This window comes from Lissotriton helveticus, chromosome 11 (assembly GCF_964261635.1).
Source record: "Lissotriton helveticus chromosome 11, aLisHel1.1, whole genome shotgun sequence".
Lineage (NCBI taxonomy): Eukaryota > Metazoa > Chordata > Amphibia > Caudata > Salamandridae > Lissotriton > Lissotriton helveticus.
In genome coordinates, this window is record NC_136072.1 from 1,149,822,927 (window position 1) to 1,149,967,105 (window position 144,179).

Consider the following 144,179-nt stretch of genomic DNA (forward strand, 5'->3'; position numbering starts at 1 on the left):
GCCGCCAGACTCACCTTAGACATCACATGAAACACCCTCTTCTCACCTCAACACACTCTACTGGCTCCCAGTCCAGGAAAGATGCTAATTCAAGCTGCTCACATTCTCCTTTCTGCAAGGCACTCCAAAAATCAGACCAGCGTACCTCAACCACCTCTTCGACTTCTAGTAACCCACCGGACACCTTCGGTCAGCCACCCAGGCTATCGTATCCACCCCTCTCATCAAGAAGACCAGATACGGGGGACGATCCTTCTCACACATTGCAGCCAAAGCCTCCAACGATCTGATGCTACACCTCAGAACTTCCCCCTCACTCATAGATTTCCAAAAGTAGCTTAAGATCTAGCCCTTCCAGAAAAAAACAGGCATGATTTAATCCATCCACTTTTCTAGGGCGCTCACACTACTCAGCACCTGTATACCCTCGCGATTGATTAGCCATGCTGTACAAATCCACACAATATAACCTCCATTAGAAATATTGCAAAGACGGCTTTGTGTGGATCAATTATAGATGTTTTGAAGGACCGTTTATCCAAGAAGAATTCACCAACATGAATCTCAGGTTCCATATTGCCCTGAAGCAATAACATACAGAACAGGACATTCTTCAAATTCTCTTTCCCCAAAGAGTGCGCTGGAAATTGAAATTAATAAAATAGTCTGTTTTCTACAATTCTTCAAATTTTTTAAAGTAGGAGTCCTGAGGATGTCTGGAGGTTGCCCAAGCAATTTTTAAATATGTGGAATTGCAGGTTTTAAGTTCAAAGTTGAGGGAAGGAGTTCTTTCCTTTTGCAGTTGAATCGGGTCTTTTGTCTGCAGTATTTCTCTGTGGGTCAGTGTTAATATTTTGTTTTCTCTTTAATTTGCCTATTTGTAAATGTTGCCTAGTGTCTCCTGTGTACTTTTGTTTGCACAATCTAGAAACTGAAATGAGCAAGTTGAGTGACCATATCAATTGAAAATCATGGAGAACATTTTGTTTATCTGACTTTCCATATATTACTTTGAGGTCACAGTTGCCTAAATTGGGCAATTGTATGATCACTCGTCTTGTCGCGGACTGACTATGGAAACGCCCTATATTTAGGTGCGCCTAGCTCGGTAATTGTAAAACTTCAGACAGTGCAGAACTGTGCAGCAAGAATGCTCATGGGGATCTCGTCTTGCTATTCGGCAAGGCCCGCCTTGCGGTCCTTACATTGGCTTCCTGTTCAGGAGAGAATCCGCTTTAAAGCCCTGTGCATTGCCCACAGGTCGCTTGGAGGAAACGGCCCTCCAATCAATCACTCCTTGATCCAGCCCTATCGGGCCAATAGGCAATTGCGCTCTGACAATCTTTCTTTAGCTGTTGTTCCCGGATAAAAAAAGGCCAGAAGTGGCGGACGTTTTTTTTCTCATAATATTGCCAGCTTGTGGAATTCGTTCTCTCTGCGCTTGCGGAAGGAACCCAGCCATTTGGCCTTCCGCAAACAGCTAAAGATGTGGCTTTTCCCCTAGGTGTTCTCTTCCACCTCTATGACCTGTTTCAGCACTGGGATGCCTTTGAGTAGCTATGTGCTTTAGAAGTGCTATTTCATTCATTAGTCACCGAGGTGAAGAAAGAATTATTCGCTCAAGCTATAATAGTTTACTGTAATTAATTCATTTTTTTCATCACATTTGACCCACTAGACAGGAAATATCAAACTATGTGACTACACCAAGTAGTTCACTAAATAGATGGAATTATTGGCATCCGAGATGTTTAAAGGAGAACCACACTGTTCAAAAATACTTAAATGCTGCAGGGACAATGCACAGGATAACAAAATATTACCTGCAATCCCACAGTCTAAAGAAGGTTTGAACAGCAGGGTTTATTCCTAGAAATGCAACAACTGCACCTTGATATAAAGCAGTGAACTAGTGTGTACCTTATCTGTGATAATGCCTACCTACTGAGAGGATTTCTTAAAAGTAACCCTCATGATATCCATTTCTGCTAAAAACATCTTTTACAAAATGGCTGCCTCAACCACAAATCATAAACAACTTCTCCATTACTGCCTATTTCTGTGAAACAAGATGGCCCTGTAGATTCATCGGAACACAGGGGCTTATTCACAAGGCCTTTGCGCCGCCGATGCGTAACTTTTAAAATGGGAAAAAGTAACGCACCAGTGGTGCTAGGGGCTTGCAAATGAGCCCCACAATGTTTATAGGGTGATAGTCGAAGTCCATTTTCTTCTTATTTCCAATTCACACTTTTCTCAAACCTCCATTTCTCTTTTACTAACACAATTTTACTGGCCTGTTTGTACTCAGTTTGCCCTTATGATATACTTCCTAGATTAATAATGATGAAACTATAAAGTATTATTAATATTAAAGCTATAGTTCCTAAATTAGTGAAAGAAATGTGAGGGGAGATTCATGTGTGGGGAAAAAAGTATATATTTTAAGGGATCGCCATCACACCATTTTGGCAAAAGTACACTTGGACTGTGACAAATAATGATTTCCTGGAGTTCTAGAATTTTCTAAGTGAATAATCCATACCTGTGAAGAGTTTGTAGAATGTCTACACAATCTGGATAAAGGTATCTTACCCTCTAATGTTCACCACTTTAACTCCGGTTACTGTGCCGTTTGAGCTGCTTTTTAAGGCGTTCCTCCTCATTTTACATAACAACAAACTGACACCTGCACAAGAATGGATATTAAATTCATACTCCTTAAGAACTAAATGCCTGGAGGAGGAGCTACGCTAGCAACCAAGATGGCCACATAAGCTCCCGGCTCCGCCGACCTCCGCCAGTTGCTCACAAATCCTGACGATTATCCTGATTTCTCACCGGACTCCCGTGCTGCTGAGGTGTTCCTGACTCTAAAGGTGCAATCCCGGAATTCCTAGCTGCTTGAATAACGAAGATACGCTGTGTTCCATTCTCGGCCTAACCCAGAGTTGAAGCCGGGGCCTTGATTTCTAACCCAGGAGTTGAATAACATCGGCCGCGGGACGTGAGTGGCGTCCGGTCTCCCGAAGTGGAGTGTTACTTGTCCGTTTCGGATGGTTGATCGGTGGCAGTTTTATCTCGCAGCTAAGGCGGCGTGACGCATCGGTTGCTGTGGTCGGGGATCCGCTGCCCGGAGGCCCCGTTGGGCTCCCGGGGTCGACGGGCTTGGTTCCTCGCTTGCGGCGACGGTGTTGAGATCGCGCTTTTGAGAGTGCCCACAGTTGTCATCGGATTTGCCTGTGCTTGGTGCCCCGGAGTAGTCGACCTCCGGGGTTCAGAGACCTGCTTGGTCGCTTCGCGAGGGGCGATGGAGCGGGTGGAATGTATACCGTCGCTGCATACTGTAATGGCCGCCATTGGGGAGCTCCCTTCACAGGTCGCCGCCATCATCCAGAGGATGGTCGTAACGGCTGATATCATCTGCCGGAGACCGGACTCCGACCCTTTGTTGGTTCTGGAACACGCTGTTTTACCCGCGGAGCAAGAAGCGTCTGAGACAGAGGGCCCCGCGCTGAAGCCAGACTTTGTATCTTTTGTCGACCCCCGAACGACTGCTAGCAAGCCCCGGACTATCGAATCTACATCATGCCCTATGCCGATACCACCCCAGATGGACATGGATGATCTTATATTTCAGAACGAGTTTTCCAGGGACTGTAGGATTGTTACCTCACCCTTTTTCTCCTGGATGGTTCAAATACGCTCTAGCGATTTATCTCTGGGGGACAGCGGACATCGTTTGACTCTTAGACTTTTTGTACTATTATCCTGGCCTCAATCCTTCCGTCCTGACTTTGGACTTTCTCAACATTTTGATACTCTCATTGGGATGGCGGATCGAGCGGACAGGACTTTCATGAAAAATCGCAGTGGCCAGGGTTGACTTTGACTGGATGGGTTTGAATAATGATTTCATTTGATACGGGATTTGTAACCTATACTAGCGCGGGAGTTGGGTGGTTCTTACAAGCTCCCCCCGTCTGACTTTTATCGTTGCATTGTATTATTCTGGATACGTGTAGGGGCGGGTTGCTACTGGCGGGGGGTAAGGGAAACCGGGGGCCTGTTTGATATTTCCTCCTCCACTCTTTCTTTTTCCTTCTTTTAGGTCTTTAGGGCGACAGGCACACTGCTAGTGGGGATGGGCCGTAGCCATTGCAGGGGTGCAGGGTGGGGGGATCGGGGAGGGGTTTGTTATTTTGCCTTAGTTTAGTTCTATGACCTTTTTTTTCTTTCCTTTTTTCTTTCACGAGAGACGGGTTGTTTATCCTGTATTGACTTCTTATGTACCGGGGTGTCTGATTTGATCTTCATTATCCTGAACTATGGGTGGGTGAGCCCTGCTGGCTGCTACTTTGCTGGATTGTTGATCGTACTTCTCCTTATTGATGTACCAAAATAGGTTAACATTGCATACTCCTTTGAATTGAATTTTCCACATTGATTTCTTCGCTCACCTATCGCAATATTGTTTTCTATGTATGACACCCGATATATGTAAATTTCTCTTGTTTTCTTCAATAAAACCTTTAAAAAAAAAAGAACTAAATGCCTTTTAGCAGGGGCGGCTGGTGTTCGTGGGCGAAATGGGCTCCGCCCTGCCACCCTTGCGGGATTAAAAAAATGTGAGCTGGGACACCGAGCAGCTAGCAATAAATTGTGCTGGCTGCTCGGTGAACACACATGGGCAAAGCCGGGGTTTTCTTTGAGGAGGTTGGGGGATGATGGCTCTTGGCTCTGCAGTGCATGCTTTTGGCTGGGCGAAGATTTCTTCGACCTGGAGCGAGAAAGCAGAGCAGTGACGACACACAGGTGGGCAGGATCTGTGCATCACTGCCAGAATGCAGCTTTTAATTTGGGCGTTATTTGTAAAGCCCAGGAAGGAGTCAGATACTCCACATTAATTCCAATGGCTGGGGGCAGGCCACTGAGGCCAGTCCGCCTTGGGAAAGTAGTGGAGTGTGGCAGTGGTCTCTGCCTCTTCCTCGTCGAGACCCAGTAACTGTTGTTGTTATTTACTGAAGTGATTTGTGTGCTGGGGTCTGGGGGAGGGGTCAATCCAGCATTTTCCTGTTTGTTTGGGATGTGCCTGCCTGCGTCATTGCCACGCTGTCTTCTGCACTCTGCAGTCATGAGTCCCATGACTCAGAGCCCAGCGTGAGAGAATATATTGAGCGCCTAGGATTAAGGTAGGTGTTGTTGTGTCCGGCTGATCACAGTCTAGTGTTTCTCCCTCGAGGGCTGGCCCACACACACACACCCCACTCACCCATCCAACAAGGGCTTCACCAGTCAGGTGACCCCGTGTATAAAAAAGAGCCTGAGTGCACGTGCTCGTGGCTAGTTTCCGGTACCACATTCCAGTGTCTGTGTCGTCCTTCCTACACAATGTGGGCCTAGGACCCAGAACATAACACTGGTGATGAGCCGGACCTGCCCGCTTGTGCAGCTGCTGTGTTAGATTGGTGGAAGGGGGAGAGAGTTGCCCGCATCGAGGGCACCCCCTGTGAGCTGGCGCAGGAAGCGCCTAACCGCCCGTGGGACAGGTAAAGAGCCCCGGGCCTCAAGGTGGTGAAAGAGGTGATCGGGAGCCCACCCAGCACCTGATGTGCCTGTGCATACATGGCGGTGCCCGACTGCAGTGAGACCTGCATGGGGAAGTGAGAGCCCGTGCAGTGAGGAAAGGAGTTGGTGGTAACCCCCTGCCACCAATGTGGGGAGGCCTGACTGAAGAGTCAGGGGAGCGGGAGCCCACCCCGCATTGAAGAGACTGCCAGGAGGAGCGACGTGCGGCGCCCCCCACCCCTGCACCAGTGAAGGTCTGTAATGAGGGTGAAGCTGGGAGAGTTGATGCGTCTGAAGCGCTGCAAGTGCCTATCGGGGGGCATAGACCCCACCAGTGAAGTAACCGCACTGGTGGTGACACCTGCAGAGTACCAGTCCGTTCCCCGGTGTGGAGCGAGAGTGAGCAGGTAGCCTTGTCACCGCCACGTAGGCGGGGCTGCAGGTCATCCGAAGCCGCGTGGCGACAGTGCACAGTGTCGGCAGGAAGGTGAGCGTGACCGAAGCAGGGCTGGCCCGTTATAGTGCACCGCCTGAATAGGATGGCAGCAGGCGGCACGGCGTGCGAAAGGTCCTGCACTCTTAGTCACCTCAGGGCCACCAGATAACACCCCGCCCCAGCACATACCCCAAATGCGCAAAATAATACACAGAGATATTATTAGTTTGGGAAAAAATTGCTGCAGGTTTTATTACATACAACATATGTAATGATGGTGGGTAACATTACGGGCGATCCTGGGCAGGCTGCATTCTCGCCACCTGCCCGCCTGTTGAGCCAAACAGCACAGTGGCGAACCACCCAACTGCTGTACAAATAAAATATAACTACAGACACACCCCATGCGGGGCGTGACTAGGCAAACCCCCGGTTGCACAGGCCCACAACCGCCCGAAGGACTACTGGGGCGCCGACACGAATTCCTGCACCTCCCCTGAGGTTACAGGTTAGGCTCTGGCACCCCTATGTGCCCGCTGAAGTACATCGTTCGTTTGCACCTCTCTTCTTACGGATCGCCCAGTAATTCCGCTTAACTCCTCCTGCAACGATAAAGAACACATTAAAAACCTCCACAAATCCCCACCTCCAGGCACTCTGGGATAGAGGAAAGGGAGGGAAAAGAGTGTCCTGCTGCACACGACGGCGTCCGGGCGGCAAAGAGGCCCTCACAGGAGGTGCAGGGACCTAAGTACCCTGGGAGGCCCCTCCCTGCTGCCCCGGACGAGGATGTCCAGCAGCCACCTCCTCCCCATGGGAAGGAGGAGACTGAACATCCGGTTCTGTTTATGGGGGCGGGACAGCCCTCACCGACTAATGGCCCGCCCTCTCAATGGCCACTGCGTAGCCTCGGGCAAGCGCATAGTCACCTCAGGGCCACCAGATAACACCCCGCCCCAGCACATACCCCAAATGCGCAAAATAATACACAGAGATATTATTAGTTTGGGAAAAAATTGCTGCAGGTTTTATTACATACAACATATGTAATGATGGTGGGTAACATTACGGGCGATCCTGGGCAGGCTGCATTCTCGCCACCTGCCCGCCTGTTGAGCCAAACAGCACAGTGGCGAACCACCCAACTGCTGTACAAATAAAATATAACTACAGACACACCCCATGCGGGGCGTGACTAGGCAAACCCCCGGTTGCACAGGCCCACAACCGCCCGAAGGACTACTGGGGCGCCGACACGAATTCCTGCACCTCCCCTGAGGTTACAGGTTAGGCTCTGGCACCCCTATGTGCCCGCTGAAGTACATCGTTCGTTTGAACCTCTCTTCTAACGGATCGCCCAGTAATTCCGCCACAGCCTGTGCGGTGGTACCCGCTGCCGCACAGGCCCCCCACCCTTGCTACCAAAATTACCTGCAACCTTTGCTCATGAGTGCTTCCTTCAAATCCAGCAGAAAAAGGTCTAAGCCCACAGGCGTGAGGTGTACACCATCCTCCTCAAAATAACCCTTAACTTTGTCCTGAAGCATTTCATGTCTGATAAAGCCCAGACCTCTGCGCTGGGCGAACTTTTTCATGGCAGCGTTGATCCTCCTCCTAGACCTCTCTATAGCCTCGCAAGACAAGGCCCCCCGCCAAGATCTCCTGGGGACAATTTCAGACCACCAGACCTCGCTACCCCGCAAGAGGCCACTGATAATCCCCAAGTCGGTCTTCATTTTTTGAAGCAGGGTTGACCTCCCCAAGTACGTAATGTCATTGCCTCCCAGGTGGATAATCAAGTGGAGGGGGGGGGGGGCCACCCCGAGCGAGGGCCTCTCTAAGTCGGAAAAGGAGGCTATGCCAACGCATGCCCGGGAAACCCCACCACACACAGTCAATACTTGAGAAGGAGCTGGTCTACTGTCTGACCTCTGCCCAGCGGGCCAATCTGTCGACCATGGAATGCCCAATGACCCACACTCGAGAACCTGTCAAGGAAAGACGCAATATGTTCAAGGGTCTTTATTGAGAAAATCACAAGAAAACAGAGTATGCCAAAACACAGCAAACAAAACCAAATATACATTCGTATGCAGAAATCAAGGCCAACTGTCACAAGAACATCCAAGAATGCCAAAACACAGCAAACAAAACAAACGTATGCATTCTTTTCAAGGATCAAGGCCTAATGTACCGTTTAAAACAGGATGATTCCCAGCGTCCCACAGACTGAACCTGAACTGGTTGCATCCCTGCACGAAATGCTGAAGTGGCCGCCCCTATGCGGAAAGAATGGCTCGAGAACTTCTTCCCCTGTACTAGCAAACCCGCCCTGTCCAGGCAGGCGAGCATTATTTTGTCCATCTGGTACCTAGTCAAAGGGGTGCGGTCAGCATGGACAAGTAGGTACCCAGGTCCCTCAGGGCGCAAGGCCAGGAATGCCCGGAGAACGAATACTGGGCAGCAACCAGGATCCCCTAGGGGAGAAAGTCTGATAACAGTACCCCTACCAACCTGATCAGTCTTGGACCGCCTGAGCGTAATGGACAACCCATCCCCAAAGGCAATATCCCCCACTCCCAACGCGTCTCCAGAGACATCGGACTTAGAGCGGGCCACAAGCTCGCAGCTACGGAAGGCCCCGAAAAAAGCAAGGCAAAAGGCCGCCGCAAACAAGGCCGCCTCATACTGGGAGTAGACAACAGCACGCAACACTTTTAACATAGCCTGTAAAGATGGGAAGTCAATTGGGGACCTGTCGTCCGGTGCCCGTGGGTCCTCTCGCGCCCAGCCTTTCAGAGCGGCCCTCAACGCAAAGGATTTAGCTGGATCACTCCTCCCACTCAACCTAGCTTCATGACTGATGGCCGCCAGGTGGCCGCAAACCCAGGAGTGTGACTTATTCTGTTTCCTAGCCCACACCACGAAAGCCTGCACTCTCCCCTCTAGTGCCAACGCTTGTAAGCCCAAGTCAGAGATAACCTTGTGAAAGGTAGCGCGTTGGCTCGCATAGCGTTTCCTTGTACCCAGCGCTAACGATTTCTCTCCTAATTCTCTCAGTTCCTGCTCCACTCCAAGATGTGCCAGAGCCAAGGTGCGAAGGGGGTCATCTCCTCTCTCGCCTGGGGGCATGCCGCCCGAAAACGGTCCAGCTGTAAACGAGAAAGAGCGTCAGCTGCCACATTAGAGACCCCCGCAATGTGTCTAGCTCTAAACTCAACATTGCAACGCAAGCACCTGCTGGCCAGTTCCCGGAGCAAAGACAGTACTAACGGACAATTGGCAGAAAGACCATTGATTGCCTGAACTACAGCCATGTTGTCTGACCAGAACAAAACCTTCCTGTTGGACAAGGTATCAGGCCAAAGATGTAGAGAAATCACGATGGGAAAGAGCTCAAGGACAGTGATGTTAGTAGTGATACCACGCCTGCGCCAGGCATTGGGCCATCCCTGCGCGCACCAGAACTCACCCAGGATGACACCGAATCCCTCGCTACCTGAGGCATCTGTGAACATGTTCAACTCGGGGCTCTCTACCCACGGGGACCTCCATATCACGGTGCCATTGAAATCAGAGAGAAAGTCATCCCACATTCGCAGATCTTTTTTGAGCGCCGAGGTCAATCTGACAAAGTGATGCTGTCTGTGGATCTTAGCGGTGGCCCTGGCTAAACGCCGTGCAAAAACTCTCCCCACCGGGATGACCCTGGCCGCAAAGTTTAGCTTACCTAGGAGACTCTGGATGACCCCCAGGGGAGCCTTATCCCTACCCAACAAGTCATGGATATCCTTCTTCAGCCCAGCTACCTTGTCTGCAGGGAGACGGGACACCCCCTCCACTGTGTCTAGCTCAATCCCCAAGAAGGTCAGTACTTGAGCAGGGCCCTCGGTTTTACCTGGCGCCAAGGGGACCCCTAAGCGGCTAGCTAGGTCAATGAAACAGTCTAGGCCCTCCTGACACTCCTGCGTGCCATCCCTCCCGATGAAAAGGAAGTCATCCAGGTAGTGGGATACTGCTGCTACTTTGTATTCCTCCGTGAGAGCCCACTGGAGGAAGGAGCTGAAGGCCTCGAAGAAGGCACACGAGACAGCGCAGCCCATAGGCATGCACCTGTCGAAGTAAAACTCCCCTCTCCACTTGAAACCCAGCAAGTGCTGGCTGTCTGGGTGTACAGGTAGCAAGCGGAAAGCCGCCTCAATATCCGCCTTCGCAAGCCAAGCCCCCCCCCCCGCTCTCCTCACTAAATCAATGGCCATATCAAGTGAACAATAGGAGACAGAGCAAGCCTCTTCGGGTAGCCATGAATTAACAGAATCCCCCTCAGGAAAAGACAAATTATGTATCAACCTGTAAGCCCCAGGTTCCTTCTTGGGGACTACACCCAGGGGAGACACAACAAAGTCAGGGAGGGGGGGAGAAGGAAAGGGGCCAGCCACCCTCCCCAAGGCCAACTCCTTGATAATCTTTTTGTCCACAACCTCAGGGAGCTCCCTGACAGATTTTTGGTTCTCAGCATCCCTGCAAACACGAGGACCTTGATATGGAATTTGGAAACCCTCCAGGAAACCCGAAGACAGGACCTCTCTATCCTTAGCATTGGGGTAAGCTCGCAGGAGGGGCAACAGGCTGGCAATGATGACTGGAGACGGGCCTTTGGAGGGCGAGACCAGAGAAGTACTCCCTGTTAGAGCAGAGGGGCTGTAGTGCAAAGCCAAAGAGGGGGGGGGCGCAGCTGAAAGGACATAGGGCTCAGGAATGGGGCTGGCGTCATTATTTATCTTTATTGGCGGCGCTGGCAGGAGCAGGCCGCTTCTCGCAGGAAGACTCTGGGTGTGAACCACCGCATTTGTTGCACGCATGGGAGAATCTGCATGCTTTGCCCCAAGTGCAATTACCTGCGTTGAACAATCTGCAATTGTGTAAGACATTTTTCTTGGCATATTGTCTGTTGAAATTCCCCCCCCCACGCCCCCCTCGAAAGGACTGCCTAAAATTACTTTTCTTCTGAGGGAACTTCTCATTGTCAGCCTTCTTGGATTGAACAGCCCGATCAGCACCACCATCTGTTTTACCCTTACCCATATACACAAGCCAAGACCTAACTTCAATCTGGTCCCACCCAAGATCAGGACAGACAGACATTTTCTTGCGGAATTCACAATCGTAGGAGTACCACCCCAAACCAGTGGTTGCCTCCGCTTCATTCGTTATGATGCTGTTGTACTGAAATAGACCTTGCGCCTGCTCGGGGAAGCGCTCTGTAATCACTGCAGCCAGGATGGCAAAAGCCTGTCGCCAGTTTTTTATCGTTTTTTCTGGCCATGACTGGAAACGGGCTTTCTTCACCTCATCCTTGGAGCCCATCCTAGTCACATCCGCCCCCTGCGCCCCCAGCATTAGCAGTGAAAAAATGTCTATGAACTCCCTCCGCCAAATACTTTCCTTAGCTACCTGTGGGACCAGCCATGCTAAAGAACATGTTCCTGACAGCATAGGTGCCATGGTCATCAGAACTGACGGCGCGGGAAGGGCAACCCCCAGCGCCAAAGAGGAAGCAGAGATACCGAGTGCACCCAGAGGGGGGGCGGCGGCAACAACAGCCGGAGTCTGGGCAGGTGCCACTGCGGGCAAAAGGGCATCATGGGCCTCACTTGGGGCCACCGGCAACACTTGGGGAGGGAGCACCGTGGACACAATGACTGGCGGTGAGCTGTCAAGCCGTGAAATCCCCTCTGCCAGAGGACTGACCATGTCCCCACCCTGAGCTGGAGGCCCACCCCACACCCTTGCCACGTCTGCTTCCCCAGCTGGAAGGGATGGCACCACCACTGATGGGGCCACAATCAGTGAGTGCATAGGAATTGGGGATTGCACCGGGGGAATGCACAAACCCGCTCTTATTTCAGACATGAATGAGGCAAGTGAGTCCGTGAGCTTACCCAAATCTTCCCGGGTAGCGTCCGAGAGCTTACTCAAATCTTCCCGGGTAGCAAACTCCACATTAGGAACGATCGGGCGGGGCGGTGACGGGGGGCATACCCGGGACGCCGCCGGGGGGGATGCCGGTGCGTGCACAATAACATTCCTCAAAGTGTCCACCGCCCTAGTCTTACTGGGGGGTTCTGCAGGAAAGTCCTTCACCGTTGGTTTCTTAATGCGCTTAGGCCTCCCCGTGGCCAAGTCCTCAGCCACCTCTATTTCCGTTATCCGAGGGGCGGGGGGCGGCCCGTGGGTAGACTGGGCGTTTGGCAGCAGGAGGTCGCTGGCCCACGCCACCCCGTTCGCCTTTATTAAATCCAACAGAACTTTCAACTGGGGGTCCTGGGAAGGTCCTAGCCCCGAGTCATCAACCTGGGACGTCTGTGTGAATAGCGATGGGGACCCCTGACTTTCCATGGTGTATGCGAGTGTATCCTGCAAAAGAGATAACCATGAGCCACCATGTCCGCATTTTGTCCAAAACACGCATGCCCCACCCCAGGACCTATCGCACCCCCACTACCCCAAAAGGGGCTACCCCCACCAGGACTACGTAGAAACCGTGGGAGGCAGAAAATAACGGTCGGGTCAGATGGGAAACATGAACAGCATGTCGCTGAAAACTCGGTACAACCGTCGTACCGGCCCCCCCATGCAAGGTACATACCTCTCCTGTACTTCCTAAGAAAACGCACGAGGTCCGAGCGGGGTATGCCCCGGGGTCTGCTTCTGTGGCTGCGAGAACTGTGTAAATAAAAGAATAAACACTGAGCCTTACACATTGTACCCGGCATAGCCGGGAACCACCAGCACATCAGCACATCCAGTCTCACTGCGAGACCCCTTACAACCACACATGAGCCCCCCCGTCGGCCTGCATGATAGCTTCAAATCATTATCGCGACATCTCCTGTCGTACATACCTTGCACCAGCAATCTGAGCCTCTATCGACACGAGAGGGGGGGGGGGGGTATCCAGGGCGCGTAAGGCAAAGCGACCGAATCTGAAAAATAAAGACAACAATGTCACCTGACGCCCACCTCATCGCATTACAGGCCCTCACTCCGCAGGGGAGTAGCATTACTCTTGCTATGCTCCCAGAACCTGAGGGGGGGGGGGTGGGGTGAGGAGACACTATACCTCCCCTTGGAGGCAAGCTGAGGTGTTACCCCGACTTGAAATCTCGTTCCTGCAATAGGTGGGGCGGGGGAAGCCACTTACCCGACTACCCCCGCCGAGATGGCCTGAAAGCGGGTGAGGCAAACATGCCTGCAACATGGCGGCCAGGCTGTTGATCAAGGGCCATTAATAATCACCCCTGTGGACCACAGTGCACCCCGGTGCAGATCCCACCCAGGCCGCCAGGGCAGTATCTAAATCATGGCGGCTGGGCCGTCCCAAAACACATTACCATCAGCGCCACGCCGTCGCGCAGCCCAAGCGGCGGCACCGGCATCCGCCCGCCTCATCTCCCTGTGGAGACAAGCAAGCGTTACTGTTAGTGGCATTATGTGAGTAAACCCGCATGGCGGGAACTGTCGTAAATGGGGGCGCTCGGCATGAAACTGCGAATATAAAAGTTACTTTCCTTTTACAGACAAGCTGTAACTGCAATTGATGCCCCCGATGCGAAAAACAACTCTCAAAATGCACAAGTTATAAACCAGCACTGATAGGACAGTGCGCGCCAGGCAGGTCCCGATGAGCGAGCCCATACCTGACCCCCCCCGAGCTATAATGACCGCCGAAGGCCTCGGGGCCCGAGGGGTGGGGGGGGGGTAGGAGGCGCGGTGTATGTGGGCAGCAGCGCCAACGGGGCAAGGCACCCCGCACTACCGCCTCCAAGACCATGTGGACGATTACCCAGGCAAGCATGCATGACGAGGCCAAAGCATACACACGCAAGGCGGGAAAGATGGTTATGGGGCGCTCGCCATGAACTGTTCTCCGGATTCACTGCCCATCAGAACAACAACACTCTGCTCAGAATTACAGTAATAGATAAAACTTGCAGTTAAAGCAGGACAGTGCTAGCCAGACATGGTCCCTTAAGCGTGCCCCAACCACCCCTCCCTCGCACAGCTGGCCGGTGATGCCCTCGCGAAGGGGGGGGGGGAGGCGGTAGGAACTCCGGAGAGTACGGACAGCAGGGCCAGCGGAGCAGGACACCCCACCTACCGCCTCCCTCCTCGCAAACCATGCAGTCGATTACACAGTTACCTACATGAGTGCGACGACGGCCTCTTAGGCGTGCACCCACAATCAGGAGAAGTCGGTTAGAGGGGCACTCGCCATGTACCTGTACTCTATTCAAAACAGGACATTTAATTCACAACAGAGCTCTGCACAAAATACCCAGGGGAAAGTTGCAAACCATGACAAGACGCGCCATCCGGGACCCGAAGCAAGCCACTGCCCGACCCCCCGTACGAAATGGCCGCTGGGGACTTCGGAACGGGCCAGGGGGGGCTGGGGAGGGGTTATGCGGGCGGTCGATGTCACGTGGCGCACTGGCAGCAGACCAAAGCAGGGCACACTCCCCTGCCAGGACGAGGGGAGAAGCCTCCCGTAGAGTGAACTTACACTCCCGCGCCACCACACGCGGTTTGGACCCCCCCCAACACACGCGGCTAGGGCGGGCACGAGGCATATAATGGCGGTCCCGCACGCCTATACGGGTCCGCAACAAGGGAGCAAGCCCACACGCGGGGGCACCGGAAAGGCCGGCGGTTCCCCCCCCCCGATCAAGTGCTGCGCCGCCCGGCAAGAAGGGCATTCGGCATGGAGGGGGGGGGGCAGGGCGTGGGTATGGCCGTTCCACACCCAAAGGCCACCGGGGGACAGGACACAGGACATCCCCCCCCCACAGCAGCCCACAGTGGTGGGCCGCCTCGCCACGCTCACGACTCGGTGAGGGAGCAGGCGGAGGGGAAGGGGGGGGGAAATGGGCCGGGCACGGCCTCACTCACGGGGAACAGGACACAGGACATCCCCCCCCCACAGCAGCCCACAGTGGTGGGCCGCCTCGCCACGCTCACGACTCGGTGAGGGAGCAGGCGGAGGGGAAGGGGGGGGGAAATGGGCCGGGCACGGCCTCACTCACGGGGAACAGGACACAGGACATCCCCCCCCCACAGCAGCCCACACGTGATGGGCCGCCTCGCCACGCTCACGACTCGGTGAGGGAGCAGGCGGAGGGGAAGGGGGGGGGAAATGGGCCGGGCACGGCCTAGCTCACCTCAAGAGGAGAAGAGTGTCCTGCAAAAGAGTGTCCTGCTGCACACGACGGCGTCCGGGCGGCAAAGAGGCCCTCACAGGAGGTGCAGGGACCTAAGTACCCTGGGAGGCCCCTCCCTGCTGCCCCGGACGAGGATGTCCAGCAGCCACCTCCTCCCCATGGGAAGGAGGAGACTGAACATCCGGTTCTGTTTATGGGGGCGGGACAGCCCTCACCGACTAATGGCCCGCCCTCTCAATGGCCACTGCGTAGCCTCGGGCAAGCGCAGAGCACGAGTACAACCACCGAGGCCAACTCTGGCACTGAAATGCGATGCTAGCCCAAGCAGCCTCTCTGCAAAGTAGAGAAGATGGAGAAGGACCCCGCCCATGAAAACAAACTCCCCGCACAACATGCGGCCAAAAGAGAAAAGTATACGAGAGACTTATTTGGCACGGGAGGAAGCGTTTCTGTCAAGTAGTGATTCCTCCGCGGTGCCAGCGTGCACCTCGTAGTTGAGAATCTGCCTGGGTATTGAAGCTTAAAACGGCAAAAGAACCTCGTTTCCTGCTTTACAACGAAGGCCGAAGCTGGTAAGGAAAGTTCAGGCGGGCCGAGAAAGCACTGTATGCCTCCTCGGGTCCGCCTGTCGCCACTGCATGCTGCCGATGGGTGTGGCAATGGAAGGGAATACAATGACTACCTGTCCTCGGAGAAGCTCACTCGTGTTTGCCACACGCCAGAGGTGTAACAAACACCCCTGCAGCCCCCACGGTGCGGGGGCCCCCAGTCTTCAGTACATGAAGGGGTCTCCCTCAGCTCATCGGCAGAGAGCTGTGAGAGGCTTGCTCTAAAGCAGCCGCCATGTGCCGTCTGCTCTGAGCTCCTCGCGGGACCCAGGACTGAAGAGAAACAAAGTAACAAGCTACATTGTTTCTCTTCAGTCAGAGCAGGGTCCGGAAGAAGGATGGGGGTGGGGGCCCTCAGAGTTACAGGCCTGGGGTGTGCATTTACAGGGATCTCTGTAAGTAGGCGTGTTAACGCAGTGATCTTTCTGCGTGGAGTGGGGGTGGTTGGGGGGACCAGGATTATGTTGCAGCGGAAGACTGATAATGGGGAAGGTTTCACTCCGTTCTGCGTCAAGACAGGGCAAGTTATTCTGCACGATGCCAGGCATTCCTCTCTGCCCTCCCTCCCCCTGTGTGAGAGCACCTGTGCACTCAGTCCTGTACTCCGCTCCATGGCAGGACAGAGGGGCATGGGACCCGGAGGACGCACACTCCCGCCTGTGAGTACCCACCACAACCCTACTTTGGCTCTGACCCAGTTACAGACAGAAGCTTTCCCTGGGCTGGGGGGCTGGGGACGGGGGCCATGTGAGTACAGCCCAGACAGGGGATAAAGGAATGTGTCCTCTGGGTCTCCTGCAGGTGCAGCCTCCGCTAGGGAACAGGGAGGGGAGGGAAGGGGTGTTGTCTGCAGCCTGTGAGTAACCCAATGGCCATGGGACAGTGCTAGTGGCAACCTGGAGTACAACCACTGGGTCCCGAGGATTGATTTTAGCAGCTGTGGTACAGAACACAGCAGCCCGCCTGGCCCTCAACAAGCCGGCGCGGACCCCATCCGCCCCTCTATTGAACCAGCTTCACTGGCTTCCAGTTAGAAAACGAGCTATTTTTAAGATGCTCTGCGTGGTCGTCAGATCACTACAGGGGAAAGGCCCTGCCTATCTCAGAAACAAACTCATATGGTATCAACCAGCCCGACAACTAAGATCTAGCAATGGCAGCCTTAGAATGCACAAGGCAAGGATGGGTGGGAGAGCTTTCTCTTATCTGGCCGCCAGCCACTGGAATAACCTGCCACAGAACATTAGGGCCTGTGGTGAACTAACCAGTTTCAAGAAACTTTTAAAGACATGGCTGTTTTAGATGTGCCCGCCCCCCAAGTACCTGTTGTCTCAAAGCGCCGACAGATCCCCCTGGGGATGATTCGCATGCGCTTTATAAATGAATAAATAAATAAAATTGCAAAGTTTGGATCTGTTCTCAATGTCTATCAGATATAAAATCTCCTCTTCATCAGGCCCTTAGGCTGGTATTAATGTATAGTAAGTTTACCAGGTAGTCCATGTCACCAGGGGCACCCTATTCAGGGACATCTATTCCTTTAACAAAGCATTGTCATTTGGAATCCATCTATCTGGCCAGAATAGATAAATAAGGCTTTACATTTTAAGGATCGTACATTGTACTAGCAGCCCGTCCCGACCTTGTCCGGGAGCAACAGGCAGCTTCCCCAACCCCCGCCCGCCCCTACATTGTCCCCCGTCCGTCCCGTCCCCCGCCTGGCCTGTCCCGTCTCCCGCCTGCCCCGACCCCCGCCTGCCCCTACATGAGTGGCCTTACCTCCACCGGCGCTGCTCCCGCCTGTCCGCTCGCACCACCGCTCCTCCCCTGCGCCATGTCCGCCGCTCCTCCTCTGCCGCCGGTCCTCTTCTCCTGACGCCACCGCTACTGCCCCGCGCCATGTCCGCCGCTCCTCGGACGCCGCTCCTCCCCGTGCTCCTAACGTGACCACGCACTTCGCGGCCGGCGCTACTTTTGAGGGACTACTTTTTTTATGTAAAATTTGAAATAACGTTTATTTTTTTAATTTATGTAGCCTATAACCATCTACACACCCTGCCGATTTCAACGGTGTATCGGGTGTGTAGATTGGCGCAGTGGTTCCCGAGTTTACCCGCCTCAAAGCCTGAAAGTTTCTGCTTTATTATAGTAGTATAGATTTATGATCTGAAAAATGTTTGTATATCTTGCCCCAAGTGCAGAGATTTGACCTCTATGTCATACGCCCCAGTCTTTCTGAGGTGGCTCTTTCCCCACAGCACAATGGAAGGGGAACCATTTGTTAGAAGGGTCCTATGCTTAAAAATATTTTGAATAAACAATTCAAAAATGTACTCTTAAATATACCGATGTTGCATCCAAGGCCACCTATAGCTCTGAGTATTTTAGCTGACAGAATGGGTGGCTGAATAGAATGCTCGGCTGCCGGATGCTGTGTTCTGGGGGATGAAACCTGGCAAGGCATACTCGGCCTTCCATCCTTCTAAGGTCGGTTGAGGGATTACCATAAATAGGGTAACGATAGCATCTGTTTTTTGACAACATTAAAAACGACAGGCCAGTATAGTGAGTACCTAAATGAAAACCATGTTATGATTAGTAAACCAGTCGTCACTTCACTTGTAAGCGCTCTCGGTTTAACTCTTGCCTGCCCCAGCCCTTTGCCTTTGACCTCCCGACTTCACAGTAGCTAACCCAGACTACAAACCTCGAGTTCCCGCAGTGCTTGAATATGCTTCCTATATTTCACTTAGTTCACACATTACCTCATGAAAGAAAGCTGGTTAGCTTGACAGGCGCCACCTTTCGCTGACCCGTTGCCCTGCATGCACGCACACGCACTGCTGCTCATAAGGAGCACAGCTGCAGCATGCTACAACAGGCTCACTTGAGCCAATAAATCTTCAGCTTTAATGGACAGGAAAATGGCAGGAGGCACATTGTCTGCTGTTACGTCACCTGCGTCTCTCTCTCTCTCTCAGGTAGGTTGCAAGCAAGGCATGACTAAATCTTTTCATACATTGCCTTCCTTCACGCTGAATCATTAGCAGCCCGTCCCGACCTTGTCCGGGAGCAACAGGCAGCTTCCCCGACCCCCGCCCGCCCCTACATTGTCCCCCGCCCGTCCCCCGCTGCCCAGACCCCCGCCTGCCCCTACATGAGTGCCCTTACCTCCGCCGGCGCTGCTCCCGCCTGTCCGCTCGCACCACCGCTCCTCCCCTGCGCCATGTCCGCCGCTCCTCCTCCGCCGCCGGTCCTCTGCTCCTGACGTCACCGCTCCTCTCCGTGCCATGTCCGCCGCTCCTCGGACGCTGCTCCTCCCCGTGCTCCTAAAGTGACCACGCACGTTGTGGCCGGCGCTACTTTTGAGGGACTACTTTTTTTAATCTAAAATTTGAAATAACGTTTATTTTTTTAATTTATGTAGCCTATAACCATCTACACACCCTGCCGATTTCAACGGTGTATAGGGTGTGTAGATTGGCGCAGTGGTTCCCGAGTTTACCCGCCTCAAAGCCTGAAAGTTTCTGCTTTATTATAGTAGTATAGATTAATCTTTGCAATCAAGACAACTAAGGAAAGTTTTTCAGAGCGTACATTGCCAGGATGAATATATATTTCATACGATTTGAACGGCAATCGATGTACGTATTAGCGTTCTTTTATACTTTTATGGTCTAGCTAGATCGAATAAAGTTATTCTGACGGACAATCCCTTTAATACCAAATGAAAGGACACCGCACAGGATATATATTAAAGCTTCACGACATCACCTGATCGCATCCCGACATCACCTGGTTCCTTCCTGGTTCCATCCTGGTCACTGGCTAGAGACCCAGACTCTGTCCCCTCTGCTTTCAGGTACTCTTCATCCTCGATCCGCCCTTGGATCCAACCGGACACTTCCCTCCTGGTCGCCTGCAGCATCTTTCTCCAAGGCTCCTTAGGAATCAGTGACGAAACCCGACACACTTTGACACCTATGCACCCGCTTCCTGTGGGTGAGATAGCGTGAGTACTTCGGTGCTCCTGTGGGTATTGACTATCCTAGTGTCTAAGTTTTGAGTGGCTTTTCCCTAGTCCAGTCAGAAGTGACCTAAAAGAACTAGTTTCCATTTCTTTAGTTCCCATTCTAACTCTATGGTAAATCGCGTGCGCGTAAAGACACTGCACGCGCATCGAGTGGGCCTCCTGCTCCCTATCTTTTGGTAGTACAGTGTAGCCCCAGTGATTCTCCAGGCCCTAGGCCTTTCCTTTGTTCGTGACGTGGTTCTTATACCACTATTTTAGTATATGGTTCAGAGTGCCCCTAGGGCATTACTGTATTTTGTGCAACTTATTGTATGTTTATTAAGTCTCTTGTTATGTGCTTGTGCCTCTGACCTCATAAAGAGTTCAGAGGATTACTTTAGTAATAAATACATATATATTTTATATATATCCTGTGTGGTGTCCTTTCATTTGGTATTAAAGGGATTGCATATGGTAAAACAGCTGGCTTCACATGCCCTCTTAAGTTTTGCCTAATACTGCTTTGTCCATGCTACCACTAGGATAGCTGGTCTAAAAGGTTGACTTTACAACTATCACCATAAGGGTTGTTTGGACTGGTGCAAGTTGCTAACTAGAATAGTGAACACCATATACCAGGCCAACTTCTCACATGGGTGTGCAGCGGTTGGGATTTGAGCTTGCTGTTGTTTTACCAATTGTAATCTTTGAGATATCATTTGAAGGATCACATAGGTACAATAGGTACATAAAACAAGACTTAGAATACTTAAGTTCTACTGAACTTAGTTGTTGTAGACCATAGGGCCTAGCACACCCTGACTACAACTCCTAGGGAGGTTTAGTAGGAAAACACTTAGGGTCCGATGTAGGTAGCCAAATACCGGTCGGTAACGGCCGAAAATTGGTCATTTCGGCCCTTACCGACCGGAATAAGAGTTTCGAGATGTATGTGGAAAAAAAGTTTCTGAATCGGTAAAAACCAGTCGGTAAAATACCGAATCGGTATTTCACGAATCGGAATATACCGAATTCTTATTTACCGAGTCGGAAAATAAGAAATGGGTATTTTCCGAATCGGAATATACCGAATTCTTATTTACCAAATCGGTAAATAAGAAATGGTAAAAATGGCATATCGAGATGTAGGAAACCCAAAAAATACCGAATACCATGAAAATCGGTATTTAAGAGTCGGTATTTACCATGGATTGAAAGCAGGTGGAAACCAGGTGCAGGATATAAAAGAAGGCCCCAAAATGAGACAGTGCAACCACAATGGCGGCTTTCTACATAATGACAAGGCGGCTACGGATACAGGCAGCAGTAGAGAGGGTCTGGCTAAGGGAGGAGAAGGTGTATAGGCAGAGGATCACCCTCCTCCAAATGACTGAAGCTGAGATCCTGCAAAGGTACAGACTACACCCCAGAACCATCCTGGACTTGATCAGGGACCTCCACCCATATCTGGAACACTCAACCCTATGAGCACACGCCATCCCACCCCATATGCAAGTGCTGTGCTACCTACACCTTCTTGCTTCTGGGAGCTACCAGAATGTGATAGCTGTGGTAGGTGGGGTGTCCCAGAGCTGCCTTTCATGTTTTTTCAGGAAATTCCTGGACGCCATTGATGCAGAGGATGGGACACTACATTGAGTTCCCTGACACACCTGCTGAACTAGCAAACACCAAAACCGATTTCTACCAACTCGCACACTTCCCGCACATCATAGGCTGTATCGATGGTACGCACATCCCACTATGCCCACCTGCAGCAACAGAACACATTTATAGAAACCGGAAGTCTACGCATTCAATCAATGTGCAGGTGATCCGCAACGCTGCCAACATAATTACGGACATTGTTGCCAAATTTCCAGGGAGTACCCACGACTCCTACATCTTCCAGAATAGTGGGATATACAGACGCCTTGTTGCTGGTGATTTTGGGGATGGATACCTGCTAGGTAAATAACTGTAAGACACCCTGATAGTCAATGCAGAAGGAGCAATCATGAGTATGTGACTAATCATTATTTCATTTTCCACCCAGATGACAGTGCATATACCCTGCGTTCATTTGTCCTCACCCCCTACCTGAATCCATCCATCAGGAGTGAAAGGTGTTACAACGTGGCACACAGAAGAACACGTTGCGTGGTGGAACGCATTTTTGGACTGCTTAAAAGCAGATTTAGGTGCCTCCATAAGAGTGGAGGTGCACGGCAGTACACGCCAATGATCAGTTGCAAGATTATTGCGACCTGCGCCATGCTGCACAATCTTGCCACCAAGGAGGGCACAGAGGTAGAAATCACATATCATGTGGACATAGATGATGGGACAGAACAAGCCAATCACAATGCAGCAGGAGCAGCGCCAGCAACAGATGGGAGACTGAAACGGGCAGAAATCACCACCAGATATTTCTAATAGAGTGAGGAGACACAGGCATGTTTAGTTCCTGAAGCACTCAGTTTAATATGCACTAATGGACTTCACATATACCAGAACACATGAACCAAATAAAATCCACTTTTCACACTGGGTGGCCAAAGTTCACATCACTGTGACCTATTCTGTGTTCAGGATTATTTGTTAATGCTTGCGGTTATGCAATATATTGTAGGAGCTATGGGGCAGGGGGTCAACTTGCTCAGTGGTGCCAGGGTCATCTGCATGGAGCCTGCTGCTCCGACGAACGTCCTGTACAGGCGTGCTGGATCCACTCCTGCTTGTGGACTCCTCTGTGTCCCTGACACACGTGTTACCAGCAGTGGCTGTCTGCTGTGTCAGCAGTACCTCCATAGCAGAGGTCACTCTCCCCATGCCCCTGGACAAGTCACTGCAGCAGTGCACAATGTCAGTCTGCATGTTAACTGACCGGCGGCATAGCAGTGTGGTTGCAGTTGCCAGACGGTTGATGGACTTATTCAGCTGCTTGAGTTCGTGCCTATTCCTGCGCCTTTCTGTCTGGTCACGCTCCAGCATGTCACATAGGGAACCCATGCGCACACCCATTTCCCTCACCCCCTCTGCCATGGACTCCATTCCTTTTCCCATGGACTTTATTCCTTGGGCCATGGAGCATATCCCCCGATCAATGTTTGACATCCTGCTGTTCAGGATGCGCACCTGTCTGTGCACAGCCATGATCACTTTGGCCTGCATGCGCTGGATCTTCACCATAGTGGTTTCCAAACCAGCAAAGACCCCCTGCATATTCTGCCCCTCGTCTCGCTCACGTGCCCTACGACCACGGACACTTGCACGCACAGATCCAGATGACCCCTGTTGCCCTGCGTTGCCGGCCAGTGGTGGAGTGCTAGGTGTGTGAACCTCCACCTCTTCTTCATCAGAGCTTTCTAGGATCCTGAGTGGTGGAACATCCTGCCTCCTTGGCCTCACATGCACAGGGGACCCTGAGGTTGGTGTTTCCGGAGGCTGTGTCCCAAACAGCAGGGGTGACAGTGGCTGTGCTGTGGTGTCTTCCTCCAATGCTGTGGGTGCCTGCGCTGTGGGAGTGTCCTCAGGGACAGTGCTGGGTCCTGATGTGTCAGAAGGCTTCTCCCTCGCAGCCGTTGCTGGTGCACTCGCCTCCCCTCCCTGCGCTGCACTGCGCGATGACTCTCCTGTGGGCAGACATGGACAATGGTCACCTGTGTGTCTTTATTACACTCATTCCTATCACACAATTTCCTAGGCCTCAACTGCTTGTGTATGGGGAGTGTGGCATGGCATGCTGAATTCTGTGTTGGCTGCTTTGATGTATGTTCCTATGACTACGACTACCATGATGCATTGCTGGTGAGTACTGACATGTGTTCTGGATTGTGATTCAGTCACCCACATTGGGGAAGGGGCCAGGGAATGGGTGGGGATTCATGTCCATGCATCTTACCTTTCTTTCTTGCAGCTCTGGCTGAGCTGTCAACATCCCCAATCCCGTGTATGCATTCCGGCTCCATGGTGGATTCCACCAGCTGCTCCAGTTCAGTGAGGCTTGGTGCACAGCTCTTCCCTCCACCTGTGACTGAGGATTCTTTCCTCTGCGCAGCAATCTTCTTTTTGGTGATGATCCTCAGATCATACCACCTTTTTTTGATGTCTTCAATTTCACGATGTGTGACCCCTAGGGCATTTACTTTGCTCTGGATCGCCAGCCAGGTGTTTCTTTTAACAGACTCTGCTACTTGCAGGGACTGTCTCCCAAAAAGCTGGCTGTAATGCTGCACTACCTCCTCCACCAGCACCTGGAGCTCAGTTGTGCTGAATTTTAGCTTCCTTTTTCTGTCACCTCCATCCTTCTGGCCTTCCTGCGACTCCATGGTGATGCTCTGCTGGGCTCAGTGCAGCATGATCCTCTGTCTCCCCTCCAGCTCTCTCAACAGTTCTGTAGCTCTGCACCTGCATGGGTGTGGCCACCTCCAGGTACTGGGGTGTGGTACTTGCATCTGATTGGTTGATTTCTCAGTTGCTTTGTTGTGGGGTGTGGTGGTGGGGTTTGGTGGGTGTCCCTGATTGGGTCACTGGCTCACATGTCTTCTATTCGAATTTTCGAGATCGGATTTTACCGATTCGGTAAATACCGATTCGGTAATCTCCAATTCGGTAAATACCGATTCGGTAATCTCCGATTCGGTATCTCCCATTCATTCCTATGGACCTGGAGGCCCATGGGGTTGAATGGCTGATACCGATTCGGAGATTGCCGATTCGGAGATTACCGATTCGGTATTTACCGAGTGTGGATTCCGATTGTTTCCGAATCAGTATTTTTTACCAATTTTTTTGCTACATACGGTTTTCAGATTCATAAATACCGATTCGGTATGAATCGGTATTTAAGAACCGGTAAAATTAAATTAACTACATCGGGCCCTAAGTGTAGGTAGGTGCACACACCACACCTCACTAGATCATGTCTGGCACAGGTGAGCATCTAGATCTCTACCGATGGTGAGTGACCCTCCCAGGGCACCCTCCAGATATGAAATCCTCAGCTTTAAAAAACTGAGACACTTGTGTACCACAAGAAAGTTGAAACAGGGTTCTAACCGTACCCTTCAACACCTGATGGAACTCTTAGATGAGAGTGATATTCTCAAGGCCTCTGGCACAGAGCCTACAGGGAGAACAGGTGAGGGCATATCCTCCACAGAAGATGACCCCCCCAGTCCCAGAAGAGGAGGAAGAGGAGGTTGAAGAAGATTCTGAGGGAGAGGTAGACAGCCAGACTATAGTCAGAAGACTTAGCCAGGCTAACCTAAGCCAATTTGGGGCTGAGAATGGGTTAGCCCCATTCAGGCCTCAAATTGGGTTTAATCAGAGGTATAGGAGGGATAGGTCTCACTCAGGTGACTCCATCCACTCCCATGCTTCAAGGGGTTATCAGAGGGGAATGACTTCCCCCCAGAGAAGAGAACACCAGGCTAGGATGAGGGAGGTCCAAATCAGAATAGAGAAGGAAGAACTTGCCCAAGCAAAACTTGCTCTTGCGAGAGAGCAAAAGTTAAGTGGATTAGATTCCACTGGTGGCAGCAATATCCCTAAGGATAAAGACAGGTCCTATGACAATAGACACCTGAGTAAGATTGGCCCCCCTACAAAGTTGGTGATTACATCCACAAATTGATAACTGCTTTGGAGAGGGCCTGCAAAGAACAGCAGCTACCCCAAAGTCAGTGGAGAGCAATCTTGTGGCTCTCCTTTTCAGAAAAAGGAAGAGACAAGCTCCTCACAGTTAGTGATTATGATCCTAACAATTACACTGTCCTGAAGAGTGCTCTAATTGATGGGTTTGGCCTAACCACTGAACAGTACAGGTTGATGTTCAGAGATACCCAGAAGACACAGACTCAGGACTGGACTGATTTTGTTGATTTTGCCACTAAGGCTCTGGAAGGCTAGTTGCTGGGAAGTAAAGTTAAGGACTATACAGGATTGTATAATTTGATCATGAGTGAACAAATACTTAACAATTGTCAGAACCAGTTGTTGCACCAACACCTGATTGACTCAGATCTGACCTCTCCCCAAGAATTGGGAAAGAAGGCAGACAAATGGGTCAGAACCAGGGTTAAACAGAAAAACCAGGTCCAAGGTGGTGATCAGAAAAAGGCAGACCAAAAAGGTGGGGATAGGAAACCAAAAGACCAGAAGTCTTCATCAGGCCCCCAAAATTCAAATGAAGGGAGTCCCAAGCTTCTAAGAAGAAGAAGAAAGAAGGTCCAAAGAAACCTTGTTGTAATTATTGTACATCTGCCTCTCACTGGTTTAGTGAATGCACCAAGAAAGGTACAGCCTCTACCACTGTAGTCCCTAAGGCATCTGCACCCCCTAGTACAGTTAACAGTGGTAGTCCCCAACCCAAGGCTATAGTGGGGTTAACCATGAGTACTGAGGTGGATTCTGGCTTAGTCAGGATACCAACCCAGGCTGTTCTTGTCTGTAATGTGGACATGGCTATGTCCTCAACTGTGAGTCCCAGTACTCTGGGCAAGTACAGGCAAACACCTTTAATCAATGACAACCTGGCTCAGGCCTACAGGGACACATGTGCCAGTGTCACTATGGTGACACCTAACTTTGTGGACCCTGGACAGATTGTACTGGGTGATAATTACCTGGTGACCAATGCAAGCAATGTCACAACTACCCATAGTGTGGCAGTTGTTAACTTCTCCTGGGGAGGGGTAACTGGCCTCAAAAGAGTTGCGATAAGTGCAGACCTCCCAGGTGAATGTCTGTTGGGCAATGCTCTTGAATCCTCAGTATGGTCAGAAGTGAGGTATAGGACTCATGCAGAGATATTAGGCATATCAGCTCATGTCCTTGCTGTGACCAGGTCACAGGCCAAAAAGTGCCAAACGGAACAGGCCTTGGATCCTGAAACTATGGACCTAATGCCATCCAAGGGAAAGAGCAGTAGGGTTAAGGCAGTGCCATCCCCCTGCCTACAAGTGAGGATCAGCCTTCTCAGGAAGCTGATTCTGAGACCCCTGAAGGAACTATCCTAGAAGAACTTGAACCTGACCAGGTTGACTTTCTTGGGACAGGGGGACCTTCAAGGGCAGACTTGAGGCAGGCACAGTTAGACTGCCCCTCCCTTGAACCCCTCAGACAGCAAGCTGCTTCTGAGGCTGCTGGGAATGCTACAGGTACCCATAGAGTTTATTGGGATGAAGGACTCCTTTATTCTGAGGGTAGAGATCCCAAGCCTGGTGCTTCCAGGAGGTTGGTCATACCGCAGGCCTTTAGGGGTTTCCGTCTTACCTTAGCCCATGATATTCCCTTAGCAGGACATCTAGGCCAGAACAAGACTTGGGACAGGCTTGTCCCTCACTTTCACTGGCCCCATATGTCAGAAGATACTAAGGAGTTTTGTCGCTCCTGTGTGACTTGCCAAGCCTGTGGCAAATCAGGTGGCACAACAAAGGCCCCCCTTATACCACTACCTGTGGTGGGGGTACCCTTTGAAAGAGTAGGGATTGACATTGTTGGACCAGTGGATCCCCAAACAGCCTCTGGGCACAGATTTATACTGGTGGTAGTGGATAATGCCACCAGGTATCCAGAAGCTATTCCCCTAATGACCACATCAGCACCTGTTGTGGCAAGAGCCCTCCTGGGAGTTTTCTCAAGAGTGGGCTTTCCAAAGGAGGTTGTCTCAGACAGAGGTGCAAACTTCATGTCTGGGTACTTGACTGCTATGTGGAAGGAGTGTGGTGTTAATTACAAATTCACTACACCCTACCATCCACAGTACAATGGGCTTATTGAAAGATTCAACAAGACCCTCAAGGGTTTGATCAAGGGTTTACCTGAAAAGCTTAGGCGAAGATGGGACATCCTTCTACCCTCCCTTCTGTCTGCTTACAGAGAGGTCCCACAAAAGGGGGTTGGCTACAGCCCTTTTGAACTTTTGTTTGGGCATCCTGTAAGGGGACCCCTATGTCTGGTGAAGGAAGGAGGGGAGTTACCTCTCAAAAAGCCTAAACAAGACATAGTGAACTATGTACTTGGCCTCCGCTCCAGGATGGTGGAGTATATGAAGAAGGTTTCTAAAAACCTTGAGGCTAGCCAAGAACTTCAAAAAGCTTGGCATGACCAAAAGGCTGTGCTGACTGAGTACCATCCAGGACAGAAGGTGTGGGTGCTGGAGCCACTGGCCCCAGCAGCACTCCTAGACAAATGGTCTGGACCCCACACAATTGTTGAGAAAAAGGGAGAGGTCACCTACTTGGTGGACCGTGGAACTCCCAGGAGCCCCCACAGGGTGCTCCATGTCAACAGACTCAAAGCATATGTTGACAGGGCAGACATGGGCTTGCTCATGGCTACAGATGAGGGACAGGAGGAAGAGAGTGACCCACTCCCAGACCCGTTGACTCAGAACCCTGATGATGGTTCAGTTGATGGTGCGGCCTTAGCTGGCAGCCTTACTGACCAGCAGCAACAGGACTGCAGACAAGTTCTACAGTCCTTCAGACATATGTTTTCATTGTCACCTAGTCAGACTAACTGGTGCACCCATGAGGTGGACACTGGTGACAGTCTGCCTGTGAAGAGTAAGATCTACAGGCAACCTGACCATGCCAGGGACTGTATAAAGACTGAAATACAGAAAATGCTGGAGTTGGGAGTAATTGAGCCATCAAAGAGCCCCTGGCCCAGCCCAGTAGTCCTTGTACCAAAACCTAACACCCAAGATGGTAAGAGAGAGATGAGGTTATGTGTGGACTATAGAGGTCTCAGTGCTGTCACTAGGACAGATGCTCACCCAATTCCAAGAGCAGATGAGCTCATTGATGGATTGGATTCTGCCAAGTTTCTAAGCACATTTGATTTGACAGCTGGCTATTGGCAAATCAGGTTAGCTGAGGATGCCAAGGCCAAAACTGCTTTCTCAACCCCAGGAGGTCATTATCAATTTGTGGTGATGCCCTTTGGCTTGAAGAATGCACCTGCCACTTTCCAAAGGTTGGTGAACCAAGTCCTCACTGGGTTGGATGACTTTTGTGCAGCTTATCTTGATGATATTGCTGTCTTCAGCTCCACCTGGGAGGATCACCTGATCCACCTGAAGAAGGGTTTAGAGGCCCTGCACGAGGCAGGCCTAACTATCAAGGCCACAAAGTGCCAGATTGGGCAGAGTAAGGTTGTGTACCATGGCCACCTTGTAGGTGGGGGTCGGGTTCAACCACTGGAGAGTAAGATCCAGACCATCAAGGACTGGGCTCCTCCAACCACCCAGACACAGGGCAGAGCTTTCTTGGGCCTGTCTGGTTATTACAGAAAGTTTGTTAAGAATTATGGGTCCATTGTGACACCACTTAATGACTTGACTTCAAAGAAGATGCCAAAAAAGTTTCAGTGGACAGTTAGCTGTCAAAAGGCATTTGATGACCTGAAGAAGGCCATGTGCTCTGCACCTATCCTAAAGAGTCCTGACTACTCCAAAGAGTTCATTGTCCAAACAGATGCTTCTGAGTTGGGGGTGGGAGCTGTGCTTTCACAACTTAATGTAGATGGTCAAGACCAGCCCATTGCTTTTATTAGCAGAAGGCTGACCCCTAGAGAGAAATGTTGGTCAGCTATTGAGAGGGAGACCTTTGCTGTGGTTTGGGCCCTGAAGAAGTTGAGACCACACTTGTTTGGCACTCACTTCAAAATTCAGACCGACCATAAGCCCCTCTTGTGGCTAAATCAGATGAAGGGTGAAAATCCCAAACTGCTCAGGTGGTCCATTTCCCTACAGGGGATGGACTTTACAGTGGAGCACAGACCAGGGACTGACCATGGCAGTGCAGATGGTCTCTCCAGGTACTTCCACTTAGAACATGAAGATACAACTCATCAAGGTTAGTCTAATGTCCCTGCGTTTGGGGGGGGGGGGGGGGTTATGTAGGGTCTGCTTTCCTATGGTAACCCCACTTTTTGCTTTTTGCTTCACTGGTTTTCGACTTAGATGTGGCTGTGGGCCTGCTAATCAGACCCACAGCCCTGCTGTTCCCTCTCTAAATTCACACCATGTACTTTAGGTACATCAATAATTGGGAATTGGGTCACTCTTGTGAGTCCCTGTACAGTGTACCATAGGTACCCATGGCATAGGTGCACCCAAGGCCTACCAGGGGCTGCAGCATATCTTTTGCCACCCCTGCCTGGCCCTCCAATCTGACACAACTGGCTGATCACTCAGCTGGGGCAAGGTTGTGTAATCACACCTTGCTTAGATATAGTATTCCTATATCTAACCCTATATCTATACACATATACACCTATAAGTCACTCCAATGGCAGGCCTTAACAATCCTGAAGGCAGAGTGCTTGGTTTTATGTGAGATGGTGCTCTAGCATGAGCTGAGCCTGTCTGCAGCTTTCGGAACCATGTCCTTACCAGCCTCGGAAAGATGTAGAGACAAGTGTGCCTGGCAAGGATTCAGGATATGAACTGCAGGTTACTGAAGTATCATTGAGAAAGTTCTTTTAAAAGTAGATATAATAAAACTTTGCTATAAAAACTTGATACTTTTTAATTATTTTTGAACTTGTAAATCTTGAATATTTATTTTTCAAAGTGGAATACATATTTAATAATCATATACCGTAGTGGGCTGTATGATCTTTTAATTAAAAAAATAAAGCTAAAAATCATGGACAATGCCTCGGAAAAATGACAAACAAGCGTTTTCACTCTGGGTTTGTATGTGTCATTTCCGAACTTTCACATTTTTAGGCCTTGAATACGAAAGCGTTGTTATTTTGCGATCCCTGCGCAAACACATGTCTGCAAACAATGAAGATACAAGAAATCTGCCCCTTGGAGTTTTGCCTCCGTTATGTTTCAGCAAATAAGACGCACGGAAATGCAGCGGGTGGAAACGACACAGTGAATAGCCAAATGTGCAGCTTTTGGTGCAGAAAGCTTCAAAATCCACAGTTATTTCCTATTATTGGGGAAGAACTTGTAATCGGTGCTGTTTTTCACAGCCGCTAAAATCAATCCACGGGACCCAGTGGCTGTACTCACAGGTTGCCACTAGCACTGTCCCATGGCCATTGGGATTTTCACAAGCTGCAGACAGCACCCCTTCCCTCGCCTCCCTGTTCCCTAGCGGAGGCTGCACCCGCAGGAGACCCACAGGACACATTCCTTTATCCTCTGTCTGGGCTGTACTCACATGGCAGCTAGCCCCCCATCCCGGGCAAAGCTTCTGTCTGTAACTGGGTCGGAGCCAAAGTAGAGTTGTTGTGGGTACTCACAGGCGGGAGTGTGCGTCCTCCGGGTCCCATGCCCCTCTGTCCTGCCATGGGGCGGAGTACAGGACTAAGTGCACAGGTGCTCTCCCACTGGGGGAGGGAGGGCAGAGAGGAATGCCTGTCATCGTGCAGAATAACTTGCTCTGTCTTGACGCAGAACGGAGTGAAACCTTCCGCATAATCAGTCTTCCGCTGCAACATAATCCTGGTCCCCCCAACCACCCCCACCCCACGCAGAAAGATCACTGCCTTAACACGCCTACTTACAGAGATCCCTGTAAACGCACACCCCAGGCCTTTAACTCTGAGGGCCCCCACCCCCATCCTTCTTCCGGACCCGGCTCTGACTGAAGAGAAACAATGTAACTTGTTACTTTGTTTCTCTTCAGTCCTGGGTCCCGCGAGGAGCTCAGAGCACACGGCAGCTGCTTTAGAGCAAGCCTCTCAGCTCTCTACTGATGAGCTGAGGGGGCCCCCTTCATGTACTGAAGACTGCCCCCCCCCCGCACTGCGGGGGGCTGAAGGGGTGCTTGTTAGGCCCCTGGCATGTGGCAAACACGAGTGTGCTCCTCCGGGGACGGGTAGTGGCCGATTCACAGGACTAATTTAAGACAAAATCCTAAACTTAATACTTTTTGTATTCACAGAAGTTAGGATTTGGTCTTAAATTTGTCTTAAGACAAACTTAAGACAGACTTAAGACAGACTTAAGACAAACTTAAGACATTAAGACAAAATCCTAACTTCTGTGAATACCAAAAGTAGTAAGTTTAGGATTTTGTCTTAAATTAGTTATGTGAATCGGGCCCGTAGTCATTGTATTCCCTTCCATTGCCGCACCCATCGGCAGCATGAAGTGGTGTCACACGGACCCCAGGGTCGTACATCGCTTTCTCCGCCCGGCTTGACTTTCCTTACCAGCCTCGGCCTTGGTTGTAAAGCAGGAGACGAGGTTCCATTGCCGCTTTAAGCTTCAATACCCAAGCAGCTTCTGAACACTGCGGGCCTACTTTCTCCCTATGTCCCGGAGATTCCTTTGCCCCAGCGAGACCTCTGCAGCTGGCTGCCTGCAACCAGGAAGTCCACGCTGGCACCGCGGGGGACTCACTACTTCACAGCAACGCTTCCTCCCGTGCCAAATAAGTCTCTCATATACTTTTCTCTTTTGGCCGCATGTTGGGGCTGAGAGTTTGTTTTCACGGGCGGGGTCCTTCTCCGTGTTCTGTACTTTGCAGAGTGGCTGCCAGGGCTGGCATCGCATTTCAGTGCCAGAGTCGGCCAAGGTAGTTGTACTCGTGCTCTGAGTGCAGGACCTTTCACACGCCGTGCCGTCTGCTACCTTCTTATTCAAGCGGTGCGCTATAATGGGCCAGCCCTGCTTCGGTCACGCTGTCACCTTCCTGCTGACACTGTGCACTGTCGCCATGCGGCCTCGGATGACCTGCAGCCCGCCTTCATGGCGGTGACGAGGCTATCTGCTCACTATCGCTCCGCACCGGGGAACGGACTGGTACTCTGCAGGTGTCACCACCAGTGCGGTTACTTCACTGGTGGGGTCTATGCCCCCAGATAGGCACTTGCAGCGCTTCAGACGCTTCACCCTCATTACAGACCTTCACCGGTGCAGGGGTGGGGGGCGCCGCACTGCGCTCCTCCGGGCTGTCTCTTCAATGCGAGGTGGGCTCCCGCTCCACCGACCCTTCAGTCAGGCCTCCCCACGTTGGTGGCAGGGGGTTACCACCGGCTCCTTTCCTCACTGCACGGGCTCTCACTTCCCCAAGCAGGTCTTACTGCGGTCAGGAGCCGTGTGATGGCGATCCCTTAAAATATATACTTTTTTTCCCCACACATGAATCTCCCCTCACATTTCTTTTACTAATTTAGGAACTATAGCTTTAATATTAATAATACTTTATAGTTTCATCATAATTAATCTAGGAAGTATATAATAAGCTTAAGGGCAAACTGAGTACAAACAGGCCAGTAAAATTGTGTTAGTAAAAGAGAAATGGAGGTTTGAGAAAAGTGTGAATTGGAAATAAGAAGAAAATGGACTTCGACTATCACCCTATAAACATTGTGGGGCTTATTTACAAGCCCCTTGCCCCACTGGTGCGTTACTTTTTCCCATTTTAAAAGTGATGCACCGGCGGCGCAAATGCCTTGTGAATAAGCCCCCGTGTTCCGATGAAGCTACAGGGCATCTTGTTTCACAGAAAGTAGGCAGTAATGGAGAAGTTGTTTATGATTTGTGGTTGAGGCAGCCATTTTGTACAAAATGTTTCAGCAGAAATGGATATCATGAGGGTTGCTTTTAAGAAATCCTCTCAGTTGGTAGGCATTATCACAGATAAGGCACACACTAGTTCACGCCTTTATATCAAGGTGCAGTTGTTGCATTTCTATGAATAAACCCTGCTGTTCAAACCTTCTTTAGACTGTGGGATTGCAGCTAATATTTTGTTATCCTGTGCATTGTCCCTGCAGCATTTAAGTATTTCTGAACAGTGTGGTTCTCCTTTAAACATCTTGGATGCCAATAATTCCATCTATTTAGTGAACTACTTGGTGTAGTCACATAGTTTGATATTTCCTGTCTAGTGGGTCAAATGTGATGAAAAAAAATAATTAATTACAGTAAACTATTATAGCTTGAGCGAATAATTCTTTCTTCACCTCGGTGATGAATGAATGAGATAGCACTTCTAAAGCGCATAGCTACCCGAAGGCATCCCAGTGTTGAAACAGGTCATAGAGGTGGAAGAGAACATCTAGGGGAAAAGCCACATCTTTAGTTGTTTGCGGATGGCCAAATGGTTGGGTTCCTTCGCAAGGGCAGAGGGAGCGAATTCCACAATCTGACAACATTATAAGAAAAAAGACATCTGCCACTTCTGGCCTTTTTTATCCTGGGAACAATGGCTAAAGAAAGATCGACAGAGAGCAATTGCCTATCAGCGCGATAGGGCTGGATCTAGGAGTGATTGATTGGAGGGCCTTTCCCTCCAAGCGACCTGTGGGCAATGCACAGGACTTTAAAGCGGATTCTCTCCTGAACAGGAAGCCAATGTAAGGACCGCAAGGCGGGCCTTGCCGAATAGCAAGACGAGATCCCCATGAGCATTCTTGCTGCACAGTTCTGCACTGTCTGAAGTTTTACAATTCCCGAGCTAGGCGCTCCTAAATATAGGGCGTTTCCATAGTCAATCCGTGACAAGACGAGTGATCATACAATTGCCCAATTTAGGCAACTGTAACCTCAAAGTAATATATGGAAAGTCAGATAAACATTTCATTTTATATGGTCACTCAACTTGCTCATTTTCAGTTTCTAGATTGTGCAATCCTAGTGGGTATAAAAAAAAGTAAACAGGAGACACTAGGCACCATTTACAAATAAGCAAATTAAAGAGAAAACAAAATATTAACACTGACCCACAGAGAAATACTGCAGACAAAAGACCCGATTCAACTGCAAAAGGAAAGAACTCCTTCCCTGAATTCTAATCTTAAAACCTGCAATTTCAAGTATTTAAAGATTGCTTGGGCAACCTCCAGACATCTTACTTTTTAAAATCTGAAGAATTGTAGAAAACAGACCATTTTGCTAATTTCAATTTCCAGCACGCTCTTTCGGGAAAGAGAATTTGAAGAAGGTCCTCTTTTGTATGTTATTGCTTCAGGGCAATATATAACCTGAGATTCATGTTGGTGAATTCTGCACGGATAAATAGTCTTTCAAAACATCTATAATTGATCCACACAAAGCAGTCTTTGCAATATTTCTAATGGAGGTTATATTGTGTGGATTTGTAAAGCGCCGCTAATCAACCACGAGGGTTTCCAGGTGCTGAGTAGTGTGAGGGCCCTAGAAAAGTGGATGGATTAAATCATGCCTGTTTTTTTCTGGAAGGGCTAGATCTTAAGCTTCTTTTGGAAATCTATGAGTGAGGGGGGAGTTCTGAGGTGTAGCAGGAGATCGTTGGAGGCTTTGGCTGCAATGCGTGAGAAGGATCGTTCTCTGTATCTGGTCTTCTTGATCAGAGGGGTGGATACGATAGCCTGGGTGGCCGACCGAAGGGGTCTGGTGGGTTAGTAGAAGTCGAAGAGGTGGTTGAGGTACGCTGGTCTGATTTTGTGGAGTGCCTTGCAGAAAGGAGTATGTGAGCGGCCTGAATTAGCATCTTTCCTGGACTGGGAGCCAGTGGGGTGCGTTGAGGTGAGAAGAGGGTGCTTCATGTGATGTCTAAGGTGACTCTGGCGGCAGCGGTCCAAGTATTTTGGAGTCGGCGTAGGATGGTAAAACCCTTCCTACTAGGGTGACCAACCGTCCGTAAATTTCAAGGACCGTCCGTAAATTGGACCTCACGTCCGTTGTCCGTGAGGATCCTTTTTACAAGCGCCTTTTGTCCGTAATGTTGGCCTTGCAGGGAGAAGAGCTGTTCCCTGTGAGAGGCCTAAGCTCCCTGATGGGGCCGCCTCGCACTTATGCTTCAGCACAAGAGCAGACCGACCCGCCCATTGTCATTCTGTATGGGGCTGATTGCCACATACAGAATGACAATGGGCCAGTTTGGGCTGCTAACATTGCCTTCCATTCCTGCTGAGTTCAAAGCTGTCCGCAGGATTTCAAAGTCCACCAAAGCCTTCTTATTATCATGCAAGTTAAGCGTAGAGTGGGGCTGCTGGCCCATTTGAAGCATTTAGAAACAAACAAACAGAGGCATTTGCACTTCTGAAAGGACCGTGAGTGGGCTTGAGGGTTCTTCTGCCCCTCCCACTCTCGGAACACGGCCTGCAAATGAAAATGAGAAATCAGAGGCTTTCAAAAGCGCATTTAAACTGTTAAGTAAATGAAACCCACAGGTGCTCAGTTTGCAAAAAAAAATGTTTTTAATGCGTGCCAGTGCTCTCAGTGATATTAACAACGCATCTACTTCCCATCACACTCATACAAATGTGAGAATTTGTATATTTTAGGCCCCAAAGTTATAAGAATGGCTTGAGCTGCAGGTAATAGCCGTTTTTTGATGCATATTTAATTAATATTTAACTGATGAGGTAATCTCCAGGTTAATCAGACAGCACCATCTTGTGGCAGACAGTCACAAAGCGGTGGTTTTGACAAGTGTGGAGCCCAGCACTGACTGGAAACCACTGGATCAAATTAAGCACTGCGTCAAGTACACTGATAGTTTCTTTAATGATTAATAATTGTGTTCCTGTTGCAGATACTTGGTCCAAAGTAGCACTGGATTACAGGGTTAAGGTAATACATGAGTCTCTCAAGATTCGCTGTGAGACCCCAATCCAAACAAGAAGACCTCCACCCCTTTACAACTCTTCGTTTTTTAGGCGGGGGCGTACATTGGACACATTGGGCCTGATTACAAATCACTCAGAGTTATAGGGGGGGATTGGAGGGAGGGATTGACATTGCCCAATCACACGTTATGTCTTAAATGAAAGCTTCAGCAGTTCACCAGAGACCGTGAACCCTCTTTTCGTTCTTTGATCCAATAATTTTGCATTGATGTGTTGACATGGAAGTTTCCTATTGACATAGTATTATTGATTGTTTTCTAGTCTTTACCAACTGGCGAGAATGGAAGCATCCAAATCATTTCACTCCATATGATGTTTTATGTACCTTAATTTTCGATCCTATCGGTCAATCTTGTTATTTGATGTAGGTGCGAATAGGGGGCAATGTTGTTTCAAAATTCAGGACCTTATCTCTGACAAATGCTGTAAGCTTTTTCATTGCATGTATCAATCAGACCCTGGACCACCATTTTGTATCAAAGGTGTGGTTGGGGATGGTAAGTTATACTCAGTCTAGAGGCTAGAAGCAAGTGGGTGATGCGTTTTCCACCCAGTGAGGTCAAAGGGTAATCAGAATAGGGTGACCAACCGTCCGTAAATTTCACGGCCCGTCCCTAATTTAAAGATAAGAATTTATTTATATCTTACCACATGAAGCACAGAGAAATTTCCTGTAACTCGTTAATAAATTATCAAAAATGCCACCGCTTGCTAAATGGCCAAACTTCTGTTTTTAAAAAAAATAATAATGATCATGAGAAAAATGTCAGCCCACTATAAACAGAAAGAAAATCTAGCCAAAGAAAGTAACAATCAAATATAGTTGGGGGTTAATTTTTATTAACTCTGTTTTCACCACCACTCTCTTGGCATCACCTTCAAACCTAAATTATTTATGTTGCAGTCATTTGTATGCTGGGAATGATTCTCAGAAATTGTCAATATTGCTATATTGGTACGTTTTACATGATGCCATTACAGGCAGATACACACAAGAAAGGGGGCATGAAATCCCCTACATACACATGTCTCGTAGTATAATATATAGTTTAGAACAGTATTTCCCTTTTACTCCTCTGTGTCTATCATCCTTAATTAGAAAAGTCAACACTTTCTGTATTTGGTTTATTTCTACCCTGTTTGTACCCAGATAAACTGCTACAAAAAAGCAATACAAAAAGAACACATTAGTTAAAAATGTTAGCTGCTATGCACATTTTTAAAGACAACTTAAAAAATGCAAATTCACATACAAATACAAATGCAGTTATATTACTCTCTTGCATACGTACAGTTTGACCTCTTGTGAAAAAGAACACACAGTTCATGCTTTGTTAACTTTGGACGACTTGAGATCACATTCCAGAAGTATATATCCTCCTAGGAAATAACAAGAGTGCCACCTCTGTGGTGGTCATCAAAATGTTTCTAATTCTGCTTGCGGTAAGCCAGGAACACGTGTGTCCCTTCCATGTGGTCTAGATCTGCTTCCAGAATAGGCCTCATGCACATATGTAATGTTTTCTATCGCTTTTCTCCATGCCCACTGTCCACAAAGTTATTAAAGCGTGAAGGAATCCAGAGATTGGGAGGTGCGTAAGCTCAGATGGGTTCTTAGCACAAAGAGTGCTGCTTGCCCAAACTCAATGCCAGCACTGAAGCTGGTCTCTTCATTGTGGAGTCTGCAGAATGCTTGTGGTGGAGCCGAAGTGCCCAAATCCAAAATGAAAGGCAATGGCATACTTCTGTAGGAATGACATAATCTGTCTTTGGTTTTAGGTTTGGGTGTTGATGCAAACTGGGAGGGTTGCTCTGCTGATAGAGCAAACTTTTGATAGAGGCAAACACTTCAGGGATGTCATTAAAACCTTCATGCTATATATTTTTCCATAGAGTCTTCCATACAATCACTGAAGAATCCCCACACTCCTTATATTCCCAGCCACTTACTCCAAATCATTTTAATTTACATATCCAGGCCTCTGTTCTCAATCAATCAATCGAATTTGCCGAGCGCGTCTGCATCACCTGTGAGGGTCTTGAGGCGCTGGGAGAACGAGCTGCCTGTTCTCCTTTTGGTTCAACATCCAAGTCTTGAGGTCTTTCCTGAACTGCTGGAGAGATGGTGAGGCTCTGAGGTGCAGGGGGATGTAGTTTCAGGTCATAGTCGCCAGGTGGGAGAAGGAACTACCTCTGCTATTTGTCCGGTTGATGCAACATGTGGCTGCTAGGAAGAGGGATTCAGAGTTGAGTTTGAAGGTAGGTTGGCGGAAGTTAATTTGAGTGTTGTGGAACGCCAGTCTTTCATTGTGTAGTGCCTTGTAAGCATGGGTGAGCAGCTTGAACTGGCATCTCTTTACGACTGGTAGTCAGTGGAGTTTCCTGAGGAGTGAGGTGATGTGAATCCGTCTGGGGAGGTCGCAGATGAGTCTGGCTGCAGTGTTCTGGATAGTCTGATGTTTCGTCATTAGTTGGGCGGTTGTTCTAAGTTGGAGGAAGTTTCTGTAGTCTAGTCTGCTGGTGACAAGAGCTTGTGTGACTGTTTGCCTGGTGTTGGGTAGGAGCCATCTGAAGACCTTCCTGAGAATTTGGAGGGTGAGGAATCAAGCGGAGGAGACGGCGCTGACCTGCTTCTTCATGGAAAGCTGGCTATCGAGGATGATGCCATTGTTGCGGGCGTGGTTGGTGGGTTTGGACCGATCTCAGGTGGCCACCATTTATAGTTCCAAGGGGCGTCCGTGCCTTTACCGAAGAAGAGTACTTCCGTCTTGTCGGTGCCGCGTTTGAGACAGTTGTTGTTCATTTAGATAGACACATCTTTCATGCATCTTTGGAACTTGTCCTTGGTGGTCGTTTGGGCATTAGTCAGGGAGAGGATGAGTTGGGTGTCCTCCACATAGGAGATGATGTTGAACCTGTGGCTCTTGACAATGTTTGTCAGGGGTGTCATGTATACGTTAAAGGGGGTTGGGCAGAAGGAGGAGCTTGGAGGTGTTTTTCTCACTCTTTGGTGTTCATAAATTGCCTTAAAGCAGGAATAGAACTCCTTGTAGGGTCGGGTGCGGTCCCACACAGAATTGTAGGACAGCAGTTCCAGTTGTAGACATTTGAAGCCCACAGCAGAACTTCAGAGATTACATGTGCTGTGGTTACTAGGGAATTCTTTCTTGGTTTCTCTCAGTTTGTGTTTGGTTTCACGACACTGATCTGGATTCATTTACATGTGGATTGAATGTAAATATTTAGCTACAGCTGCTGCCTCTATCCTGGTTAAACCCAACCCTTAGGTTTTTAATGTAGGGCATGTCACCTCTGAAGACCGACTGAGAATTGAAACTAGTATGAGACAACAAAGCAACACCACAGTAAAAATAAAAAAAATTGTAAAACTGTATAAGTGGACTACTTTTGGGAGGGAGTGCACATTGTGCAAGAGAAAAGTTCCATCGCTCAAAGATCGGTAACCCAATGGTTGAAGTGGGCTGACCCTGGCCCTATGTTCTATACTGTGATGGGTGGGGCAAAAATGTGAATGGCACATGGACAGACAAATAGATGAAGAAAGCTGGCTGAAAGCTCCTATAAGTAAGGACATTATATACAATTCTGTTACAATGGCTAAGATCAGACCTAGAAGAACAACTTGAATCTAAGGGCATTGAAAGAAAATCTATTTACAAATAAATATAGCTCCACAGGGGTGATGTGGCGGACATTTCTGAAAACCAGATGTCCGCTTCTGCCGTCATAGGCTCCGACAAGAATTGAACCTGCACAAAAGGCACAAGGAACACCAAACACCACAACCACAACACAAGAGGTGGCAGGTAGTAGGCGCTCATCCCCTAAACACTGCTTTCTCCAAGGCGTCTTTGTTCTTCGAGTATTCCACATGGGACGGGTAGTTGGTACAATCGTAGCGCCCACTTGTGCGAACATACTGGAGGAATTCCGGTGCTCCGGGGCAGATGACATTATCAGCCACTAGCACAGAGCCTTTCTTCAGCAAACCACAGGTCTGTAAAAAGGAACATGGAAAGGTACCAGTTAACAGTTTATACATATTTTCTAAAAAAATTGCTTTATATCAAAGGCCGACACAGTTTGAATGTGTTGTAAGTTTCAGATTTTATTAATATCAAACTCCCAAACACTCATTTAGGGTGAAGAAGGGATTAGGCAACTCTTTACATACAGAGAACAAAACATGTGGACAATTGGGCAACAAATTTGGCAACTACACAGAGCCAATTGGGGACAATCCCTCAGTATTTTGTGGAACAAATGGAATATTTAATATATAACTTTACGAACCTCAAACAATTGTGATTGGGAGAAACATATGAAACCAATTGGGTCTAAATTGTGTTGCCACTATTAAGCAATGTAAAGGAACTTCCAATCACCTCTCCAATCCTATTTTACAGAAAATAATTGCAGGGGGCTTGCAGGAGAAAAAGAGTCAACACCCCATACAAGGGAACTTCAAGGAAGATCAAGACTGGATAGAAATGCCCTACTTAAAAAATGTAAATGGCGACCCAGAGTTCACAGACCCTATTTCAAACCTCAGAGAGCAATAATCACATGGACAGTGATTACATATCTCTTCATGAATAGTTTACAAACCCAATTAGGCATTTACAAATTGTCATCGTCATCAAGTGTTTTTGATTGACACTCAGGCAACATCTGCAGATGTCTACGGCTTAGTGTACTGCACTGCGGCATATTTAGCACTTCATACCTTTGAAAAAGCTGCATTTAGCTTCAGGTTCAATGGGTCCCTTTCAGATGTGTGGTTGGAGGGACATTGATCGTAGTGTGTTCTACATGGGCGAAATTGGGTGACCTGCATGATGCCCAAAGACCTCATCCAAACGATGTGTGGTGATAATCGGTGGCATTAAGAATGTAGGGGAAGATTTACAAGCCCCTTGCATCACTTTTACACCGCCGTTATGTCACTTTTTGTGATGCAGTGGCGGCGAAAACAATGCACACATTGCGGCCCATTTACAACGTGACGCATGTAGAGAGATGCATCACATTGTAAAGCCCTGCACCACATTATACCTGCGTCACGTATAATGTATGCAGGGTGGGTGTTCCCATGCAAAAAAGCCTTGTAGAAGTGACGCAGTGAAATCTACAAGATTTCACTGCGCCACTTCTAGGATGCAACTGCGTCAAAACCTTACACCTGCTTGGAGCAGGCATAAGAAGTGACGCAGTGTGATGCATCGTGTTTGCGACACAACTCCAGCAATGCGTGACTTTTGCAGCAAAAGATGCATCAGAATTTCTAACACCTCTATGGTTTGCCGTATTGTAAATACAGCGCATCCATGGTGGTGCAAGGGTTCCGCAGGGAGGCGCAGGGAAACTGACGCATCTGTACAGATGTGTCAGTTTCTTGTAAATCTGCCCCGTAGGGTGGTTGACCGGGCGAATCTAGACCCAATCACACCAGAAGATTGTTGCTTTAGGACGGTCTGTATTTTTGAGGAGCTGCACTCAAGTCAGCTGCTAGACAGGTTTCGGATTCTAAGCGAAAAGATCATATATCACCAGTCCTTAAATCCCTCAATTGGCTGCCCTTCTAAGCACAAATTCATTTAAAGATTGCTGTTCGCACACACAAAGCCCTTCACCTAAATACTCCTACGTAACTTGCAGAAAAACTTACTTTATCCTGTGGAGTAAGAGCCTCAAGAAGTGCCACCTCCTGAAACCTCGTATCCTTAAGAAAAAGAGAAGTTGCCACTGAGCTTTCTCAGGAGCCACTCCAAAGATTTGGAACTCTCTCCCACCGGAAACTCGCAGAATCTCCTCAATGACAGCGTTCAAAGTGGAAGCCAAAAGATTCCTAATGAACAAATTCATACCCTAATAGGGTTAGTTGCACAGGCACATTGACATTTCTCCTGCTGACTTTGTTCTGATTTTGCTACAGCTCCCCCCTGAACATTGTCTTTCACCCTCGTTACCCCCACATTTGTTTTATTGCATTATCCTCCTATTTGTTTTCTATAATGTATTCTCTTTCTCTCCCGTACTCTTCTGGTTTTTGCCTTTGATATTTCTTTGTCTTCCTCCCTTCATATTGTAAAGCGCTCTGTTATCCCTCGGGATCTTGTTCGCGCTATAAAAAACGTTATAAATAAATAAACTAAAAAAATACCTAGGGGAAGACTTCACACCCGAGCTCATAGTTAAGTGAACACCGCATTTGCTGAGAAGTGACTGTAGCCCAAACGGAGTATGCACTGGGTTGTCTACTGTGTTGGCCAACATTACCAGTACCACCAGCACCAATGCTACCCCCACCAGTACCAATATGACCACTACTATGACTATCACCATCAAAAAACACTACCACCATCAGCACATACACTATTACGGTTGGGTTGATTGACACTATATCCAGTATAATCACCACAAGTACCACCCCCACCAATACCACCAGTACCATTGTTACCACCACCAGTAGCACCAGAACCACAACAACCACCTGTACCACCACCAGTACTAACACTCCATCACCAGTACCACAATGATCAATGCCACTGTCAGAACAAACACACCACAAAACACACCGCCACAAGGAACACCGCCACAAACACCAGTAACACAACCACCACTACTATCATCCCTATTATCATCAGAGCGGCCAGTACCACAACCATCAGTAGCATTAACAACCGCCACAACCACCAGTACCACTCCACCACAAAAAGTACCCTACCACAAGTACACCACCATCACGAGTACTGCTACCACCACCAGGAACACTTCCATCATCACCTTACCAGCAAAAGTACCAGTATCACACCGCAAATGCCACCACGCAACTGACAGCTGGCTGTCAGTGTAGTGTAAGCAATGCAAGACTACAACTCTCAGAATGAAAGAGCAGCCATTACACCCACTCCACAGCCATGGGAGAGGCCACTGTCACCCCTAAACACAAGCCCCTTCCCTCCCGCCGCACAGATTTCCAGAGCGAAGAATAAAGGGCAGTGTCGGTTCGCAGTGGGAGTTCTGCGGGCGGTGGGCGGGGGGGGGGGGGTGTGTGTGTGGAGTCTGACATATGACGTCCAGGAGTAAAGTATGTCTCGGCGATGTAGCGAACGCAAGGTAAATAGTTGTATTTATTTATTTACTTTACTCGTGGACGTCGTATGTCCGACTCCACTACCCCCCAACCTGCCCCACCCCCGCCCCGCGCCACCCCACCACCCACAGCACACCCACTGCGAGTCGCCACTGATAAAGGGGGTGGGGCTGGAGGTTGAGGGGTAGCCACTGAGGACTAATTAATATGTTAATGCGAATACCCCAGACTAGCTTCCCTTCTAGTCCTGTTTAATGATCATTGAATAATGATTTATTTCATGAGCTACAATGTGTGGCAGTCTGCGACAAGAATGCAATGTTTCACCCCCTACATTTTAATGTTATAACTGACACAGCCCTCCTCACTCCAGAGCAGTCCTTCACTTTCACTTTGAGAGAATTAATTTGCAATGTGTCATGTGTCTCCCCCATGGTTGCCTCTCCGGGGAGACCTCTGGGATGGTGTGCTTGACAGCGCCATGCACAGGGGTCTCACACGGTGGTGAGATGTGGGGTGTTTGAGGCTGATCGCTCCAGGCGCGTAGTGTTCTCAGTGTTGTGGTGTATTAAATTCACACCTCATACAGTAATGTGCTAAACTGCCTAGCACCGACAAACACCCTGCCTAAATGTAACTTATGCCTAACATACAAGAGTAGCAATGTATATTGTGATTACAGTCCACAAAATCACATTTAAGCGTATGTTCCAGTCCTGTGGGAATCACTCATTTGATGTGCAGCTGTTTGCCAAGTTCCCTGGTCTCTTCATCCATAGGGATGGTGTGTGTCCAACACAGAACCTAGAGGTCTGGATTCATACAAAGATTTTAGGGTAACCACAATGTAAAGGATTTGCATTTAAATTTATTGTAATTGCATATGGAACACCTGACAGAACCCAGAGCTTGTGGACATGTTGGACATAATATATAGCTCCTTCGCTCTGACGCTTTCTGAACCGTTGGAGTTTGAGGCGCTTTACATCACCGGATGCGGCTTCGCAGGACTCCAGGCGTCACTTGCCTTCGAGTAGTAAGGTGGCGATGAGCGGCTCAAAGATGCTTTCAGTGGTTTGCAAGTACCAGGGATAGTTGTTCAAGGGGCCATTGCGGTTTAAAAGTCAAAACAGCCTCTCCAGACATCTTTAGGAAAAGGCATGTAGTGTTTCTTTTCCACTCCGTCCCTCATCTCAAATTCGTACCAACCCCATTATTTTTGTTTCAACTAGAAGTGCTGCACACATTTCATTCTGACAATGTCCCAGGGTTGCACTAACTAATCTTCCACAGCCCTGAGGAGAGACCTTATGTTGTCCAATCCCAGGGGAGCACAGGAGTGAACCCAGAGGTGTGGGAAGCGGAGTAAAACATCAGGCAAAAACAGAGAAAAAAGCGTGCGACTCGGAAGCCAAAACAAGAACGCGAACACACAAGCGGCCATTTTAAGGAGTGGGTTTGCCTGCTATTTTGTGAAATTGCAAGTCACGTTTGACCCACAAGTGCCACACAGGGTAAAAAAGAAAGAAAGGCCTAGTTTATGCAAAGACAGGCATGAGCACAGCGGGGGTGACCACCCATAGTGGCTGTGCCCAGCCAAAAGTCATGGGTGGAGCAGTGCTTAATTTGTAAAGAAAAACAAATAATAAGTGCCAGGGCTCTCATCAGGAGTCCACTGCAGCTTGTACCAAACATTGCCCCAGCCATGCTGCCAATGATAGTAACACAAATACTCGCAAGCAAGGGTGTACACTGTTCCCCTGGGATATGACAGGTAATAAGGTCTCTCTCACAATAAGCTGGAAGTCAGCTAAAGGGTGTGGGGGGTGTGTGTGCCGGGTGGTCAGCAAGTTCCTTGACGGAACTAAGGAAGCCTCACACAACTGATGAGCTGGATGACATGTCTCATTCAGCCTACTTAGGATGTTGTTTATATCATCGGCTTCCTGCTCCTGCGTCGGGCCGGCGCTGCAATGCCCGACGGGTAACAACGAGTGTCACTCTTTTGCGGAGGTCTTTTGTTCCTTTGCCGAGATAAGTAGAAACTTGTGAGGCTTAAAAAGTGAGGTAGTGAGCTAAACGGTGGAAAAATTTATAAAAAGTTGGATAGTCCACAGGGAAGTCTTTATTCAGGTGGTTAGCCACTTTATTAAAAAGTGTAGGGAGGGGTACTGAGGGCCAACGTAACTATTGGTGTGGCCTCATATCAACCCTCCATTTTGGTCAACATGTTTCATGCCCAGCGGGGCAATTCTTCAGGACCGACAAAAAGGTGCTCATATAAACCTAATATGCCCCATAGGGTGAGCTACAGGCTATTATTAATACAACCTGGTAGATATAGGTCTAAGGAAGGCGAGGATCACTGCATCACCGTCAGACCTAAGGAAACAATAGATATCACAGTTGCTACATTGTCGGTAGTGATTATATTGTTGGCAGGCAATACTGTGACTTCACCCCAAAAGTCATAACACGCACCCAGTAAATCAAATTAAACTAGGTGTCTATGAAGGAAGGCAGATGGCGTGCAACATGGTGAGGGGAGAGAGACCATTATTACGTGTGGCAGGACATGGCCTCGGGGTTTCCAAGGCATGTGTGAATGCTAATCGTAGCAAGGGTGGTCAGTCGTTTAACTAAACAATAGAGCCACTAGAAAAGAGGAATAAAAACAGTATCAAAACACCATCAAGAAGCCACTCAGCCACACGGGGGGCGGCAGGCGCACAGTAATAAGGTTACAGTGTCAGTTAGTGAAACCTACCCTTAGGAGCCCATTGGCAAACTGCGCGGCTAGTTCCTGTGGGGACTGCGCTAGGGGTGTAAATAGCCCTAAAGGAGGAAAAAAGGAAGAAGCATTCTTTAAACAACGAGTCATTGCATGAGGCCATGATCGCGGATCATGACTAACTCGTGTATGAGGGGCAGCGATCACCCCGCCTCGTCAGGCCATCAAAGTCCAGGGTGCTATGGATTAGCGGCGGTCCAATTATACCTGCTCGCAAAAACCAAACGGGAGGTGTGCCAAGGGGAGTCTGGCATTGTTAGCAATTTAGGCAGGGAAGTAGAATCTGCGGGCTGCTGAAAACCAGCTGAAGTCTCAGTTTAGACAGTCTGGTGAGGCGGGGCGCGCTATGTGGGTACTGGCCAGGGTGCCGTCACGGTGGAGCGGCGGCCAGTCAATGGTAAAGGCTGCAGGCTTACCTTAGCGGCGTGAGATACTCGCCGGTATCACCTACCCCCACACCGTCGGCGTCTAGTCAACGCGGAACCGCCGGTCAGGAGTGCAAAACACATCCGCCATTAAGAATGCGGAGTGGGAGGGCGGGGGCCGGAAGAAGGGGGCGGGCTCGCGATGACAGTGCGCCAGCAGGCGCCAATCAGAGACCGCTGGAGGGTGCTCATGGGGGACGTAGTCTTACTGGCCTGTATGGTTGAAGGTTTGGAACAGCTTGGTTGGGCGTGCAAAGGGGAGGGGTGGGGGGGGCCGGGGGCGGGCGAGTGCGGACTGGCATAGCGGGGCTCTTCTGGTGCAACGTCAGTGCGCTGACACGGGCACTCGGAATGGGGGCCCAAATGGGGAAAACGCAATTAATATGGTTATTGACATTGTGCGTGGACTGACAGACTGTCCGATAGTCAGTGGGGGAGTAAAGCCGCCCGAGTGCGGACCGCCGAAGATGGAAGGGCAGCTGGCTCGCTCAGGCACGCAATGGCCCTATCTCTGGCATAGCAAGGCTGGAGAGGGCAGTGTGACCCCAGACTGGTGCCGCAAGGCTGAGTGGATAGGTAGTTAACCCTTTGGTGGGGTGAAGTACTCCCTGTCGTGCCCCTGTGACTAGTAGGCCTATGGATGCAATAAACAAAAATGATGGCCATGCTCATGTTAGGGAAGGCCGCGTTCAAGCAAACACTTAGATCAGGGATGCCTGTGCATATGTTGAACTCGTGCAGGGCTATGGTGTGCCAGTGTGCACAACAGAGGATGACCAGTCTCGGAGGCACAGGGAACAGAATCATCTTGCTAGTTGGTTCCACGGGATGGAATCGTTCAGGCCACAGGTATCCAATTGCAGACGGTGTACCCATCGTTGTTCTAGTCTGTACAGTGCTTGTTGGTTAATGGATGGATGACATTCCAACACTGTCCATTGAAGGTTGTCCGCCCTGTGTCCTGCTTCTTTGCAGTGATCATAGAGCCTGGTGTGCGTCTTCATACAGCGAACGTTGCTGTTATGCTCAATGATCCGCGTTTTCACAGTTCGCATAGTCATGCCTATATATTTCAGCCCACATGGACAGATGAGCAGGTATATACAGCGACTGCTGTTACAATTAGTGTGTCTGTTCATGTGCCAGGTGAACGTTGGCGTTAGCTTGATCACTTTGCTTTGTATGGTTTGGGGACAGATGATGCAGCTGCCACACCTGTAGTGACCGACCACTGGTGGCAGGTCCCATAAGGGGTTGTCATGGTGGGTGCCTGTCTTCTTGGGTTGAGTGTGGGTCAGGGTGTCCTTGAGGTTAGCTGTTCTTTTAAAAGCAAACCGTGGGCGGGGGATATCCAGGCCAGCAGAGTTCAGAGTATCCCAATGGGAGTTGATTGTTTTTTTGATGAAAGTTGAGTGCCTGGTGTATGTTGTCACGCAGGTGATGACATCGCTGGTGGGCTTCGGATTTGACTCCAGCAGGGCTTCTCTGTTATTATTCCGTGCCCTTTTAAAGGAAAGGTTCAACAATCTGGTTGGATAGCCCTTGTCTTGGAGTTTGTGTTGGAGAAGGGATGATTCACGTACAAAATCAGACAGTGCTGTACAATTTCTTCGGATACGGAGAAATTGTCCGAACGGGAGATTGTCCCTCAGGGCTCGAGTGTGATGGCTCTGATAAGGGAGGAGACTGTTCCTGTCGGTTTCTTTTCTATAAAGAGTGGTGGTAATCTCTGAAGGCTCCAGCCGGATGGTAAGATCCAAGAAGGGGAGGGAAATGGCGGAAATTGTACCCGTGAATTTGAGGTATGGGTTCTGCAGGTTAATCCAGGAGCAGAATGCCTCACAGCTAGTCCTATCCCCTTTCCATAGAATCAAGATGTCGTCGATATAGCGACGCCAGAGGGAAAGCTGTTCGAGAAAGGGGTTGACTGTAGCAGGATAGATGACCTGTTCCTCGAAGGACGCCATGTAAAGGCACGCCAGGCTCGGCGCGAAGGTAGAACCCATGGAAGTCCCGCGGATTTGATGGTATAATTGCGATTCATACCTTAAGAAATTTTCCGTCAGGGCTATACTCGCAAGAGCCATAATGAAAGAGATAGGGGTGCAGGATGTCCACACCTCAGATCTCAAGGCATTCTCTACTGCTTCCAAGGTGGCTTGCTGGGGGATGTTAGTGTAGAGAGCCTCTACGTCCAAGGTCACTATCAGGTCGACGTTCTCCCTCCCGTCCATCTCTTCAATAAGACGTAAAACATCGCTGGTGTCTTGGAGGAAGGAAGGGATTTTCTTCACTAATGGCTGGAGGAATACGTCGCAAAATTGGGACAGTGGTTCCAAAAGGGATCCTATGCCTGACACGATAGGTCTTCCTGGTACCGGTGTAACCCCCTTGTGTATTTTTGGGAGGGTATAGAAATAGGGTGTGACTGGTTCGGTGGTGATGAGGAAATCTGCTTCCTTTTTAGACAACCATTCATTGGTTTCACCCTCTAGCACGAGGCTCATGATCGTGGTGGACAGGCGTTTGGTAGGATCTATTGTTAGGGGTCTGTAGTGGGTACTGTTGGAAAGTTGGCGTCTACACTCCAGGTCATATGCATCATAGTCTTGGATGACTGTGGCACCCCCCTTGTCAGCCTGTTTTATAACAATTGTGTCGTCATTCCCCAGAGCCTGGCAGGCCTGCTTCTCCAAGCCGGTTATGTTGTTGAATTGTTTACATTGAGGTTTGTTCTTGAGGGTGTTGAGGACTGCTCTCTCGAAGGTTAGAATCTCTGGGGGGACCATCCCATCTGTGGGGGTGAAGGTGGAAGGTTTGCGTAGACCTGAATCAGAAGTATCCGGTTCTGGTTTGTCTTGGAAGAAAGCTTTCAGGCGTATCTTTCTGAAGAGTTGTTTGAGCTCAATCATTTCTTGAAAAACGTCAGGGGTTGGAGTGGGGACAAAACCCAGTCCTTTTTCCAGGACTTGAGTCTCAATGGGTGTCAGAACTTTCTTTGATAGGTTTACCGTCAAACTCTTCTGCCCCTGGTGGAGCTCCTGGTTTCCACTGATGTCTGGGGGGTTGGTTGGTCCTGCCACTGTACTCCTTTTTGTCCGCCTCGCTTTCGCCCTCTTCCTCTGCCCCAGCCTCTGCCTTGAAAAGGTGGAGGGTTTGAAGGAAAGAATTGTGGCGGACCCTGTTGGTAAAAGGGGTATTGCCATGGGGGTGCCATGTGTGGAGGGCCATGAAAGACCGGTCCTTGATGGTAACCTGGTTGCCAGTTGGAGTGTTGTGGAGCCCGGTTGTTCCTGGAGTTGTATCCTCCACTGGAGTCGCTACTAGTGGATCCTCGCCGACTGTTATCCGTGTTCTCATCAGAGGAGTAGGATGTCTTCTTATTCTTAAAGCCATCCTTCAGATATGGATAGACTTTCTCCTTCTCGAACTTGGTGATGTCTTTCTGTAATTTGGCAGTTTTTTGATTAAGGAGATATTCATGATGGTCTGCCATTTCTTGGTTGATCTCCGCTAGTTTGTTAGTAAAGTTGGCCTTGGTATTCTTATTGACCGTGCTTCTCATTGTGGCTTCTATGGCTGAGATTTTCTCTTGTAGGGCCTCTGCCAATCGTTTGGATGTTTGTACGATGAGGAAAAGCAGGTCTTTGGTACATTTCCAGGAGACTTGTACCCACTCGACCTTGAACTGATTATCTTCAAGGAAGAGTCTTGGTATGATATTCACGATAAGGCCAAGTGGGGCAATTTTTTTTCGCAGGTACTCGGTCATCATTATCCCGTGCATAGTGATCCTGATGAGTTCTTTCTTTAGGGCAGTGAGTATGGCCCAGTCGTCATTGGTGGCACTCGAAGTAGCCGTAGCTGAAAGGGTAATAAGACTCGGGGCCGTCCGTAGGGCTTCATCAATGGCATCGTCATCAAAACTGAGGCCTGGTACATCCTCCATTGTGACTGGAGTGTGGCTGATTGTGGTGTCAAATAAAAAGAAAATTTACGAGATGTGGAACCGCAGGTGCGGTGTACTGGGGAGAGGATGGCACCCAGTAGTGGGTTCAAGGTCGAGTGGGTACAAGTCTCCTGGAAATGTACCAAAGACCTGCTTTTCCTCATCGTACAAACATCCAAACGATTGGCAGAGGCCCTACAAGAGAAAATCTCAGCCATAGAAGCCACAATGAGAAGCACGGTCAATAAGAATACCAAGGCCAACTTTACTAACAAACTAGCGGAGATCAACCAAGAAATGGCAGACCATCATGAATATCTCCTTAATCAAAAAACTGCCAAATTACAGAAAGACATCACCAAGTTCGAGAAGGAGAAAGTCTATCCATATCTGAAGGATGGCTTTAAGAATAAGAAGACATCCTACTCCTCTGATGAGAACACGGATAACAGTCGGCGAGGATCCACTAGTAGCGACTCCAGTGGAGGATACAACTCCAGGAACAACCGGGCTCCACAACACTCCAACTGGCAACCAGGTTACCATCAAGGACCGGTCTTTCATGGCCCTCCACACATGGCACCCCCATGGCAATACCCCTTTTACCAACAGGGTCCGCCACAATTCTTTCCTTCAAACCCTCCACCTTTTCAAGGCAGAGGCTGGGGCAGAGGAAGAGGGCGAAAGCGAGGCGGACAAAAAGGAGTACAGTGGCAGGACCAACCAACCCCCCAGACATCAGTGGAAACCAGGAGCTCCACCAGGGGCAGAAGAGTTTGACGGTAAACCTATCAAAGAAAGTTCTGACACCCATTGAGACTCAAGTCCTGGAAAAAGGACTGGGTTTTGTCCCCACTCCAACCCCTGACGTTTTTCAAGAAATGATTGAGCTCAAACAACTCTTCAGAAAGATACGCCTGAAAGCTTTCTTCCAAGACAAACCAGAACCGGATACTTCTGATTCAGGTCTACGCAAACCTTCCACCTTCACCCCCACAGATGGGATGGTCCCCCCAGAGATTCTAACCTTCGAGAGAGCAGTCCTCAACACCCTCAAGAACAAACCTCAATGTAAACAATTCAACAACATAACCGGCTTGGAGAAGCAGGCCTGCCAGGCTCTGGGGAATGACGACACAATTGTTATAAAACAGGCTGACAAGGGGGGTGCCACAGTCATCCAAGACTATGATGCATATGACCTGGAGTGTAGACGCCAACTTTCCAACAGTACCCACTACAGACCCCTAACAATAGATCCTACCAAACGCCTGTCCACCACGATCATGAGCCTCGTGCTAGAGGGTGAAACCAATGAATGGTTGTCTAAAAAGGAAGCAGATTTCCTCATCACCACCGAACCAGTCACACCCTATTTCTATACCCTCCCAAAAATACACAAGGGGGTTACACCGGTACCAGGAAGACCTATCGTGTCAGGCATAGGATCCCTTTTGGAACCACTGTCCCAATTTTGCGACGTATTCCTCCAGCCATTAGTGAAGAAAATCCCTTCCTTCCTCCAAGACACCAGAGATGTTTTACGTCTTATTGAAGAGATGGACGGGAGGGAGAACGTCGACCTGATAGTGACCTTGGACGTAGAGGCTCTCTACACTAACATCCCCCAGCAAGCCACCTTGGAAGCAGTAGGGAATGCCTTGAGATCTGAGGAGTGGACATCCTGCACCCCTATCTCTTTCATTATGGCTCTTGCGAGTATAGCCCTGACGGAAAATTTCTTCAGGTATGAATCGCAATTATACCATCAAATCCGCGGGACTTCCATGGGTTCTACCTTCGCGCCGAGCCTGGCGTGCCTTTACATGGCGTCCTTCGAGGAACAGGTCATCTATCCTGCTACAGTCAACCCCTTTCTCGAACAGCTTTCCCTCTGGCGTCGCTATATCGACGACATCTTGATTCTATGGAAAGGGGATAGGACTAGCTGTGAGGCATTCTGCTCCTGGATTAACCTGCAGAACCCATACCTCAAATTCACGGGTACAATTTCCGCCATTTCCCTCCCCTTCTTGGATCTTACCATCCGGCTGGAGCCTTCAGAGATTACCACCACTCTTTATAGAAAAGAAACCGACAGGAACAGTCTCCTCCCTTATCAGAGCCATCACACTCGAGCCCTGAGGGACAATCTCCCGTTCGGACAATTTCTCCGTATCCGAAGAAATTGTACAGCACTGTCTGATTTTGTACGTGAATCATCCCTTCTCCAACACAAACTCCAAGACAAGGGCTATCCAACCAGATTGTTGAACCTTTCCTTTAAAAGGGCACGGAATAATAACAGAGAAGCCCTGCTGGAGTCAAATCCGAAGCCCACCAGCGATGTCATCACCTGCGTGACAACATACACCAGGCACTCAACTTTCATCAAAAAAACAATCAACTCCCATTGGGATACTCTGAACTCTGCTGGCCTGGATATCCCCCGCCCACGGTTTGCTTTTAAAAGAACAGCTAACCTCAAGGACACCCTGACCCACACTCGACCCAAGAAGACAGGCACCCACCATGACAACCCCTTATTGGACCTGCCACCAGTGGTCGGTCACTACAGGTGTGGCAGCTGCATCATCTGTCCCCAAACCATACAAAGCAAAGTGATCAAGCTAACGCCAACGTTCACCTGGCACATGAACAGACACACTAATTGTAACAGCAGTCGCTGTATATACCTGCTCATCTGTCCATGTGGGCTGAAATATATAGGCATGACTATGCGAACTGTGAAAACGCGGATCATTGAGCATAACAGCAACGTTCGCTGTATGAAGACGCACACCAGGCTCTATGATCACTGCAAAGAAGCAGGACACAGGGCGGACAACCTTCAATGGACAGTGTTGGAATGTCATCCATCCATTAACCAACAAGCACTGTACAGACTAGAACAACGATGGGTACACCGTCTGCAATTGGATACCTGTGGCCTGAACGATTCCATCCCGTGGAACCAACTAGCAAGATGATTCTGTTCCCTGGGCCTCCGAGACTGGTCATCCTCTGTTGTGCACACTGGCACACCATAGCCCTGCACGAGTTCAACATATGCACAGGCATCCCTGATCTAAGTGTTTGCTTGAACGCGGCCTTCCCTAACATGAGCATGGCCATCATTTTTGTTTATTGCATCCATAGGCCTACTAGTCACAGGGGCACGGCAGGGAGTACTTCACCCCACCAAAGGGTTAACTACCTATCCACTCAGCCTTGCGGCACCAGTCTTGGGTCACACTGCCCTCTCCAGCCTTGCTATGCCAGAGATAGGGCCATTGCGTGCCTGAGCGAGCCAGCTGCCGTTCCATCTTCGGCGGTCCGCACTCGGGCGGCTTTACTCCCCCACTGACTATCGGACAGTCTGTCAGTCCACGCACAATGTCAATAACCATATTAATTGCGTTTTCCCCATTTGGGCCCCCATTCCGAGTGCCCGTGTCAGCGCACTGACGTTGCACCAGAAGAGCCCCGCTATGCCAGTCCGCACTCGCCCGCCCCCGGCCCCCCCCACCCCTCCCCTTTGCACGCCCAACCAAGCTGTTACAAACCTTCAACCATACAGGCCAGTAAGACTACGTCCCCCATGAGCACCCTCCAGCGGTCTCTGATTGGCGCCTGCTGGCGAACTGTCATCGCGAGCCCGCCCCCTTCTTCCGGCCCCCGCCCTCCCACTCCGCATTCTTAATGGCGGATGTGTTTTGCACTCCTGACCGGCGGTTCCGCGTTGACTAGACGCCGACGGTGTGGGGGTAGGTGATACCGGCGAGTATCTCACGCCGCTAAGGTAAGCCTGCAGCCTTTACCATTGACTGGCCGCCGCTCCACCGTGACGGCACCCTGGCCAGTACCCACATAGCGCGCCCCGCCTCACCAGACTGTCTAAACTGAGACTTCAGCTGGTTTTCAGCAGCCCGCAGATTCTACTTCCCTGCCTAAATTGCTAACAATGCCAGACTCCCCTTGGCACACCTCCCGTTTGGTTTTTGCGAGCAGGTATAATTGGACCGCCGCTAATCCATAGCACCCTGGACCTTGATGGCCTGACGAGGCGGGGTGATCGCTGCCCCTCATACACGAGTTAGTCATGATCCGCGATCATGGCCTCATGCAATGACTCGTTGTTTAAAGAATGCTTCTTCCTTTTTTCCTCCTTTAGGGCTATTTACACCCCTAGCGCAGTCCCCACAGGAACTAGCCGCGCAGTTTTCCAATGGGCTCCTAAGGGTAGGTTTCACTAACTGACACTGTAACCTTATTACTGTGCGCCTGCCGCCCCCGTGTGGCTGAGTGGCTTCTTGATGGTGTTTTGATACTGTTTTTATTCCTCTTTTCTAGTGGCTCTATTGTTTAGTTAAACGACTGACCACCCTTGCTACGATTAGCATTCACACATGCCTTGGAAACCCCGAGGCCATGTCCTGCCACACGTAATAATGGTCTCTCTCCCCTCACCATGTTGCACGCCATCTGCCTTCCTTCATAGACACCTAGTTTAATTTGATTTACTGGGTGCGTGTTATGACTTTTGGGGTGAAGTCACAGTATTGCCTGCCAACAATATAATCACTACCGACAATGTAGCAACTGTGATATCTATTGTTTCCTTAGGTCTGACGGTGATGCAGTGATCCTCGCCTTCCTTAGACCTATATCTACCAGGTTGTATTAATAATAGCCTGTAGCTCACCCTATGGGGCATATTAGGTTTATATGAGCACCTTTTTGTCGGTCCTGAAGAATTGCCCCGCTGGGCATGAAACATGTTGACCAAAATGGAGGGTTGATATGAGGCCACACCAATAGTTACGTTGGCCCTCAGTACCCCTCCCTACACTTTTTAATAAAGTGGCTAACCACCTGAATAAAGACTTCCCTGTGGACTATCCAACTTTTTTTAAATTTTTCCACCGTTTAGCTCACTACCTCACTTTTTAAGCCTCACAAGTTTCTACTTATCTCGGCAAAGGAACAAAAGACCTCCGCAAAAGAGTGACACTCGTTGTTACCCGTCGGGCATTGCAGCGCCGGCCCGACGCAGGAGCAGGAAGCCGATGATATAAACAACATCCTAAGTAGGCTGAATGAGACATGTCATCCAGCTCATCAGTTGTGTGAGGCTTCCTTAGTTCCGTCAAGGAACTTGCTGACCACCCGGCACACACACCCCCCACACCCTTTAGCTGACTTCCAGCTTATTGTGAGAGAGACCTTATTACCTGTCATATCCCAGGGGAACAGTGTACACCCTTGCTTGCTTGCTTCCTGGACAAGTACACTGGACCCCTTTAAATATTGTCCAATTCCGTCCCCCCCTGTTGTTCACACAGTAACACAAATACTAACATCACACTCCCACAAATGTGACAATTCAGACTATTTCAGGCCTCCAACGCTATAAGAATGGCTTTAGCGGCAGGTAACAGTCATTGTTTATGTATTTTGAATTCATAATTACCTGTTGTTGTGGTTATCTCTAAATTAGCCAGGCAGTGCCACCTTGTGGTAGACCGTCACAAGCGCTGGTGTTGACAATTAAGTGCCAAGCACCAGAAACCACTGGTTCAAATTAAGCACTGGCGTGGAGGTATTGGCTGACGGCAGATGGGTGTGAGCAGGGCCTTGCCTCAGGCTGCTTGCCTAATCCCACTGCTTCAGGGGTTGGATGCCCGTGGAGATTTGGTTGAAAGGCCTGGAACCAGGCAAAGGCCAGGCACCCAACCGCCACCGAGTATGGCTGATGGCAGTGAGCCGCAGGGACTGGCCACCTGCAACAGATTGACTCTGGCCCCAGGTCAGACTCTGTGGAAAAACACGGTGTGCTTCATGGTTTGACTCATAGCAGGGGCTTGGTGCAGCACTTGTCCAGAGGCAAGGCCCTGCGCCCAACTCATTCTGTGCACGACCAAAAGATGTACAGTGCAGTGAATGGAAATTAAGGACATCAAGAAAAAAAACAATGAAATTCACTGAAATAATTTTGGCTCGACGTGACAAACCTCTAAAATTCAAAAGTTATGGATATCAGCGCACAGAATATATACCACTGGTCATCATGTTGTTCTCGTGATAATATTTTTAGGTCAAGCTTAGCGGCATCGTGCATGCGCCGCTCACTCTGCGATGCATGCTGTATTAGAGTATGCACTGGAATCCCCGCCCACTTTCTGCCCATATTTGTCATTGGCTTGTGTAATTGTCCTTCGTAAATCCTGGCTTCTGATTCGTGAAGGCTTGTTAGTCCCTCCTTAGTACCACCTTGTCTGCATTTGTTACGGCCCATAACAACTGGACCTTTTACTTAGCTTGGTACACAGTCTGCATTATAAGTGGGTGAGCACTATTTTGTCTATTGACATTGATGGGAACAATGGCGGCTGCTTTTTGTATTTGCAGTGCACCCACACAGGACAATGGCGGCCGCTTTTCTTATAAAAATGCTTTAGAAACACTGCGCTCAGTTTCAACTTTTTTTTTTTATACTTCCATTCTGAGCGTGGCGACCGCTTCAGAGACACCGCGCTCTGTCTATTTATTTATTTATTAAACTTTAATACAGAGTGCGGTGCCGACTTCAGGGACACTGTGCTTGGCTTCATTTTAATAATGAGTGCGGCGCGCGCTTCAAGGATATTGCACTTTGCAATACAATAGGTATTGCTGTTGCAAAACTTTGAACTACTGGTGTTGTAAATGACAATGCCTTTCAATATTATAAAAGGCATTGTCATTTACAATGCCAATAGCTCAAAAACTCTCAACTGCGAGACGTACTGCATTGTAAATGCTTGTTTTTGTGTTTCTCGTGCCACTGGCAAATTGGCATTTTGAGCCTTGAGGGCAGCTTAAGTTATGGCATGTTCGGTGTCCTGGTAACCATAACTGGCAAATGTCAGTTGTTTGTCGCGTAGGAGCCACAAATATGACTGAGTTTTTAACTGTATTTTTTCCAGTGAATACATTTATTGAAAGCAGATGTTATTATAAATGGTTTATGTAATTAACTATTCTATAAAGTGCTGCCCCTTGGGCTAGGATCCCGCTCTATATATAAATATTATGTATAGCTCCTTGGATGTGGTTGATGGATTGAAGGTGCTACAGACAAAAGGTCTATAGGAGAATGTATGTTTGAAATGGGTTTATTTAATATCTTTTCATATATCCTAATCTCTTGACTCTCTTGTGATGAACCTCCATCCTCACACACCTGTGTGCCCAAATGTCCTCACACTGAGCTAGAGGAAGAGGTGCATGGTGTAGGCGTACCAGCATTATCAGGGCCAGAATCACTGAGTTCGGCGGATAATTGAAACCCTGCAATTATATAGCCTTATAGCCCGCCGTAGCGGGCTATACCAGCTATTAAAGGCCCGCTGAATCGTTAAAGGCCCGAGCCGAAGGCGAGGGACTTTAACGAAATAGCGGGACTTTAATAGCCGTATAGCCCTGCAACGAAGGGCTATAAGGCTATTAGAACATTCTGCCACTAGAGGGCAGAATGTTCTAACAAATTAAACAAAGGGTTCTCGAAGCTCGAGGGGATATAAATCCCCTCGAACTTCGAGAAGCCTTTGTAGAACATTGGAATGTTGCTCTGCGGGCCTTTACCGGCCCGTAGAAGCAGGGAGCCCTCCATTGTCTGCAATGGAGCTCCCAACATTCTAATGTTCTAATGGGGTTTAGTCCCTAGAATGAGTAATAACAATGAGTACCTAGAATTACTGAGGCATTTTTTACGCAGTTATCCTTGATCTGGGGACTTTTACGCTCCCACGTACCTATCTGCAGGTCATGCGAGTTGAGGAGGTGGCCAATGTGGGTCAGGGGGTTGTACGTATATCGGGGGCAGGGCTGGTTGGATGGGGTTTTATGGGGTGCATTTCCATACATGGTAAAAACTGTGCCTGGAGTTCATGCACTACATAATCAAGGAGGGGAACTTGGACCAACTGGAGTCAGCGGGTATCCCACTCCAGCGATGTCTCAATCAGCCCCAGGGCCAAAGGCTTCTTAAACAACCTGCCCACATGACAGCAAGAAGAACGAAAAACATCCCACTGCCCTCCTGACTCCAAAGCCTTGACTTTCTTGGTTCCTTAAAATCCTTCCTAATCAGGACAGATGAAACATCAAGAACATGTTCAATTTCTTTATCACATGTAAGACAACATTTCTTAGTGACATACGAAACATCTCTTACTTCCAACAGTTGTGTGTCTGATGTATAGGCATCCTTAAAGTGGTCGATAAACACAAAATCGAAAGTGTCCACTTCGTATTTCTTCTTGAGCTGTGGGATCACCTCATTGGATGGACCTTCAACAAACTGGACCTGAAACAAGGAAGATATTGGGTTAAAATGCTAGCTTTTCCCTTCACAAGTATCAGCCTGACCCACGTGCACTCCAGAGCTCTAGTGAAAGGGGTATAGACTGATGGGCCTGATTAATGAATGATGCAAGTGGAGATATTGTAAGTAACCTCAAAGGGTTCATGGTGGTGGAAGGACCCATATGGTTTGGTCTCTGGCCCCCGGGACAGTATCCTTCAGATAATTGATGAGGCAGGGGGGTGGCATCTGGTAAAGGTGACCCACTGTGGAACCACAACCATCCATGAGAAGGAAGAAATATTTCCGAGGGTGGCAATAACTTGTCAGCTTTGTACGGAGACCTTTTCTAGCTAGCATCACGTACGTTCCCTATCTAAACAGTCTGTGGTGAGGAGAAGAAGCTACATCAATGGTTTCTACCATTGCTGCCCTCAGACTAGGCTTGTAGGCTAAATACAGAGGTCCTAGTGGTACCAAGTGGGGACAGGGATCATTACAATAGATCGTCGTAGGCTCCGTTTATCAGGTTCACTGTTGCCTTCGGGCGAGGACTGTGGACTAACTCGAGCAGGCCCCTTGGTGTCCCCAGGAGTCATGCCACAAGAACCTTTGTAGCCTCCAGATTGGCACTTTGTGTGTATCCACCAGGCCCACTGTAACCCCCACACATGGACAGTGGGATGTGGCCTTCCTCCATCATGTGCCCTTTCGCCTGAGTCAACCCATTGTTGACACATTCTACCAGGCCCCCCACCTGCCCTCAGACTAGGACAGAGGAACATGGACACATTCTGCCAACCCCCACCTGCCCTCAGACTGGGACAGAGGGAAATCAACTAATTCTGCCAGGTCCTCTATTCTCCTACGGTTGGCAGTGTGCACACATTCCCCCGGGTTAACTGTTGCCCAACCCCCCTCCCCAGAGTGATGCAGTGCATGGTGAGCTCACCCAACCAAGTGCTTCTTTGCCCAAAGTATGGGTCTGTGCACAGTGGGTTCATCTAATAAGGCCCACCTTTGCCTTCAACAGGGAGCTCTGGGCAGTGAGTCCATTCTGGCAGGTTGCCTCTTGCCCCCAGCTGGGTCTGTGCATGATGATGTCACTCCATCATATCCCCTTTTGCCCCCAAAGGAATTAAGTTAATCCCAATACCTTATCCTGCAGTCCAGCGTGTTCCACCGTCTGCTTGGCTACTACCAGATTTGCAGCATTTATGTCAACGCTGATAAGTCGCGACCCAGGTTTTAGCAGCCGGGCAACCCTCACCGCCGAATAACCGCAGTAGGCGCCCAGCTCAAGGCACATTGAGGGGTTTGTCTCCACCAGGATCTTATCCAGAATGGACCCTGGAAAGCAAAAGAAAACAACAGTAATTTTGTTATATTTCTGAGCATTCAGAGGTGCAAAAGGGATCCTATTATAATGAAATACTTTTTACAATGGACCGCAGCTCACCAAGACCACAGAGGGGACCATTTCATGCCCCGCTTCACGCTACTGCCCTGGACTAAATGTTATGGACAAAAAAACACATAGGGGGCAGATTTATCAAAACATTTCACCACTGCAAAGCAGCACAAAGTCTTACACAGATATTTATTCTCCACTTTACTTTGATTCTCTCAAAGGAGTAGAAAGTCTAGGTTTCTGCTTCAAGATCAGCACCTCCCAATCTTTTACCCGCTGCCTACTTTACCGCTCATCATGCCTGGGACCCTACTTCCTGGCCTTAGATCCTCTCAAACTACAATACGTGAACCTCACCACTCTGGTTGATTTCAATTATCACTTTAAGATCCTCAATAATTCTGAAGTTTCTAATCTCATATATACCCAAAACATAACCGGTCTCACCCAGCTAGTGACTGTACCCACCCACATAGTGGGACACACTCTGGAGGGGGTCTGTACCAACCACCCTCAGCCAGTACTTGAAGATCCTATTGTCCAATTATAGTCTGATCATAGCTTAGGCCCCTTCAGACATCCGACGAACACCCATAATGCCTCCAGTCTCAGTACTGATATGGGCACACCGACACTGCGCAAATAGGGCAAGTTGATGACGCCCCAAATCTAACCACCCATTTGTCCACTACCTCCCTGCCCCTTAATGGAGAGCTATCTAATAAGCTTAACTCATTTAACAATTTGATTATAAACACTGTCAACGGACAAGCGCACCTAGTTCGATCCTGTAAACGGAGGTCACCCCCCTCAACACCCTGGTTCTACCCCACTGTAGCAAAACAGAAGCTGCACTGCAAACAGCTTGAATGCAAATAGTGTCACGCCTACAAACCCAAGGACCTGTCCGGATACAAGACTGACCAGAAATCCTATCATAATCTGAACAAGGCAACCAAGAAAGCCTATTTCACCACCCAAATTGAGGACGCCCACCTCCACCCAAAAACACTACTCAAAATCTTTTCTAAAACCCAAAGCCCTCTGCAGGGAAACCTCCCCCCTTTCAAGCCCTCAGTGACCAGATCTCACAGCATCCTTCGAGCAGAAGATTCAAACCATACTGCAGAGCTTTTCAACCTTCATCTTCATCTTTCTGAGTGCCCCTGCAACGCCATAACTGTAAAGCCAGACTCCTTTCAGAATATTTCGCTCTTACAACCTCGCCAAGCCATTCTTTCCTGTAAGTCTGGCTCTCCCAATGACCCATGTCCACCAACCATACTCCACATGGCAGTCAATACAGTCAACCCCTTATTCAATAAGATTCTCAATACATCTTTATTCACGGCTGAAGTCCCTACAGCTTGGAAACTTTACTTTTTTATAGAAAACTCCAATTCCTTACACCCCGACAATCCGGTTTTTGACTCAAGAGTTAGCCCTACTAAAAGTTTCTGAAGCAATCAGAATGACCCTGGACACTGGTAACAATGCGGTCCTGATACTGCTGGACCTCTCTGCAGCGTTCAACACAATCCCCTCTCCATACTCCTTCAACGGATTCAAGAATGCAGCATCTCCCGTGAGGCTCTGACCTGGATCAAATAGTTCCTGACTGACAGGAGACAAAACTGTAGCCCTGTGGCAATTTGCATCAGCAGAAAGATCAGTGACCTCAGGAGTCCCACATGGCTCACCCCTCAGCCCACACTATTTAGTATCTATATGGCTCCCCTTATCTCCCTGATAGCTTCTTTTGAAATTGCTACCACATCCTATGCTGATGATACACCACTGATTCCATCCCTAGACAAAGGCTCTTTCGGTTTCGAACAAAATATCCAAAATTGTTTCACCAATACCATCCTGTGGATGCATGACAAACAACTTAAATGTAATACGGATAAAACCGAAATCCTGCTATTCGGCACGTCTAACCTGTTCTCTCCAATCCAATGGTGGCCTAACTACGCGCCCCTACCCCCTGCCAACGTAGAAGTCGCAAGAAATCGAGGGGTCAAATTCTACACCGCCATCTCCTTCCACCCTCAATCTCTGGCAGTAGCTGGAATGTGCTTCAAGCTTATCAAATCCCTCAAAAAGTTATTCGATTGTTTTCCCATTAGCCACCAGGAAAATGGTTGCCTTCGCTCTAATAGTCTTTAATTAGGATTCTCCAAGCAGCTGCTCCATAAGCTCCAGATGGTACAACATACCTCTGCTAAACTGGTACTGAAACTTCCCAAATGATGCCCTCAAAAAATCTACACTGGCTACAAATACACAAGAGGGTCCTATTCAAGGTTTTCAGAGCTTTTATGTCCACCGAACCCAAATACCTCACTGCATGGTTCAGCCACTACAAGACTTAAAGGGTTGTTAGATCATTCAATGCTAACCTCTTGAAACCCCCACCCTGGGACAGAGGGGTCTAGGCTAGCTTGGGGCAGACTGTTTTCTTGCCTGTAGGGAACTGGTCTCCTAGATGCTTGGGGGCAGAGTAGCTGAGATGGATCTGATCTAGGGGAAGTGGTGACCAATTGGAATTCTCAATTAACTAGTGTGCTCCTTGGGAGACCTGCGGTAGTCACAGGGATAAACCCACAAATCCTTTTGCGACTCGCTATTAGGAAACGGAGTTTCCTTCCTAATGGTGTGTGCGCTATTTCCACTGTCGTACATCTGGCCCCAAGACCCTTGGCATCTCCCTCGACCAGCACCTCCCCTACAAGGATTACGTCAAGAAAAGATTCCAGGACCTATCACATCTGATCGGCCTGCTGTAAGATCAAAAAATTCCTCTCAAACCACACATCCACTCAACTGTTCTGGCTCTTGTCCTCTCACACATTTTTGGGGCAACATTACACTTGCTGCTGTCCAGATGCAACACTCACCTTACACAAGCTGGCATTCGTAGTATTGATCACTAGTCAATGCAACTACAACCATTCCACCCCCACACACTTCACTGGCTCGCTCTCACAGCCGGCAGCAAATTCAATGATCCGAGTAGCTTCTACAAAACCGTGCAGACCCTAAAAAGAACTACTTTGCTGCAAACTGTGCCCTCCCTACCACACCAACATCACGGGCAGCACAAAACAGTACCCTCAAAAGATTCCTAAGACCAGAAAATAGAAAACAAAGACAGATCTCCTTGTTCTCCCCATCTGTGGAACAATCTCCACCCCTGTCTAATGCTACTTCCCTCACCTGCTGGAGGAAACTTCCTGTAGATTCCCACCCACACCCCCTCTGAACTTTACTTTGACTTGGATCCAGTGAAGATACCTTTCAGTGCGTTCCACACCAACATGGCGCTTCACCTCTCTGTAATCCACTCCTGGTTCATACAATCTTATGCTTATCAACGCATTCTTGTTGCTCGCCTGCAACCCAAGCAATGTGACACACAACGTTCGCTCCAATGTGAAGTGCTTCGCACACGTGCATGGAAAGGTCGGGCCATATAAAAATTAAACATGATTAAAATAGAAGGCACAATAAGGTTGGGAGACTACATTGACCTGTGGGGAATAATTTTCAAATATAAATTTGCTTCCCCGCTTCTTTTAGGGGTTCAATGAACAAGAGAAGTGTGGAAGTTTCTAGGAGCCCAAAGATTTCAAACTAGTTCCAGCAGTCAGGGCTTGGGGGTTTAACAAGTTCCAGCAGTTGGGAAGGGGGCAGGTGGAGGGTACAGACAGGTTCCAGCAGATGGGGGCTCTCAGGCTGGTTCTAGCAGTCCAGCACGCGGGGCACTGGGGAAGAATTTCAGACAGGGTCTATGAGTCAGGGAGTTTCATGTTGATTCTAGAACATGGGTTTCACACAGGATCTATGGGTCATGGGGTTTCATACATGATCTATGCGTAGGGGGCGGGGCATAATGGAGGACAGTAATTCAGACTAATTACAGGATTTGGGGTTTCCAGTCATGTTATAGGAGTTAGGGGTTCCTGAAAGGTTCTAGAAGGAGGAGTGAAGAATTACAGAGTGGATCCAGGCGTCATCGGTCTTGGGGCCCAATTTAGATCTGGGCGGGCGGGTTACTCTATTCCCTCCACCGAAATATAAATTGCCTTATAACCTATGTGATTTATATTTCGGCAGAGGGGATATCCGTCACCGTTGTGACAGAGTAACCTGTCCACCAAGATCTAAATCAGGCCAAAGAGGCTGGAGGAGCCTGAGAGGTGAGCCTGTGTTCTACTGAATGCATCTTAGGTGTGTGCTTACCTTTCTCATCTCCTACATTCATGGCCCACTCCTTCTCATAGCAATACTTGTCAATGGTGTCTATGACGCTCTGTGGGTCTCCCTTGACCGCATTCTGCAGCACATAGTTCAGAATCCGCTGCTCCTTTGTGAGACCCATGAAGAAATCGGCAATTCTTTCAAGCACCAGCTCGTTCCAAAGGATCGCTGCTAAGCCGTTGTTTCGGATTAAGACGAAGAGAAGTAGACCAGCCGCGAGAAGAACCCCAGAAACAGAGTAGACAACTATAGAGGCATCCACCATCTGAAAGGGGAAACACAAAAAAGCTGGTCATGAGATAAATCATATATCAGACATGTTAAATGCATGATTGATTTGCATCAGATCACTGGAAAAAGTGTAGTCATGACAAAGTTGACATACTCAGACAATTTAAAGGATTCAAATTAGCTCCACAGCTGTTTGTTTTAACTTTCATCTAGATTTCAGAGGGATAATAACATTGCAAAAAGTAACTGTTCAACAATTCATTAACAAAAGCTAATAAAGAGGAATGCGGCGTACTCAAACATCAGCAAATTATTTTGCCTAGCAAGAGATCCAGCTGCCAACTGTGCAACAGAGCAAGAAAATAATCAACAGAATCAAAAGTAAAAAAAGAGCATGCAAGAGCTGGAAAGTTTTACAAATGAATTAACAATTTAAGCCTCTTAACTGAGAATTATGGAAAAGTCAACAAGCGCAGAAGATTGGTTTTAGTGAACTGATTTAATGTAGTATTGAAAATGAATGACAACAAAATGTGACTTCAAAGACTGGAATTATTTTAAGAGTAAGCTGCCTTTCAAGCGGATAACTCAGCAACGTCCACGTCTTAATATTCCCCCATCCTTCTAAGACCTACCACAATCTTTCCAATCACTTTACATCATCTAGGATCTTGAAGGACCAAAGCTGCTTAACACAAAAAGAATCAGGGAAGCCTAAACCACATAGAAACATTCTATGGTTTTCTAGAAATGACAAATAATTATCTCCTCTTAAAAATGTATCCTTAGGTCATGATGGACCAACAACCATGGACCCATTTCCATCTTGGTCTACTTGGCAAAGTTACTAAACTCAGCAGATCTTTTTCAGTACCAACCTTTTATTGAAGGTAAAACTTCTCTCAGAGCACAAGACAGTCCATTATTATCTCAGTACTTTAAGACCGAAGGAGGAAAGCTACCCATTGCTCTGCTGGTGTAGCCATGGCCCTTGCCCGCTCTATGGGCTTCGTTAGTGATCATTACATCTTCATGCAGCACTTGGCAGAGCGCAGCATTAAGAGGTTGGCTACTTCGCGGTACGAGTCCTTCTTACACAAGAAGTAGCTGCCATTTTATTTCCTCCATTGCTTCAAAATCAATTTTCCCCCATTTTACCCTGGAGCAGAAATCCTTCTTTAATATTGAATAGAGATGGGCAGAAATGGCAGAATTTGGGGACTCCACATTACTCTTGTATTGTGGAGTTCCAGCCAAAATCCGCCATTTGCAGTGTGGCAGCATTTTTCCCCGCGAGGCTCCAGAAATGCGAGCAAGATTTGGTGTCCCCTAGTGCCAATTCCTGAATGCGGGCGGTCACTAGCTGGCACGGTGACAGATCAGCAAAATTGACTCAAAAGGCCGCACGCTCTTGTGCACTGCATAGTGCCGTTCGCACTGATTTTTCAACACGGTTTGTGTTACTGGCGCTAAATTGGAGCGCAACATGCATATTTCCACCCGTTGGTGGAACTCTGCGGAATCTCAGAGTTTTTATGAAACCCGCAAGTTCTGCCCACCCCTAATATTTACCACAGCAAATGTTGTTGACCCTATTTATTCTTACAGTGACAGTCAAACAGAGCAACTGTGACTGGCTCTCTTTTTACTCAGTTCTGTGACTTTACTTCTGGTTAGACTGTAAGACCCATTGTGATTTTATAAACTATAGGGCTCTTTAAGTGGATTCTCCAATATTTGAGTGAAAGGTCTAGCCCTATCAATTTAGCAAAACTGGAGGCTACATCCCCTGCAGGGGACTGGACATAAGGCATCAGATCCAAAAACATAAACTATCCTGGGCTGGTAGTTAGTAGGCCTTCTGCTCTACTGTGCCATAGCTGTCATTATTTCCATGATTCGGGAGCTCAAGTTTAGAAGGTCACTCCTTCTTAGAAAGAAGCAAAACCTGCTCCCGTGACAAGAGGGATAGAGTTCAGTAGGGCTACCAGTTCATGAGAACTGAGGTCATGGATTGACTTTCCAGAAAGCCACAGGAAACTTTAAATGAAACTTTGTCAAGGCATTCTGTTAGCCCTGGCACTATGTGATTCTGGGCAAACGTGTCTAAAAATGGAAATCTGTGAAGTCCAATCGTGATATGTGAAACGTAGTTGTGCCATTCATTAATCTCCAGTAGGGGTGGGCGGAATTTGCGTAATCGCGTTACCAAATCTCCGCAAAACGGTAACAAATCTCCGCTAACACGCAGAAATTCCGCGAACACGTGGAATTGCTTGTTCGCGATGGTTTTATACTGTTCGCAATCGCTGTTTACATGCTCGGGGGAAATATCTCGCGAACACGCATTTGAGAACTCAAACAAGCAAAAAAAAATGCGAAATCGCAGAACACAGCATATTGGGCAATTTCGCTTTCTCTGCGGAATGCGAAATTACCCAAATTGCGCAAATTCCGCGAGCGGAATGGAATTTACCCCCAGGCCTAATCTCCAGTTAGGTTTGCGATACATTAAAAAATAATGATATCAATAGCGGTAGCATTCCCATGCTCCTTTACAGACTTCAAGGCACATCAATGCATCAATAAATACAAATGTCCTAAATCGATTTGGGATATCATGATGTCCAAGTGCATAGACCAAATGCCAAGGACCTATAGCTCACGCTAGAAAGAAAGATCACTTTTTGGCAAGAAGCACTTTTACGCTTTATTGTAATTATTTTGCTCATTCATATTTGCCACATAAAACAGAAGAAAGAGGGGGGCGTGGCCAAGATGGCGTCGGAGTAGGACGCTTCTTCGAGCCTCTCCGACGCCTGACCAACAAAGCTGCGGATAGCGGGGGTCCCGGGGGTGCTGCCCGGAGTTTCACCGACGGCGGAAACCGCAGATGTCAGGCGGACTGCTCCGGTGCCATTAGCGGAGTGCTCCGACGTCTGGGGAGGCCGGTACAGTGAAGCCGTGTTGCGGCCTGTGCAGCCGCGGAGTTGCGTACCTGCGGAGCCCGTCCGAGACGGGGCGGCCTCCGATCCCGGTGGAGATCGATAGTGCCTGGGTCCATGCACTGCGCCCCGCGAAGGCTGGGGGCGGGCCTCATCGGAGCGCTCGGGAGGAGACATCGGCAACGCAGGTCAGGGGGCATTGGGGACCCCAGAGTCGACCGGAGCAGAGCTGGACAGGGCCTAGATGGCGGGAACCCTGACTGTTTGAAGCCGGGTCCGGACTACGGGGCGATCGGCCATCGAGGGGTGACGTCTGGAGCGGCTGGCCTGTGAGGAGGAGACGGCGGGGTGGCCCAGAGGCCCGGACCCAGCAGGGCCACAGTGACTGGGAGCCCGTGGGGGCACAGCTCCACAACTCCCGAGCTGCCGAACACAGAGTGTGCCAGAACGGTGGGGGAGAGAGTGAACCCTGCAGTGGCGGTACTGTGGACCGCTGCCTGTGCTGGCCTGTCCTGTGGGGCGGACCTGCCCTAGAGTTTGCTGCAGGGCTGGCCTGCGCCTTCCGGGGGACTTTGTGGGGTGCCCTGCCTCTCTGGGCCCGGACATTGGCATCTGTGTGGAGGCGGATTGGCGCAAGGGAGACTCGGAGGCTTGGACGCCTGGGGTGGACGCGGCAGCTGCTGGAGAGAGAGGCGTGACCGCCAGCTTCATCTGTGGCGCCATTTTGGGGGAGACTTCTTCGTGGAGCGCTGCGGTCCGTCCCTCATTATCCCTGGAGTAAGCTGCTGGGGGTGGCCCTGGCCTGAGGCCCTTGAGCACATCCTGCGAGCTGGCCACTGACATTGTGGGGGAGCGGCATCTTGGCCTGGTTGAGCAGAGGCCTGGCCGGCGTCGCCGGGGAGCTCTCTCGGCCTTTTCGCATTCTACGACCGGGATTGGTTCCTCGTGAGTGGCGCTGGAACTTCAGCGCGGGAGCGCGTAGAACAGCCCAGGAGTTCGGGACACTTGCCACCTGACCGCGGAGGGGCCGTTTCGGCGGTGGAAAACAGCGGCGCCATTCTGAGGATTCCGTGGAGGGCGCTGGGGTATCATAGTGCTGGGGGCCTCGTGTGGTGACACTGCCTCTGCCTGGTGCCCATAGCATCATTCCCCGGTGCGGCAGCCCACCTTGCCCTGTGGACCGCGCTTACTGACTGTTGCATTACCGGGGTGGTACCAGTTACTGGCGGGAAGGGGGCCGTGCCCTTGCACGGATTGCTTGTGGGAGTGCTCTTCACCGCTTGCGGGCCCAGCCTCCCACCGCTGCGGGGCCTTCCGGGAGCGGGAGACCCACCACGCTGAGAGCCGGGGCGGACCCTCAGGATGGCCACCTCACTGCGCAAGGGGAGGCAGGGGAAGGATGGTGCCCCCAAGAACTCTCAGCAGCCGGCATCACCGGGAGCTAGTGGCTCCTCGAGGCAATCTGACGATGAGGCGCCTGCCACTAAAGCCTTCATGACAGAGCTTTTTTCCTCCATCAGGGAGGACATCTCGGAACTCAGATCGCAGTTGGCATCTGACCTGCGGGAGGTGAGGAGAGATGTGGATGGGATCGGCGAGCGTGTGGCGACGCTGGAGGATCACGACCTCAGCTTGGCGAATGATGTACATCAGCTGCAGCAGGACATTATCCGTCTCACGGAACAAAATTTAGATTTGCAAACCCACACGGAGGATTTGGAGAACCGCTCCAGGCGGAATAACATTCGCATCAAGGCTGTGCCGTGGCAAGGAGAAGCCGGGGACCTCCGTGAATATGTTCAGGCCCTATTCTTGCAAATCTTGGGCGATGAGAGCGTGCAGGACATACGGATGGACAGGGTGCACAGAGTGGGGCTGCCCAGACGGGGAGGGGGCCCTCCTCCCGATATCCTCGTCTGTGTGCACGATTTTCAACTGAAGGAACGTATCCTGCGCCAAGCTAGGACCATCTCCTCTCTGCAGTTTCGAGACCACCATCCACAGCTGTACCAGGACCTGGCTGCCTCGACCCTTCGGAAGCGGAGGGAGTTCCGTCCGGTGACCACCTTCCTGAGGGAGCAGAACATCTCTTACTCGTGGGGGCATCCCTTCCGGATCATCTTCCGCTGGCAGAACCGGCTGGTGCAGATAAACACGTTGCAGGTGGCGATTGATTTGCTGGGCCTGGAGGACGTGGCGCCTTCTCAGGGGAGCCGCTCTTCGCCGTCCAGGAGACGACGGCGCTCTTCTTCCTGGCATAGAGTCGGTCCCTCTCCGGAGCGGAGACGGCCGGATCGCACGGCCAGCGTGCAGGAAAGGGATGCTGCGGTTGCGTCGGTGGCCTCCGCCACTTTGGCTGATTCTCAGACGGGCTCTGGAGCTGCATGACCCCCTCTCCCGCTGATGGCGTCGGAGGGGCTCTGACCCCGAGGCCCGGGAGTACTATTGTACTTTGGAGAAGACACACCGGGCCGTGGTCCAGGGGGCTGCTGATCTGGTGCCCTCTTCCCCTGATCGATCCGGAAGGAGTTCCTCGGATCGTGATCTACTGGACCTGATGGCTGTTCGACTCAGGTCCTATGTCTTCAATCTTTTGCTGTTGTCTTTTTTTGCAGGGGGGGGGAGCGGGGGGGGGCTCTGGTTCTGGGGAGTTATGGGGGTTTGGGTTGGGGGGGGATGGTTGGTGCTAGGGTTGGGGTGTGGGGGGTGTGTGGTGGCGACCCTGGTGAATCACTGCTGGGTGTGGTTGATGCTTGTAATGTTCTATGCCGCTACCTATATCAGGCGCTGGGTTGGGTCTTGTCCATTCTCTGTTTACCTTGTCAGGTCATGCTGGTTGATCCCTCGGGGGGAGGGGAGTGGGATCCCATGCGGGAGGGGGATGCCCGGGATACTGAGCCCGAGTCCATTGTCTCAATGTCCTGGGATTGCTGCTCTTCCTGTGTCTTCTTGCCCACGGGACGCTTGGCTGTCTGGAGGCGGGGTCTGGCTGGCCCGGCGGAATGACCTAGGGGGTGAAAGGGGCTGTCTGGCTGTTGAATTGCTGAGGGGGGTGGTGGGTGAGTGCGGGGGGAAGTTCCGGCTCCACGCCCTGATTGTCCCTCCTGCAGGTGCTGAGCAGATTCCTCTACTGTCCTTATGCCTGTTAGTATAGGTAGCTGGAACGTGAAGGGCCTTAACTCCCCGCAGAAACGCCAGAAACTCTGGAAGTACTTGCTGGACCACCATCTAGATATAGTTGCTCTACAGGAGACTCATCTGGCCAGGAAAGATGAGCTGCGACTTCGACACAGACAGTTTCCTCTTCTCTACAGGGCTTCGGCGTCCACTAAACATAGGGGGGTGGCCCTTATGTTTAGGGCTTCTCTCCAGTTCCAGCCACTGGGAGTGAGCAGTGATAGGGAGGGCCGCTGGCTCATGGTGAAAGGCTTGTTGTATGATCGCCTGTGTACGTTTGTGGCTGTGTATGCTCCGAATTCTGGTCAGAATGGGTTTTTACAAGGACTGTTGGACAAAATGGGAGACTTTGTGGAAGGGCACTTGATACTATTGGGGGATTTCAACATGTTATGGGACAAGGATTTGGATGGCTCGGGTGCACACAGGGCAGACACTGGGGTCTTCTCAGGGGTTACGCAACAGCAAGTAAGCGACCTGGGTTTAGTGGATGGCTGGCGTTTCATGCACCCTCACACGCGGGACTACACGTTCTTCTCTCATGTACATCATACATATTCCCGCATAGATTACATCTTCGTCAGTCAGGCTCTCAGGGGGGACATCACTCTAGCTGGTATTTTCCCACTGTCGTTATCTGACCATAGTTTAGTGGTGCTTGGGCTACACTGGGCGATGGGGGGGGACGGCTGGCGGAAGTGGTACTTCCCTGCGGCGTTGGTGCGGGATGAGGTCTCTTGCACCGCGTTACGACGGGCACTCGCAGACTTCTTTACTCTCAACCCACCCTCCGACACGTCGGTATACACCACGTGGGACGCGTGCAAGGCCTCTATACGAGGTACGTGTCTCGCTCTTAACGCGAATCTTAATAAGCTCAGGCGCGCTGAAAGGGAGGCCCTGGAGGCGGAGTTGGCTACATTGGAACAGGCGCATAAGTCGAACCCCTCTAGATTGACCCTCCGACCCCTCACGGCGGTGCGGGGGAAACTGAGGGCGCACTATAACAACCGGGCTGAATATACCCTCTTGCGTCTCAGACGGATTTCTTACTCCCAGGGGAACAAGGTGGGGCGTCACCTGGCCCGGCAACTCCGGGATAAGCGTGAGAAGGATTACATCGGGGGCATACGTGACCACACGGGAGCTATTCGGCATAGGGACGCGGACAAGGCGGCCGTTTTTGGCCGCTTCTACGCGCACCTCTATTCGGCGGAGGCCTTGGACCCCGCAACCCAAGAAGCATACCTGGGGGGTCTTCCTATTCCACAGGTCTCCAAGGAGTGGAACGACTTGCTCACCTCCCCCATCTCCAGGGAGGAAGTATTAGACGCCATCAAGGGCCTGAAGCTCCACAAGGCGCCCGGCCCCGACGGTTACACAGCCCAGTTCTATAAAACTTTTGCCTCGGACATATGCGATTTCTTGGTCTCCCTCTTCAACGCGATGGCATCCGAAGGGCGAACCTCGGAGTCTATGGCAGAGGCTCTGATTACCATTCTCCCTAAATCGGGGAAGGATCTCTCCGAATGTGCCTCCTATCGGCCGATAGCGCTCCTTAATCTGGATGCTAAGCTGTATTCGGCTATCCTTGCTGGACGGCTGAAGGATTTGATGCCGGCCCTGATCCACCCGGACCAGTCTGGGTTCATCAAGGGACGCCAGACCCATGACAATCTACGCCGTGTGCTTCATCTGATTGAAAAGGCGGAGCGTTTCCACATCCCCGCTGTGCTGATAGGACTCGACGCCGAAAAAGCGTTTGACCGCGTGGACTGGGGCTTTCTACACCGTACGTTGGAGGCCTTTGGATTTACTCCTCTCTTTATTAGAATGCTTGAAGCCAATTACCATAGCCCTACCTCACGGGTGCTGGTCAATGGCTGTAGATCTGGGCCGTTCTCACACTCCCGCGGCACACGCCAGGGTTGCCCGCTGTCGCCGCTTCTTTTCGCCCTCAGCATTGAGCCGCTGGCCTTGGCGATTCGGGAGAATGAACGGATCCTGGGACTCCCCTTCACGGGGGAACAGCACAAGATTTCGCTCTTCGCAGACGACGTGTTGCTCTCTATCCGAGACCCGGCGCTGTCGCTCCCACACGTCCACACGGAACTCTCGGACTTCGAAGCAGTGGCTGGTTTCAGAGTGAATCTCAACAAATCGTCCATTCTGAACCTGACCCTTCCGCCCCCAGAGGTTCAACGGGTTAGCTTGCTTACCCCACTCCCGTGGGCGGCCTCCTCCCTGTTGTATCTGGGGGTGCGACTGACCTCTACCTTGGGCGCGCTGTTCCAGGCGAACTTCCCGCCAATGCTGGCTGTGATCCGGGCGGAGCTGGAGAGGTGGAAACCCAAATTTATCTCATGGCTGGGTAGGGTTCATGCCCTTAAGATGGTCCTTCTCCCCAAACTCCTATATCTCTTTCAGGCACTGCCCATCCCGATAGGGGTGGATTACTTCCGGCGACTCAAGACCCTCATGCTGAAATTTGTCTGGCAAGGTGGTCGGGCACGGCTTTCCTATGCGGTACTTCGGCGTACACGGGCGGAGGGAGGGGTGGGATTTCCAGATATGCACTTATATTATAAGGCAGCCCAATTGAGAGTTCTGGTGGAGTGGTCCCAGCAGCTGTCCGAAAAGCATTGGCTCCACATGGAGCGGAGTGTAGTGGGACGGTCCATTTGGGACCTGGCCTGGAAGCCCAGGGCGGACCGGCCCAGGAATGCATACATCTGCACCCCCACTAGCACGGTGCTGAAAGTCTGGGACGCTCTTAGTGGCGATGACCGGTGGACAACGTTCCCGTCCCCATTCACTCCTATCCACTTCAATCCAGCCTTCCCACCAGCTCTGACGGATGGACCCTTTGGGCCTTGGAGAGAGGGTGGATGCAGGTCCCTCACCCACCTATTCCATGGTGTGACGCCTCTTACGTTCCATAACTGCATGAGGGATTACGGTGTCTTACCTACTGAACGCTTTCGTCATCTTCAACTTCTCCACTGGGCGACTTCGCCTGGGGTGGTGGGTGCAGCCACGAGACCGCTGACGAAGTTTGAAAGCTTTATCCTCCATACCTCCACCATGAAGGGGACGATCTCTTTTTTGTACAAGATGCTCCTTGATACCACGGTGTCCCCCCGGCCTCGGTATATGGAACATTGGGAGACTACGCTAGGACGGGACATAACTGACGTTGAGTGGAGGACCCTATGGAGGGATGTGACGACACATAACCATTCCACTGATCTTAGGGAGGCGCACATGAAGCTCATCTTCGATTGGTATTTATATCCATCTAAACTACATAGGATTTTCCCAGCCTCCTCTGATAGATGTTGGAGGGGATGTGGGGAACTGGGGGACTTTCGCCACATTTGGTGGGATTGCCCATCTATCCGACCGTTCTGGTCTGAGATTCTCTCGCACATCAGGGAGGTAATGGGCTATCCGATCCCGGACTCATTGGACTTTGTCCTACTGGGGCTGAGGGATCCATTGCTCCAATATCAGACAAGGGCGGATAAACGCATTCTATGGCTGTGCCTTGGAGCGGCTAAACTGACCCTGGCGGCTGCCTGGAAGAGTCCGGCAACTCCGGCTATCTCCTTGTGGCATGCCCGACTGTGGCGACTCTTGAGCATGGAGAGGCTTTCGGATATCTTTCGAGGGAACTTTAAAAACTTCATGTTCACCTGGGGACCTCTGGTCCGTTTTCTGTCCCGTGGATTGCCCTCAGCAGTGTGTCCCTCGGCGCTTCGTGCGCTCCACCTCTTCCAATTTTAGCCACCTGCGTATGTTGTGATGATTTGAATGAATGTTGGTCGCCACCACCAGGGTTGAGGGTGGGGGGTGGGGGGGGGGTGGGTTGTTGTGTTGGGAATGTTTATCTCTTTATTGCGACAGGTTTTGCTTACATGGGCATACGATTTGGCCTATCTTTGGTCTGTGACCGAGACTGAGTCGCTCCTCCTCTTTGAGATTTGGGACTTACTACGGCACAGTGAGCGTGCCTCTCCACCGCTGGAGGCTCCAACATAAGACTTTGGCGTTGCTAAGCTGTCGCTCGCGGTTCTTGAGAACATGTTCTAAAGCACCCCCTGTGTGGGGATACATGGCGGAATGTCGCCTGTTCCTTCCTATTTCTCTTGCTCACTCTTCCACTGTTTTTCCTCTCTTTTCTACTTCTATGATATAACTTGCAAAATAAAAATTTTACAAAAAAAAACAGAAGAAAGAATAAATTAACTCAACTAGTCTAGCATTGCCTGGCTTTTTTTCTCATCAATGTTTTTGTGGTTTATTGATTACACTATGTCCAATGCCTTATGTTTCTTGTACGTATAAACTTTGAGAGAACACTGATGTTGTTTATAGCTCACATTGATAGCCCCGAACCTTGATCAGAAGTGTAATGGGCTACTTATGTGGGGCTACTTAATTATGTTGTAACCCACAATCTGCAATGCACCACCAACAACAATATATCAACCACTTGCGTGCGTTTGTCGGCCAACGGCAGTCGCAAGCACTACCTCCGTTGTGCTGAGAACGTCCATTGGCCGCCGCGGCCCCGCGCACTCCGCTAAACCGCCCACTGCGGCGGAATGCCGCCGCGGTTCAGCGGTTAATACTGCAGTTTATTTACAGGCCATTTAACCCCTCCACTGCGCCCGCGATTTTGCGGAAGTGCGGCACTTCCATTGGCCGATGGCAGCACCAGCGAGGTAGCGTTGCCGTCGGCCAATGACCGACGGCAGCATGCAAGGGGTTAATGGCAATGTCTCTTGATCTCTTGGCCATGTGTTTTTTAAATACCACCCAACTTGAGCACAGTGATTCACTTACATGATCAGTCCCAAACTTTAAAAGTAGTGAATTCAGAGGCAGATGACCCCAGGCTTGGAGTTTCTCCTTGGGCATGCAAGACCTCCATACAATGGAAATGCAACAGACCACTTTAGTTTCCACTTTGAAAAGTGTCCTTGAAAGATGTTACATAACATGGTGCAGAGGCGCAGCCAATGCAGATGCCACGTCACACTAGATATCATGTTAAACACCAACATAACAACATGATATTCCCAAAACGATTATCCAAATTTACCCCCACGGGAACACCACACTGATGCTCATATTGGTGTGTTTTGGGTGGGAGTGGTATCCTGTTTGAGGGATGTATGTCAGTACAACATGATCTTTTAGATCGCGGTACTTGACATCGCAGATTTTACAACGCAAGTCGTTACAACGACTTGCGTTGGAGGCCGCGGATTTAGGAATTTTATAATTTTATATTCCAACACCAGTCCCCGTAACAGTAGGGAAGGCGTTGGAATATAAAATTACAACATTCCTTATCCCACAGCTCCATCCAGCGCAAGTCGTAGTAACGACTTGCGTTGTAATAGATGCGTGGAAAAGGTCGTGCGGTATAAACACCGCGTTGTAAACGACGTTTCACCTGTTTGAGTTGTGGTTCAGCCTGAACCTGAGGCAGTAGAGATTTTACATTTGATTTTCATTTAATACCTCAAAGTGATTTCCACGATAAGGAACAAACATGGTCCTACAGTAAACTTCAGGTCTATCTTTTTGGTACACGCCTCATTTCCATAACATATGCATTTGTACATTAACCACAAGGGGCTATAGGTTGTATAACAGATGTTTATTGATACCAAACTAAGCTATACTCATTATATTGCCCTTAGGAGAATGAAAGGTTGACTGGATCTATTGTGATCTGTGACCAAGGGGTCAAAAACAGATCCTTGCAATGGATACATTAATTCAGTGAAGTATGAGGCCCGACCATCAAGCATAAGAAACTGTGAGGAGCAGAAACAGTTTGGGTCTTATGGGGTAGCCAAGGAAGGTGTGCAGGGAGTCTGGGTCAGAATGCATGCCTTATCTGCATTTTTCCCAAGGTTATGGGGATATAGATTTTGGGGCCGATTCACAGAACTAACTTAAGACAAAATCCTAAACGTACTACTTTTGGTATTCACAGAAGGCATTTAGTAGCAGTAAAGTTAGGATTTTGTCTTAAGTTTGACTTAAGACAAACTTAAGACAGACTTAAGACAGACTTAAGACAAAATCCTAACTTAAGTCTGTCTCAAGAATGTCTCAAGTCTGTCTCAAGTCTGTCTCAAGTCTGTCTCAAGTCTGTCTCAAGTCTGTCTCAAGTCTGTCTCAAGTCTGTCTCAAGTCTGTCTCAAGTCTGTCTCAAGTCTGTCTCAAGTCTGTCTCAAGTCTGTCTTAAGTCAAACTTAAGACAACATCCTAACTTTACGACTACTAAATGCCTTCTGTGAATACCAAAAGTAGAAAGTTTAGGATTTAGTCTTAAGTTAGTTATGTGAATCGGGACCTGTGTATCTATGGGAGCACAGGGGACAAGACAGGAAGCAGCAGTGATGCAAGGCAAATTGATGGGGTACCCCTACAGGGTGTCATGAGAGGTCTCTTCGACTCCCATACCTCAAAGATATTTGCATTGCCTGAATGGAGGCCTTCTGCAGAGTGGGGGACCCCCCCTGAGCCACAGGGACTTGTTACGCTCCTGGGAGCCAGGTTATGGTTTATCTGCAAAGAGCTTATGCAAGTTTGGACTACTTTGGAAGGGGGCTGAATGGCCACTTCTCTGCAGAACAGCTTCTCTTTGGAAAGTGCCCATGGTGAAAATCCAAATGTTACTCCAAAATATACACCATATTGAAATGCAATGGCCATTAAAGAAAGATCATCTTGCGGCTGTACAAGTTGGTGCTAGGCAGCAAAATTCTAAGATTAAACCATCACTACGAGTGGCCCGGTAATTAGTGGGAAATTTACCACACCTAATGAAATCAGACTCTGCTATGACGGAATGTTTCGTTTACAATATACCGTTCAATTACAACTTCTAGTACAATACTGAGCCGTTTTTCTACGATAAATATCGGCAGGTAAAACCTTTATCACAAAACTCATAGTTGCGATAGGTGTAGTAACGAGTGTTACTGCAGACATCAGGATTGACTGGGCTGCTCGTAATGAAAACCTAAGAAGGCAATCCAGGGGCAGCGTTAAAAATCATGGAGCAGGGGCTAGAAGACCTCTCCAACAAGGTTAAACTCCCCACCAGTGTCAAGTAACCTGATGCCAAATGCAATGCTTCTAGCATGCCATTCCATACACCAACCCGTGGAAAGCAGTCCCTGGTAACATCTGAATGCACAAATATATTGCATGAAGTGGGTCTCCTGATAGGAGGTCACACATTTGACTGGCCCGTCTGGAAACCGAAGGGGTCTTGCTTATGGATACACAAAAGAAGGGGATATCAAATCGTTCAAATCTCTACATCAAGAATTTGAAGTGCAGGATGATGAATAATGGAAGTGCCTGCAGCTGTTGCAATGTCTGAGAAGAGGATTGCTCCCGGAAGATCTTGCGTTTGAAACTGTGTCAATTCTCGTCTACGGGGAGTATATGGCGGATGAGTATCATGCTTGCAGGATCCCATAATCGGAGCTTGCCACCCCAAACCACCAGAAAGGGTACCCACTTGCTGTGTGTGGGAAGCCACAAGAAGACATCATTCTCTGGCGAGCACTGGTTGGAAACACTCGCTATATCACAGGAACCGGAGAGAGCCATGTCCAAAACTCAATCTCGTCAAAGTACTCCAGGGTTGGCACTGGTTGACTCACTGTCTTCCCAAGACACATCTGAGCCCAAGGCCTTTATGATGGAGATGCCAATTCCCAGACCATTCCATAGGACAGTGGGAACCAAAACAGGATCTGAGATTTATTCAAGGACTTAAGCGAATAGAACATTGTACCTAATGCCCTCTCGGCCCTGCACACGACATGTCGGAGATTCAAGGACTTATTAATTATAAAAGAAGTTGACTCTGCTTATCACGGACTGCTGCAAAACTGTGCTCGCTTTGTAGATGGAAATCTACGTACACCCCGACGTTTGAAGAAGTGCTGTCAGAAATAAGGGTGGCAGCCTCACCAAAAAGACTAAAATATCAGCAGAATGACCAGATGCAAAAAATGTAAAATATCAAGGATCCTTCAAAATATCAACATTTTTCCAGTGGCTTGTGAGCAGAATATCTCGGACATCTACATTAGCATCCAGTAATATCTGCCCCTATAACCAAATCATACACAATATGGACTTGCTTGATGGTGATAAATAAATACTTTAGATATCCTGGTCCCCCATTACGAGTCTTCAATACGTTTTGTAAGGGGTCTGCAGCAAGGTTTGGCTAATTCAAATGAGTTACCATTCATATGGAACTTTTTTGCTAATTTGTTACGATCTTTTTGATGTTGTGCGTTGCATAGGGCTTCTGGATATAGCACTTGTAAGAGGGCGAACAGGATATTACTCACATTTGTGACTAGCATCCCGTCTGCCCAACTCTAAGGCCCATGGGGGCATATGTATCAAGCCCTTTTCCCGTTCGCAAATGGGCCGATTCTCAGAATCGCCCCGTTTGCGAACGGGAAAAGGCATTTTGGGATGTATCATCCCAAAAGGGCATCGCAAATTAGAGAATCGCAAAATTTGGGATTCTCTATTTTGTGATTGCATTTAAGGAATCGCAAATTGCGATTCCTTAAATGCAATGTATGAAGCACAGAAAAAGTGCGATTTGGCCTTAAGAAATCGCAAATTACCACCAACTTCAAATTGGTGGTAATTTGCAATTTCTTAGAAAAATCCACTTTTTTGCATTTTTCAAAGTGCCATGTGGCGCACATACATGCCTTTAGGGCATGTATGTGCGCCACATGTGCACACATACATATTTCAGGGGTGCAACAGGGAGTCCTTTTGACACCCTGGCACCCTTGAAATTGCATTCTCAATTTGTGAATCTCTAATTCTGAATAGAAAATTGAGAATGTCTTCTCATTCATTCCTATGGGCCTCCTAGCCCATAGGAATGAATGGGAAGGTATTCCTTAATTGCGAGTCGAAATTTCCTAATCGCAATTAAGGAATGCCAAGGAATCACAAAATATTTGTGAACTTTTTATTACATCCTGTTTTGCGATTCTCAAATAGTGATTCTCTTGAAATCGCTATTTGAGAATCGAAATGGCGGTATTTGATACATATACCCCATGGTTCCTTAGGTTTACCATATACATGCTTTATATTATAATTCAATTTTCTAATGACTGCTGTCACTCTAACCCACTCATTCTTTTTCCTGTACTTTTGGGGCACTATATAGCCATTATTCTGCCTAGGAGAATAGTTTGCTCCTATGATCCGCACAGCAAGAAGGACATCCAGATGTGCCACGCTACTGGCTGCTAACCTGCAACCGGCCCATCCTAAAACACCTAATGATATTAAACATTGTTCCAGTGTGTATCCATGCTAGTACACAGAAACAAACTTACCCTGCTCCACCCTCTTCTTACAAGTTGCAAGCACATCCCGCCTTCCTGAATAAATCCTGCATCAAGCTTCTATAATAAGCATATTCTTATGGTGGCTTTTCTTACTCTATTCCTCCCTTTCGTTTTATATTATTATTCTTTAATGTTTGACTCTTGGAATGCTTTGCTGAATCTGGCAGGAAGCATGTGGTTATAATCAGTATATAGGACCATGTAACATTTTTCATTGTTGTTTTGCCTAAACTCTCCTTGCAGCTTTCAGTGCTTTGGAACCTAAACAAGATTTATTGCAAATAAATGCAAAGAAAAGAAATGCAGGAGTGTTTATATAAAGACGAACGTATATCAGTGGAGGAACTAATCCACTTTGACTGACTGCTACATTTCTGTTTAAGGACTGGTGTCCTGAAGAAGGTTAACTACAATAATTAACAACCGAAACATTGTACGCTTCCCTATGCTATACTTGGAGATGTTCAAAAATGTATATTAGGTAAGGCAAAATAGCCCAGCAATGAGATCTAGAGAGCCAACTATGTATGTGCCCCAAGTTGTTTTGTGGGTGCCAATAATGCCGTTATCTCGGTTTTGTACTGTTGCGTTGTGTTCTCTGGAACAATCATTTTTTTATGTATATTCTCTTTACTTTTCCATTCATTAACATTCTGGTTTTAAATATCTTACATTTAAGACAAATAAAACTGCGTTGTGTTTTTGATAACTCTATAGACCTGTGCTGTTTGTACAGTCAATACACCTCACTGTTATCTAGAATCAATACTGAAAGTGTTACATTAAAAAAAAGGATTTTTCTCAAGTATCCTCTGGTTCAAAAGACTACTAACAACAGTCTGTTGCAACTAAAAATATACGAGTTTCTTTTTTCAAGTCTCCTGGTTGTAAAGGCACCAGAAGAGTGATCTGGCAGAGCAGGGGAGCGGGTGCATTACTCCGTGATTACTTTGAGTCTTTGCCAGTGCTTGTTTGCACAAATGGAAACTTCCTTAGCTCACTGAGCTACATGCAGCCTTTCATGTTCAAGGTTCTTCCAGTGTGCACTTTATCAGCACTTTGTGAAGTCCTTTGTTTATTTCCATCAATGTCTGGGCACAAGGCATAGAATGCTCCAGTCCAGCCTCAAGCTCGTTGACCAATCCTGTTTAAGGTGGGCTCGCAGTGCTTGTGGCTTTTTTGCATTTCAGGCCATTTAAGTGTACTCCGTACAATGGTTCCCTCGCGAGCCTCTTCCCCCATCCCTCAGTACAGCCCCCGCATATCTGCCCGGCTGTATCTGCCCATAAGCAGCGCGCTGAGAGAAAGCTCAGAGGACCCACAAGGAGAAGCAATAGTGAGGTGAGAAGATTCCAGAAGTTTATGCCCCACTTTCATGAATTGGGTAAGTCACTCTTATGAGTAGGTAAGGTGTAGAAGTCTTGCTGAACTCTGTGTAGGCAGACAGACCTCAAAGATCATTTCTTCGTCCGTCCCCATCACTCGGAGGGTTGTGGAGGTGGGCCAAGGATGACACGACCCCACGTGCTGTCTCTGGTATTAACCAATAGTAATGCGGCTAGCATTGGCTGTTCCTGTCCCCATGGTCTTTAAGACACCTGCCTCTGTAGCACAGCGTTGCGGCCCTCCTGCTTCGAGGCGCTGCACCGCCCCACCAGGAGGGACTGTGAGATTAACAAACCAAGAGGCATGAATGAACAATTCAACGCACGCGACGCACACTGGCGAGGTTGTGTTCAGGGTCCCCGTCTCTGCCTCGGGGAGCTGGTGGGCATGGGACCATCACCACACCTAACCCACAACCAGGCTTGTGCCGGCACGGCCCTACATTGTGCAATGCGCAGGGGTCGGCCCTACCTTTGGTTTGCTGCAGGCAGGAGCTGCTAACCTGTGCACGCCAATGTTGTTTGTGTATGTTTAACCGCATGCGCGCTAGCGGTTTTCCCGCTGCGCGCTGCGATTTTGAAAATCGCGCGTTACGTGACAAAGTCAGCTCGTCATGCGCGTAGCGCAGGTAAAGCCCATGATGAGCAGGCTTTGTCATGCGCGTCGAAGGGGTTAATGTTCTTCATTCACTGGACTTGTTCCCCAAGGCTCCCTTGACAGTTTGCATTGGTGCTGCCAGGGCCTGCTCGCTGCTCCCGTGCAGCGCGCTGCAGAACTCCCCCTGCCCTGCACTGCTCTGTCCTTGCCGCTCTGCTCGGCCTTCATCCTGTTTTCAGCTGCAGCGGCCTGAGCTGCTCCCTCCATAGTATGCGCACAATATGACATTCACCCTTCTTCATTTTTGACATTTTCTACCCCCCTAAGCACAAGAACTCGCAGAGTCAAAGCGTGTTGTGTAGGGCGAAGCCTTTTATTCACATCAAACCAGGGAATTCTTCACAGACCAATAGAAGAAGACCATCCTGTTTGGATATATACAATTATTCACAGCATCATGCTTTAGCCGCATCAACCTGTCAAAGGCATTAAGTAAATCAGGCACAACATTACTTGAACTTCATTTTTGGCCGTACACTTTAGCGGCAACAACATGTCAGAGGCAGTAAGAAAATTAGGCACAACATTACACCTGCACTTGAGCTTGACCTTACAATGGAACTTGACCGACTCATCCATCCCGCCATGCTCTCCACTCAGCTGCGCACATTGTGCCGGCAGGCCCCAACGCGCACAGCAAACAGTTGCATTACTTGCAATCCAGGGCACCGCATAACGCACCGGCCCACCGGGGTGCCTGAACAAAGGTCTACTCAGTCCATACGTTGCGGGTTAGGGCAGTAGAGTCCAGGACTACCGGCAGGTCAGTCCTCCTTTTCGGCCTACCCTCAGCACACGTGGACCCTACCCCCTCCCGGGGTTCATCCAGTCTCTGTACTTCTCTTGTTGAGCATCACCCTTTGTTGTTAACTGTCAGTGCTCCGCCACAGGGTGAGAAGCGTCTCGGCGCACTCGCCATCCTTCTGCGGCCTGGGTACCAAGGCAAGCAACAGGAGGTACCGGCCCATTGGAACTACAAGGAGTAATTTATACAGATTGTTCCACTGCAACTGAATTACATATTTGCGTGGTGAATCCTACTTTTCATGGGGGAGCCTCGGGTCGGGCTTGTATACCCCGGTACCTCTGTATCCATAACTCTGGGGGGGAGGGTGGAGTTAACACTTAACAAAACCTGGTACTTGTAATAAGGCCTTTCCTTTCTTCCCTCGCGCCCATTTCTGTTTGCTTCGCACCTTTTTTGCCCCGTGTTTCTGGTCCATTTATCTTTTGCCCCAAGTGCTTCTGTCCTGTCTCCCAGCACTGTTCTTCCACACTTTTGTCATCTTTCTTGGCTAAATTGTGTTTCTTCACTATGAAACCTCTTCTTTTACCTTTCAACCCATGTGTCTCTCGCTTGGTACAGTTATTACATGACTTCTGTGTCATTCTCTCTGTGGTGACCAACTTTACCCTCCTGCCTTACTCTCTCTTCCTTGTATGATCTTTTATCTCATGTTTGTTAGTCTTTCTAGTTGGGGCCTGTAGTGACCAGAAGGCAGGGCACTAGGACCCTGCAGGACCTGAAGTGGACACTGGGAAACCAAACACCACATCCGGTCAAGGGTGTGGGAGGAGGCATTAACGAGAGGGACAGCGCAGTGGGCAGACGTGCAGAAGCATGAGGGCAAGACATGCACAAGAGAATAAACAACTGTGACCCTTACCTGTGCCCTGTGATTACCTGAGCAAAGAACACGACAGTGCCCTGGTCACAATTCAGTCCCCTCGGCTTTCCTCCTCTGTTCTGCCTTTTGCTTAAAAGAGCAATATCCCCTGCCCCGCTCGCCTTTCAACAATCTTAATCTCTTACTGCCCAGTTCAAAAAGTTTTTAATTCCATAACAGGGGTGACTCTGCCTTGAAAACGAAGGAGCAAGAACTATTTCCAAACTATTGTCTATTGGCCCCAGTTATTTTGGTGAGTGCACTATTTTGTCCTCACTATTTCTTTTGAGCAGAGAGTGGATCCTAAATTCAAGAAGACACGCACTGCATTTTCCTTTGTCTTGTCATATCTACATACAAACATGTTTAGATGTCTCAAATCACAATCAGGAAGAGCACCCCATTGTACGTGTTCGATTCCCAAAGAAATGTGAAAATTCAATATCAGTTATTTGTCTTTCTTTATTTTTATTCCTCACTACCGCAAACAGCCAACGCGTTTCGTTCCATTTTTTTTGTACGGAACTTCTTCAGGGCAAGAAGAAGAGTTGGTTTATCGCATGCTCTGGCACTGCTGGCGCATACAGCTTCCGTCCTCTTCCATTTTATATGTAGTCACATGTTAATGTAGCTGATTTCTGAGAAACAGAGGTGTGACACAAAGAGAACTAACGACAAGGACTTCTTAAAGAGTGCTGGCTTCTTTGCTCTTCGTTTTAGATGTCTCGCCTCAAGTTTTTCAAGTGAAAACATCATAACAAACATACATAATATACACACATACAGTGCCTTTCAGTCACTCCTTGACCTGTTCAAGTGCCCTACAAATGTGGCTTCGCCCACCAAAGAGACAGCATTGGGAAATGGTTCAGCCCACTTCATCCATTGGCTGTCTTGCACTCTGAGTGATTGCATTTTTCCTGATCACATATGCACAGCTACCTCAAAAGGAGGGAAGAATTGCACTTCAGCGGCAGGGCCAGCGTGCCTAGCCTGCTGGACCACTCATTTATTTTTATATTTTTCATGTTTACCAATTGTTTGTTTCCATTAAATTATTGCAGGTTTGCAAAGGATAGCCTTATTGTTGTTGCCAATCCTGTGCTCAGTCTGTTGCGTGCATTATTTTTTTTCTCTTTTCGCTTAAATTGTCTGGTGTGTGCAATTATCTGTATTTGTGCTTTAGGGTTCCGATACAGAATCACTTGTCTGGCACCTTCTTGTGAGACTCGCAGGCGGCTACGTGAGAATAATGGGTAGTGAGACACTGTGTTTCTGTGTCCTTGTCTCCCTGGGTGGTTCTGGCTCCTAACCCTGTCCATTCTGGCTGATGACTCAGTGATCTTCCCAGTTCTTGGCTCCTTTCCCTGCTTCAACACATGACGTCTATTCTACCTATCCCTGGCATCTGGATGTGATTGCTGCGTGCCACTGCCTGCTCCTGCACATCTGTACACCAGACACCTCCCAGATACTTCCTAACCAGCCCGAGTTCACCCTGTGCTCCTCGTGTCAGGCTGAATTGAAACACTGATCGAACAATGCGTATTCAGGGATTGAACCTCATTACAACAGGATCAGTCAGTGTGTTTAAATGCCCTGGCATTAGCTCTTTAAAAAGCAACCCCCTCACTGTTGCTTCTGTTTGTAACCAAGGATGAGCCTGACACAAAACCCTACAATTGTGTACAAGGTGCAGAGTGGCAAACAGCTCGCTTATTAAAGACTCCGCGTGAAAGTGATGCTCATATTCACCATAAATTGACCTACCAACCAAGCAAGTGCACCCGGTGCCAATGGACTGCGATTCCCAACAATCCGGGTCACATTAGAACTGATGAGCTAGACACGAACAGTTCTTCACCTCCGAGCTGAACCACTGAACCATTATTACTAGTTTTGGTCAGAAACAGTTGGATCCTCCAAGTAAGTGACCTGGGCTGCCAGAGTCCTGGACTGGCCTAAGACCCATTGCAGCCGGCACCAAGACGCGTCCCTCGTCAGCGACGAGAAGCCTGGCTCTCCTCCAACGAGAAGCCTGGCTCTCTGACAAGATGCCTGGCTCTCTGACGAGAAGCCTGGCTCTCCTCTGACGAGAAGCCCGGCTCTCCGACGAGAAGCCTGGCTCTCCACCGACAAGAAGCCTGGCTCTCCACCGACAAGAAGCCTGGCTCTCCACCGACAAGAAGCCTGGCTCTCCACCGACAAGAAGCCTGGCTCTCCACCGACAAGAAGCCTGGCTCTCCACCGACAAGAAGCCTGGCTCTTCTCCGACGAGAAGCCTGGCTCTTCTCCGACGAGAAGCCTGGCTCTCCTCCGATGAGAAGCCTGGCTCTCCTCCGATGAGAAGCCTAGCTCTCCTCTGACGAGAAGCCTGGCTCTCCTCTGACGAGAAGCCTGGCTCTCCTCCGATGAGAAGCCTGGCTCTCCTCCGATGAGAAGCCTAGCTCTCCTCTGACGAGAAGCCTGGCTCTCTGACGAGAAGCCTGGCTCTCCTCTGACGAGAAGCCTGTCTCTCCTCCGACAAGAAGCCTGTCTCTCCTCCGACAAGAAGCCTGGCTCTCCTCCGACAAGAAGCCTGGCTCTCCACCGACAAGAAGCCTGGCTCTTGTCCGACGAGAAGCCTGGCTCTTGTCCGACGAGAAGCCTGGCTCTCCTCCGACGAGAAGGCTGGCTCTCCTCCGACGAGAAGGCTGGCTCTCCTCCGACGAGAAGGCTGGCTCTCCTCAGACGAGAAGGCTGGCTCTCCTCAGACGAGAAGCCTGGCTCTCCTCAGACGAGAAGCCTGGCTCTCCTCAGACGAGAAGCCTGGCTCTCCTCAGACGAGAAGCCTGGCTCTCCTCAGACGAGAAGCCTGGCTCTCCTCCAAAGAGAAGCCTGGCTCTCCTCCAAAGAGAAGCCTGGCTCTCCTCCAAAGAGAAGCCTGGCTCTCCTCAGACGAGAAGCCTGGCTCTCCTCAGACGAGAAGGCTGGCTCTCCTCAGACGAGAAGGCTGGCTCTCCTCAGACGAGAAGGCTGGCTCTCCTCAGACGAGAAGGCTGGCTCTCCTCAGACGAGAAGCCTGGCTCTCCTCAGACGAGAAGCCTGGCTCTCCTCAGACGAGAAGCCTGGCTCTCCTCAGACGAGAAGCCTGGCTCTCCTCAGACGAGAAGCCTGGCTCTCCTCAGACGAGAAGCCTGGCTCTCCTCAGACGAGAAGCCTGGCTCTCCTCAGACGAGAAGCCTGGCGATCCTCCAAAGAGAAGCCTGTCTCTCCTCCAAAGAGAAGCCTGTCTCTCCTCCAAAGAGAAGCCTGGCGATCCTCCAAAGAGAAGCCTGGCTCTCCACCGACAAGAAGCCTGGCTCTCCACCGACAAGAAGCCTGGCTCTTGTCCGACGAGAAGCCTGGCTCTCCTCCGACGAGAAGGCTGGCTCTCCTCCGACGAGAAGGCTGGCTCTCCTCCGACGAGAAGGCTGGCTCTCCTCAGACGAGAAGCCTGGCTCTCCTCAGACGAGAAGCCTGGCTCTCCTCAGACGAGAAGCCTGGCTCTCCTCAGACGAGAAGCCTGGCTCTCCTCAGACGAGAAGCCTGGCTCTCCTCAGACGAGAAGCCTGGCTCTCCTCAGACGAGAAGCCTGGCTCTCCTCAGACGAGAAGCCTGGCTCTCCTCAGACGAGAAGGCTGGCTCTCCTCAGACGAGAAGGCTGGCTCTCCTCAGACGAGAAGGCTGGCTCTCCTCAGACGAGAAGGCTGGCTCTCCTCAGACGAGAAGCCTGGCTCTCCTCAGACGAGAAGCCTGGCTCTCCTCAGACGAGAAGCCTGGCTCTCCTCAGACGAGAAGCCTGGCGATCCTCCAAAGAGAAGCCTGGCGATCCTCCAAAGAGAAGCCTGGCGATCCTCCAAAGAGAAGCCTGGCGATCCTCCAAAGAGAAGCCTGGCGATCCTCCAAAGAGAAGCCTGGCGATCCTCCAAAGAGAAGCCTGGCGATCCTCCAAAGAGAAGCCTGGCGATCCTCCAAAGAGAAGCCTGGCGATCCTCCAAAGAGAAGCCTGGCGATCCTCCAAAGAGAAGCCTGGCGATCCTCCAAAGAGAAGCCTGGCGATCCTCCAAAGAGAAGCCTGGCGATCCTCCAAAGAGAAGCCTGGCGATCCTCCAAAGAGAAGCCTGGCGATCCTCCAAAGAGAAGCCTCTCTCTCCTCCAAAGAGAAGCCTGGCTCTCCTCCAAAGAGAAGCCTGGCTCTCCTCCAAAGAGAAGCCTGGCTCTCCTCCAAAGAGAAGCTTGGCTCTCCTCCAAAGAGAAGCCTGGCTCTCCTCCAAAGAGAAGCCTGGCTCTCCTCCAAAGAGAAGCCTGGCTCTCCTCCAAAGAGAAGCCTGGCTCTCCTCCAAAGAGAAGCCTGGCTCTCCTCCAAAGAGAAGCCTGGCTCTCCATCCTCTGCTGTACAGCTCCGGCCACAGAACACAATGTTCTCTGTTAATCCTGGTGCACGCCTTGCCGTGGTCTTCTCCTTCGCAGTTCATGAGACAATTTTCTCTGCTTCTTCACACTGTCAGCTCTCCTGAGTGCACTTGTCAGACGAGGACCACCAAAATGCCCAGGGCATCTGCCCTGGGTAACAAGGGATGCTTTCTGTGAAGCGTCCTGCACAGAACAGCCGCGCAAAGCCAATCCAGATGCAATGAATGGCAGTGCCTAGGAAAGGCAAATCTTCACTCTGAACAGAAGTCACAGATTTAAGTAAATTCACTGTACTAGAAATGTATGAAAATCTAGTGTATTGAAATACCTCTTTTCCGAATATCAGAAATTAGCCCCAAATCTGCCTGAAATGACTTGCATTGGTACCGAGCTATAGGTGCGTTTGACATCAGATAAGGATTACCAGGTAACTCAAATCTTGCCACTTACGTGGCTGCCGGAACATTATAAATATACTGATTTTCCGACTCCATCATTATGTTTACACTGCAGTTTTACCGGTAACAATCTTAGATTTCCTGTGCACTAAAGGCATGAAACTTATCTTCCTGGGTTTGTTACGGTGTGTTTTTTGTTTTTGCAAATGGATGTATGATGTTACAACGCAGGCTATTACAACGCCTGCCTTTACAACGCGGTTTTTACATCGCAGTCCATTACAACGCATAGCGCTTTGGGGTGCTGGATAGTGAATAGTTTAATTTACTATTCCAACTCCAGTCCCCGTGGACACTAGGGAAGGTTATTGGATAGTAAATGAACCTATTCCCTATCCTAGAGCGCCCCCCAGAGCAATGCGTTGTAATAGTTTGCGTTGTAATGACCGCGTTGTAATGGTAGTGCGTTGTAAAAGTTTCGTTGTAAGAGTTGTTCACCTTTGCAAATATGTGACTTCCTTGCGGTCCTCTCAAGCAACCATACCACCCATCCTTCTTTCTAGACTTGTCTCATCCCCAGACCACATATTCTAGAACAGTGTTTCCAAAACCGTTGACTCCTGAGGACCCCCATTGAGCCACCACTGGAAGCCAGGGACCCCTAAGCAATTTGTATGATTTAAATTTAATTAAAACAGTAATTTGAAAAAAATAAACACACATGTGCACACTAAACAAATACTCGAATTACTGAGGAGTTTAGTGTTTTATATTGAAAGAATTTCAAAAATCGAAGATTGGTGCTGCATCTCCCTGACTGACTTTTAAATGGTTGGTTTTATTTCGCAGTAGGAGGCTCCTGCTTCTGCCAGGGGCAAACCGGAAACCTAAAGCAGCCCTGGCAGATGTTTTCTGACCAGTACCCATAGGGTGCACAGCAAGTGCAGTGAGTAAGCCTGACCACTATAAAGGGGGCTTTGGGAATCTCTACCTCCAAGAAAATTTAGGAAACAAGGGTGCATTCTATAACACGTTTATCATTATATATTGAATTGTATTAGCTTGTAAAGAAAAGTAAATGATGACCTTACTATGCACCAGGATACGACAATCTTTATTGGGGTTCTTCAATGCTTCCCTCACCTTCACCCGCCAACAGTGCCTCTTATCTCTCCACAGCCGCTCTGTCACATGTATTTCATTTGTTTTATAGCACCTCTCATACCAGTGTAGGATGTCAGAGCACTTTACATCACACACATATAGAGACAATGAATCATATGTGTAAATCAGTGTATCTAAAATGTTTAAGGCAAAGGAGTCTACAGGGTGTAGGTTTCACATATCATACATACTGGTCGGCGTTTTTAAAGTGTGCTTGTTCTGGAGAACCACAAACCCAGGATTCAGAACATAAAGTGGTTAGCATTGACTTTAATAATAAAAATGTATTTCTACTCAATTAAACCTTTTTAGCAGCATCAGGATAATGAAAGAGTGGGAAAAACATACGTTACTAACTTGTACCATGCAGTTTGCAAGCAGCTCTTTGATTACAGTTTATAGGTCACAGTGCTAGATTATGATTGTAGCATATGAACTGTGCAGTTACAAAAGAATCTGTGTGAGGACAGCAGTAACCCACTGAGCTACGCACATAACATACTGTTTTTTGAGCTGCATTGTACACGTTTTTTGCAGTAGGCATATTAACCCTCTGCGCAACCTTAGATAAGTCAAAGCTGCCACTGGACAAAACTCTCATCTCTCTCCAGCAGGTACATTAATCACTGGTGTTATCGTGACACTTTTTTTGTTGCCTGGATGTTAGATCTGGGGGTCTCTAGTTGGCAGAGGTAGGTACCACTGTCCACATAGGGACCCTTGCTTCTAGTCAGGGCAAGGAGATAACCCTCTGAGATAACCCCTGCTCACCCTCTAGGTAGCTTGGCACGAGCAGTCTAGGCTAACCAGAGGCAATGCGTAAAGTATTTGTACCAACACTCACAGTAACACAGTGAAAACTCCACAAACTGACTCCACAACAGTTTAGAAAAATAAAGGTATTTTAATCTAAACTACACAAGACCAAAACGACAAAAATCCAACATACACAGTTCAAGAATATGGTTTCAAAAAGAGTTCTTAAGGTTGCGTTAGAATTCTCTACGTTGCGTTAGAATTCTCTACTGATGCGTGAAAAGTTCACAGTTGCGTCACGTTTACTCACAGTACCTTTTAGTTGCAACAAAGTTCCAAAAGCAGAAGCTGGTGCGGTGGAAAACAAGCGATGCGTTGCTCCTGAGACCCTGGGGAGGCGATGCGACAGCCCCGCTGCAGCAGCGGGCGTGTTGCAACGGATCCGGTCTGTATGGGGAGGAAGGCCACTTGTATGGATTCCGGTGCGTAGGTTCCGTAGGAAGTCTGTTCTCGCAAAGGCACGATGCGACGATCTCGTAGGGGCTGCGACGATCTCCGGGGCGACGATGCGCGGTCCAGCGGGGATCCTCTCTCTCGCAGCTCCTCGATGCGTTGATTCTGCGATGATGCTCACAGCGACGTGATGCGATCCGCAAGCAAGCGGTGCGGCGTTCTCACCCAGCGACGACAGGCTCTGCGACGATACTCGCAGCGATGTTCGATTCTCCCGCACCGGTCTGGTGCGTCCCGCAAACGAAGGATGCGTCGACGATCTCGACCTCCGTAGCGGCGGGAAACTTCTCGCACTGTCGGGGATGCGCTCCGCAAGCGAGCGATGCAACACTTTTCAGTTTCAAAAGTCACTCAAGCTTAGTTTCAAGCTTCCCAGCTCAGGTACAACTTCCAGAGGCCCCACAACTGTATCAAGCACTCTAGGAAGGACAGAACTCTCTCAGCAGAGTTCAGGGAAGCTGGGGGTGAAGTCCTTTTGTTCCTGGGACTTCAAAACAGGGAGCCAGCTCTTCTCAGGCCCTTGGAGATTCCTTCAAGACAGGGGACACAGCTCACAGCAAAGTCCTTCCCCTCTCCTTGGCAGCAAAGCAACAGCAGGTCAGTCCAGCAGAGCAACAGCAGGACAATCTGACTCATCCAGCCTCCTGGGGAATTCCCCAGCCCCTGTCACTCTCAAACCAGACAGTCAATACACAAACAGGCCCAGGCACACAGAAGGGTCAGACAAGAGAACAGCAACTTTCTAAAAGTGCTGTTCTCAAACACACGATTTAAAAAAAACCTTTCCTAAAAGATGTGTTATTAAATTCTGAGTTCAGGGATACTAGATACTTATGTCCTATCTTGTTCCTATGGGAAGAAATGCTGTTAACCACTGTAGCCAGCATCCCCCATGTTAACCTATGGAGCAAGATAGCCTTACAGTAGTGAAAAACGAAAATGGCTGCCATTCACTACCAGAGCATGTCACCTGCACTAGTACATGCTCTACCTTTTACATACACTGCACCCTGCCCAGGGGGGTACCTTGGGCCTTCCATAGGGGTGGCTGATGTGCACGAAAAGGGAAGGGTTTGGCCTGGTCAGTGGGGACACTGACCAGGAGGACATGGCAGTTCTAAACTGCCCATAGGCACTGCAGTGGCAGGCCTGAGACATCATTTTAGAGCTACTCCTGTGGGTGGCACAATCAGTGCTGCAGGCCCACTAGTAGCATTTGTCATCACCAGCCCTGGCACACTCAGTGCACTTTACTAGGGACTTCATGGTGATACAAATATGCCAAACATGTATATCCAATCAGAATAACAATTTACACAGAGAGCATATGCACTTTAGCACTGATCAGCAGTGGTAAAGTGCGCAGAGTCCTATTGCCAACAGCCACGGGTCAGGAAAAATAAGGGAGGAAGAAGCAAAAAGTTTGAGGATGACCCTGCAAGAAGGGCCAGTTCCAACACTGGAAAACTGCTAATTATACAAGGAACTTTGCAGAGCTGTTAAAACTGTTGTCTACGGCCCCCTGGGAATGTGTCACGGACCCCTGGGGGTCCGCGGACCGCAGTTTGGAAACACTGGTCTAGAGCTTCAGATGGGATAGGCTTGCGCCTCGCCCAGCTTGCCTTTACTACCTGTGAGGTATTTAAAGGTCTCTCCAATGTCCCCTCTTGCTTGTCGACTGTATTTACCATTGAGGGGTACTTGAATGTCTACAGAGTTGCTCTGTAACAATCTGGGCCACGTTTATGGTTTACAATGACAATTGTCCTGCCTTTTAATTCACTAATGGTTCAGGTTTACAAAATGTCACAAGTAACTTCAGGGCTACAATGTAACCTATTAACGTCACAGCTTCCAAGTGTTGAAGAAATACACTTTTTTTGCGTTTCGACAAGACTTTATAATCTCTTATATGTGGTTTGTTGTATGATTTACATAGAAAACATTTTCAGGGCTCGGCTCGTGCACGGGCTCTTGAGATCGCTGACTCTGCTCTCCCTGAGACCGATGGCTCGGCTCTCCCTGAGCACGTGAGATCGATGGCTCGGCTCTCCCTGAGCACGTGAGATCGATGGCTCGGCTCTCCCTGAGCCCGTGAGATCGATGGCTCGGCTCTCCCTGAGCCCGTGAGATCGATGGCTCGGCTCTCCCTGAGCCCATATGATCAATGGCTCGGCTCTCCCTGAGCCCATGAGATCGCTGACTCGGCTCTGCCTGAGCCCGTGAGATCTCTGACTCGGCTCTCCCTGAGCCCGTGAGATCGATGGCTCGGCTCTCCCTGAGCCCGTGAGATCGATGGCTCGGCTCTCCCTGAGCCCGTAAGATCGATGGCTCGGCTCTCCCTGAGCCCGTGAGATCGATGGCTCGGCTCTCCCTGAGCCCATGAGATCAATGGCTCGGCTCTCCCTGAGCCTGTGAGATCGCTGACTCGGCTCTCCCTGAGCCCGTGAGATCGCTGGCTCGGCTCACCCTGAGCATGTGAAATCGCTGGCTCGGCTCTCCCTGAGCCCGTGAGATCGATGGCTCGGCTCTCCCTGAGCCCGTGAGATCGATGGCTCGGCTCTCCCTGGGCCTGAGCCCGTGAGATCTCTGACTCGGCTCTCCCTGAGCCCGTGAGATCGATGGCTCGGCTCTCCCTGAGCCCGTGAGATCGCTGGCTCGGCTCACCCTGAGCATGTGAGATCGCTGGCTCGGCTCACCCTGAGCATGTGAGATCGCTGGCTCGGCTCTCCCTGAGCCCGTGAGATCGATGGCTCGGCTCTCCCTGGGCCTGAGCCCGTGAGATCTCTGACTCGGCTCTCCCTGAGCCCGTGAGATCGATGGCTCGGCTCACCCTGAGCCCGTGAGATCGATGGCACGGCTCTCCCTGAGCCCATGAGATCAATGGCTCGGCTCTCCCTGAGCCTGTGAGATCGCTGACTCGGCTCTCCCTGAGCCCGTGAGATCGCTGGCTCGGCTCACCCTGAGCATGTGAAATCGCTGGCTCGGCTCTCCCTGAGCCCGTGAGATCGATGGCTCGGCTCTCCCTGAGCCCGTGAGATCGATGGCTCGGCTCTCCCTGGGCCTGAGCCCGTGAGATCTCTGACTCGGCTCTCCCTGAGCCCGTGAGATCGATGGCTCGGCTCTCCCTGAGCCCGTGAGATCGCTGGCTCGGCTCACCCTGAGCATGTGAGATCGCTGGCTCGGCTCTCCCTGAGCCCGTGAGATCGATGGCTCGGCTCTCCCTGGGCCTGAGCCCGTGAGATCTCTGACTCGGCTCTCCCTGAGCCCGTGAGATCGATGGCTCGGCTCTCCCTGAGCCCGTGAGATCGATGGCACGGCTCTCCCTGAGCCCGTGAGATCGATGGCTCGGCTCTCCCTGAGCCCGTGAGATCGATGGCTCGGCTCTCCCTGAGCCCGTGAGATCGATGGCTCGGCTCTCCCTGAGCCCGTGAGATCGATGGCTCGGCTCTCCCTGTTCATTTGTCGGCTCGCCCACTCGCCATTGCCACCCTTAAGTCAGCTTTCTAAAGGATGTAACCTGGCTATTCAGATGGAGTGCAAGGGTGCTGGGTACACCTGCCGTAAACCACACCCCTCTCTATGGGCACTGCCAAGTAACCAATCACTGCCTCGTGACCAACAAAAAATAGGCGCCCGGGTTTCCTGTTGATTAGAAAAGTAGTCATGTGTTTTGTACAAGAATCAAGAACCTTCCAGAATACAGCATCCTCTGCAGAAATCGGAGTGTTTGCTCTTCAGGGCTGGGCATCACCCCACCCCGTGTCCCTTACTGCCCCCGCGCATCTTATCAGACGCCCTCCCTGGGTGCATGCCAGGGCAGCCCGGCCCACCATTGGCCCACGGGGGTGCCGCCTCCACAGAGTCTGTGGCTCACCGGGGTAACTTTGCTTACACTGCTGACTGTTGCCTGCACTTTGGCCAAAACCGCCGTGTTTGCTGCATCGAGGGCGTGCCTTGCTGATGGCCACGCCTTCTTGCTGGCAGGGGTTGTCCTCGAATGGATGACCCAGGGAGAGGTGCTCTCTCGAGCTGCGGCATCTTCGGTACAGCTTTCCAAGTTTTCAGAACTTTATTCAGTAACCTACCTATTTATGAAACATGCATTGTAGTAAACCACGTAAACAGGCGTCTCTCTGTGGCCAGCAAGTCTAAAACAAACAACCAATTCACGGCCAATCAAGTGACGCTGAGATCTAAAAAATAAAAAAAGTCGATTCGCAAAATACATACTATGGAGTTTGTGTGATTAACAGAACTGAAGCAAAACTCTATAGCTCAGAAAAGCTGCGCTGCCCGAAAAGTTCGAGCTGCAGCCGCTTGCACGCAACAAGTGTTTAGATACAGTTTTCTAAAGTCCCGTAGACGTAGGTTGATAATGAAACATTATGCTGTGTGTTTGGAAAGAGGCTTCTCTGGCATAAACCGCCTTGTCGCACGGGTCCACGTTCGTATGCAGCAGGCTTGCTTTTGATGCAAAGGAACCATACGTCTGCAGATAACACTGAGTAGTAGGCACAGAGAAGGTGCACAACGTTCTAATGAGTACACACATTGATTCTTAAACTGGGTGTAGATGGCGTGTCCACGTTATGACTCCACGTTGTTGCAGATTAGATGTCAAGTTCTTCTTTTGTGTATTCAGTTTTTCATTCCACACACATAGAATGGATGAAAGACATGTACATATTTTAATTGCAGGCAGTGCACATGAGAACTTGTGTCTCTGCATGGTGCACTGGTTTTTCCCCAATAAAACACAAGCCTGTAATACGATTGGCTCTCTGCGAAGATTCACAGAGCTAAAGGGAAAGTGTTACAAGGACAGTCTGGAGGCAGAAGAAGTACAGGCTCCGGATGGGTTCAGATAAGCTTTATTCACCGTCTCCACTGCTCCACTCCTGTCACAGCCTAGAGGTGTCCCACAAGCCCAACATCCTAAGGAAGCCTTCAGAACCCCACGGTGGGAACATTCTATATGACGTGGAGAGGAAGGTACCAAGTGGGAAGAATGAAAGTACAACAGGAAGTCACCTGCAGGCCTGATTTCTTACACATATTCGCTCCTACAGGTCAATTTCAGACGTGCCTGTTTAACCTGAAAGGCCGGCTAACGAATCCTGTGTGGTTTTGTTGAAAAAAAAGTGTGCTTGTGTTATGTGCTTTCATAACTCAGGCAGTTATTAACTTCATTGGTGGTGAGTGAGAAAAGGGTACAGGAAAGGTAAAGACAGAGCTCTGTTGTTTATGCATTGGTTCAGCGCCAGGAATGGGTTTCTGGCACTAGAAGAAGAACAACATAGAAGTCTTTCTTCTTTCTGACATCATGCCACGTTCACCTGCCCCGCCCTGTAAAAACCTGGATTCTGGGCAAGGCTTAAGTAGTATGAATGAACCTGCTTGTAAGGACTCTGGCATGATCATGGGACGACAAGGAAGGTGATGTGCCCACGATCACACTGTTTGCAGTGACACGTGAAGCCCAAATAAGGACTCCAGACTTTACAGCCTTCAGTTTCTCAAATAGAGCCCACCTCCTTCAGTCGACTGTATACTATCTCTTGCCTCATTGTCCTTGTAACTCTCTGAGCAGGGGCTGCCCTACAACATTTGTGCTGTGCTGTTGATGCCCCAGCTTCATTAGAGTTGTGTATTTGAGTATGCAAACAAAAACTATTACCTCCTGAAATGTAGAGGTGCCTTTATCGCAAGTTTACCTCTCTAAAGTCCTACCAGGGCGTGGCTGGAGTTGGTTCAGTAACTTCAAAGTTTGACTAACACCTTGTACTTGATTCAAGTCTCTAAAATGCAGAATCTCTACAAAAATGTATGGTTTGATGAGTTTAACCAAGAATGTTTAGTTATGCTTCTTCAAGGCACAATAATCGTTGTTGATAACACAAACAAGCACTTCCTTCAAACCAGGACTTTAAGTGGGATGAAAAAAGTGTGGGGAAGGTCTCTAAAAGCAGAGTGGCCGATGCAATTTAGTGCAGGGCTTAACCATGTAAATAAAATGTCTGTGATCCCATAATGTGCCACCTGAACGGCTATGTTGGCTCCTTTCTGAACTTTCACTTATTACATCTAGGTATAGAACACAATAACTGAGATGCATCTAAAACCAGCAAGAGCTATTGGCTTTGTCAATGGTTGTTAGCTGTTTAAGAACAAGCATTTACAATGCAATGGTTTTGCCTTTGTTAAAGTTAGAGCTATTGGCATTGCTCTTGACATTATTTTTATTTATGTTTTTTTTAACATAAATAAATGGCATTGTCATTTACAATGCCACTAGCTTTATCTCTCGCAAATGACACACACACAGAGCCCCCCACCCCCACCCCCACACACAGCCACACAGAGCCCCCACACACACAGCCACACAGAGCCCCCCACACACACAGCCACACAGAGCCCTCCACACACACCCACACAGCACAAGCAGGCAACAGGGGCACACGGAGGCACAAGCAGGCAACAGGGGCACACAGAGGCACAAGCAGGCAACAGGGGCACACAGACGCACAAGCAGGCAACAGGGGCACACAGAGGCACAAGCAGACAACAGGGGCACACAGAGACACAGGCAGGCAACAGGGGCACACATAGGCACAAGCAGGCAACAGGGGCACACGCAACAGGGGCACCAAAACGGAGGCCCAAGCAGCCAACAGGGGCACAAAAACGGAGGCACAAGCAGGCAACAGGGGCACGAAAACGGAGGCACAAGCAGGCAATAGGGGCACACGGAGGCACAAGCAGGCAACAGGGGCACACGGAGGCAACAGGGGCACACGGAGGCACAAGCAGGCAACAGGGGCACACGGAGGCACAAGCAGGCAACAGGGGCACACGGAGGAACAAGCAGGCAAAAGGGGCACACGGAGGCACGAGCAGGCAACAGGGGCACGAAAACAGGCACAAGCAGGCAACAGGGGCACGAAAACTGAGGCACAAGCAGGCGACAGGGGCACAAGGAGGCACCAGCAGGCAACAGGGGCACACGGAGGCACAAGCAGGCAACAGGGGCACACGGAGGCACAAGCAGGCAACAGGGGCACACGGAGGCACAAACAGGCAACAGGGGCACACGGAGGCACAAACAGGCAACAGGGGCACACGGAGGCACAAACAGGCAACAGGGGCACACGGAGGCACAAACAGGCAACAGGGGCACACGGAGGCACAAGCAGGCAACAGGGGCACACGGAGGCACAAGCAGGCAACAGGGGCACACAGAGGCACAAGCAGGCAACATGGGCACACGGAGGCACAAGCAGGCAACAGGGTCATGAAAACAAGCACAAGCAGTTTTCTCTCAGGGAGATCGCAATCTGTCAGCCTGGGCCCTTATCGTTCCACCTCGAAGGCGCTCACGAAGGGGGTGCCACAAGGCTCATGCCTTAGTCCTACATTATTCAATGTATATGTGGCCCCCCTTGCTGAGATTGTGCGGAAGTATGGGTTCATACCAGTTTCTTACGCTGACGACACCCAGCTCCTCTACCCTTTCAGCTCCCTTGGTTCTACAGTCAAGGAACATTTTGCTGAGGGAATGAGGGCAGTGTCACATTGGATGGCCGCCAACTGCCTCCAATGTAACGTTGCAAAAACGGAAGTTATGCTCTTTGGTAGGGCAAGCTTACTGTGGTCTCCTGAATGGTGGCCGATGGATCTAGGCCCAGTTCCCATCTCAAAGCCCTATGTAAAAAATCTAGGGGTCAAGATTGATCAAAAACTGACCCTTAAGGAGCATGTCAACCACATTGCAGGATTGTGCTTCTTTACCATTGGTCTTTTACGGCGAGTGTTTCCTTATCTCCCTGATACTTATAGGAAGACACTCGTCCAGGCCCTGGTAACTAGCCGCCTAGACTACTGCAACGGCCTGCTGACGCTAGCAAATGCTGACGCAGTAGGTCGGTTGCAGGTGGTTCAAAATACGGCGGCTAGACTGGTTATGGGTGTGCAGGCTAGAACCCCCTCTAAGCCTCTGCTGATGGAGTTACATTGGCTCCCGATACGACAGCGTATCAGTTTTAAAATATGTTGTACGGTTCACAAATGTTTATACGGGAATAGCCCCAAATATCTATCTCAAGCTGTTGAACTGTATCAACCTAGCCGCTCACTTCGCTCAAGCAATCAAGCCCTCCTGAAACCTCCTGCAACTAAACGAGCTAGGCAGGGGGACCGAGCTTTCTCATCAGTTGGTCCTGCCCTATGGAATAAACTTCCTACTGAAATGAGGATGAATACCAATCATTTGGCCTTCAGAAAGGCGTTGAAAACGTTCCTCTTTCAGGAAGCATTTCAGTCCACTTAAAGCATCTCAGTTCTCTTAAACACATGCTAGCAGACAAAGCGCGGAGATACCCCATGGGATTGAATCCAGCACGTTATAAGAAATTAAATAAATAAATAAGCAGGCAAAAGGGTCACAAGCATGAATTGTAATTTAGACGGGGCTGAAGTGGAGAACGGTCAGTAGGGAAGTAGTGCGGCTGGTGCAGTGGTACCAGGCCGAAAGGTGAGAGGGGCTGTCTGCACCCCAGTTTGGACAGTTTCCACTACCTAACAGGGATTGGTGGGAGGGGGGGCGTACTTCTTGCTTGCTTTAGGGCTGTTACTTCGGGGACGCAGTGCACGCTCCTGCCTGCTGCCGCCGGGACACGACAACAGGCAGGGAGAGGACAGGCTGGGAGAGGAAGGGGACAAGCTGGGAGAGGGCAGGCTGGGAGAGGGCAGGTTGGGAGAGGGCACGTTGGGAGAGGGCAGGCTGGAAGTAGACAGGCTGGGAGAGGACAGGCTGGGAAAGGGCAGGCTGGGAAAGGGCAGGCTGGGAAAGGGCAGGCTGGAAGTGGACAGGCTGGGAAAGGGCAGGGAGGGGACAGGCTGGGAGTGGGCAGGCTGGGAGAGGGCAGGCTGGGAGAGGGCAGGCTGGGAGAGGGCAGGCTGGGAGAGGGCAGGCTGGGAGGGCAGGCTGGGAGAGGGCAGGCTGGGAGAGGGCAGGCTGGGAGAGGGCAGGCTGGGAGAGGGCAGGCTGGGAGAGGACAGGCTGGGAGAGGACAGGCTGGGAGAGGGCAGGCTGAGAGAGGGCAGGCTGAGAGAGGGCAGGCTGGGAAAGGGCAGGGAGGGGACAGGCTGCGAGAGGACAGGCTGCGAGAGGACAGGCTGCGAGAGGACAGGCTGCGAGAGGACAGGCTGGGAGAGGACAGGCTGGGAGAGGGCAGGCTGGGAGAGGGCAGGCTGGGAGAGGGCAGGCTGGGAGAGGGCAGCAAACAGCTGGCCTGGGAAAACAGCACAGGGATCCTTGAAACCAACGCCCGTACTTCATAACTGTAACCAGTCCCTATAAGACCAGGGAAGCAGTGCTTGGATCCCTGAAACCAGAGGCAATTCTCTGTGTCTGAAGCCTGTCCGGAAACTTGCTACGACTTCACCAGTGCAGCTTTCACCTACAAACGCCTACACCTACAAACGCGTAAAATGTGCTTTATGAGCGAAATTTTGTGTATAACTAACTATACAGCAAAGAATGCCCAGTACGGACTGTAATAATATTTAAACGCATTTACCAGAACTGATTTAAGAATGAAATAACAACGTACAATGCATTCTAAAACAGCTTCCAATAATTAATGTATCTGCCAGGTTACTCGCTATAAACAACGCCCTGAAAAGCAAAATACATGGAGAGGGTTAACGAGTGGGGCAGGAAGAAAGTGACAGATAACTTTCAGACGTGCTGTTCCCCAGAAGCAGCCACTGTTGTTGAGAAAAGCTGATACATACAACACGTATGGGAAAGGGCAGGCGTGATGACAGCAGCAACTGGGGAAGTTTTCTGTCTTGTTGCGTTTCACCCTTTCAGGGTTTCTCACTAATTCACGTTTTAAGGAATATCACGGATTGTAAAGGCGCAGAAAACAGAGTGACAGGATCCGTAACACATGTTTGTGTAGGTTACTCACTCGTGTTACGTGTCAATTGTTAACGGGCGGGAGTGCTGCCCGAGTACACACCTTGAAGCGTGACTGTGGCCTACCTCTCCGGATTTCCTTATCCCAAGATCCTTCTCCTCGCCCAGTTCCTGCGGATCCAAGGGTGAGGAACAGGACAGGCGGTCACAAGAACCCCTTTAATTCCTGAAACAAGGGGGCACGGGAAGGAGGGAGAGCTTACCTGCGTTATCCAAGCTCCGGGCCGGGGGTCACATAAGTTCCTCCTCCCGGGATCCTGCGTGCGGGGCAATCACAGCGTCGCAATCCAGGAAATGAAAAGGGAAAGCTCAGCCGAGCCAACACCGGGGGCGCGGGAAGGCGCTGCGCGGGCGGACGGGGCAGTCAGCTCATCGGATCCAGTTCCTGCCCGCCTCCTGCCCCTCCTCCTTTCACTCCCCTCTGCGGTGCGTGGTGCGCTGGCTCCCAGCTCCGCAGGAAGGACAGCGGGTCGAGCAGCTGCTGTCAGAAGGGGCTGGGGAGGTGTTAATGACATGACCCTCGGATCTGTGCAACACCCCGCACTGCAGAGAGCGGGACCAACCCCGAGCCCTGAACCACGGCGTTACGACGCTCTCTGCAGACACCCAGTGGTCTGCAGAGGAGACGGGTGGGGGGGCGAGAACACGGACAGCGGGACGGGGGGCGGGAACACGGGGGAGCGTGCACTTTGTATTAATTAGTAGAGGTGGCATCTCCGTTCCACTCGGCCACCGGTCTGTTCACGTGGGGTCGGCTCTAAACACCAACAGGATCACAGAAATGACGGCGGCTGCAATGAGGGGGTTTTCATATAATAAGATTGTATTAATTAAAACAATAATTAAACGTTGAGCCAATCACAAAATATAAATCTTATAACTGCAAATCAAATTAGAGGCCAGCTCTTAAAAGTGCAATTGTTGAACTTCAGATCGAAGAGTTGTCTGCGTACCACTGCCGAAGAAGTTACTGGAAAATTAGCTGGCAGGCTTTCAAAAACATTCTGTGCTCTCCAGATAATGGTTTCAATTATTCTTGCGTAAAAAAGCAGAAGTCGTTGGCAGAGAGAGCTTCAGGATTCTCCAATGGATGTTTTGCGCAGCAAGAAACTTTTTTTTTCTTTGTATTTCCGAATAATTCTAATCACACCGTTCACGGAGCAGGATGTATTTCCGAATAATTCTAATCACACCGCTCACGGAGCAGGAAGGCAGCCGGACCAGATTCGGGGGCGTTCCCGGCTTTCGGCTGACGTCGCGTGACGTCGGCAAAAGCCAAAGAATCTCGGGAACGCCCCCGAATCTGGTCCGGCATTGACGGACAGGCCCCTCGTCCAATGGCTAGGCTCCATTTATGGAGCCAGCCAATGAATGACGAGGGCCGACCCAAACCCACACTACAGTTCTCATAAGGTTTTCGCCTGCGCGAAAAAGCTGCGCAGAGCGCAGCTTTCGCCAGGCAAAACCTAAAAATGGTAACTACAACCATTTTATGATAAACTAGCAGCCCGTCCCGACGTTGTCTGGGTATGAATTGCAGCCGGCCAGTAGTATATTGTTTTGTAGGATTTAGTTTTGATAGCATTCTTATCTGTGACAGGCCTGTGAAACGCTCCGATTCACAGTGCACTGCTGATGCACTTAAGAGTGCGCGTTCAGTAGTGTGTGAACTCGAGTTTCCCTACTTTATTTTTCCTTGCAATATTATATAGCGTGAACTCGACAACATGGCATGAGCACAATTTACATTACAGAAGAACACATTCATTTGTGGTAGGCACGGGGAGACAAAGCGATTTGCCTGGAATCACAGGATGTTGAGCTGTTGCCGAGATTCGAACGTAGCTCCCCAGCTCTAAAGTTCGCAATTCTAGAACTTGTGGCGGGAGGTGTGTCTAAAAGTGTATGTCGGTGCTGGCCATCAATGAGAGAGACCTGTGCATTTTTCAAATGGATGGTGAAAAAATATGAGTATGTTGCTGGAGATGTGGGCCGCCGTGACACCAATGTACTTACCGGGGGAGGGTAAACACCCATTATTCCGCAACTTTCTTTCCGCATACCATCACTCCGCATACTTTCATTACAAAAGTACCATGACTCCGCAATGCCATTATAACGCATGGCATTACATTTTATATGCTTTTACCATGCATACATTTACAACAAAATTCGTTGTAAATGCATGAATGGTAAAAGCATGTTTTTTTTTTTTAATGTTTGGATAAGGTAAGTATGGGTATAGGGGTATATGTTTTGGGGTACTGAGGTATATGTTTTGGGCTGTTTGGGTATTTTAAGGGTTCAGATATAGTTTTGGGTTATGGGGTACAGGGGTAGTTTTAGGGTTTAGGGATAGGTTTGGTTTTTGGGGTATTTTTAGCGTTCAGGGGTAGGTTTGGGTTTTGGGGTACAGGGGTATTTTTAGCGTTCAGGGGTAGGTTTGGGTTACAGGGGTATTTTTAGGGTTCAGGGCTATGTTTGGGTTTTGGGGTACAGGGGTATTTTAGGGTTCAGGGGTAGGTTTGGGTTTTAGAATACAGGGTTATTTTTAGGGTTCAGGGCCAGGTTTGGGTTTTGGGGTACCGGGGTATTTTTAGGGTTCAGTGGTAGGTTTGGGTTTTGGGGTACAGGGGTATTTTAAGGGTTATGGGCTAGGTATGGGGTTTGGGGTACAGGGGTATTTTAGGGTTCAGGGATAGGTTTGGGTTTTGGGGTACAGTTGTATTTTTAGGGTTGAGGGCTAGGTTTGGGATTTGGGGTACAGGTGTATTTTTAGGGTTCAGGGGTAGGTTTGCGTTTTGAGGTACAGGGGTATTTATAGGGTTCAGGGCTAGGTTTGGGTTTTGGGGTACAGGGGTATTTTTAGGGTTTAGGGAAAGGTTTGCGTTTTGGGGTACAGCGTATATTTATAGGGTTAAGATGGGTTAATGTTTAAGGGTGTTGGGGTATTTTAAGGAGTAAGGGTGGGTGATGATTATGGGGTGCAGGGGTATTCTAAGGGAGCAGGGTGGACACCCGGAGCTGGAATGTACAGAATCTGGGAAGAAAAAACAATGAAATATTGGGCACAACGCTCGCTTTTTTTCCGCAATCCCGTGCCCCGCACACGCCCACGCCCCCAGCACACACCCACAGCACACGATATGAGACATGGCATGAAGGGCGGAACGTACCACACGCCCCCAGCGTTTTTCACGCCCCCAGCACATCCCCACAGCACAACGCAGACACGCCCACAAGGGACTACTTTGCTGGCACGGTTCTTTTACCTTTTAAATATATATGGTGGACGTCTGCATAGCCTATGTCCTTCTGCTGCAACTGCCTATTCCAACGCTGTATTGGGTGTTGTGATTGGTGCTGTGGTTCCTGAGATTACCCGCCTCAAAGTTTTGGGCTCTCTCTTTATTATATTAGTATGGATAGATATAATTGATTTCACAAGCACAGCGCAAGCGTTATGCAGGAATAAACTAAAAAGTGCAGACAATTTATAGCGCCACAGTCTCATAAACTTGGGCTTCTGGTCGCAGTGGTGTCTGCAACCCTCGCCAGGGGGTGTGTAAAAACGCCTGATGCAATCTCACCGCAATGCTGACAACCCTTAAAATGTGCAGACAATTTATAATGCCACAATTCCCGTAAACTGGGGCCTCTGGTCGCAGTGATGCTGGTGTCTTCACGCACTGATTAAACGCCTCATTGATCACTGTAAAGCAGCGCTTTTGCAGAGACCTAACAAAACCTCAGCACCCAAATTGTCTGCGATGTAGAATTCCATTTTTTATAAATGCGATTTTATAACAGGAGAGACATTTACTCTGCGTGGTGTTAAAGTGGAAACAGCAACAAATATGAAATGACTTCACCCGATGAATATCACAAACCACTGATTCTCTCCCCCTCCCACTCTCCCTCCCCCGCCTGCTGCGTCCATGTTCCGTTATCAGGTGTTTTTATCAACTATCTCTGCCTCTTGTGAGTCTTAGTAGTTCCGGGGGAGGAGGGCTAATCCGGGCCTCAGTCCCTGTATTCCTACGCACTTTTACCGATTCCGAGTAACCACAGGCCTGTTTTATTTATTTTTCTGAGTTGTCGAAGGGCCTTCTTTTTGCCTGTTTATTCATTTATTTGTAGCCCGTCCCGACGTTGTCCGGGTGCAAAAGGCTGCTTCTGGGCCCCCGGCCATCCCGACGATAAGGCTGCTTCAGGGCCCCCTGCAATACTGACACTCGTCACAGTTTTTATTTCGTGCAGCAATTGTGCCTGCCACCAAATTATGCCATAACAAACTAAGCAGCGGGGACACGGCCACCTTGAATAGCGCAGCGTCGCGCCTCCGTCTTGCTTTTAAATCAAAAGGGGCTTTGCAAAACTACTCTGGAAACAATCACCACGCTCACACGGCATATCAAAGGAAACAGCTCCCAACTCGAGAGTTGCAACGGTTGCACTGCACCCGAAGAGGGTATCGGAGGCATTGGCATTTTACACTTATTTAAGGTGCAAAGTGAGGAATTATCTAAATTTAACAAATTGTCTGCTCCTTTCTGCGCTCCAGGAAGTCCCTTACCTCGCGCCGTCTTTACTTTTCCTCCCCACGGCTGTACTCCTCGCGCTCCTGATGATGTCAGCACGTTCGTGCACACGGCCGCCGCTACTTCCAAGGGACTATTTTTTTTGTAAGGTAGATTTTTTAAAGCACGTATATTTTGGCAGGGTTATATAGCCTATGTCACTCTGCAGACCCTGCCAATTCCAATGATGTATTGGGTGTTTGGATTGGCGCTGTGGTTCCAGAGTTTACCCGCCTCAAAGGTTCCCAGTTCTTACTTTATAATAGTAGTACAGATAATTCATATTGAAAAATGTTTCAATTCTGAAACTGTGAGACTGTGAATTAAACATTACTGCGGCCTGTGGAAGGGGCAGTGGCCTTCAGAGTGTTCATTCTATGTTAGACACGTACGCCCTTTTTCTCTCCACATCTCGTCCATCTGCATATCCTACACCTTATCCTTTCCTCTTCATTATTCTCTTTTCACTCTCTCCTGAATGCACTTCCTCGCATCTCCTTCGCTTCACCACCCCTAAACACACTACACACACACACTCACCCATAAGCACTGCATTTTGTTTTACCTTGTCAATATTCTGACATGTTTACCTCCTTCACACACACACTTTTACACAGAACCACAATTGCAACTGGAACACGTGACTGTTGCTCTGTGGAGAGGCCAATGATTGAATGAGCATGTGTTTTGCACCCACGAACAGACACTGTGAGAAACTTGCACTGCCCTCAGCCTCAGCGCAAGAGTTCTGTCGTGGCCGGTTGTGAACACCCAGAGGTGACACAATTCAAATTATGCACTATACAAGAGTAATATTCTACACGAAAATAAAATACAGAAACAACATCCTGAAAACAGTAGCACTCTTGGGGAATGGAAGATTGAGTAAAGCATGTGAACTATGAACATGAAGTAAATCGCGGACATGGAATGCCTTAATGTTTTTACATCCACTGTTCAGAATTCCATCAGTATTCCCATTAGAGTTATGGGCATGAATATTGGGCCTGATAGGTCCAGTTTAATGTTTATTTTTATTTACTACCAGGTCTGAGACCCAACGGGACCCGGCCCACTTGAAGCCCTGCTTTAATCTATATGTCTGTGGACTTGTGAAGTAGAATTTTAAGCAATTAGTACATTTTTGTTTGCTGCTTTGCCTTTTTTTCCGAGGTGAGAACCCAAGTATAGAGGTCCATCTCCAGACTTTTACAGTGAAATGAAATTTGGGGGAAAACTAGCAGAGACGCCTCTGTGCTTTAGCGTCAAAGGTCTGCGGCTGTCTCTGAAAGGAACCCAGCTGATTTGAAGCAGCTAACATCCCTCCCCCCTCTTCAACTGCCCTGATCCTGTTTGTAGAGGTGCGAGCATGTCAACAGCCGGAAACCAGCAACTTCATATGGAGGAAACTATAAGAAATCAACACGTGTTGATTGCAAAGCCAGTAGCTGAGAGCACTCCCTTTGGAGGCTGCGGGCTTGTAAACACTGATGGATTCCGAAGAAACTTAAATGAAAAATGTGGACATTATTAAACATTAAAAAAAGGATGCAAACTGTACCCAGGCCTAAGGAGGTGGGCTGTGACAGCCCTTTAAGCAGATGTGAGTCATCGAAAGCAGATTGTGGCTTTACAATAATACCAGCATTGACTAATAGGAAACTATGGATTTACTATTCTTAGCTCCACATCTACATGCGTCAAAGATACTCACATCTTTATTGAAAAGTGTGTTGCGGATCAATAATAAAAAGCTGAGACTGTGATGAACCAGGTACGTGTGAAGTGGTCAGAGTCTATTTCTTTTCAAAGCATCAAATGTCACATATAAACATAACGTATCTCAAATTATAACCAGTCCATTAATATAGTGCATATTTTATTTTAGCACATAGTAGAACGGGAACTTAGCATCAATCAATAAGTTCCGGAAATCTTTAGATCGGGAAAGTTTGCAAAAAACATATAAATCAATTCATTGAATCAGAAAAGCTTGAAGAAAAACATATAAATCAATTGATTGGAAACAAATCATATATATAACTTGTATCAGTCACAAGGTTATAACATATTATTTACATTGTTGTGTATCAACGCGCTCTCGGTGATAAAGAAAAGGAAGTAGTTAGGTGGGATAGGTGTGATGGGATAAGTGTGGGGACTGGGTAAAGGTGTTGTGACCATAACGCAATCACAGTGAAATTCAGTACAGCCTTTACAGTCTGATTTAGATCAGTAGTTCCATATTACTCTTTAGCATAGGATTCGTTTTATTCCATTTATTTTCTCCTATGTTTAGATGAATGGTGTGGTCTGGTCTACGTTTCGACCCCGTCAGGTGTAAGGGTTAGTGGAAACCTCATTCTGGGGTCTTCATCAGGACATAGGTAGGACAGGAGCGCCTATAAATAATACAATTAGAATGAATGTATCGGTCCATTCTGAAGGATCTACAATACATATGGACTGGACTGGAATTAAATGCATACTTTACGTCTGGCCATCCAGTGGCCATTAAGGTAGGAGCATCCTAGGTTCCTATGGTGGAGAGTATGACCTGCAATTAATTAGAAGGACTGTTGTTACAAAGGGGTATCTGGGGAAGGATCCCCTATCTAATATTCGATTGAAGAGAGTTAAAGGGGAGGACACTTACTGGGACGTAACAACCATCCAGTCGCGGTTTCTAGTTATTTTCAATTATTTTTCATATATGCAAAGACAGCCGTCGGGGTGCGCAGGAAGTCACACTGCCCCGGTGGTTCTATGAAAAGGGGATAGATAAGGGCGCTCATTCCTTACCTATTCTTCACCAAATAATGCAGGCAGACATCTCGCCTGATCGGCTCACAGTCAGTGAATGAGCCGCCTCGAGGTGCAGCCGCTAGCTACTCTCCGGGGGCTCGTCAGCACCCAGCCAATCAGGAGACAGCTCTCGGTCTAATCATAGGGACTATGGTAAAAGTTACTGTGTTGATAGCCTGGGTCCCTGCTGCAGACTTTGCGAGTCGCGGTACATGGTATTGTCTCATTTGCAATGCCCCTGTTTGTAATGGTGATTGTGACAGAGGGCATGAGGAATGTGTTCATTTACTCAGCGTATGTAGATGGACCTCGTGTGGGATAATGCGAGTACACACTGGTCCATCTTATGTGCACACAGTCCCTGATAGGTCTATATACCATGCATCACTTATAAGTACCAACATTCAAGGAAGCATTAGAAGACAATTAGTATTGCCATTAGACGATAATCCCTTATACATTCAAATGGAAACAATGCTCACACTACCTGAGACTTCTTGGCGCCTTAGCAACCTTCTGTCTTTTAGCAACAAGGTGCATTCGCGTTTCAAACAGCTTTCTATAAAGTCTGTAAATTACCTTCACAATAGCCCCCTAACCCACCTATTACCAAACAAGCATTGGCATAGCCAACAGGTCTCGTCTTTGAGACCTTATAAGTGTTTAGCCATGCAACAGTTAGTGTTGTTGCAGTAAGGATATTGTGCTGCATAACTAAATACTTATAAGGTCCCAAAGGCGAGACCTATTGGCTATGCCAATGCTTGTTCTCCTCTTGAAAATGTCTGACTGGTTCATCACAGTGATGAGTTTTAACGGGGTTAACCCTAAAAACTATCTGACCTGGGTCAGTTAAACAGGTACGTGTGAAGTGGTCAGAGTTTATTTCTTTTCAAAGCATCAAATGTCACATATAAACATAACGTATCTCAAATTATAACCAGTCCATTAATATAGTGCATATTTTTTTTTAGCACATAGTAGAACGGGAACTTAGCATCAATCAATAAGTTCCGGAAATCTTTAGATCGAGAAAGTTTGCAAAAAACATATAAATCAATTCATTGAATCAGAAAAGCTTGAAGAAAAACATATAAATCAATTGATTGGAAACAAATCATATATATAACTTGTATCAGTCACAAGGTTATAACATATTATTTACATTGTTGTGTATCAACGCACTCTCGGTGATAAAGAAAAGGAAGTAGTTAGGTGGGATAGGTGTGATGGGATAAGTGTGGGGACTGGGTAAAGGTGTTGTGACCATAACACAATCACAGTGAAATTCAGCACAGCCTTTACAGTCTGATTTAGATCAGTAGTTCCATATTACTCTTTAGCATAGGATTCGTTTTATTCCATTTATTTTCTCCTATGTTTAGAGGAATGGTGTGGTCTGGTCTACGTTTCGACCCCGTCAGGTGTAAGGGTTAGTGGAAACCTCATTCTGGGGTCTTCATCAGGACATAGGTAGGACAGGAGCGCCTATAAATAATACAATTAGAATGAATGTATCGGTCCATTCTGAAGGATCTACAATACATATGGACTGGACTGGAATTAAATGCATACTTTACGTCTGGCCATCCAGTGGCCATTAAGGTAGGACCATCCTAGGTTCCTATGGTGGAGAGTATGACCTGCAATTAATTAGAAGGACTGTTGTTACAAAGGGGTATCTGGGGAAGGATCCCCTATCTAATATTCGATTGAAGAGAGTTAAAGGGGAGGACACTTACTGGGACGTAACAACCATCCAGTCGCGGTTTCTAGTTATTTTCAATTATTTTTCATGTATGCAAAGACAGCCGTCGGGGTGCGCAGGAGGTCACACTGCCCCGGTGGTTCTATGAAAAGGGGATAGATAAGGGCGCTCATTCCTTACCTATTCTTCACCAAACAATGCAGGCAGACATCTCGCCCGATCGGCTCACAGTCAGTGAATGAGCCGCCTCGAGGTGCAGCCGCTAGCTACTGTCCGGGGGCTCGTCAGCACCCAGCCAATCAGGAGACAGCTCTCGGTCTAATCATAGGGACTATGGTAAAAGTTACTGTGTTGATAGCCTGGGTCCCTGCTGCAGACTTTGCGAGTCGCGGTACATGGTATTGTCTCATTTGCAATGCCCCTGTTTGTAATGGTGATTGTGACAGAGGGCATGAGGAATGTGTTCATTTACTCAGCGTATGTAGATGGACCTCGTGTGGGATAATGCGAGTACACACTGGTCCATCTTATGTGCACACAGTCCCTGATAGGTCTATATATCATGCATCACTTATAAGTACCAACATTCAAGGAAGCATTAGAAGGCAATTAGTATTGCCATTAGACGATAATCCCTTATACATTCAAATGGAAACAATGCTCACACTACCTGAGACTTCTTGGCGCCTTAGCAACCTTCTGTCTTTTAGCAACAAGGTGCATTCGCGTTTCAAACAGCTTTCAATAAAGTCTGTAAATTACATTCACAATAGCCCCCTAACCCACCTATTACCAAACAAGCATTGGCATAGCCAACAGGTCTCGTCTTTGAGACCTTATAAGTGTTTAGCCATGCAACAGTTAGTGTTGTTGCAGTAAGGATATTGTGCTGCATAACTAAATACTTATAAGGTCCCAAAGGCGAGACCTATTGGCTATACCAATGCTTGTTCTCCTCTTGAAAGTGTCTGACTGGTTCATCACAGTGATGAGTTTTAACGGGGTTAACCCTAAAAACTATCTGACCTGGGTCAGTTAAACAGATTTGTGTGAAGTGGTCAGAGTCTATTTCTTTTCAAAGCACCCACACACCTGAATCTTTGAAGTGGGTAGTTATTGAGAAAGTTACTTTGGGACCACGGGGAGGGGATATGAATTCCATCATGAATCTAAGAGAATGTAAGTGGATGCAGTCCTTTGACTCAGTCCAGAATGGACTAAACGAATTGGACGCGACATTTGCCCAGATGGCTTTGATTAACCCTGAATGAAGTATAGCCCTAATGACACATGTTCGCCCTCCGCTTCAGATACCACAAATATAGTGACACACGTATTGAGGTATATCCCACGCTTCAATGCATACGCAATACAAGGAAAATGTATGAATACCCTTTTAGGAGCATTGTGTTCATTTTAATGTTTAGGTATTATCGTCTAATGGATATGCTTAGCAATACCAATTGCCTCCTAATGCTTCCTTGAATGTTGGTACTTATAAGTTATGTATGATAACCCTTTAGGAGCATTGTTTCCATTTGAATGTATAAGGGATTATCGTCTAATGGCAATACTAATTGCCTTCTAATGCTTCCTTGAATGTTGGTACTTATAAGTGATGCATGATATATAGACCTATCAGGGACTGTGTGCACATAAGATGGACCAGTGTGTACTCGCATTATCCCACACGAGGTCCATCTACATACGCTGAGTAAATGAACACATTCCTCATGCCCTCTGTCACAATCACCATTACAAACAGGGGCATTGCAAATGAGACAATACCATGTACCGCGACTCGCAAAGTCTGCAGCAGGGACCCAGGCTATCAACACAGTAACTTTTACCATAGTCCCTATGATTAGACCGAGAGCTGTCTCCTGATTGGCTGGGTGCTGACGAGCCCCCGGAGAGTAGCTAGCGGCTGCACCTCGAGGCGGCTCATTCACTGACTGTGAGCCGATCGGGCGAGATGTCTGCCTGCATTGTTTGGTGAAGAATAGGTAAGGAATGAGCGCCCTGATCCTTTCAACAGACTTAAAGCCCACAGCGGTCCAACTTACTCACAGGGCTCTACCTGCGCAGCGAGAAAGAAATTTTGGTCTTTTTTCACCTATAACATTAACGAAGGTAACGCACGAGGCGCGTTTCAGAACCAACTCAGATCGTAAGGAAGAGTTGTTTACAACCACTATTAATATCCCCCAACTGGAATAATATGGCAGATAGGATAGCAGGGGCGGTTTGTACAATTTGTTATCCAGGCATGATGATTTTCTCTGGTAGAACGCAGCGACAGATAGGGTTCTCATTTAAGTGCAACTGAGATTCCTAATGTACTTATCTATCCCCTTTTCATAGAACCACCGGGGCAGTGTGACCTCCTGCGCACCCCGACGGCTGTCTTTGCATATATGAAAAATAATTGAAAATAACTAGAAACCGCGACTGGATGGTTGTTACGTCCCAGTAAGTGTCCTCCCCTTTAACTCTCTTCAATCGAATATTAGATAGGGGATCCTTCCCCAGATACCCCTTTGTAACAACAGTCCTTCTAATTAATTGCAGGTCATACTCTCCACCATAGGAACCTAGGATGGTCCTACCTTAATGGCCACTGGATGGCCAGACGTAAAGTATGCATTTAATTCCAGTCCAGTCCATATGTATTGTAGATCCTTCAGAATGGACCAATACATTAATTCTAATTGTATTATTTATAGGCGCTCCTGTCCTACCTATGTCCTGATGAAGACCCCAGAATGAGGTTTCCACTAACCCTTACACCTGACGGGGTCGAAACGTAGACCAGACCACACCATTTCTCTAAACATAGGAGAAAATAAATGGAATAAAACTAATCCTATGCTAAAGAGTAATATGGAACTACTGATCTAAATCAGACTGTAAAGGCTGTACTGAATTTCACTGTGATTGTGTTATGGTCACAACACCTTTACCCAGTCCCCACACTTATCCCATCACACCTATCCCACCTAACTACTTCCTTTTCTTTATCACCGAGAGCGCGTTGCTACACAACAATGTAAATAATATGTTATAACCTTGTGACTGATACAAGTTATATATATGATTCATTTCCAATCAATTGATTTATATGTTTTTTTCAAGCTTTTCTGATTCAATGAATTGATTTATATGTTTTTTGCAAACTTTCCCGATCTAAAGATTTCAGAACTTATTGATTGATGCTAAGTTCCCGTTCTACTATGTGCTAAAATAAAATATGCACTATATTAATGGACTGGTTATAATTTGAGATACGTTATGTTTATATGTGACATTTGATGCTTTGAAAAGAAATAAACTCTGACCACTTCACACGTATCTGTTTAACTGACCCAGGTCAGATAGTTTTTAGGGTTAACCCAGTTAAAACTCATCACTGTGATGAACCAGTCAGACATTTTCAAGAGGAGAACAAGCATTGGCATAGCCAATAGGTCTCGCCCTTGGGACCTTATAAGTATTTAGTTATGCAGCACAATATCCTTACTGCAACAACACTAACTGTTGCATGGCTAAACACTGATAAGGTCTCAAAGACGAGACCTGTTGGCTATGCCAATGCTTGTTTGGTAATAGGTGGGTTAGGGGGCTATTGTGAAGGTAATTTACAGACTTTATTGAAAGCTCTTTGAAACGCGCATGCACCTTGTTGCTAAAAGACAGAAGGGTGCTAAGGCGCCAAGAAGTCTCAGGTAGTGTGAGCAGTTGCTATTGTTTGTTGGAATGTTTGTAAAGGTGTTAATGCATACGTATTTTATTGTTAAAAAAGAGACAAGAGTTAGTGAGACAAGAAGTCTGCGGTGGTGTGAACGGGTTACATTAAGTCTCAATTTCTTGTGAAACAAAAAGTTTTGCCTGTAAAAAAAATTTTTTTAAATCCAAATATGCACAGGTAGCACTGTAGTTGCGCTCGCTATTATTGTTTGTTGCATGTCGACCAAAAATATGATTGCAATGGGAATCATTGTCACAAGCTTGCACGTGGCAAAAATAAATTACCAACCGTATTAAAAAATATTAAATAGAAAAAAATGCTCAAACATTCTTAAAAATGTAAAAGAAACAATAAATTGCAAGCTGCACGCATACACTATGTTTAAAACAGACAGTTATGGCTGTGTTGAAAACAGAACGTTTTGAAAACTAAAATGCAATTGCGATAAGCATTATTGTTACCAGCTGAATGTGGGGAAGAGCAGTTACCGACCATGTGACAAAATATTAACTATAAAGAAATTGCTAATAGTGGGGTTAAGGAGGCAAGGGCGCCATCGTGAAGCTAATTTATAGACTTTATTGGAAGCTCTTTGAAATGCACACGCACCTTGTTGGTAAAAGAAAGAAAAGTGCATGCGAGCCAGGAAGTCTGTGGTAGTGCGAACAGTTGCTATTGTTTGTTGCACTGTTTGTGAAGGTATTAATGCACACGTATTTTATTGTAAAAAAAAAAAAAAAAAAAAAAAAAGAGTGGCTGAGATAGAAAGTGTGCGGTGGTGTGAACAGCTTGCATTGAGTTTCCCGTTTGTTGTGAATAAAGTTTAGGCTTGGAAAAAAAAGAGACAATATGCACAAATTGCACTGTAGTTGCGATCGATATTATTGTTCACTGTATGTTGCCCAAAAACACAATTGTAATGGGTTTTAATAGTAGCAGGTGCACATAGCAAAAGAAATTACAAAGTTGCAGAAATGCTCAATAGTTTGTACAAATTTAAAAACAACAATACGCTACCAGCCAGGACCGTAAACCCTTTAATGCAGTCTAATGGCTTCTACCGTCGGCAAATCGAGAGGGGAGGGGAGAGAGAGCGAGAGAGAGAAAGAGAGAGAGAGCAGGAGAGACAGAGAGTAAGAGAGAGAGAGAAAGCGAGCGAGCGAGAGAAAGAGCCCGGGAGAGCTGTGTGTGTGTGCGCGCAGTCTGCTCTTTTTTAAAGCACATACTTATGCTTGTGGCGCGCCCCTGTGCGCTCCCGCAAGGTGTATGTCGCCACAAGCACGAGTGTGTGCTTCAAAAAAGAGCTGAACGACGGCTAAAGGTCCTCCTAATCAGTGCCTGCGCGCTGCATAGGCGAGACCTAAAAATGAACAGTGAAGTGTTACTGAGGCGGTTGAGTTCATTAAATAGGATTGTTTTGAGATTATTGTTAAATACCTCTCGAGGACCATTTGTTCATCACTCCCCCCCCCCCCTTTCAAGGTATGGGCTGTCCTACCTACTGTGGCACTTGACTGGATATCTTTTCCCCACAGCTCTACAGAGGGCAAGAGATGCCATTAACGCTCTTTGACAGTGTTCCAGAAAGGCTGCCCCCTATATGCAGATTCTAGTCTTTCTCGGTTGTCATAGTGATTATATGTTGTGTAAAATAACAATGCATGTATATCCATAAAATAGTGTGGACTCGCTTAATGAGAGCTGCGCAAACACTACAACAGCGACCTTCCCCATAGAAACAAGCTGATATTGAGGTCCTGTTTTGCCGTCTGACGCCCTCTTGTGGCTCTAGTGGCGTTGCCTTTGTGCAGCTGTCCGCAGTCATGTAGCACCGACCCAGCTGTGGGGTGTGCATTCTTTCGGAGTGTGACTTTGTGTAGGAGACGGACACAAACGCGTCAGGCGCTACCTGCTGACTTTACGAAACCTGTTGGCCGCCTCTATACGGAAGACGCATTCTTGACACCGAGTCACACACGGAAGAGAAAACAAACAGAATAAACTCAATGCAGATAAAGACTTCATGCTGGAAACAAAAATATTAGCGCAAACACCTTGTAAATGGTCGGATTACGATCGTGCATGTATTTACACGTCACATCCTGTATTCACGTAGGCAGGCTGGCCTACAGGGAAAAAGGACACTGCCTCACGGGTGGATGTCTCTGAAAGGCTGGTCGAGCCAGGGTACAGCCTAAAGCAGGTCAGGCGGTGTCTGACTGACTCTGCCCCAGACCGCCCACCCCTCCAGGTGCAAAGGCCCTGTGGTTGATCCGCCCTGTTCCCCCGGGCCTTTCACTGACTGTGCCGCAGTCCTTGCACACTCACTGGAATGCTGGTTAATTTCCCCCGGTCCCTACCAGCAATCACCAGGCCCGCCAGCCTCTCAGGGAAAAAGGCCTGTGGGTTAGTAGCCATTGCCCCCTCGTGGACCCGAACTCCCCAGGGCATCCGCGGTGAGAACAGCGAGGGCGTCCTGGTGCTGTCTGCGGTGTGTTTATTTGCTGACGTTATTATCTGCATATTATTATGCGGGTGGGGGGAGGGAAGCGACCCCTTGACCCACGCGGGGGCAATAATGTGTTTTGATTTTAAAGGCTTCGAATAACACTCATTTCAACTGACAATGTAATGGTGGAAGCGGTGCCCCCCACCCCCCCTCCCTCTCTGATAAGACCGGCGCCAAACTAATCACCAAAGATGCAGAAAAGTTGAGTTTCACACAAGTACACCGTGGAAAAGCGCCTTGAACGTACCACGGGAGTGCAGCGCTTAATGGCCAAATACCATCAAACATATGTATCTAGAACAGGCAGAGAGGGAGAACGAGAAAAGGAGAGAGGGGGAACGAGAAAGGGAGAAAAAGAGAGAGAGAGATAGAAAGAGAGTGAAAGAGAGAGAGAAAAAGAAAGAGAGAAAGAGAGAAAGAGAGAAAGAAAAGAGAGAAAGAGAGAAGTTAGATTTAGATTTAGAGGGGGTGAAACGAGGACAAAGGCAGAGCGGAAAGGAGAAATACGGAGGGAGAGAAAGAGTGTAAAAGGAAACTAGACCGGCGCAGACATCAGAGAATAATAAAAGACAGAGGAAGAGAAAGACAGAGCAAAAGAGAGAAAATAAAATATAAGCGACAGAAACGAAACCCAGACAAAGAAGTGAAACCAGGGAAGTCGGAGGGCAAATACAGACAAGAACACGATGTCCTAACACTCATTTCCCTAATGGCCTTGAATACAGTGCCCAGGATATTGTATTTGCAACACTGGATTTGGAAGTGACATGAACAAATATCTAACTCCTAACTGATTACATTCTTCCTCGCTCTGCAGCCTCCGCTAAGGAAACTCCCTCATCTGCGACGTAAAATTACAAATTAAGGTTGAAAGGTGGTACTCACGGACGGAGGCGCGCGCTGCCTGCGATGCCAGTCTCGGCTCTCAGCTGGATCGGTGGCACAGTCCCGGTGCAAGCAGTATTTATCTGGAGACCGCCAGAGAGTGCGTCATTGCGTCATCGCCACGACGTACGCCACCGGAGCCGGGGTGTCTCAGGACGTGATCGGTAAGAAAGCCTCCCTCCCCACATCCCAACCCTGTCCAGGCTCCCCATGTCACACACACGCCTGGTGTTAGTCCGAGGGTTTCACTAATGCATCCTGGGAAGTGTAGTCTCGGTTCACTACACTTGAAACAACTGGATGAACACACCTGGCAACCATGGCTGGGAGCAGGGCGCAGAAAACGCGGAGTCACGGTGACTAGCAGCCTTCTGATTTATTTATTTATGCATTTTTATATAGCGCGAACTTTACCCGAAGGCGTCAGAGCGCTTCGCAATAGGAACAGAACTGATACATGAGAAAATTACACGTGAACAGATTACAAAAGCAGACGTTAAGTTACATAAGGTAAAGTGACAATTGTGAGCAAACAAAGTACATGAGGTAGCAAAAAGTGCACAGGAGGAAAAAGTGGCATGTGTGCAGGTTACAAGAGAAAACAAAGTACAATTAGAGGTACAATACTGCAAAATATGCTAGACACTCAGGCACAAGAACAAACGTTACGTAGGAAATGGTGGCACTTGTGCAAGTATCAAAGGCAAACAAAATGTAAGAGGTAGCAAACCGTGTGTTACAAGGGAAAAGTGGTGTGTGCATGTTACAAAAGAGAACCAAACACAGGTACAAGGATAATACTGCAATAAATGGCAAACACTCCAACCACAAGAACACACTAGGAAGGCACTTCCATAGTCATGGAGAGTAGAATTTTCAGTAATGGGAGGTCTTCCTTCAGATAGTAGAGAGGACGTGAATTACTTTTGGAGGTGTCTTTGGAGGAGGAGAACTTTGAGGTCCCTTTTGAAGGCCTGGGAGGAGGCGGTGGTCCGGAGCTGAGGCGCAAAGGAGTTCCAGATTCTCACCGCGTTGCCTGAAAAGGATTGGGTCATCGTTCTTTCCTTCTTGAAAGTGGGGGGTTCGAGCAGTAGATTTTCCGCATGACGTGATGGTCTAGAGCCTCCAGAGAGTTTCAGTTTATTCGCCAGGTAGCGAGGAGAGGAGGAGTGCAAGTTTTGTGGGTGATACAAGCAGTCTTGTAGATAGCTCTAGCCTCGATGGGAAGCCAGCAGAGGGTGGATAACATCTGTGTGATGTGGTCGGTTCTGATGCACCTAACCCGAGGCAATGACCTATAATAAGTAAGGGAAGAGAACCTAGCGCTGTAGTCTAAAACACATTTCCAAAAAAGGATTCAGGATCCAGAAAAGAAAGGTCTGAAGGGGACTCAGCGTTGAATAAACCCGTTTAGTAATGCCAATACACCAGTATGGACAAATTGTCATCACCCCACGTCAATGCTTGTAAATAGGTCATTCTGAAGGGGAAACTCTGTTGCTTAACCCTATAGCACGCATCTAATCAACCTCAGAATGACGAAACTCTGATTTGACCACACCAGTTGTGAATCTGGGACCTGAGGCCAAACACAGATCTACGCACTGCATACTTTAGCTCACTGAGCCACCAAGCCCAGGGTGTGCAAGAATCTCTCCAGATCAGTCACAGTCGTGCTGTGGTAAAAATCTGAGTTTGTTCTGGGGACCTTAGGGCACTCCAAAAGTCAGTCAGAATAACTTTATTCGATCTAGCTATACCATAAAAGTATAAAATAATATTCCTCATAGGATAAGCAACATAATCTTAAAAAACGTTAAACAAACGTTAAAAGTCAGTAAGAGCATAAAAAGCTATACAGAGAAATAAAAATAGACATGCATCACTTTTTACATAATAGCAGAATCCCTCTGCTTTATGGTGTGTTGGATATAAACTTCAGTTAAAAGCAGATCTTCACAGTAGGGAGTGATTGCAAATGAATAAAAGCAGCAATATTGAATAGTCGCCTCTTTTAAAAGAGGTAACAGATAGGGCCACATGTATCAAAAAAATTTGCATTCGGAAACAGAGCAAATTGCAAAAATCGTTCGTTTGCGACTGCAAAATAGCCTTTCAAAATGTATGAAAGGTTTTGCAATCACAGTTTTAGGTAATCGCAAAAATTGCAATTACATAAAATTGGGACTACAAATAGTGAATCTCAATATTTGCACTTCCCTTAGCACATATACCAAGCGTTTTCTAAATGCAAACTGTGCATTTAGGAGAATGCTATTACTATTAATTCCAAGTCAATGGTAACCATGTGCACAAAAATGCATTTTTCTAAGTGCCATGTAGCGCACACATGCCCCTAGGGCATGTGTGTACTATACATGTCCACAATTATTTTCTTTGTGGTGCTTCAGGCCTTAGGCCCCCGGGCACCCTGGACTTTGATTTATCTAATTTGCGATTAATAATTAGGTAATCGCAAATTAGCTAATGCAAAACCATTTGCACCAATGGGCCTTTAACTTTAAGCTCCATAGGAATGAATGGAATAGCGATTACCTATTTACCGAATAGCTATTAGATATTATAAAGGACTCGCTAAATCTTAGATGATCCCTTTCATACATTGCATTTTGCGATTACCAAATAGCGATTCTGTAAAAATCGCTATTTGGAAATCGCAAAATGCTTTTTTGATACATGTGACCATAGTGCTTTCTCAGCCATAAATTGAATTTGCAGAAGAACATCAAGGGCCCGATTATAATTGGATTTGTCTTTTCCATATCTGATTCGTAGCACCAGTCTGCTATTAGTCCAGTGAATCACCTTGTTAATTAGTTGGTCATGGTCTTCACGTGTGCCATGGCTTAGTGGCAAAACGTTTTCCAATATAATCACAAATGGGGTTGCCTGGGGTGGGAGATACTGCGTGTTAGCCGTAGTGGGCAGAAGGGGCAGAATTAGGCCAAAACTAGTACTACCAACCCGCACCTTACTTCTAGCTCCAGAAGCGTTCTGCAGACCCAACCTGGACACAGTGGTAGGCCTGCCTTGGCTAAGGCCTCTTTCTCAACTGGACCGTCTGCAGCCTTGGACTGTAAGGATGGAACCGCATTAGTGGTACTGTCCATTGGGCCAGTTGGTAGTGATCAGGCGGGACGATGCACCAGCAAGGTGTCCCTCAGGTTAACCAGTGCTTCCTCCACCTTTCCCAAACAAATCAGATTTGGGCCCAACGCACTTGTGAAAGAGGACAAGACACTCCTACACGCTTTCCTCGGCTAAGCTGGACAGACTCCTGCATATGGTTTGCAGAGAGAGAGCTAGGGTCCGAGTTTAAAACAGGGGCTGGGATGTATGTCGCAGCTGGGGGCCCAGGGCATTGTCTCTTAGATTTGGCCCCCCTTTCAACCCTCTTCTTCTTCCTCTTGCCCCCTGGCTTTTTATCTCCCCTGTGTTGGTCGGGCAAGACAATGAATGGTTCCTCCTGGAAAAGTCACCAAGCCCCAAGGCCATGGTGACATCACAAGTATTTGCACCAGTAGGGGTGATAAGGGCATCATAGCTCATAGTTAGCACAGGTGAGCCAATGTTGGGGGTCGGACGTGTTGGCCGACGCATTGAGCAAAGGGGGGGACAGATAAGGTACCATCTCAAGCAAGGGTGACAGGGACAGTCGTCGTTCGGCAAGATCGAGTTCCTGGATCTGTATGGAAATATATGCTCAGCTGCAATCTTTCTCTTTATAATTGCATTAAGGCTGCAGTACCTTATGTGGCTAATAGAGGTCCATTTACAACTCCACGGGGACACCTAGTAAGAGCTTGTGGTATTGCACCCTGTTAGACCTGTCAGCCTTAGGGTGGTCTTTCCCTATTTTTTTTCGCCCTTGCCTCATTTTTCCCACCTTTTTTTTTGTTGGCCTTAGGTCTCCGGACACCTTCCCATTGCTAATCAATGCTAAGGTGCAGGTGCTCTCTACTTCAAACATGGCTGCCACTGACCCCTGCTACTGCAGCGTGGTCTTTTCATGCGCACTCTAGTTGCCAGGAGCTGGCTGGAACCATTCCAGCCTGCCTTGCCTGCCCACAGTTAGAGTAGGGAAGCTCCTGGCACCTTCTAGAATAGGGGCGGAGTCTGTTTTTCCCGCCTTAGAGGGTGGTCACCTGACCTGGGCCTATATAAAGAAAGGGAGGGAAAGTTTTCAGTCAGTTGGGGCATCACTGACCTGGGGGACCCACGCAGGAGACTTAGGTGGTAGGGCCTAGTCAGGAACCTATGCCACTGGGAGTGACAGGGCTTAGGTGCTGCCTTCCAAGTTGAGTGAGGAACCCTGAACTAGCCCACTGATCTGGCCCGGCGGGAGGGGAACCCAGGGACCACCTGAAGTGACCTGCTGAGGATACTTGCCAAGCCTTCAACTCAACCCCCCCATTCTCTTCAAGTAACTACCTACCAAGGGCGCAGGAACCATCTGATGCAGAGAGAAACTGCCTACCTGAGCTAACAAGGACTTCTGGGGATCAACCAGGTATAGCGCTGTGTCCACTCTGCGCCCCTTTACCTCAACCTGGGCCCCTGCGCTGTCCTGCACCAACCCCTCTGGTAAAACTGACTGAGTCTGCTATACTGCCTTACCTACCTACCTAGCGCTCTCCTACCGTGCCCCCCTGAGAAGCGCTGTGATGCCAGGGACTATTGCTGCCCCAAAGCGCTATCGGGGAGACCGCCCTGAAGCACTGTGGCTGCCGATCTGCTAACCACCTCTAAGCGCAGCTGTCCCCGAGTCCCTCCTGTCAAGAACTCACCGTGCCGTGTGAGAAGAGTGACGCTGTTATCCCCCAGGGCCTCTGCGGATTTCGGGCCACACCATCGTACCCTTAAGTGGACCCGGCTGCTGCGCCCTACCCACGCGGCGGCCCCCGGTGTCAGGAGAGGGCCGCCGGCATCCAGAGAGGGCCGCGCTAGGCCCTGAAGCCTTCTTCCTCCTCACCTGACGGGGGCGCGTCTAGCCCCGCTCCCGCCATCCCCGCTGCAGTCTGCGCTAGGCCCCAATAGGCCCGACGCCACCACCTCCCTCACCACGTGACGGGGGCGCCCGGCCGCGTCATTGGCCGCGCCCCCGCCTGGGCTGCAGATACCGGGAGAAAGGCTGGAACGCCCCGCAGGTCACGCTGCAATTGGCAGCCGCGGGCGCGCCCCCCACTGACGCCTGCTGATTGGTCCCCGGCGCGGGCCCGGGAAGGAGCCCTGCCTGAGGGCTCAGGAGGAGCCGGAGAGAGCCCCGTCTGCCAGCGCAGGCCCCGGAGGGCCAGAAATGATGGGGAGGCCGCGTGAGGCCTACCAGGAGGGCCCACTCATCCCAAAGGCCTGCTGGGTTCACCGCAAGGGTCCCGGGTGGGCCGAAGATAACAAGGTAACCCCAGGGGGAAGAGGGCGGCCGCAGAAGTGAATGCGGGGCCCCCAGGGAGATCGAAGGAGGACCCGAGGCCGCCCCTCCCCTGCCGAGACTGTTGTTGGGCCCTGTTGGCCCCATTTAACTCGACAAAGGCCTCTGAACGGGGCCAGGATATTAGCTAGGCCCTATTGAACTGCCTACAGAGACCCCTCCTATCAGAAAGGCAATGGGGGCGATATAGAATGTTTGAGTGGCCCCAAGGAAATGTTTTTATGCATAAGCCAAGTTTTAGATGCTTAATGAAATGCACATTTTCACCTGATGCCTGGTTCCCTCTGCCTAATGAAATGTTGAGGCTTGATTAATAAGGGTAATGCACTGCTTATTCCTGCTTTAGGAAATGTTTTATTCTTGCATAAGTGGTTTTATTCCTGCCTAGTGAGAAGTTGCCTGATCTTTAATGCCATATCCAGTTCTGCATCAGGAAATGTTTGGTTTTACCCTAATGAAACAAGAAATGCAGAGTAATGAAACCTTTATTCCCCTGATGCAATGGTTGTTGATACATGCGTTAATGAAATGCTCCAATTAAATGCTTTCATGAGTTCTTGATACCTTGAATATTGAATTGCTCCCTTTGCTTCCCTCAATGAAATGTGCCAAGGAGTGATTGCTACTGTGATTATTGATTACCCTGATTTTGGTCTCAGATAAAATGTATTGATTGGAATCAAAACTTACTGGTGTGGCCTCAGTCTTTGCGTGCATTTATTGTCTCAGTAGATGTGTGTGTTGTGTAGTCGGATCACTGACATAATATCGACCTCAAAAATATCGAGATACCAAAATATCGAGGATAAAATATCGAGGGACAAAATATCGACTGCCTATCTTCAAACAGGTAAGTACTAAAATATCGACTCCAAAATATCGACTTACAAAAATATAGACTGTCAAAATATCGATTTTTTAAAATGTCTTTAAATTAAGTTAAAACTAATATAATACTTAATATATTTAAAATAAAATTAGTAAAAAATATTAAATAAATGTAATATTAATACATAATTAATATAAATAAATAAAAAAATCACAAAAATAATACATATATATATATATATATATATATAAACATATTATTAAATAAACAAATATAATATTTTTAACGGAGCATAGCAAAATGTTTAAAATTTATTGTTACAACTCTAGTGAGTTCAACAATAGCAAAAGCGTTGGAAAGTGTAGGGGTAAAATTTACTATTCCCACTCCAGTGGGTGCAACAGTAGGGAAAGCGCTGGATAGCGTAGGGGTTAAAATTACTATTCCCACTCCAGTGGGTGCAACAGTAGGGAAAACGTTGGATAGCGTAGGGGTAAAAATTACTATTGGAACTCCAATGAGTGCAACAGTAGGGAAAGTGTTGGATAGCGTAGGGGTAACAATTACTATACCCACTCCAGTGGGAGCAACAGTAGGGAAAGCGTTGGATAGCGTAGGGGTAAAAGTTACTATTCCCACTCCAGTGGGTGCAACAGTAGGGAAAGCGTTGGATAGCGTAGGGGTAAAGATTACTATTCCCACTCCAGTGGGTGCAACAGTAGGGAAAGCGCTGGATAGCGTAGGGGTTAAAATCACTATTCCCACTCCAGTGGGTGCAACAGTAGGGAAAGCGCTGGATAGCGTAGGGGTTAAAATTACTATTCCCACTCCAGTGGGTGCAACAGTAGGGAAAGCGTTGGATAGCGTAGGGGTTAAAATTACTATTCCAACTCCAGTAAGTGCAACAGTAGCAAAAGGAAAAAAAACATAAATAAATATAATTATTAGAAATATTATTACCAATTAAATTTAAATTCCAATACCAATTACTTTTATTTAATGGTCAATTATTAATTAATTAACACTTTTAATTAATTAACATAATTAATTAATTATTATTAAATTACTTCCCACCCTATCCCCCTATAAACTCACAACCCACTACAGACATTAATTTACTAAATATTATTTATTTATTAATTAAATATTTATAATTAATTACCAATTATATTTTAATTAATTACCAAATAATAATTAATTAACAATTATTATTAATTTACATAATTAATTAATTAAAATTAAATTACTTCCCACCCTATTCCCCTACAAACCCACAACCCGCTACAAAAAATAATTTAGTAAAAAATAATGATTTATCAATTATTCAATTATAATTATTTTTCAATTAAATTTTAATTATTTACCAATTAATAATTAATTAACAATTATAATTATTTTACATATTTAATTAATTATATTTAAATTACTTCCCACCCTATTCCCCTATAAACCCACAACCCGCTACAGAAAATATTTTACGAAAATGTCATTATTGATCAATTAATCAATTATTATTAATTACCAATTATATTTTAATTAATTAACAATTAATAATTAATTAACAATTACTATTATATTACAGATTTAATTAATTATATTTAAATTACTTCCCACCCTATTCCCCTATAAACCCACAACCCGCTACAGATTTATATTACACAATTATTACAAATTATAAAACACTTACCCTATTTTCGATATTTTTGTTGTCTATATTCTACCTAGTCGATATTATGTCTAGTCTATATTTTTGATTCGATATTTTGGCTATTAATATCGATAGTAATCGATATTTTTGTTGTCTATATTATGTCTGGTCGATATTTTGTCTAGTCTATATTTTTTACTCGATATTATGTCCAGTCGATATTTTTGAGGTCGATATTATGTCTGTTCACTGTGTAGTCACTTAACACCTGAGCTTTCGGGTGCCTACCTGCTCGTGCCAGGCTACCCCCTGGGAACTGGTGACCCCAGTTCCTACACACCCTTTCCTTGCTTTGTGGATGGGGGAGATGCACCGCCGAAGCAGCAAGTAAAAGATAAAGCGCAGCGCTTGTGAAACAGCTGCCACATTGAGGGTTAAAGTGTGATTTGTTATTTAAGAAATGGAGGAGGGTCAGCCGCGGCATATAGAAGAAAAGAAAGATGTGTCAGCCATATTTTAAGATAAAGCGCAATATGCCACGCTGCAACAAAAGTAATTTAATGAATTAAAAATACTATTATGGTGTGGGAAGTGTGGTCGGAAAAACAAGTGATGCCCGGTTTGAGGTGGAGAAGTGACGTTTTCCCAAATGGAGGCCACGGTGCATCTATTCCAGTTAGAGACCCCGGATGAAGATAAAGGCACAATCTCCCTAAGCAGGCAGTGATGCCGGAAGGAGTGTAAATTAGGCAAGCTTTTTTTGGTGGAGGGATGGAGGATACCCCACGGTGAGATGCAGCGCAGAAGTTTCAAGAAACAGATAAAGCATGGCGCTGGTTCAAACGGCACCATGCTGAGAGTGAAACATTTTTGCACGTATTTAAAAAACGGAGGTGGGTGAGTCGTGCAATGCTGTGCTGAACAAAAGAATGGCGCGGTCGCCATATTTTAAAACAAGTGTGGCATCGCAGAAGCTGCAAGTAACAGATAAAGCGCGGCGCTCGTTAATCGGGCACTATGCTGAGAGTGAAAGTATGTTTTCAGTATTTACAAAATGGAGGTGGGCGAGCAGCGCTGTGTTGAACAAAAGAAAGGCGTGGCCACCATAATTTAAGAAAAAATGCAGCATACCACGCTGCAACAAAAGAAATATAATAAATTAAAAATACCATTATGGTCTGGGTCATGCCTGCAATACAAGCTATGACAAATTCAGCAACAAAAGAGTGCTCACAAGCGGTAATTAAAAGGTACAGAGTAAGATCACATGTTACAGGGGCAGTCCTTATGGAGGTTACAATAGTAGAAAGGGAAGGGAGAGACTGAGGAGGGACTACTAAACAAATTAAACAATGACAAAGAAGTATTTACAAAGCACAGCGAAGGGAGCCAATTAAAAACATGGGCGGAACATGGGCAGACCTTAAAGTCAGACATACTGAATACAACATGTCTTGAGGAGACAGCGCAAAACCTGCCCAGGCGAGACCTAAAAGGTAAATAAAAAAAAATGTAAATGTCGGAATTTGTAAAGCGCACAGCTACCTCCACCGGAGGTGTCCCGGCGCTGTTTGTATACCGCTTAGGAACCCTTCCTGGCTTCTCTGGGAAATGTCCACTCCTGGGCACCCCCCAGGTGCAGCCAGGCATCTCAGCGCTTTTGGGGCCGTTGTGGAGATTAAGCAAGCTATTGCTCAGAGTTGCAGAGTGGAACCCATGATTAGAATAGGCACCGAGGCGACAATTATCAGGTCCGAGGAAATTGGGCCCAAGACCTGCCGAGACGGGAATTGAACCCTGGTCCCGGGCCAGACCTCTGCATCCGGGTCTGCCGCTCTAACCATTGAGCCACACTTCTCCACAGGTGAGGTCCCCAGCACCACAATATGTGCAGGAGACGGTTACAGTGCCACAGTAGAGAAAATACATTTATTTTAAGTGTTTCTTACAGTACAGGTAGTGAGCACTTTAGGGGTAAGCAAGACAAACGTAACCATACCAATGCCCAGAGGAGGACAGCAGGGAGAACTGGACAAAAGGTGTTATTATTGGTCTTTTAGCAGAAATTCTCTGAACCAGAACCTAAAATGGCTGACTGCGGAAAGAGTGCACATCATGAATACTATGCAAGAAGAAAAAATATAAATTCTGTCCTGTGCCAGGACCAGTTAAATCAGCCGCAAAGTCTGAGCCAGTAGAATTAATGTTCACCACTGCTCTTACAACATCAGAATTCCTCTGCTGTTAAAAAGTGACCATTGGAATTACTGCCACATGTGCCAAGCAGCAGCCATGCTATCATACCCTGTGTGGCTCAATGTCTTCATAGAATGAAGTTGCACACCTTTGGCTGCCTCTGATCTCCTGGTACTGTTTAACTATCCATGATGCCGTGCTGCGACAGCGGAACACCGGTCCTGCTTTGCTCCACCCACAGGTGGGAGCCCCAGGGTGCTAATGTAAAATCCTGCGGAATGCACGCCTACGCAAGCACGTGCGCGCGAGTTCACACGTGCCAGGAAGTTCATCGAGGACAGCAGCCTCAGGTTTGACTTGGTGTTCAAAACCGCAGCAGGAGCCAAGCCATGAAAAGATTCAGCCTGTAAATTATGGCGCAAATGTCATGAAAAATATGATACTTTTCCAATTGAAAACAGGCTATTTCTTTAACATTTGTGTTTTGCTTTATTTATTTTACTTTTATTTTTATTTATTTTTTTATTTTTACTTTTTACTTTTATTTTTATTTTACAGAGTTTTATGTAGCGTGAACTCGACCCTAATCGAGTATCAGATCGCTTTGCATAGCACCAGTTGCATTACATGAGGACACATTAATTTTGTGTTAGGCACGGGGAGATTTAGTGATTTGCCCAGAATCACAGGATGTTCAGCGTCATTGCCGAGACTCAAACCCAGTTCCCCAGATTCGAGGTCGACCACCCTAGCTGTTAGGTCAACTCCTCTCCCCTTCAGTTCACTAGGGCATTTCACTACACTGATATCTGGTAAAAGTAAAAGTTTATAGGCATGACATTTTCCACACCCCCAATGCCTTGACAACACTGCCACGAAGGAACCAAGGGTTTGTCGTGAACAGTGCGCCTGACCAATGCTGCTAATGTGCAGCAATATTATTGCCTGATAAAGCATAAGTAAGTGAGCCTTTTATGTGGCATACATCAAGATCTGGATTTCTTCAACGTGGTGTGAGATGTGATGCTCATTTATAACGAGGCAGAGTGCAGTTAAGTGATCTGCATAAAATCACACAGTTTGGTCAGGTGGGAAAGTTGGGATTTGAACACAAGATTCCTTGGTAGATACTGTGCTTTTCAGAAATGAGATTAATATCTCCTTTGTTCTCTTTTAACATCGAAGGGAATGCTTTGTGATCGATTATTTCATGACTTAAGGTACTACACTGTGTTTAATAAAAGTACCAAAGGTTAATTCAATCTAACAAGATTATTGTATAAAAGGTTAAAATTTCTTTATTGATAAAAGTGCAACGGTATGCATAACGGAAGATAGGAGACTATTTTATGTTAATATCCCTGACTTGAACAGTTAATATGATGAGTGTCATCACCTCAGTGTGATTACACTGATTAGCAACACACAGAATGGCTGTCTTCTACTGCTCTTCACTGAGACAAAAGATTTACAGCTCAGCTACAGACACAACGCAGAAATAGGAGGGAGAGCCAGGCTGAGGTCCCGGCGTCTTCTCAACAACCTGTGACTCTAGGCAAATCACCTAATTTTCCGGGCAAAGCCATAGGTTTCACTGACGGGAAAGCTATGGACTTTGTCAATTTCTGTTAGCCATGTTGTACGGCTGCACGGCTGTTGTGCACCACCCCCTTTGTACCCCCCTTACCACCCTCTTTGTACCGCTGCACGGCTGTTGTGCACCACCCCCTTTGTACCCCCCTTACCACCCTCTTTGTACCGCTGCACGGCTGTTGTGCACCACCCCCTTTATACCCCCCTTATCCCCCTCTTTGTACCGCTGCACGGGCTGTTGTGCACCACCCCCTTTGTACCCCCCTTACCACCCTCTTTGTACCGCTGCACGGCTGTTGTGCAGCATGACTGGAAGTTACAACAATATGTCTCACATTTGCAAGAGTTTGAGCTATTGGCATTGTAAATGACAATGCCTTTTATTTATGTGCTTTGAAAACCTGCAAGTGGTGCGTAAACATGCACTTTGTACTTAATGTCCTTGCTTACAAGGAGCAAAGCTGGCACTAACTGTGCCTCTATTACTGCCAGGCTTGCTTCTTGTAAGGGAGGTGAGGGTGACTTGAGGGTTCAGGGGAGGGTGGACAAAATGGAAGGTGAGGGTGAATTAAGGGTCCAGGGGAGGGTGGAAAAAAAGGAAGGTGAGGGTGACTTGAGGGTTCAGATGTGGGTAGAGGTAAAGGGAGGTGAGGGTGATGTGAGGATGCAGGTGTCTGTAGAGTTCATGGGTGGGTAGAAGTAAAGGGGGTGAGGGTGACTTCAGGATTCAGAAGTTGGTTGGGGTAAAGTGAGGTGAAGGTGACTTGAGGGGCACGGGTGGATTGAGTTAAAGGGAAGTGAGGGTGACATGAGGGTCCAGGGTGGGTTGAGGTAAAGGGAAGTGAAGGTGATTTGAGTATTCAGGGTGGGTTGAGGTAAAGGGAGGTGAGTGTGACTTGAGGAATTACGGGTTGGTTAGAGGCAAAAGGAAGTGAGGGAGACAAGGGGCATGGGTGGGTTGAGTTAAAGGAAAGTGAGGGTGACTTGAGGGGCATGTGTGGGTTAAGTTAAAGGAAAGTGAGGGTGACTTGAGGGGCACGGGTGGGTTGAGGTAAATAGAAGTGAGGGTGACTTGAGGGTTCAGGTTGGGTTGAGTTAAAGTGAGGTGAGGGTGATTTGAGGATTCAGGGGATAGTTGAGGTAAAGTGAATTGAGGGTGACGAGAGTTCACTGGGTGGAGATAAATGGTGATGAGGGTGACTTGAAGGTTCAGGAGTGGATAGAGGTAAAGTGGGGTGAGGGTGACTTGAGGGTTCAGGTGTGGGTTGGGGTAAAGTGAGGTGAGGATGACTTGAGGGTTATGGGGTGGATAGAGGTAAAGGGGGTGAGGGTGACTTGAGGGTTCAGGGGTGGGTTGAGGTAAAGTGAGGTGAGGGTGACTTGAGGGTTAGGGGGTGGATAGAGATAAAGGGGGTGAGGGTGACCTGGGGGTTATGGGTTGGTTAGAGGAAAATGGGGGTGAGGGTGACTTGTGGGTGGTGGTTTGCATTGAGGTAAAGGGAGGTCAGAGTGACTTGAGGGTTCAAGGGTGGATAGAGGTAAAGGGAGGTGAAGTTGACTTGAGGGTTCAGGGGTGAGTTAAGATAAAGGAAGGTGAGGGTGACTTGAGGGTGCAGGTATCTGTAGAGTTAAGGGGAAGTGGAGTGACTTGAGGGTTCAGGGGTTAGCAGTGTTACATAGAGGTGGAGTAACTTGAGGGTTATGGGTTAGGTAGAGGTAGACGGAAGTGAGGGTGACTTGAGGGTTATGGGGTGGGTTGAGGCAAAGGAAGGTGAAGTTGACTCGAGGGTTAAGGGGAGGGTTGACATAAAGTGAGGTTTATGAGGGTGACTTGAGGGTTATGGGGTGATAGAGGTAAAGGGGGTGAGGCTGACTTGAGGGTTCAGGGTGGGTTGAGGTAAATTGAGGTGAGGGAGACTTGAGGGTTCAAGGGTGGATAGAGGTAAAGGGGGTGAGGGTGACTTGAGGGTTCAGGGTGGGTTGAGGTAAAGTGAGGTGAGGGTGACTTGAGGGTTATTGGGTGGATAGAGGTAAAGGGGGTGAGGGTGATTTGAGGGTTCAGGAGTGGGTTGGGGTAAAGTGAGGTGAGGGTGACTTGAGGGTTCAAGGGTGGATAGAGGTAAGGGGGGGTGAGGGTGACTGGAGGGTGGAAATTTGTATTGAAGTAAAGGGAGGTCAGAGTGACTTGAGGGCTATGGGGTGGGTTGAGGAAACGGGAGTTGAGGGGGACCTTTTATTTATTTATTTTATTTAATGCGATTTTATATAGCGCGAACTTTACCCGAAGGTGTCAGAGCGCTTTACATAAGAACCAGTTTAAAAAAATAAGGACTAAGGATTACATGCGTTACATAAAAGGTAAAAAAAGAAAAAAATTGCAAATGTACAAGATGTAAAGTCACAGAAAGAAGAGACTGGTGATTAGAGTTCTCTATATACATAGGGAAGGGCTACGACTGGATATACTCTAAGAGTCACATAGTACAAAGGTCTACTGCATATACTAGTGATTAGAGTTATCCATACTAATATTATAAAGAGAGAGCCCAAACCTTTGAGGCGGGTAATCTCAGTAAACACAGCACCAATCACAACACCCAATACAGCATTGGAAAGGGCAGTTGCAGCAGAAGGACATAGGCTACGCAGACGGCCACCATATACATTTAAAAGGTAAAAGAACCGTGCCAGCAAAGTAGTCCCTTGTGGGCGTGTCTGCGTTCTGCTGTGGGCGTGTGCTGGGGGCTTGACAAACGCTGGGGGCGTGTGGTACGTTCCGCCCTTCATGCCATGTGAGTCGTAATTGCGCCGCATCAAGGGGCACGCTGGGGCCGTGACAAACGCTGTGGGCGTATGTCCGCACTGTGGGCGTGTGTCCGCCCTTCACGCCATGTGAAGCGCCAATTACGCAATTGCGCCGCATCAAGGGGCACGCTGGGGGCGTGACAAACGCTGGGGGCGTGTGCTATGTTCCACACTTCATGCCATCTGGGTCGTACATTAATCAGATCGTCTGCTGTGGCCATGTGCTGGGGGTGTCACAAAGGCGTTCACCTCGAAGCGTGGTAAGTAACCATTCGCAAGACTCCCTTGGGGGACTGCCCGTTGTCTCACACATACTGGGGGTGCCAAATGCAGTGTGTGCCTTGGCATGGGTGCGTCTGAAAGGGCCGAACGCAGTGTGTGGCTTGGCTTGGGTGCGTCTAAAAAGCACTCGGGGCCGAAGAGCGTCGGTGTGGGTCATAAAAAAATAAGAACAGCGGGAAACAATCATTCAAGACTCACACAATTCTAATTGTTAGACGGTCGCCGCTGGCCCTCAAGCGGGTGCATACGCGACTGAGCGTGTCTGCGGGGACAATTTCTGCAGCCTCTCATGCGCGCTGTTACTGAACTATCACATTAAACCAAACTACACGCACCTGCTAACATCAGCCAGGGCTGTAGCCGGGCTCAGGCGGCAGATCACTACACTAATTACATGCGCCTGCTAACATGAACCAGGGCTGCAGCTGGGCCTCAAGCGGGGGAACACGCACCTGCTAACATCAACCAGGGCTGCAGCTGGGCCTCAAGCGGGGGAACACGCGAATGACCGTATCTGAATACACACATTGCACACATTCTATTTCATACCCGGACAACGTCGGGATGGGCTGCTAGTCTCTATATACATAGGGAAGGGATACGAATGGATATACTCTAAGAGTCACATAGGAATGGTAGAGAGTACAAAGGTCTACTGCACATACTAGTGATTAGAGTTATCTCTTTATACATAGGGAAGGGATACGAATGGATATACTCTAAGAGTCACATAGGAATGGTAGAGAGTACAAAGGCCTACTGCATATACTAGTGATTAGAGATATCTCTATATACATAGGGAAGGGATACGGATGGATATACTCTAAGAGTCACATAGGAATGGTAGAGAGTACAAAGGTTTACTGCATATACTAATGATTAGAGTTATCTCTATATACAGAAAAGCAGAGTTCCATTAAGTGGGGTCGGAGGGGGGATGCAGTCACAGCACCAAGGGAGGGACAGAGAAGGGCAGGAAAGTGAGACAAACCAGAGAGGGAAGCAGAGAGTAACGAGTAAGACAGCGAGGAGTGTGCCAGAGGCAGCAGGAGAGACAATAGAAAGGTCGCTAGGACAGAGGGGGGAGGTCAGAGATCGCTAAAATGGCGGAGAAGAAAGGTAGAAGAAGAAGCGAGTCATTGTATTGTATTGTATTGTAAGGGGTGCTTATAGAGCGCACTGACACCATGGGTTTCCTGGCGCTGGATAGACATAGAGAGTACAGAAAGACTAGTCGGATTGGGGGAAGAGCCAGGTTTTTAAAAGCTTACGAAAAAGAATCAGAGAGTTAGAAATTTTAAGAGAAGAGGGAAAAGAATTCCAAAGCTTGGGGGCCAGGTAGGCAAATCTCCGGCCACCAGATCTACAGAGTTTATAAGAGGGGACAGTGAGAAGGTGAAGATGGGAGGATCTCAGATTCCGGGACGGGCAGTAAGGTGTAATCAGAGATTTCACAAACACGGGACAAGGCCCGGTTTGGGATTTGAAAACAAGACAACCGATCTTGAAGGCAGACCTGGCAGTGATGGGGAGCCAATGGAGTTTGACGAGAAGGGGCCTAGCAGATTGCCACTTCGGGATCCCTAGGGCCAGTCTCGCCGCTTGATTTTGCACCACTTGCAGTCTGGCCACCGATGTTTTGGGCAGGCCGTGGTAGATCGCATTAGAGAAATCTAAGCGGGAGAGGACGAGGGCCATGATGACCTGTAGGAGGGCGTCAGGTGTGAAAAGAGATGCCACTTTCCTGATCCTGCGTAGCTGGTAGATGCAGGACGAGACTACCGTCCCCACCTGTGGCCCGAGGGATAGACCGGAGTCAATTGTGACCCCCAAGCTCTTCACCGTGGCCACGGGGGTGGGAGAGGGACCAAGTTCTGCCGGCCAAATTTGTGGCCCCCAGGAAGTGGCGCTCCTACCGGGAAGGAGGAGCTCCGTCTTCCCGGGGTTCAATTTAAGCTGGTTGTGGCCCATCCACTGGAGAATGTGGGACATGACTGCCTGGAAATTAGGGATAGCAGAAGGGGAGTTGAGAGAAAAGATGAGTTGCAGGTCGTCCGCGTAGTTAAACACGGTAACGTCCCACTGCCTCAAGGAAAAAAGAAGGGGGCGAAGATAGAGGTTGAAAAGAAGAGGGGATAGCGAAGAACCCTGGGGGACCCCACAGGGCGAGCACTCCCTGGGGGCCCTGAAAGTGCCAAGGCTAAGGGTCTGAGACCTGCCGGTCAAAAAAGATTTGACCCAGGCCAGCGCCAGGCCCTGGATGCCAGCCTGCTCGACACGGTGGAGAAGGATGTTATGGTCCACCGTGTCGAAGGCGGCCGACAGATCTAGTAGTACCAGGGCCTGGGGGGTACCCTTATCCACCCCGTCTCTCAAGGCATCCAGCACCGCCAAGATCACAGTCTCCGTGGAGTGGCCGGGTCTGAAGCCAGCCTGATTGGCCTCGAGAAAGTTGGAGCTCTCGATAAACTGAGAGAGACAGGTGGTAACGTGGGCCTCCAGGATTTTAGAAAAGAAGGGTAAGAGGGAGATGGGACGGTAAAAGAAAGTCATAAAAAGAAAATGGCGGGGAACACAGAGGTCCAGGTCCGAAAGTCCAGGAAGAGGGCTGCCATAGCCAGCAAGTCCGGGGGGAGAAAGGCAGTCCGCAGCAACGTCACAGCCTCATCATCCATGAGGAGCTGGGGCAGAGGAGTTTGATCCGACCAGGGGTCAGGGAAGAAAGAACACAGGCGCCAAGACAGCTGTTCGCAGAACGGGAGGCAGTCCCGGGAGGAGGGGAGAACACGCCACAAAGCCGTCCCACATCATCTGGGGCCAAATGGAGGAGCCTCAGCAACGCCGACGCTGGATGGGCACAGGAGGAGGCACAGGAGGAGGGCACAGGAGGAGAGCTCTTCAGGCTATGCTTTGGCAGCAGCCGATCTCGAGCTCGAAAGTCTGTCCGGGGAGTCATTGGCACCGATATCCCTAAGGCGCCGCCATTTTGGGGTCAGGCAAGCCCCGGGGCAGAGCAGACTGGAGCGCATCTCTGAGGAGAGCAGCGAGGGCGCCTCGTTAGTTGCGGTGGGGCCCGGCTCACCTCTAGTGCTGCTGTAAAATGGGAGGCCAAGGTCTTCAGGTGGCAACCTCCGCTGGCACCACAGGATCCGGTGAACAAAGCCGCCCGGCAGCTGCCATTTTGCGTCACAAGCACAAGATCCCCCCGAGGTCGCGCCAGGGATGATCCTGCCTCTCAAGAAGCATCTAAGCGCTCTCCTGCTGAGCGCTGCACAGGGGTGGGTAGAGGTAAAGGGAGGTGAGGAGGACTTGAGTCAGCAGGTATGAGTAGATGCAGAGGGTGAAATATTAACCTTTTGGAATCACCACATGTCTGGTAATGAGTAAAACATTCTCTAAATTATGAACAAGGTAATCAACAAATAAGTAAATATGGCCCAGAGGCAAAAGTTAATTCATTAAAACACATACTGTATGGCATCAGTCTCAAACAAGGGGAGTATGTTTCCAGAAGTTGGTCGCATGTGTCCAGAGGTGCAACTGGACTGGACTTAGGGGGGGGGGGGGCTGACGCCCGACGAGGGCTGGCCCTGGTCGCGCACGGTGCAACAGTCTTTTTTGGCGCCCCTCCCCCATTTCCTCCTTCTCCATGAATTTCCTAAGTACCACGCGCCAACAATGCACCTTATCTATCTATAGCCCCTTTCTGACAAACATTTCATTTTTTATAGGGCTTCTCGTAGTTTACTCACACTCAGTCCTGTGATCTGCATGGTACACATTCTTTGTAGCAGGCACATTAACCCTCTGGGCTGTGTGGCTGACAGGAGTGCCTATGAGAGTGCACGGTGAGCGATGCGGCAGTGTGAGAGTAGGGTGAGAGGAGTGACTGCAGGTGAGTGAGGTGACCATATGAATTTGAGTGTGGATGTAAGTGCAGAGTGGGACGAATTAATGTATGGTTAGCGATGGGCTTGTTTGAGTGAGATTGCAGAGTGAGAACTGAGGGGGACAGTGAGTGAAGTGTCCCGTGAGTGTAGGGTGAGTAGTCTGCTCATGTGACTGCAGGGTGAGGAACAGGGAGAACAGCGCACATGCATTGTGAGTGCAGAGTGATTACTGTGAGTGCAGAGTGAGTGGTGTGCTCATGTGACCACAGGGTAAGTGGAGGGAGAGCGGTGTGAGTTCATGGCGAGTGGCATAAGTGCTGTGTGGTCATTGTGAGTGCAGGGTGAATGGTGTGAGTGCATGGTGATCAGTGTGAGTGCATTGTGATTGCTGTGAGTGCATTGTGATCACTGTGAGTGCAGGGTGAGTGTGAAAGTGAAGGGCAAGAATGAGGAGTGAGTTGTCTGAATGCAGCGTGCATTCCCAGACACTTGAAGTAACTCAGTATGTTATTGAGGACTGGCGTAGGGGTTCAGATATAAGTTAAACTATTGCTATAATGGCATTATTCAGGGTCAGTGCTGGACTGTCCATAGCGGGCACCAGGCATTTTCTCGGTGGGCTGGAAGGGTGGGGGCCGGTTTTGGAAGGGTGGGTGCCGGTTTTGGTTCAGGGGGAGGTTTTGCAGCAGTGCTGCAATATTGGCCCCCTGTACCAAAAGCAGCTGCAGTGTTTTTCACATGCATACCCCCCCCCCCCCCCCCCCCCCCCCCAGCCCCTACCTGCTCCTCCGCGGCCGGTCTGACTCAATTGCCAAGGCAGGTTTGCATTCCCAGTCCTGCTCTTTTCAGGGGTCAACGTTGTAGGAAATAAATATTGTGCTCATCCAGCAACAAACTTCCAGTCTTGTGATTAGGCGTTCCAGCTCATTATATTGATGTCCCAGACAGTACAAAAATAAGCAGTCACCTGAAGCCTATTTCAGCACTTATCTGTGCATACTTGCAAATATAAATAGAAAGCATTTTTAATTGTGTCCTAGGGCTGCATGAATGATCCATGACTGATAATTAAAGGGAACAAAGACAGAAAAGTCACATTACAAATGAATACCTACTTTTTTATTTTATTTATAACCCTATTTAATGTCAAGACGAAGCCTTTGCAGGCTCTTTAAACAACAAATGGCTGGTATTTTTCGTTTGGCAAGCCAACTTTATATTTCTTTTCATGAAATGCATGCTCACTCTATGTCAGTAAAAGTAAAATCCAAATGTTAGGTAATAGGCAGAGTGGGGCAACGGGGTACGGAAACCAGAAAAAAAATAAGCCTTGTTAAACAGTTTACAACGGTATGTAAATATGCAAATGGTCTTCAAAGGCCTGTGATAATACTCCAGACACTGCCGAGCCGATCCACAGCAGCTCGAGCTGCAGCAGCCCGGGCTGAGACACACAATGGGTTGGGGGGGTGAACTCCTTTTAGCCCTGTGGCATTGCGTGCCTGCATGTGACAAAGTTTTGTTATTGTCAGCTGTATGCTTTTGGAAATACTGGGAAGTGCAAGGTTCAACTCTGATGGCTTCAAGTTGTCTTGCGAGCAAAAGCAAAAAATAAAGTACCACAATTCGAGTGCAAGTGGTTACTAAGAACACTAATCAAGGACTTAATCAGTACTTGGTCCCTGCTCCATTGAAGAAAAACAACACATGGAGACAAGGTGAAGCACAAGTGAAGCCAACACATACCGGCATGCATTCAGCAATGAAAAAGAAGAGAACAAGATTGATGTTATAACCTTCTTCTTTGCCTTAGGTATGTTCCGTTCCCCCTTCCTCCTCCCCTCTCCTTGGTTCCTTCCACATGGAGCTCATGATAGAATGTTGATACCTTGGCAGTTGTGGAGAGTGGATGGCCAACAAAGCAGTACTTCTATCTACTCCAGTTCCTGTCATTCTTAGTTTCAACAATTGACAATGAAGCCAACCAATGATAAGTAATGGGTGACTAAAAGCTCCTATTTAGAGTTATTAGTTTTATGTTTTTTGGAACAATAGATCGTCACAAGCAACAGTGAATGTGCTGTCTCAGTCGAGACCTATAAATGACGTATGTAATGTAATCAGAAGTGCAAGTAAAAAGCTGCAATGCACGTGAGCAAATTTCGCACTAAACCTCCTGTGATTCTGGGCAAATCACTTAGTCTCCCCGTGCCTAAAATGAATGTGTGTCCTCATGTAACGTAACTGGTGCTATGTAAAGCGCTCTGATACCTGATTCGGTTCGGATCTAGTACGCGCTATATAAAACTCTGCAAAAAAAAAAACAGAAATAAAGCACCATCCTAGATTTCATGTGCTTGCTCATTTGTCCTGCACCTGGTGTGTTTTGTCTCTTAAAACTGCAATCAAGTGCAGCTTGGGAAGCTCGGCTCTATTCCTGCTTGCCAGTGCCCAGGTAACAAGGGCTAGGCCGAAGCCATACATTCGCACAAGCCAGGCTTGACTTGCTGAACACACACACATTCATATTTTGTTTTCTCTCTCCCCCTCCCTCCGTGCATTGTGATCTGCCCCCTGCAGGTGGAAGTAGCCAGAGATTCTGCACTTCTTACCCACCACAATCAGCTGCTCTTGTTGATGCGCCACAAATGGGCTTCGCCCGGTTTTGGACACAAACTCACCATCTTTTGTCCCATCCTCAAGAATTAGTACAATCTGCAAGAGGAAGGCTTTGTAAGTAGCACAGATAATTATAATAATAATACCAATGATGATTATAATTCCAATGATGTTGATGATGGCGATAATAACAACAATGGCAATAATATTGTTAATATTAATTACAATAGTGGCAATAATAATGGTATTAACCCCTCCCATACTGATGACGCTCACACATGGGGCTAATTCCCCTGCTGTGCTGAGCGTTCTAAGGAATGGGCGTGGCCGTGACGAGCTGAGCTCGTCATCAGCACACGAGCACCGTGGCTGATGACGAGCTGAGCTCGTCATCAGCACCGGGGCGCTGTGCGCGCCCCCCGCCCCCCAGCACAGCGGGGGAATTACCCTCGCTGCAAAGGGGTTAATAATGACAATGATAATAATACCGTTAATAATAATAATACCAATGATGCTCTTGATCATGATGATAATAATAATGGTAATAATGATGATGAAAATGATAATAATAATAATAATAATAATAACAAATAATAATACCAATGATGATGATAATACTAACAATGATAATCATAATGTTAATAAAAATACCAACAATAAAATAATAATAACGCTAATAATAATAGCAATTATAATTTTTATGATGATAATAATAATAATGATGATGATGATGTTGCTGATGATATTAATAATACCAATGATGATGATGATGATAATAATACCAATGACAGTCTTGATAATGATGATGATAATAATAGATGGTGATGATGATAATACCAATGATAGTCTTGATGATGATGATAATAATAATAATGATGATGATGACGATAATACCAATAATAGTCTTGATAATGATGATCATGATAATAATAATAATGATGATGATAAAACCAATGATAGTCTTGATAATGATGATTATAATAATAATGATGATGATGATGGTAATAATACCAATGATAGTCTTGATAACGATGATGATGATGATAATGTTGCTGATGGTAATGATAATAATAATGATGATAATAATACCAATGATAGTCTTGATAATGATGATGATAATAATAATAATAATGATGATGATGATAATACCAATGATTGTCTTGATAATGATGATGATAATAATAATGATGATGATGATGATGATGATAATGTTGCTGATGATAATGATGATAATAATAATAATGATGAAAATAATACCAATGATAGTCTTGATAATGATGATGATAATAATGATGACGATGATGATAATAATACCAATGATAGTCTTGATAATGATGATGATGATACTATTAATAATAATGATGATAATACCAATGATAGTCTTGATAATGATGATGATAATAATGATGATCATGATGATGATAATGTTGCTAATGATAATGAGATAATGATAATAATAATAATGATGATGATGATGATGATAATACCAATGATAGTCATGATAATGATAATAATAATGATGATGATGATAATGTTGCTAATGATAATGATAATAATAATGATGATGATGATGATCATTCTAATGATAGTCTTGATGATGACAATAATAATAATGATGATGATGATAATACCAATGATAGTCTTGATAATGATGATGATAATAATGATGATGATGATGATGATAACGTTGCTGATGATAATGATAATAATAATAATGATGATGATAATGATGATAATATCAATGATAGTCTTGATGATGATGATGATAATAATAATGATGATGATGATGATAATACCAATGATAGTCTTGATGATGATGATGATAGTAATAATAATGTTGATGATGATAATGTTACTGTTGATAATAATAATAATACGGATGATGATGATAGTAACAGTAATAATTATAATATTAATGCTGTTCCTCTTCTTATTTGTTATTATTATTACCAACACATACCTTGTAATAATCTGTCTTATTATTATTCCAAATCCTACTACTATTAGTAGTAATAATGCCTGGTAAAGAGCACTCTCAGGTACCACAAAGTTCCTGATGGACGGAAAGCACAGTTTGCTGAACTGGAGGGAGGCTTGAGTCCAGTCGGATGAGGTAAATTACGATGACTGAGATCCTACGCTTGCGTTCTCTCCATTGTATTATGTTCAATTAGAGGCCGGTCTGAGTAATGTAATAGTCTAAAAATACTTAGTGCCTCGTTGCTAAACCGGAACCATTTCAGTGCTGTTGTCCCTCCATACAAACTACCCGGTCAGGCCAATACTGCGAGCAGGTGACTGGGCGACAGGGTGCGCATATCCTGCCTGACCCACTTTGGGGAGAGTTATACATTACCTAGTAGGGACAGGTAGCGTAGTATTCACTACACATAGAAGGTCTGTTTAATCGACTGCAAGGGTAAGGCCCGCTGGTCCAGTGGAGTGGATGGGAATACTTGACATCTGGCTGTACTGGAATGTTCTGGTGAGTGTGAATCCCAGTGTTGGAGAAGACCTGGAAGAGAGGAAGCTCCGGGTGACACTGGCTCTTAGCATCCTCCATGGTAGCCTCTGCCTGGGAAGGGTGCCAATGACTGGGACATGATGCAGGCAGTGCTTAATTTGAGACAGTGGTTTCCAGTGCCCGGCACTGGCACTTAATTGTCAACACTGGCACTTGTGACAGCTGCTACATGGCGATGCTGTTTGTGCAATTTAAAGACGAGCAGAACAACAGTTGGTTATTAGTTTAATATAAATTAAAAACAATCAAGCCCTGTTGCCCAAGCCATTCTTATAGCTTCGGGGGCTGAGTTGTAACACTTGTGGCAGTGTGATGTCTGGTAGTCTGGTATGTAGTGTCATTGGCTGCGCTGGCAGTGGCAAAGGGTGGTGCAAGCTGCGTTGGCCTGTTGACCAAGGCCCTGGCACCATTTTTTTTATAAATTAAGCACGGATACCAGCTGGGTGATCACTTGGGGGAGGCCAGATTCACAATTGCTCTCATGGATGGGTAGCTAACCTCTGGTTGGCCAGACAGTGCAGTGAAGTGGAGCTGGGTTTGGTGGGAGTATGAATGTATGAGTAACTCCTCGGACTGGTTTTGTGAGTTATTGGTTACCATGCGCCCAAACGAAACAGAATGCCAATTGGACTGCGACCACCCCGCAATCCACTAAGCAGTATTTGGGTGAGATGTTTTTTCAGGTAATGATAAAGCCCATGAGATGATGAGCAAAAATCATGTTTAATTATGAAAAGATAATCTCATGAACACCAGGAAACTAAAGGTACATTTGTTGACAAGGGTTGAACGTTTCAGACTAAACAATTAGCAGAAAAGGCCTTGCTATCCAATGACTTACATTCTGCAGGAGTGTGGTCTTTGTTTACAAAGAATAAATGAAAAGTGAAGTTATCAGATTCCATGAAACTTTGTTCATTGTTTAGCCAATCACAAGAAAAGAGAATTCAATTCACATGAAATAACATGAACTTATTCAGACAGACTTGATTATCAATCAATCAAATATTGCTTTATTTCGATAACAAGTATCATAAAAGCATCGAACAAGCCTTTTAAAAATATGCTATAAACAGATAAAAAGGGCCATAAAAAGTCAAATCAAGTAAATGATATTTGATCAGTCGGGACATAATGACACATTATAAAATGTTCCAATTTGATAAAACCATGATTAAAAAAATGTATAGTTTAAAAGAGTAAAACCTGATGTATATTATATGAGTGACAATGCATAGATATTAATTTAAGGAATATTTAATCATTCTACTTGTACTATAGTATGTTCTCTGTGGGGCTTGTGAAATGAATTTAGGTCACCCTTCGTAAAGCTTTATGCCTGACTTTCCAGGCGCAACTCAAGAATTTGGCCACTCCGCAAACACATTTACATTTACATTTACAAAGAGGGTTCCCGCGGGACTGGTATCATGGTTACAGTACTACATGCTGTACTGTGTTTGAATGTAATGTTGACGCCGCAATAAAAACAATTAAAAAAAATTCAAAACAGGGTTCTCGCGTCAGAGTTTAAGATGCGTAAAGAAGTGCGATTATCAAGAGTACCTAATTGTTTGCAGATTGGTGTTAACCATCTAGACCTTGCCGTTTCATACGACGGACAAGCAAACAATAAATGGGCGATACTCTCCTTCGGCGCCCTACAGCAAGGACAATCTTCCGTTGTCTGTTTCGGGGGGCGCCATTTAGCAGTCAACACGTGGGCAGGGAGCGATCCAAGTCTGAATTGGCAATAGAGCGCCCTCTTGCTGTCTGGATTACGTCCAAATATGGTTCAAGGATTTTAGATTGTTTGTGCTGGAAAAATTCTTCCGTTAGCCTTCCTTTGATTATCACTTTACAATGAATAATGAAATAAATAAGTGTGCATTGTAAACTTCAACATTCATAGCTGAATAAACGACATATATACATATAGCAGGAAGAGAGATCTCTAAAAGGAAAAACATTATATTTATAACAATTTCTTCCTCGGGCACTGAACTGTCTGCCCCACATTGTCTGTTCCCACAATGAGACGTAAAGTTGGCATATCAGGACGTAAAGTTCCAACAATTGGATGTAAAGTTGCACCCGCGTAGCACATAGTAGCCTGCTTGTATTCTGCCTATTATCAAATAGTGGCTAGCTTTTATTATGCCAAATTTGCATAAAAGCAAGATCAAGCTAAGTGTAAGCAAGCATCCTGTGGCAGCCATCATTTGACCAGGCCTCACTAAAAATTAACAGAAACCCTTCGACTCATAGCGGGGCGAGGGTGGCACTGGGCACCAGAGATGCAACATTTTAAATATTGTTGTGTGAGTCGAAGAATGAAGAGCCAAGCGCCCTCTTTAGATACAATCCAAGGACACTGCTTCTGTGTTTCACTGTTTCCCATGATCTTCTTGCAACACACGCGTCCTGGAGAATCGAAACTTATAACCACGTGACCCTCTTCATTATGCTTAGCTACTAAACCATGATCAGCTCTGATAATCAATCAATCAGGGTTTGTAAAGCACGGCTACTCACCCTTGAGCGTCTCAAGGCGCTGATGATGCCCCCTTAGCGCATCACTTACTTAATGCTCTGCCCCCATTATGCCTCAAAGTCCA

At 48.2% G+C, this 144,179-nt stretch overlaps 1 protein-coding gene across 1 annotated transcript; it reads right to left on the reverse strand.

The window, feature by feature from the left end:
- Window positions 1–37,256: 37,256 nt before the first annotated feature.
- Window positions 37,257–117,976, reverse strand: LOC144792754 (catechol O-methyltransferase-like). The gene is made up of 5 exons (XM_078667933.1): window positions 117,727–117,976; window positions 64,724–65,006; window positions 60,224–60,417; window positions 58,939–59,070; window positions 37,257–40,456 (listed from the first exon to the last, which is right to left on the reverse strand). The coding sequence occupies exons 2-5, from the start codon at window positions 65,004–65,006 to the stop codon at window positions 40,277–40,279; spliced, it is 789 nt and encodes a 262-aa protein (XP_078524059.1). The 5' UTR covers window positions 117,727–117,976; the 3' UTR covers window positions 37,257–40,276.
- Between the last annotated feature and the right edge of the window lie 26,203 nt (window positions 117,977–144,179).

What these genes read in the sequence shown, in the direction of transcription:
- LOC144792754 (XM_078667933.1), bottom strand. Translation starts at nt 65,006, where the DNA reads ATGGTGGATGCCTCTATAGTTGTCTACTCTGTTTCTGGGGTTCTTCTC. An exon ending in GAATGTAGGAGATGAGAAAG is followed by an intron (nt 60,418 to 64,723) that starts GTAAGCACACAC and finishes TTTGCTTTCCAG; the next exon opens with GGTCCATTCTGGATAAGATC. An exon ending in CAGACACACAACTGTTGGAA is followed by an intron (nt 40,457 to 58,938) that starts GTAAGAGATGTT and finishes TCCTTTTTACAG; the next exon opens with ACCTGTGGTTTGCTGAAGAA.